This window comes from Melampsora larici-populina, assembly GCF_000204055.1.
Source record: "Melampsora larici-populina 98AG31 unplaced genomic scaffold MELLAscaffold_28, whole genome shotgun sequence".
NCBI classification, from domain to species: Eukaryota; Fungi; Basidiomycota; class Pucciniomycetes; order Pucciniales; family Melampsoraceae; genus Melampsora; species Melampsora laricis-populina.
Genome location: NW_006768792.1, coordinates 58599 through 202713, shown reverse-complemented (window position 1 = coordinate 202713; position 144115 = coordinate 58599). Strand labels below are relative to the sequence as shown.

The 144115-nt window shown below is 41.6% G+C and overlaps 21 protein-coding genes across 21 annotated transcripts; 9 read left to right on the top strand and 12 right to left on the bottom strand.

Annotated features, from left to right (window-relative positions):
- Positions 1-841: 841 nt before the first annotated feature.
- MELLADRAFT_108216 (uncharacterized protein) lies at positions 842-3095 on the bottom strand (the record flags this gene model as incomplete). The annotated part of the gene is made up of 5 exons (XM_007411952.1): positions 842-1285; positions 1860-1957; positions 2034-2076; positions 2693-2813; positions 2965-3095. The coding sequence occupies 5 exons, from the start codon at positions 3093-3095 to the stop codon at positions 842-844; spliced, it is 837 nt and encodes a 278-aa protein (XP_007412014.1).
- A 432-nt stretch (positions 3096-3527) lies between these two features.
- MELLADRAFT_108215 (uncharacterized protein) lies at positions 3528-4883 on the bottom strand (the record flags this gene model as incomplete). The annotated part of the gene is made up of 2 exons (XM_007411951.1): positions 3528-3590; positions 3654-4883. 2 exons carry the CDS (start codon positions 4881-4883, stop codon positions 3528-3530), a joined length of 1293 nt encoding a protein of 430 aa, XP_007412013.1.
- Positions 4884-27880: 22997 nt separating this feature from the next.
- On the bottom strand, positions 27881-28377 carry MELLADRAFT_37328 (uncharacterized protein; the record flags this gene model as incomplete). Its single annotated transcript, XM_007411950.1, has 2 exons — positions 27881-28023; positions 28089-28377. The coding sequence occupies 2 exons, from the start codon at positions 28375-28377 to the stop codon at positions 27881-27883; spliced, it is 432 nt and encodes a 143-aa protein (XP_007412012.1).
- Positions 28378-31403: 3026 nt separating this feature from the next.
- MELLADRAFT_64674 (uncharacterized protein) lies at positions 31404-32935 on the top strand (the record flags this gene model as incomplete). Its single annotated transcript, XM_007412092.1, has 7 exons — positions 31404-31431; positions 31954-32040; positions 32146-32337; positions 32401-32490; positions 32568-32586; positions 32672-32774; positions 32849-32935. The coding sequence occupies 7 exons, from the start codon at positions 31404-31406 to the stop codon at positions 32933-32935; spliced, it is 606 nt and encodes a 201-aa protein (XP_007412154.1).
- Positions 32936-33516: 581 nt separating this feature from the next.
- On the bottom strand, positions 33517-36399 carry MELLADRAFT_88608 (uncharacterized protein; the record flags this gene model as incomplete). Its single annotated transcript, XM_007411949.1, has 10 exons — positions 33517-33546; positions 33644-33712; positions 33808-34403; positions 34469-34643; positions 34703-34966; positions 35058-35131; positions 35212-35363; positions 35479-36028; positions 36100-36286; positions 36358-36399. 10 exons carry the CDS (start codon positions 36397-36399, stop codon positions 33517-33519), a joined length of 2139 nt encoding a protein of 712 aa, XP_007412011.1.
- A 6007-nt stretch (positions 36400-42406) lies between these two features.
- On the bottom strand, positions 42407-46131 carry MELLADRAFT_88606 (uncharacterized protein; the record flags this gene model as incomplete). Its single annotated transcript, XM_007411948.1, has 11 exons — positions 42407-42542; positions 42632-42867; positions 42975-43399; positions 43466-43478; positions 43528-43676; positions 43799-43805; positions 44016-44342; positions 44422-45033; positions 45097-45480; positions 45550-45861; positions 45955-46131. 11 exons carry the CDS (start codon positions 46129-46131, stop codon positions 42407-42409), a joined length of 2778 nt encoding a protein of 925 aa, XP_007412010.1.
- Positions 46132-50327: 4196 nt separating this feature from the next.
- Positions 50328-52783, top strand: MELLADRAFT_108209 (uncharacterized protein; the record flags this gene model as incomplete). The annotated part of the gene is made up of 5 exons (XM_007412093.1): positions 50328-50382; positions 50813-50843; positions 51188-52227; positions 52465-52661; positions 52754-52783. 5 exons carry the CDS (start codon positions 50328-50330, stop codon positions 52781-52783), a joined length of 1353 nt encoding a protein of 450 aa, XP_007412155.1.
- Positions 52784-55463: 2680 nt separating this feature from the next.
- MELLADRAFT_56599 (uncharacterized protein) lies at positions 55464-56302 on the top strand (the record flags this gene model as incomplete). Its single annotated transcript, XM_007412094.1, has 3 exons — positions 55464-55672; positions 55810-55909; positions 56037-56302. Coding segments are annotated over 3 exons (499 nt in total), but the record flags the coding sequence as incomplete, so codon positions are not given.
- Positions 56303-57663: 1361 nt separating this feature from the next.
- On the bottom strand, positions 57664-58354 carry MELLADRAFT_72310 (uncharacterized protein; the record flags this gene model as incomplete). The annotated part of the gene is made up of 1 exon (XM_007411947.1): positions 57664-58354. One exon carries the CDS (start codon positions 58344-58346, stop codon positions 57921-57923), a length of 426 nt encoding a protein of 141 aa, XP_007412009.1.
- A 13-nt stretch (positions 58355-58367) lies between these two features.
- Positions 58368-59346, bottom strand: MELLADRAFT_72309 (uncharacterized protein; the record flags this gene model as incomplete). The annotated part of the gene is made up of 3 exons (XM_007411946.1): positions 58368-58791; positions 58870-58978; positions 59067-59346. Coding segments are annotated over 3 exons (618 nt in total), but the record flags the coding sequence as incomplete, so codon positions are not given.
- A 308-nt stretch (positions 59347-59654) lies between these two features.
- Positions 59655-60266, top strand: MELLADRAFT_37278 (uncharacterized protein; the record flags this gene model as incomplete). The annotated part of the gene is made up of 4 exons (XM_007412095.1): positions 59655-59783; positions 59875-59962; positions 60061-60148; positions 60227-60266. The coding sequence occupies 4 exons, from the start codon at positions 59655-59657 to the stop codon at positions 60264-60266; spliced, it is 345 nt and encodes a 114-aa protein (XP_007412157.1).
- An 8376-nt stretch (positions 60267-68642) lies between these two features.
- Positions 68643-70970, bottom strand: MELLADRAFT_56596 (uncharacterized protein; the record flags this gene model as incomplete). Its single annotated transcript, XM_007411945.1, has 4 exons — positions 68643-68911; positions 68983-69820; positions 69889-70630; positions 70724-70970. The coding sequence occupies 2 exons, from the start codon at positions 70598-70600 to the stop codon at positions 69009-69011; spliced, it is 1524 nt and encodes a 507-aa protein (XP_007412007.1).
- A 7946-nt stretch (positions 70971-78916) lies between these two features.
- MELLADRAFT_56595 (uncharacterized protein) lies at positions 78917-79791 on the bottom strand (the record flags this gene model as incomplete). The annotated part of the gene is made up of 3 exons (XM_007411944.1): positions 78917-79469; positions 79536-79674; positions 79757-79791. 2 exons carry the CDS (start codon positions 79607-79609, stop codon positions 79283-79285), a joined length of 261 nt encoding a protein of 86 aa, XP_007412006.1.
- A 6467-nt stretch (positions 79792-86258) lies between these two features.
- Positions 86259-86897, top strand: MELLADRAFT_72308 (uncharacterized protein; the record flags this gene model as incomplete). Its single annotated transcript, XM_007412096.1, has 1 exon — positions 86259-86897. One exon carries the CDS (start codon positions 86374-86376, stop codon positions 86611-86613), a length of 240 nt encoding a protein of 79 aa, XP_007412158.1.
- Positions 86898-109747: 22850 nt separating this feature from the next.
- Positions 109748-113759, top strand: MELLADRAFT_78268 (uncharacterized protein; the record flags this gene model as incomplete). Its single annotated transcript, XM_007412097.1, has 5 exons — positions 109748-110026; positions 110270-110365; positions 110440-111987; positions 112064-112246; positions 112305-113759. 5 exons carry the CDS (start codon positions 109748-109750, stop codon positions 113328-113330), a joined length of 3132 nt encoding a protein of 1043 aa, XP_007412159.1.
- A 960-nt stretch (positions 113760-114719) lies between these two features.
- MELLADRAFT_108203 (uncharacterized protein) lies at positions 114720-115254 on the top strand (the record flags this gene model as incomplete). Its single annotated transcript, XM_007412098.1, has 2 exons — positions 114720-114843; positions 114962-115254. The coding sequence occupies 2 exons, from the start codon at positions 114720-114722 to the stop codon at positions 115252-115254; spliced, it is 417 nt and encodes a 138-aa protein (XP_007412160.1).
- Positions 115255-115353: 99 nt separating this feature from the next.
- MELLADRAFT_108202 (uncharacterized protein) lies at positions 115354-116294 on the top strand (the record flags this gene model as incomplete). The annotated part of the gene is made up of 3 exons (XM_007412099.1): positions 115354-115742; positions 115816-115925; positions 115990-116294. The coding sequence occupies 3 exons, from the start codon at positions 115354-115356 to the stop codon at positions 116292-116294; spliced, it is 804 nt and encodes a 267-aa protein (XP_007412161.1).
- Positions 116295-117016: 722 nt separating this feature from the next.
- Positions 117017-119067, bottom strand: MELLADRAFT_88598 (uncharacterized protein; the record flags this gene model as incomplete). The annotated part of the gene is made up of 10 exons (XM_007411943.1): positions 117017-117283; positions 117412-117512; positions 117620-117685; positions 117818-118065; positions 118162-118305; positions 118397-118523; positions 118616-118703; positions 118765-118801; positions 118881-118932; positions 119022-119067. The coding sequence occupies 10 exons, from the start codon at positions 119065-119067 to the stop codon at positions 117017-117019; spliced, it is 1176 nt and encodes a 391-aa protein (XP_007412005.1).
- A 14331-nt stretch (positions 119068-133398) lies between these two features.
- Positions 133399-136403, bottom strand: MELLADRAFT_49049 (uncharacterized protein; the record flags this gene model as incomplete). The annotated part of the gene is made up of 6 exons (XM_007411942.1): positions 133399-133669; positions 133889-134284; positions 134364-134780; positions 134852-134989; positions 135065-136270; positions 136347-136403. 6 exons carry the CDS (start codon positions 136395-136397, stop codon positions 133565-133567), a joined length of 2313 nt encoding a protein of 770 aa, XP_007412004.1.
- Positions 136404-138632: 2229 nt separating this feature from the next.
- Positions 138633-140199, bottom strand: MELLADRAFT_37249 (uncharacterized protein; the record flags this gene model as incomplete). Its single annotated transcript, XM_007411941.1, has 9 exons — positions 138633-138773; positions 138856-138951; positions 139031-139122; positions 139194-139289; positions 139381-139455; positions 139536-139556; positions 139684-139879; positions 139965-140026; positions 140124-140199. The coding sequence occupies 9 exons, from the start codon at positions 140197-140199 to the stop codon at positions 138633-138635; spliced, it is 855 nt and encodes a 284-aa protein (XP_007412003.1).
- A 1876-nt stretch (positions 140200-142075) lies between these two features.
- MELLADRAFT_72305 (uncharacterized protein) lies at positions 142076-142805 on the top strand (the record flags this gene model as incomplete). The annotated part of the gene is made up of 1 exon (XM_007412100.1): positions 142076-142805. The coding sequence occupies one exon, from the start codon at positions 142089-142091 to the stop codon at positions 142386-142388; it is 300 nt and encodes a 99-aa protein (XP_007412162.1).
- Positions 142806-144115: the final 1310 nt, after the last annotated feature.

The following is a 144115-nucleotide window of genomic DNA, read 5'->3' as shown; positions in this document are numbered from 1 at the left end:
TCGTAGCTCAGCCTCGTGTATCTTGCCGTTATGGGAGGTGCGCATTCTACCGATCGTTATGACCCCATCGAGCGCAAAGCTTTCCGCTCCACATCCTAACTCTGCACATGTGCAGATATGAGGTGGCATGGCGATGAAGAATGGGTGCGTTGAAGATATGACGGTGGAATTTCTCCTAGCCAAAAACGGGATATTTGAGTCTTTTGGTATCACTTCTTGTGATGGGTTTTGATGTAAACACTTTGTATTCTGATCTTTTGATCTCGTCTCGGGTCTCATGCAAATCACCACTTCCCCACAAAAGACTTCACCCGTATGTGATATGGCCCCGGATCGAGTAATCATCATGTTGCGGGTCTCACATGGAATTAATGTGGATCACCAGTTTCACTTCTAGGTGGAAAGTTCAATAGACATGTTTAGCAAATTCGAACTGGAATGACTCATTTGAAATGTGTAGTTTTTAGCAGAACGCGAAGCCTGGTAGTTTTGGACTCACATTTGTATGTGTTCCTAGATGTCATAGTCTTACAAACATGTGATATAGCGGATTGAATAACAGTCATACTCACAATAAACATATGATGATTATATACAACAAAAACACGACAGAGAGAAATGATTTATTTACAAGAAAACATACCAGATTTGAAGAAAACATGAATCCATCGTGTACTTTTGATTAGAAATGAGATTCTCAGTAACCGTTCAGGAATGGATGGAGACAGATGTTTGATTTACTAGAAACAAAACTTGAGAGTGAATAAAAATAATCCAAAAAGATACATTCACAAGAGAAAGGTTAAGAGAAGAGTGAAGAGGGTGAGCGAAAAAAGTATTCTCAAATATAAGCTCGTTTCTTGAGCAAATTCTGCAATTCCAAGAGATAATGATCAAGGAGATGAGTAGGAATTCGGTTGGTTTTGTCCCAGAGATACTTTCCTGTCATACTCAGTTGAGATAGATGCCTTTCACTATAGCAAGATTCTGGTAATCCATCACAAGCCCGAGCTTTTCTATTAATTCTTCCAGAAAATGTCCTCTTAGAATCCAACCGACGTGCAACCATTCTACCCGACCCTCTATTTCTTCCATGCTGGCGAGACACTTCATCAATCATGTGTAAGAATTCTTTGTACTTCGAACTACGCCAGCCTAAATCGATTGAAACATAGCCACCGTTCCCATCATCTTCGGTGTCTGAGCAACAAGTAGCCTTTGGAAGTAGGGCCAAGGCCGGTATGCCCAGAGCGGCTTCAATTGTATTTTTGCGATACCTGAACAGCTGTGAATGGGAAGAGAGCACATAGTCAGACCATTGAGTTTTGTACACAACTAGTATGGTTTCAACTAACTCTACCGCGCTGTTCAGCTTTCCTTCGGATCGAGACCAGACGAGGGTTCTTCGAATGCTTCTTTATTTCTTCTGTCTGCCCCCGAAGCCATCTTTCCAACGTACCCAAGCACATAGGATCTCCATTATGCCCGGGGTTAATTGGGTACAAGGAGAACACGCCTTGGCTGAGTCCCCATCCGTAGTGTTTTGCTATACAAGCTAACATGATGGAGTTCCAAGGGGAATCTGGCGATCGCATCCAGTCAAGTGTTGCACGTGGAATTCCAAGGTTTGTCAGTTCGTGTAGGAACAGCTGCCTATGTCGTGACCACGAGGCCTTTTGTCGGCGAGGATGTTTGAGGTCGGTATTAACCGTAGATTCAGCCTCTAGATGTAATTGAAATATGCGGGTATCATTGATAATTTCAGATGGTGTAAGCTGAGGAAGTTTTGAGATCTCATTGAGAGTCGGACTAGAGGGATCGGGGGTCTTTGAATTAGTTCGTCCGAGAAGATATCTCACAAAATCCGACACAGATTCGCAGTACGGGGTGTTGTGGTCAGGGAGCCAGTCTGAAACCTGCTTGTTTTGTTTCTTGACGGATCCTTCAGTTTGATTGTCTGCCAAAGGGTTACAAGAGTTTAAGGTATCAGCAAGTGATAGTCACAACCATTGTGTTAGACACCTGATCATTACCTGGGTGATCCATTTTAGCGCTGACTTCGAGTGATGCTTGAGGCTTTGAATCGCACAATCAAGACTAGTCTATGTCCAAGCGGGAGCTAGTTCTTGGAATGGGAGTAGGGAGTTGGGCCGATAAAGGCTCTGTCTGTATGTATGTACTACTCGCTATATTATAATGCATAGAGCACTTAAAGCACTTAAAAACAGTGCATAGCCCTCTTTAGGAATTGAGATTTCGCATATGTAACACTAATCCCTGCTACCAAAGCCTGTGTCAATGGCGCGTCCATCGCATCACAATCACGTAACATGGAAATATTCAGAGATAGAAAACGGCTGGCTGTGTCCAGGTATCTAAGTATGTGTTGATGCGGATGAACTTCAGGCGTCTCTGAATGTTGACACTGAGCTTGTGTTCAAGACGGCATGCTCATTAAGTTTGCTGTGCATTCCAAAGCTGCGCACCACGCAGCGCCTGTCAACAAACAGGCGACAATCATAACACAATCTTGGAAAACGCTTCAGTAACGCGTCGGGAGTGTGAATTTCGGACCCTGTGGTATTGTGTAGGCGGCGTCCCTCTAAAGGTAAAAAATTGACTATTGGATTATTCCCAGGTAATTGGTTAGTAATTACCATAGTGAAATACAGAGTGAATGAATATCACAAACTTTTTCAAGAGCTGTCGGATTATCATGTTGCCTCACAGGCATTTGAAAGAGTCTTGATGCTCGGTTGGATACCGCGCGAGGTCTCCCTTTTTCACGATATTTCATTGTTCCGCAATGTCGTCTGAAATTCGAGTGATATGATCGGCAAGCGAATGAGTATTTGATTTGAAGTTTGAAGTTGGCTTGAAATGTAAACGGTGTAATATACGCGATGGCCACCAGTATTGCGTTGAGAGTCGTGATTTCATAGTAGTGTCGGAAAATTTGCGGACTGGACCTCAAACTCCGACGGTATACATTTGGTCATTTCAAATGCGGATACCTGCGCGCATGGTAACCACGGTACATATGGGACCCGATTTCTCGAATCCCATCCACCTTGATTTGTAAAGAGCGGGGCCATTTGGGCCTCATGGGTTGGTAGATGGCAGTTCTTCTTCAATGGGTAAGCTTATATTTTTATTTCCAAGTAAGACTCCAATGACTGTATTTCCACCACCTGTTTACCTTCACAATTAGGTAAGAACATCAATCAAGTTTAACATCGATATGGTTAGATATCACACAGCTAGAAAAACCAAAGAGTGGAAACGTGAATCAGTCTAGAGTAGGTGAAATTTGATATTAATTTACAGATTTGTAATGGTACCGCTCGCCACATGAAATCCGATGGTGAAGCGGTAGAATATGTAACAATTGCGATTACAACGTGTGACTTTATAGCGCAAGAAATGCCATTTCAACAGAGACAGAATTGGGAGCGGAAAGAAATATGTGAAGACATTTCGTTGACACAAGAAATAGGTCTCGTAAGCAATCTCCAAACGCAACATTATCAGTTTGGGTCAACCACATCATTGGAGCGGAGTTCTTCAGTGTTCAATAAGTTTGCCAGACCCTATAAGAAATATAGGTGTCAGATCAGAACGCAAGGTGTCAGTGAAATTGAGGTGTTGCTTACCATGAGATCTGCGCAAGCTGGCTGGAACATGAAATGGCATTTAACTCCTATTGATTGGAATACTTCCACCAGCTCCTGATCACGAAGTCCAGATCCTTCGGGCGTTGTGAAGACTATGTGTTTTAGTTTTGGAGGAACCGTGATTGAAGCGCGGTCAGTCTGAGCTAAGATGCTTCGCCAATATACGTTCCCGTGCCAATAACTCGTAACCAACACTTCAATTGATTGTAGTAACGGCCATTTTAACCACTGAAGATCAATTTCCAATGGATTCGAGTGGCAGTATTCACTTCGGAGAACCCGGAGTTTAGGAAAGCAAGTGTCGCGGCTGTCGCGTGGGATACGGTCCGGAATAGAAATTATGAACAGAACTTGGAGTATGTCTTGTAATCCTAAGGCTATCGGGGCTATTGGGTCCGGATTAGCCTGTGGGAGTAATTCTAGGCAACTGATTTTTCTTGCAGAAGACTGACATATGTCCTTTGCAGCTTGTAGGTTGTCGAGATCACACGCAAACCAAAAGTGCTCCAAGTCGGGAAGAGAATTGCGCGCCAATTCCATCGCGGATAGGAATGAGAAGTTGAGGGATAAAGACTTTAGTTGCGGAATCCTTTCGAGTAGGAACTTAATTGACTTTGAATCGTGTGGGACCCCTGAGGAGCGGGAACCTGAAATATTGAGAGTATGTAAACCTGTAGCAAGCTGAATGGTGTTTGATAACTCAGGAGTGAATCCAACGCAGTCGATAAACCTAAGTTTTAGTTGGGTTAAGGTGTACCTGCATAAGCTAATAATTGATGCCGCGTTTTGGGGTCGGATAGAAAATGGGTACACTGGTGTTGGAGACGGCAATGGTTGTCCATGTCGGGAAAGAGGCATTGGATGTTGGACTCCATCCAGGCAGAGTCGTTGTAATTTTGGAAAGCCAGGAGTCAGGTATGATGTTTTCCAAATGCCTGCAAGACTGCTGGCCATGTTATCGCGAGGTAGGCGCAAATTTTTGAAAACAGAGTCGAGAATGACAATGTCCCAGGCTTTGCTTAATAAACGCAACTGAAGCAGACGGGTAACTTGCGTATGATGTAGGAATGAAGTGTCGGTACAGTTTGTGGGGTCAGCAGATATAATGGGGCTTTGATTAATTATGTTTTCAACGATTAATCGGACGCCTTCAACTGGTAATTGTTCGGTTTCAAAGGGATGGGGGAATGTCAATGAGGTCATGCACATTTTGGAAGTAAATGGCATGGTATGAAGTACCAGAAGTCGGTTTAGGGACGTCACTTTATAATGAAATGAAGGGGTGGTCATTCGTCGTACCTAGCTGTCTGACCCCAATGCCTATGCCTTCAATGACAGAAATCGCCGCCAATGTGAATGGATAGTTTGTGTCAATCGATCCGGTGGAAATCAACTTGGTAATTGTCAATTTTTGGGCTTTCAGGAGCAAGCAAGCATGCTCGTGAAAGATCTCTGCCCAAATGAGCAACATGGTGACATGTGTAACGGTTAGTCGTGTCGTAATATAAGTTTTTCAGGCCTTGCGATCGTTGATGTGGTCAAATGTTTTCGGTCTCGTAATCTTTGATGTGGTGTTTTCTTGGTCTCGACGCCCGGGAGACAGTGCAGAAAGTAAATACCAAACTTTAGAGGATGGGACCGGTTGTAATTGGAGTGTAGTGGGGGCCAAAAGTTGCAAGACCGGAGTGGAGGGGTATACATCAGCTTGCTTGACGGTGATTGAAAGATGGAGAGGAAACTTGGTGGGTGATTGGTGAGGGGGGTTGTAGGTACTTAGGGTGTTAGGCCTTATGGTTTAATCCGGTTTTGCCTTTAGAGTTATGATATAGAAACCTAATTACAGATACATACCCTCTATAAACGGTATGTAACATGTAAGAAAGTATATAAAAATACTTATTACATATACATGTACACTTAAAATACCATGTAATATGTAACAACACATCAAGTACACCTCATGACTCAGTGTCAAGAGTTAGTGGTTTGGAGACAAGAGTATATCAATGCCTCCTCTCTCAGCCTTGAGAGAGTTCCCCCCAAGCTTTTATTACACAGTACTTTTAAAGAACCACTTTAAAGTAATATTCAAGTACATTATCAAGAGTCTTATAACTATAAGACTAGTGATTTACTTCATTACTTGAAGAAGTTTCCTGACTAAAAGTAAGTAATACATTCTTCATTCCATCTCTGGATCCTCTACTTCCCCTAAGTAGAAACAAATAGGTTGGTGACCATAGAACAACCCAAGGTTGGTGACCATAAGAACAACCCAGGGTTAGTGACCATAGAACAACTAGTCTAGTGAACTTCAAACCACTCTTTGATCTGTCGCTTGAAGATTAAAGGAAGGACTAGGATCCAACCTTCACCAATTATAATCTTATATCATTATAATCCAAACCTCCTTTTAAGGAGTCACCTAACTGTAGTCTGTCAGGATTTATCCTTTCAGACCAGTATCTTCCCTTCCTCATTCCCTTTCTTTGTTTATAATTCCTTGTAAGTACATTATACTTGAAATATAATTATAATTACTTGAATTATAAGACCTACCTTGCCCAATTAGTGAGCCTTGAGTACTCACAAGAGTAACCAACCCTCACACTATAAGTGTTAAGAGCTAATCAAAATGGGGCTAGTGTTGTGATACTGTGATACTGAACCTACCACGGTGTCCGCTTTGACATCTCTAATTACACTCGTCAAGGACTTCCGGCATTTATTACACATTATGTACGACTGTTACAAATCAAGAGGAAATGAAGGAGAGTTGAGTTATGAAATGATCTGTTACGGAAGTGTATGTTTGTTTTGGGAATAAGTCGTGTGACTTGAGCTGTGTGTTTTTCTTTCTCTTTTAATATGTTACGTATTGACGATTGTGTGTGATGCTTGTATAACTAGCTACTGTTGTTCAACACCCAGATTCTTTTCCCTCATCAAAAAGAATCTGTGAGTGATTTTCCTTACACCTATCCTTCCTAACATCATCAGCCTGACCATTAGCTCTTATATATGTTTCTTCAGTATTTTAGTGTTTACTCATCTTTTCATTTGATCACTTTACTTGACCTTGTTGCATTCGCACAGGTTTGTGTCATTTCACTATATCTTTCTCTTTCTTTCATTTTTACTAATTGTTGTTGCGCTAGGTTTGTCTCGTTCTTATTAGCATCTTTTAGCTGAGTGAGGCCTGTTGCCAAAACTCACATCAGACCTGATTTCCCCAGGTATGATTAGTTTACAAATCATCGAAAAGAATCTTATTTTAGTGTTTACTCATCTTTTCATTTGATCACTTTACTTGACCTTGTTGCATTCGCACAGGTTTGTCTTGTTCTTATTAGCATCTTTTAGCTGAGTGAGGCCTGTTGCCGAAACTCACATCAGACCTGATTTCCCCAGGTTTGTCTCATTCTTATTAGCATCTTTTAGCTGAGTGAGGCCTGTTGCCCAAACTCACATCAGACCTGATTTCCCCAGATCTGCTATATTTCGGCATAGCCACGATACTCAGCTCATCTCGAGCCTGCACCTCTCATCTTTACATGGTAGCGAGAGTCTTTGACACTGTTCAAAACTCTAACTTTTTCCGACAACTTAACTGAATGCAATCACCTGACAAAGACGATTCCACCAATCCAACTGACACCGAATCAAATTCTGACTCTGACACATCGAGTTCCGTTAAATCTTCTGACACAGTCAAACGTACCTCCACTGGACTAAAATCTCTTGTTTTAACTTTGAAATTGCCCTCATCTCCAATTTTGACCGACAAGGCTTCATCACTTGAAAACTTAACGCCGTTACAATCTTTCATACATTGCACGACTTCATCCCTCAGTAAATTCAACATCAAAAATGATCTTACAGATGAGAATTTTAACTACTGGAACTTATTGATTCACGAATCCATAGAATCTTTAGGCTATGAGTCTTACTTAGATGTGTGTGATTATGTTGATCCGACTCTTACTGAGGAGAAACATAAGAAAATCAAATTTCTATTGACTACATGGATACTGAACAAGTGTGATGGAGTAAATGGTGAACGTGCTAGAGATGCTTTAACTGTTTGAGACCCTGAAACGAAAACCATGACTATTCACTACGACCCTTATGTTTTATGGAAACATCTCAATGATTATCATTTGACGATTTCTGAAGCCAAGCTCAAGCATATTGAGACTGCCTTACTTTCAATGACTCAACTACAATCAGACTCATTGAAAGTTCACATATACAAGTTCTCCTCTTTGTTACGTGAATATCATAAATATAAAGGAGATATGCAAGATGGTCAGGTTGCTCAAACTTTGATTAAGAGCTTGAAGCCTGGTTATGAAGTAACTATTGCCATCATCTATCGAGTCATTCAACCTCTCACTTTTGAAAAAGTCAAGCGAGAACTCTTATTATATGAAGACGAACAACAATATGCTGGAACTTTGTTACATCAAGTGTCTCATCAAGTTTCTCACTATTCAGCTCAACCGAGTCAAATGATCAAGTGTACTGTTGATAGATGTGTTGGTGATACTTTTCAAAATCCGCACAAACCCGATCAATGCTTTAAAAGACCTGAAAATTTTAGTAAGCGTGATGAGTGGATGGCAAAGCAAGATGAAAACAAGAAAAGATTCAAACGTCGAAACAATCAACATCAAAGCAATTCCAACGCTAGTGCTAGTGCCATTAGAGGAGTTAGAATTGTGAGACCTCCTGCAACTTCCGCCAATCATGCAATGACTTTTCTTATCGATCTTCAACCTGTCAAGCAGCAAATTCCAACAACTGTATCCACCAAGATTCACGAGGTAATTCAAGTACTAGACGTATCCTCTGCATTTATTCAAGCTCCTATTCATCATGACATCGAGTCCATTAGTGTGGGTGAGGGTCTTAAGCTTGCCTAGTGCTGTGTTAGCATTGTCTTTTCCCAAGCCCTTGTAGTTACAAGGGCTAGAGTCCCTTAGGCCTACACTCCATCCTACCTCTGAGAGCTCTCGAGGTTGTGTTGTACAGCCTCTAGAACTCTCAGCGTGGTTTGGGGGGGGCCTCTAGGGGGGTGGTAAGGTGTAAGGTACCTAGGTACCTTATTTTACCACCCCCTGTGAGGCGAGAACGGTGTGTGAGCTTTGGGGTTTCTCGACCCGGGACGGCGGGTGGGTGTTTCAAAACTTAGAGCAGTTGTAGAAAGACAGAGGGGAGAGAAATGTCGCAAGCTTTCTGGGAGATATGTGCGTAGAGGGAGGGCTGACTGGGAGAGAACGGGTTGGTGGGAGAGCAGAGGAGAAAAACTTGTTCTCTCACCCCGGGTCTCTCTAGAGCCATAGGATGTGAAACCGTATTTGTTTCACATCTCTGTTCTATGGGGGCGCTCCCTATGGACCTATCTCCTGACCGTAACCCTCTAATGGACTGCAGAGATACCTCCGCGGGCTCTGGGTACTCTATGAATCCATTAGTGTGGGTGAGGGTCTTAAGCTTGCCTAGTGCTGTGTTAGCATTGTCTTTTCCCGAGCCCTTGTAGTTACAAGGGCTAGAGTCCCTTAGGCCTACACTCCATCCTACCTCTGAGAGCTCTCGAGGTTGTGTTGTACAGCCTCTAGAACTCTCAGCGTGGTTTGGGGGGGGCCTCTAGGGGGGTGGTAAGGTGTAAGGTACCTAGGTACCTTATTTTACCACCCCCTGTGAGGCGAGAACGGTGTGTGATCTTCGGGGTTTCTCGACCCCATCTACTCGCGGGTAGTAGAGCCGTGAGCCCTGAGAAACCTCCCGTTCACTCGACACCCGTGAGTTTGAGATCTGCCGCTCCTGCCCAAACCTTGTTTACAGGGTCCGTGGCGTTACAAGCCATACCTGTAGTGATCGGCAAACTTTAAATTTGTATTGCCTGCAGATAGCTTCACCCTCATCAAACTTCCTTCTGTGCCCCCCTTTCCGTCTCCCACTCTAATTTCATTTCCTTCAGGAGCTTTACGGTCTTCCTTGTTTCTTTCTGGTCGAATTTCCGTAGGTAAATCAGGTAGGCTTCTGACTTCCATCTTCCTGCGTTCATGATCTCCTCCCGCGACTCTCCTAGGTTCCATCGCAGGGAAGCTCCCCCTATACGGAAAGAGTGTCCATAAAGGATCTGCTTATGCTTTGGTCTATGGCAGTTCCAGATCTTCCTCATCTTTTGGATCACCTCTGACTTGCCCAATCTATGTTTTCCCTTGCCTCTTAGGACTTCGAAGATGTCATCTGAGTCCTTTCTGGGCCTGAACCGGTATAAGTTTTCCAGCGCTTTCAGTGGGTCTAGTCGTGACTTTTGCCTTTCGAGGTGTAGGTATTGTAGTTCTCCTGGGCTTGCCGTCTTTGCCTCGTGTAAGGCCATCCTCGCGAATTTCCCGTTCTTGGACCAGGTTATGTCCCTCCACTTCGGCATTCTCCTCTTGGCGTCGTCGGTCACGAGTTCACCTAGCCGGGCTGTTCCCCAGAACGCTGTTAGAGCTATCGCTAGGATCGCCAGGTCTTCTTCTTTCTCAGTCGACATTTCGTTGTGTAGGTTCACGAGGTCTGAGACTAGGACTGGGGGCCTTTGTACGTTTTGTTCGTAGAGGGTGGCCTCTGTCTTTGCTGCGGATTTCAGCAGTGTGTTCACTGTCCTGTCTGCCTGGCTGGGGTACATCTCGCCGTGGAACATATGCCAGGCTTTCAGTCCTGCGACGTATGCCTTCATAGTCGATGATTTTACTGATTCATCCCTTTCTGCTTTCTCCTCAATCTTCTTTGAACCCCAGGCCACGAACTTCGCTACCAGTTTGGGCGAGATTGGTAGAAGATCTTTGTGTTCTATTCCTTTCAGTTTTGCGAAGCGGAATAGCTTGACGACCGCTGAGTTGTAATGCTTCAGGGTGCCATCCGCCCATGCCCCGCTAAGGAACTGGGTTTGTACTTCGTTGGAGTCCGATATGTCGATGCCTTGTGCGTTCTTCTTGAACCTCCCATATGGTTTTGTTTGCCTCGCTAACTGGGATGTATTCATTTTTGGGCCTGGTGGTAATCCAGGCTGTCAAGTCTTTGTCTGAAGGTGAAGGATTTAGACCAGCAAGCGGTTCCGTGTGAGTTCGGAAAGGAACCCCGCTTGGGTTTCATCGCTGCTCTAGTGTCTCTCACTCGTCTCAGGCTCACAGGGATGGCTCGCTCATCTCACCAGTCTTTCTGGCTGCTAGTGGCTCATTCGGACTCGACTCATTTCATGCATTGCTGCTACATTGCAATCCCTCTGCTAGAACATGGATTTCTGGCCTGGTGGCGCGTCTATGCAGCTCACTTGTGAAAGTAAAGGCTTAAGGTCTTCCGGCACTTCTATCTTGACCTCTCTGTACCAATCCAGCTTCGTGGGTACAATGCCCCTGGACAATTCATCCGCGTCGTTCTCTTTTGACGTGACCCTCACTTCCCGTAAGTTACAGTTCAGTCTTGTTAGGAGGCGTTGGATCATTTTCCATTCATGATTGACCCATTTGTCTTTAGACTTTTGGTTTTTGATGCACATCTCGGTCGTCGTATTATTGGTATATACTTTGAAGGTCCTACCTCCTACGACGTTTATCCTGTCGAGCAAGATCAACCCCAGTCGTATGGCTACGGTTTCCGCCCAAGCGATCGATCGCTTTCCCGACTCCAGCCCCGCTTCCTGCCAATCCTCGTTCAGCTTGAACATGGCCCAGAATGTGCCTATCAAGACTCCGATCCCTGCCGTGGATGCTGCGTCTCCGACCCAGCCTACCTCTTCTGGCTCTCGGTCTTGGATGATAGGGCACACATTGAACTCTTGTAAGCATACTTGCCACTCTGTGAGATCCTCTATGACGTCCTCCGGCGCCTTACGTCTTGCTTTTTCATTCATCCATGAGTGTAGCCACCTGTATATTGAATTCAGGTAAGGAGCCATGTGAGGCACGATGTTTACTGTGTGGACTAATCTGCCCACAAAGCTATTGATTTGGTCGTAGGTCCATTTGGATCCCGGGACAAGTATCGCGTCAATCTGTCCCCGTCTTTGCTCCAGCTTCTCTTCAGGCAAACGGACCGTGTGGTTTTCTCCGTTCCATATGAACCCCAGGAATTTTTGTTCCAAGTCGAATTCGCGGTTCTTCTTCGGGCTTGTCTTTACACCCAGTGAGTCGCTCAAGTCCATGATGTCTTTGAGAGATATGCTTTGCCACTTCCGTTTGAAGACTAAATTGTCGTCAACCCACCTACAGATTTTCGGTAGGCCTAGGACTTTTTCTACGATGGTTTTCCACACGTCTGCCGGTGCTCCGAAAACGCCGCAGCTGGCGACGCCCCCAAATCCTACCGCCAGGTCTACCCATAGCCTCCCCTGGAAATCACGGATGATTAAGAACCTCCTCTGGCATGGGTGTACCGACAGTTGTCGGTACGCTTTCACCCAGTCTACTAGTGCGAGGTCCCATTCTCCAGGGTTTCGTCTGAAGAAGTCAGCCACCACTCTGAAATCGTCCCATTGTGTCGTATAGTTGTTTTTGTCGACGAAATGGTTTACTGAGGGGGTTTCAGGTTCATTGACTGGGTATGACAAGTCCGAGATCATCCGAATTGAGCCGTCGCCGTTCTCTGAGCTGCCTAAAGGGTTCGATCTGAAGAAACCCAGTTTCTCGCGGATTTCCTCGTGAGTGTATGGACCTGCTACCCTTCCAGCCGCCACCTCTTTCGCCAGTGAGTTTTCTATTTGCTCCTTAGCTGCTAGGGCTGACCCGTGGTTTTCTGGCATGTACCAGAGTCGTCCAGGAAGTTCGTGCTGGGGTATGCCCAAGCAGAAGCCGTGCTTGAATCCGTCCACTATGTACGGGATGTCATCTGCCAGGCCTACTTCCTTCATCAGAGCGACCCACTTGTCTATTTTCATGTCTGTTTTGACCGGGACTGGCCAGGGATTATCGACGTGGACGGTATACGTTTTCCGGTCTTTTAATGGGAGTGGGTCCCTCCTTTTGCCTTTGGGTATTTGTCTCTCTACTTCTTTCTCATCCCTCGGGTCTTGGTCCGAGTCCGGCTCATGTCTTAGTTCGATCGTCACAAGCAGGGGCTTCTTTCCTCTGGGAGGCTCACTGGTTTTTGTCTCACGGAGGAAAATTATCTTGTTTTGGGGAGTGTGTCTGTTGGATGGCACTGTTTGGTACAGGTCCGTTTGTACGAGAGACAGAAAATGTTTATCAAATTTCATGTGAGTTACTCCACTCCTCTCCTTGTCACGAATAAGTCATTGTCTGAAAACAGCCACCGTACCCGCGATAGAGGTTATTTAGACAACCCAGGAACCAATCAACATTTCAATTACGGTAGGCCGGCAAGTATGACCGGTTCCATGATCAGTTGTGGTGTTTGATCGGGGGGGAGTTGTTTGGTTGCGACGGCATTGGTTTTGTGCAAGTGGGAGAGTTTGAGGAAACAGTCAGAGGTATGTACTTCTCTTTCACTCGGGTGGTCTTCGTGCTCACCTCTGGTTCTGGTTCTTGGTGGCGTTCACAGGCGCTTTGGGGTTCCCTTTCGGAGCTTGGCTCACGAGTTGGTTGGCATGCTGCTGGCCTTGGGCAATCCAGTCCTGGTTTCCCTGGGATGTGCTCGCGTGGTTTCCACTTCCTTGGGCGTACGACCTTCCATAACCTCCTCTCGAGCCGTTTCCTTTGGCGTACACGGTGGTCGTCGTGTTGTTTCCGAATGAGGCCGGTGGGTTTCTACCTTTATTCCTCTGACGGCGAGATCTCCACTGATTCTCTTCTGTCGGGTAGGTTGACTCAGCTGGTTCACCTGTCAAGAAATCAAACCCGTGTTTCGGTCCTCCAGGAGCGTATGGGTTGCCCGCGAAGCGCATGTCGCCTGCCAGTTGAGCTTCCCACCTGGCCTCCTCCTCTACGTCCGCTTGGATCCCCCTTGGTAAGACAACTCTCTCCTCCTTCTTCCTTTTCTTCTTGCTTTTCTTCGACGATGATCGGTCTCGAAAAATGACTGCTCTGATTGCTAAGTGGTATCTCAGAGCCACCATCCACGAGTTGTGTTTGGTCATGAGCTTACTAATCACGTCCTTGTGGTCTTCGACGAATCTAACGTAGTCTTTCATTCTGTAGATTTCCGAGGCATATCTGGCCTCAAGGTCGCAGGCCTGGATGAATTCTCCGTAGGTCATCTGTCGTTCTAGTTCGTTCTCCGAGACTCCTGGGATTGATAGTTGTTTTACTCCCGGTTTCAGCTCTCGGTTCAGTGAGTGGAAGCGGTTGATGTAGGCTTTGTTGAAGACCGACAAGGGTACGTAGTATTTCAGTCTCTTGAAGCCTTTGGCCCACACCCGTGGTAAGTCTCTCAGAGTGAAAGTTGAGAAGGACTTTTTCTTTCCTTTCCTCTTTTTGTCTCTATCGTCGTCGCTAGTGTCGCTAGGAGATGATGAGGATGATGACGATGAAGAGGATGAGCTTGAAGAAGATTTCTTCTTAGCAGACGAAGACGAATCCGAGTCGGTGTCTGAGGAGCTTGATGAATCACTGGAGTCATTGTCCGAATCATCCGAGTCTGAGCTGGAGGACGAGGTAGAACTCTTTCTCCTTTGTCTCTTCTTCTTCGACTTCCCCTTTCCTTTCTTGTTCTTCCTACCTTCTTTCCTCCTTTCCTTCCTTTCTTCTTCTCTTTCTTTTTTCCTTCCTTCTTTCCTGTTTCCTTGCTGATCTGTTCCACCGTTCCTCCGTATTTCCGTTCGAATTGGTTTCGCAGGGCTACCGCGACGTCAAACTTCTCTTTGTCTATTGCTGCAACCATCATCAGGACCAGCTCTTCTCTCTCTGCCGATTTCAGTTTCTTCTCGGCTCGGGCTCCTGTGTGGGCTATTCCGGCTGGAGGGTGGATGGGATTCGACGGGGTCCCCGTTAGGTCAGCTCCTGTCATTCGTGCTGGTTTAGAGGATTTCCTTCTGATCACGTTTTTCTCAACAGGGCTTAAAATATGCCTGGAGATATCTATCCCTCGGTGGTTTGGATTGGGTTGATGAGAAGGGTCTGAGCCTTCAGCCTTATACTCTACGGATGGTTGGTCCGGAGTGGTTGCTTCTAGGCTTAAATCATCATGAGGTTTTCCCCTTTAGGGATTACAGTACCACCACCGTTTGTGAGGAGAAGTCGTTTTATTTCTGCACTCACAGCTGTTCTTTTCTATGAGGTCCCCTAACCTATCTTCCCCTTCTCCCTCCTTGTCCAGGTATTCCAGGGTGGACTCTGAATCTGATCGTTTCAGCTGTCTCTCCTTTCCTCTTGTATCTTCCACCTCTTCCCTGCTTCCGAATGTCACCTGTTGGTGTCCTCCGAAGTGAGCTGCTGTGCTCTCCATCTCGTTTCCTTCCTCCTCCACCAATCCATTTATCACTTTCCCATCAATGCCGTCTCCGTCACCTCCGTTTTCCATCGTTGGGTGCTTTGAAGACATTTGGTGATCTTGGGGTGCGGAGTCTTCTTGGTGAATCCGTTCAGCTGGTACCCTTGATGTCGCCCTTCTTGCTCTCTCTTCCTTTCTTCCTCTTCTTCTTTCTTTTGTTGCTCTTTCTTCTCTTTTTCAAGTTTCTTTCCTACGTTTTTCTGGTGTTTCTTGTAATTCTCCAGAAATTTTCCGCTATCTTGTTCTTCCAGATGCATTCACGTGTAGAATAATGTTTCAAAACTTAGAGCAGTTGTAGAAAGACAGAGGGGAGAGAAATGTCGCAAGCTTTCTGGGAGATATGTGCGTAGAGGGAGGGCTGACTGGGAGAGAACGGGTTGGTGGGAGAGCAGAGGAGAAAAACTTGTTCTCTCACCCCGGGTCTCTCTAGAGCCATAGGATGTGAAACCGTGTTTGTTTCACATCTCTGTTCTATGGGGGCGCTCCCTATGGACCTATCTCCTGACCGTAACCCTCTAATGGACTGCAGAGATACCTCCGCGGGCTCTGGGTACTCTATGAATATCAACAACCTGAATTTCGCCAAGTCACTGATCTATCGGCTCAGGGTTCAGAACTTATTGATTTCGCTACTGCTTCCTCAGTAACCCCATCTAAGGGTATATGGGCGTTAAACGATACGGGGGCGTCCCACCACATGTTCAATGACATCTCTTTGTTCGACGCTTCTACCGTCAAGCCTCTTGAAGACACCAATAAACGTTTACGCCTAGCAGGAGGAGATGCATCGTTAGCGGTACATTCTACAGGTTCCGTTAAACTACGGGCTGGCGATGGCACAATTTTCACGTTGGCCGATTGTCTATATGTTCCTGAGCTTACACCGTGTAAATATCCGTGTAGCACGTCGACGCGCACACACGAAAGACTTTCCGTGGACCCTGTAACGACCCATCAAAGAGGTTCCACGACAAGTACATCTTCCCCTTATCACCTGGGAGGTTGAAAGTCAGTTGGCCCCCACTGACAACAAAGGATTCTGCAAATCCTTTAAACAAATCACAAAGCACAAAGGGTGCTCAGCAAAAATCTCAGTCTCAATCCGACCAAAAGACTTTGAGATTTATTTCAAAACTCTCCGTGTGTGCACGTCGACGTGCTACACGGATATTTACATGGTGTTAGCAGAAATTTAATCGCTGGAGGAGCTTTATTAAAGAAAGGTGTTGTTACACTTATTAACTCAACAGACCCAGATTGTTTTAGTTTGGTCATGGGACAATGCGCTCTATTTAACGGGGCTTTTTCCGGAAACCTTATGCTTATCTCTCTTGAACCTGTGAGTTCTGCCGTCTTCACTCAAAGTTCACAAATCAACACTCACTCTTGCAATCTACAACATCAACGTCTAGGCCATGTAAGCAACAAATATCTGGATAGGATGAATAAGCATGGATCTGTGGATGGGTTATGTGATCAAACTGCTCCTGCCAATCATTGTCCTATATGTATTCAATCTAAATCCAAGAAGCTTCCTTTTTCCTCCACTCGACCTCGTGCTATCAATTTCCTTCAGAATGTTCATGTGGATCTTAGTGGTATCAATCGTGTCTCTGGACTACATCAAGAGCACCACTTTATCATGTTCACGGACAATTTTTCCTCTTTTCGCCATATCTTTCCACTATGCAATAAAACCAAAGAAACCGTTTTTAACATTTTTCTCAAGTACATAGCTTTGGCTGAACGTCAAACTGGCAGGAAAATTGTTCAGTTCACAATGGACCAAGGGAGCGAATTTGTGAACTCCATTATGGATGGATTTTGTGAAGAAACCGGTATTGTACTACATTTTACCGCAAGCTACACCCCTGAGCAAAATGGCGTATCTGAGAGAGGGAATCAGACCATCAATACTCGAGCTCGCTCTATGATGGTACAGTCAGGAGTGCCTCCGAACTTTTGGTATGAAGCTTGTGCTACTGCAGTGTTCATCACAAATCGCCTCACTACCTCAGCCATTCCTGATGGAAGAACGCCGTTTGAACTATGGAATTTTCGAAAACCTAATATCAGTCATTTACGTGTTTTTGGATGTCAGGCCAACCATCTCATTCGAAAGGAGATTCGACCAGGTAAATACTCACTGGTCACCTCGGAGGGAGTTCTCCTCGGGTTTCAAGATGACAACTTCAACTACAGAATCTTTGATCTGGAAACTAGGAAAGTTATTTTAACCCACAATGTCAGCTTCTGCAAATCGGTTTTTCCTCTAAAAACAGGGAACACACCGTTGTTACCATCACATTCAAAAAATGAAGTACCTCTTGCTATCAAAACACCAAATCGTTTTTACCAATTGCCCATAGAAGATGACAATAGTGAACCAGAAGATCTAGTACCCGAAGTTCCCAAAGCTACACCTCAAGAGCAAAGAGAAGCTGTGCCTTCACCTGCAGATGTCATTTCACCTGCGTTAGAGACTCCATCTATCGAAGTTCGTCGATCAAGTCGGGTGAAAGATGCTCCTAATTATAAAGGAATGGGCGGACACACAATGTTTGACGATTACACATATGTTTCAGCTTTTAGTATTCTCTCAGAAGATTTTGTCTCTTCTACTGTGGATGTACCTATCCCCAAGTCCATGAAGACTGCTCTTAGGGGACCTGAGAAGGACTGTTGGCAGCAAGCATGTATTAAATAATACGAATCTCTACTCAAAAAGAATGTTTGGACATTGGTTTATCCACCAGTTGGGGTAAACATCTTGAGGGGTTTCTGGTTATTTCGTAAGAAGTTTCATCTCGATGGTACGGTCTCAAAGTATAAGGCCCGGTTTGTTGTCATGGGAAATATGCAACAACAGGGTGTTGACTTTCACAAGACTTTCTCCCCGACCGGTAAACCATCATCTCTTCGACTGCTCATTGCCATTGCCGCCACTCAGGGTTGGGAGATCCATCAAATGGATGCGGTTACTGCCTTCTTAAATGGAAATTTGGAAGAAGATGTTTACATGTACCAACCCGAAGGTTATGTGGTAAAGGGGATGGAAGGTAAAGTCTGTTACCTGAACAAGTCACTGTATGGACTGCGTCAATCTCCTAAGATCTGGTACGACGACGTGGTTGCCTTTCTCCTCAGTATTAACTTTACCCAATGTGTGGATGATCCTTGCATTTACACTCGAAATCAATCCAACACTTTCACAGCTGTTTACGTGCATGTTGACGACCTAGCTATCACTGGCAATGACATCGCCACCTTCAAGGTAGAAATCACCAAGAGATGGGAGATGGAATATCTGGGTGTAGCCACCACAGTTGTAGGCATTCAAATCAGTCGGCCCTCTCCTTTATGTTACACAATAACACAATCAGCTTTGACCCGAGCCGTGTTGGAGCGTTTTGGTTTGACTAACTTGAAAAGTGCTTCTACTCCGTTTCCGGCTGGGCTTAAACTCTACCGGTCAAGTGAAAAAGAAGCTGTGCTTTTCTGCTCGAAGGCCTTAATTATCGAAGTGCAGTGGGGTCCCTTATGTACCTCACACAATGCACAAGACCAGATCTGTCGTATGCGGTTGGGGTATTATCTCAACACTTGGACTCTCCAGCTCGTAAACACTGGGATGCTGCACTACACGTGTTTCAATATCTTAGTGGCACTATCAACCTCGGCATTACGTACGACGGATCACACTCGGAAGCTACCATAGTCAACGGTCTCAAAAGCTTTAGCTTACCAAATTCTCACTGCGATGCCGATTGGGCAGGAGACAAGGAGACTCGTAGATTTACTACCGGCTACATTTTTCAGCTGGCTGGCGGACCCATATCCTGGAAGTCTCGTTTGCAACCCACAGTAGCTCTTTTGTCTACCGAGGCCAAATATCGTGCTATAACCGAGGCAGGGCAGGAGCTGATTTGGCTACGGAATATGCTGCGAGTTTTTGGTTTCGAAGATCCTAATCCGACGGTTCTTCGAAGTGATAATATGGGAGCCATCCACCTAACCACCAAGTCTATTTTTCACGCTCAAACAAAACACATCGAAATTCAGTATCACTGGATTCGAGAAGTCGTAAAACAAGGAGCACTGATTGTTAAACACATTCCAACTAGTGAAATGATGGCTGATCTTCTTACCAAGCCTCTTGGCAGACAACAATTCTACCGACTGCAACAACTTCTAGGCTTGAGGCATGTTGGTGAGACCTGAAGTCCTTGAGGGGGCGTGTTGTGATACTGTGATACTGAACCTACCACGGTGTCCGCTTTGACATCTCTAATTACACTCGTCAAGGACTTCCGGCATTTATTACACATTATGTACGACTGTTACAAATCAAGAGGAAATGAAGGAGAGTTGAGTTATGAAATGATCTGTTACGGAAGTGTATGTTTGTTTTGGGAATAAGTCGTGTGACTTGAGCTGTGTGTTTTTCTTTCTCTTTTAATATGTTACGTATTGACGATTGTGTGTGATGCTTGTATAACTAGCTACTGTTGTTCAACACCCAGATTCTTTTCCCTCATCAAAAAGAATCTGTGAGTGATTTTCCTTACACCTATCCTTCCTAACATCATCAGCCTGACCATTAGCTCTTATATATGTTTCTTCAGTATTTTAGTGTTTACTCATCTTTTCATTTGATCACTTTACTTGACCTTGTTGCATTCGCACAGGTTTGTGTCATTTCACTATATCTTTCTCTTTCTTTCATTTTTACTAATTGTTGTTGCGCTAGGTTTGTCTTGTTTTTATTAGCATCTTTTAGCTGAGTGAGGCCTGTTGCCAAAACTCACATCAGACCTGATTTCCCCAGGTATGATTAGTTTACAAATCATCGAAAAGAATCTTATTTTAGTGTTTACTCATCTTTTCATTTGATCACTTTACTTGACCTTGTTGCATTCGCACAGGTTTGTCTCGTTCTTATTAGCATCTTTTAGCTGAGTGAGGCCTGTTGCCGAAACTCACATCAGACCTGATTTCCCCAGGTTTGTCTCATTCTTATTAGCATCTTTTAGCTGAGTGAGGCCTGTTGCCCAAACTCACATCAGACCTGATTTCCCCAGATCTGCTATATTTCGGCATAGCCACGATACTCAGCTCATCTCGAGCCTGCACCTCTCATCTTTACAGCTAGTTGATCTAAAAACCGCGCCTTTAGTCCTTTAAGTGTTAAAGCAAGTTACTTTTCTCTTTTGATACTTATCAGTACTCAATTCAACAGAGTTCCCCTTTCTGATTTTCTTGTTATAGGAGATCAGTCTTTATGGGTTATAAGTTCTACAATGGGCCCTAGGATTTTCTTTCCAATAGAGGATATTCACTCCACACTTGATGGTTGGCGTTTTCAATGAACCTAAGACCATTCTGATCAAGGATGAAGGCCATTATACAAAGCTTGGTGTATGTGCAAGCATATGGTTTTCAAGTGCATATATTGAAGCATTAGGTACAAAGCCATTTGACAAGCATATCACTGCCAGCATTAAATAGGTTTCCAGGTGGGAAAGTGGCCTAGGCTGGGAACATCATTTAAATATGTGGAAATATGTGGCAATGTCTTTTCCAATCCTCCCCAACAGGATATCCTGCATAAGATACTGGAAATACTCTGGGGCCCCAGAGGGGCCAAAGGGCATTTTCAGAGGGTCAAATTTTCCTTGAACCCATATGAACACTAGTTCATCTTTGTTGCCTTCAGCAACGCAAAAATTACTATAAGCATTACAGAGGTCCAACTTAGTGAACTTTCCAATGTCTAAAAGACTATCAACCTATTCCATTGTCAATGGAAGTGGATATTATTTTTGATAGTCAAAGAATTTAGCTTTATATAATCAAAGCAAGGCCTGAGGCTACCATCTTTCTTACTGGTAAAGAGAGCGGGGGCAACCCAAGGTGAAGTTGCTCAATGTATGGTACCATGTGCAAGACTCTCATTGATCATTTTTGGAAGGACATTGTTTTCAGCAGGATAAATTGGGATGGGGCTGTGATCCTGGTACTAGATCCTCTCTAAAATCATACTTTTGCCTTGGAGGTAGCCATTGGGAGTTGGATTTTCTAAACATATGTAATTGTCAATGGTAATAAGCCAGAACCAATTCCTCAATTGAATTAACCGGTTCTTTCAGTTTCAAATCCGCTGCTAATGGTGCAGAAGTGGACCAAAATGTTTTTGCTGGGTCAATGTAGGCCTGTTTGGTACTCAGAGTCGATGTACACTGGCCAGCTGCTTCAATTGAAGGATGGAAAATGAAATTCTTGAACTCACATTGTGGGGCTTAGTTGCATCACAGGGATTACAGGATCCCTTGTCACAGTTCCTAATATGCCCCTTAGGCTTCTCCTTGAGATCCATTTGGGGACAGTGGCGGATTGGACAAAGCTTGCCTTACAGCTGCAATGTTGTTCAATGGTGTCCTGATTTTGTCCATGGGCGAATCCTTTTCCTGATCACTTGAATTCAAAGGAAACAAGGGCTCAATAGCTGTTTCTAGAGTTGGAAAGGAATGACCAGGTTGAACTCACATTGCACGGGCATATTTGTTTCATGAATGTAACAAGCCCACTTGTCACATTTCCTAGACTGCCCCTTTAGCTTCTTGTCAAGATCCTTGAGGGAATTTGGTGGATTGGACAAAGCTGATGGTGCAGCTGCAATATTATCTGAGGTGTGTGATCCATGAGTAAAAGTTATGTCAATGATGGAGATGTTGGTATTCTGTGATTTAAGATGTAACATGTGCTTGCCAGCAGCTTCAACAAATTGAGACAAATAATCTAGAGCACACTCACAACGTGTGGATGCTGATGTAACATTCCTGGTACACATCTCCTTGTCAAATAACCTAGTGTCACTTACGGGGTCCATTCCAAGGTCCTGTAAGGGTGTTTTTGGGCAAGACAAAACCACAAATATGGTTGCAATGCAATGATCAAAGTTTTGTATGCTGCCAGACTTCCAGTTGAGTAGGTGAGAGTGTTCTTTAATCCAGGGGATTCCTAGAATACTGCTGTAAGAATCTCTGAGCTTAGCAATGATAAATCTGGTAGGTGATATCTTGTTCTTGATGTGAAGGTCCGTTTCATAAGATGCATGGCTTCCAGAGCCATTGAATCCGGTGACCAACCTTGTAGTGCGTTCAGAAAATGGTAGAAGTCCTGATGCACATACTAACAACTCACTCAACACATTGTGTGTAGCACAAGAATCAACTAGGAGAAGGGTGGGATTTGGAGGAGTGTTTGGTGTGGTGCAGGAACATTGGGACATGGAAAGTGTAGTATGCAAAAACAGACAAGGTTCTTCTGCATTGCAAGGCATCATACTACTAGCACCTAATTGAATGTCCACCAAATCCCTCTGTTGGCTCAGGATAGGCACAACCATCAGTCCTGAGCTATGCCATTCTTTGACAAATCAGACTTACTACCACTCTCTTGTTGATTGAATTGAGATGACTCCTTTACACCCATAGCCACTCATTTTGCTTCAAACTCAGCAAAAAAAAATTTGTAATTGATGAAACCTGTAGCTTGGCTCTTCCCATTACCATCTTTTGTCTTATTGGGACAGTCTCTAGAAAGATGGCCTTGAACATGGCAAATAAAACAAGATCCTGTACACAACCTCTTGGCTCTTTTGTTTTCAGAGAGTCAGACAAAACTGGTAGAAATGTCCATCAAATTTGCGATAGTGGGGATGTGAAAAGTAGTAGCCATGTTGGATGTTCCATGTGACTTGCTATTGATCTTAATGGCCAAATTAGTGATTTTTCCTAAGCTAATGAATTCATATTGAGCCATAACCATAGCAACTCTGATTTATTTCTTTAGGCCTTGTTTGTAGTGACTGGTCAACGTTGGAACCTTCCATCCAGTGGATGTGGTGTGCATGTTGAATTCATGAGTATATGCCGCTACCCAAGTCTTCTACAATAATGATGTCCTCCATATTCAATAGTGTTTCAGTAGGTGTAGTTGGTTCCAGATCAGTGATTGAGTGACTTGCACGGACAAATGGGGTGGTTGGTTCTGAATCTGAATCAGCCTCTTCAACATCCGGGGCACTGTACGTAGGTCATGTGGTGGTGGTTTGGTGTAAAACAGAAGGTTCAAAGTGTATCAATTTGATCAATTCAAAAAAGGAAGGTTGGTTTGAATTTCAGATTGTGGTTCAATACATTGGTACAGTTTCAGTTCTGTTCAAATGCAAACTCTGATTCAAACTCTTAATCTAATTCAATTCTAATTCAAAGTTGTAAATTTAATCTTCTTCTCCTTTTTGATTTGAGGTTGGTGTAGTTATGTTTCCTTGATTCCCAGTTTCTAAAGATCTGACAATATGTTAAGATCAGGTTCATGAGGGGAGCTCTTAGTTGAAGTGAACAAAGGCTAATATCAGGCAGTCTTTTTTGTCAACAAGATTTTTGGATGAGAGATCAATCTATAAGTGATGTAATACAAGTTATAACTACACCACGGGGCTGATGGCACGTGACACTCACGTGAGATTTGACTCTGCCATTGAAATACGTGCTGTCTACATTGTCATACCCGACATGAGTTACATGTGCCAGCCAGTCTGGCCTTCACCCAATCTGATCACCTTGCTACAACATGATAACTCACCTGATGAGCGGGTGAGTCGTGTCATATTGTGAGTCATCTCACATCATAACAAGGTGAGGTGGCTCACTCAATGAACAGCGTGGAAATCAAAACCTCTCAACAACTCTCTTTTTATACTCGAGATCTCTCCTTTACACTTATGCTGGGTTCAGGCTGTTCTAGACAAATGAGGGGCAGCGTGTCAAGGATAACTTAGTTAGCGCGTCTTCTGGGTTCTCATCAAGTTAATTCAATTTCTTTATGAAGGATTTCTTAGTTATATTACATAAATTTTAAATTTGACAATCGGATCAATTACAAAACAAAGAGAAGAAAAAAATCAAAAAAGAAAAAGAAAAACAGGATATACTAACACCCAAGCTAGAATCAGCAGCTAAGAGAATCAACTAAAATGAATGAATGAGTCAAAGAAATCCAAAAAATAACAACAGAGAATTAGGACGACTTACTAGTTGATGTCAGTTGGTGTATTAAACAGCGGATAATTAGGTCAATTTAAAACAACTTAGAAGTGAAAAGGTATCAAAGAAGGGGAGAAATAAAAGGTGGTGAACGCTTGTTAGACTGAAAGAAGGGAAGATTGATAAGAGAGAGAGAAGAACCTTACTTGGAGTGAGAAGGAAAGGGATCGATTTGGGTGGGAAGAAGGCTAAGAAACCTAGTGATACTACATAGGAAAAAAATATGGGAAGTTGTTTGGTGGATGAGAAAAATTAGAAGAAGAAAAAAGAAAGAAAAATACCTGCAACTAGAAAAATCGAATTTAAGAATTACATCAACATTTGGTTGAGAGGAGTCTAGAGTAAAGAAGCTAAGAGGTAGATGAGTCAACAAGAATAGAAGATTAGTTAGTATGTGAAACCCATTAGGAAGGAGAAGACAGATGAAAGAAGGAAACAGAAATGACTTACACATTGGGAATCGAGATCGAATTGAACTGTGACTTTGAGAACAACCCAAAAGAGGGAGAAGAATGAAATCAATCAGTAGAAGCTATCAGGATGAACGGGAAAGAAACAAGAAGATACTTCAAAATACTTTCTAAAAAACCAAATAATGAAAACTAGAAGACAAACCAGGCTCACAGGAAAAGGGATTGATTCAAGCTGATAGCACGAGTATCCTAGTTAGAATAAGAGCAAAAGAAGATTTCTTTTAGTGGGTGAGTTATTAGTTACAAGGAAAAGAAGCAAAAGATAAGAGAAAAAAAGGACTTACTTTGTTAAAGAGTCGAGTGTAGTGGTGTTGAAGTTATTTAATTTTAGTTGAAGTCGGGTGAAAAGGGTTGATGTCTCAATTTTTGATTTTTTTAAAGTCATCTATACATATAAGGCCAGTACCCGAGTGTGGGGGGCTCAGGGCCGGGCTGAGTACGGTTCCTGGGTTCAAACCCGGTTAAGTTCGTACCTTTTGTATTGTTTCAAAAAGATTGAGTGTGTGCTGATGGATGGGAGGTTGTGCTGAACATCCCAGCTCACATGCTGAGCACCTGGCTGATAGGCCAAGCTCACATGCATCAGCTCACCCGCTGATAGGCTGGTGCATCACATTGGCATAATGTGAGCTTGCTGCTCACAGCAAGCTCATGTGTAGAATGGGTGAGAAGCTTGGGTGAGGGCCACGTAGCCGCACTCACGCTGCTTTCACCTGCTCTACACAACCACTCGGCGTGATCATACCCAACTTACATTTCACGTGGTCCCAGTTCAAAGTTGCCCCGTGGTGTACATCTCTTTAGTGAAATCTAACTCCTGTAACAAGCTGTCCAACAGTAGCAGAAGGGGAAGCTGGCCCCTAGGACCCACCTTCCCATCTGGGAACCTCTTTAACGCTGGCAGTGTATATCATGCTTTTTGCCTTTTGATAAGCAGAAGCTAATCAAATGTATATAGGAGACTCAATTGGGGCAGGAGGACGTAAAAATGGTCAAATGAGAATATGCAAAAGTGCCATGCAGAATGACTAAGATGTTTTTTGACATGATGACTAAATCTCATAGCAAGGAAGAGTTACACCGCCTTCAGCAATTGGTGCATTTGAAGAGCCAAATGCTTTTTGCCTCATTTGCCAATGCTTTCATTGAGATTTTGCTTGAAAAAGGGACTTCATGAATAGGTGTCATAGGGGAAATGGCATGTATCATAACCCAAAAATCTATCCACTGGTGGTGATTGATGCTTTCAAAATGTCTCATTGGGTGTGGGCTTATGGGTTGATCAGTAAAAGAAAATCCCACACAATTGGGCAGCAAGGAAGAAATAGTGGGAAGGAAAAGCTATGAATAGTGGGCTCAATAGAAAGGTTCAAGCCCCATTGTTCAACACTAATACTATTCATGGCTGCACTTGGGTGAGTTGTAAGTGGGAAGCAGAGAGCTCTTAATATGCACTTACCCATAATCCTGAAGCCCTGCTGTCATGACAGGGTACAGTGATTCTGGAGGGGTGAATCCCGATTTAAGAATATTAATGTTTCAAAAAATCATTGAGGCATACCTTGAATTGCATCTGACAGGATTAGGTCAAGACTTATGGTGATGGATTTAATCTGGCATGTTACAACCATTGGATATTTTCATAAGTTACTAAAGAATGGCGGAAGTTGGTCTTGAGTGTACAGCTGATCAAATTAATTCAAGTGCCCAATTTCAATTGATCACAGTGGTATTTATAATGATGTATCAGCATATATCTTCTGTTGCTCCCCAATGACTGGCGAGAGTTGAGGAATCAATCTGTCACATAAACCCCATAGAACGAAAACATCAACTGCATAAGCATCCTGGTTTAGGGGTTCATGAGAAATCTCGGAGACCACAAACATGTATAGCAATACGGGAACTTCGAGGTATCCATAACGTCTCTGACAGTTGGATTCGAGCCATCGAGACCAAGGAATTCCATCTCGTCGTCCAGGGTAGCGTCGTTGTTGGTCTCCCCTTGTATCCTCTGATTCAATCAAAAATCAAAGGTGTCAACATCCTATGCGATCCGGGTAGAACCATACGGAAAAAGGACACAGCGAGGAGAGACTCTGTATTACATTTCCGCCATACGCCAGCAATTGTTTCTGACGAGACTTTTGCCAAGTCGACCAGATCCAGTCAATATTGGCGTGATGCAAAAAGAAGATCCTGTCAGATTTATCGTAAGTTGGTATTGTGAGTCGATTTTCGTCTGTGCCACCAAAGAATCAAGGAAACGCTCACGGCTGTGAATGCAAGATGATGGAGATACGGTTTCGGAAAATTCAGCGATGGTGACCCCGAATGATTGGAAATGAATTCAAAGAAAGTATTCCTGACGTCATTTGCTGAATATGCTGGGGAGGAAAATTCCTATGTTTCGGACGTTTGTGATTTAGTCCCAGAATCAGAAAAAAGAAATAACATTTCGGCAGGCTGAAGAAACGAACTCCGCCGACTAGTGCGTGAACCATAGCATGAGGTCCAGGGCTTGCGTTTTCTATGACATTGGGATTTTCGCCCTACAAATGTTTGTATCACAATGAGTTCCATTTGGTTTTTCAAACCTTGGTGGTTTGAGTAGAATCTCCTAGAGTGACTCACTTCGATTGAAACCCAAAAGGAGCTAAAATTTCTAAATCGCAAAATAGTTTGGATAGCAGTCTCGTCGCTTTGAGGAAAATCAGAGGTGAGTAGGCCGGGTTATAATATATCTATTGACGATGTGGTGGTGGACAAGGATGATGTGCACTAACAAGTATTGGCTTCCAAAGATAGAACCACTGTAATGCAGGCGCGTCAGCTAGTCAATTCGGAGCGATCGGTGTATGTACGAGTTGGTTTCAATCGGACCCACTTGACAGATGAATCCAAGTAAATTGTCCATAGTCTTTCGAGGAAATGCTTGACGGGGTGCCGAAGTTCAAAATTCTTGAAGGCGCCATCCATGACCCTTCCCCCAGCTAAGGTCCAGACACATGAGTTAGGAAGCTAGATACTTTAAGATCGAGTCTCTGGACAAAGATACTGACGTGTGCCTAGTTGGGTGTTATGATCACCTGTCCCATCGCCTCCAAACCCCGCCTGAATGTGACAAAGACATGTGCGTCTGATTGGTAGGATGCTTCGTATCATCAAGGAAAGCTAGGAAATTTCATCGCACCTTTGAGTCAGATGACCACACTGGCGCAGTGGTGACATTTTTTGCGTCCAAAACCCAGTTCCAATGTGGCAAAGCACCAGAGTAACCACAAGAATTCAACTCCTTTTCGTAAATATATATGAACTGTCGGTGCCCTACGAAGAAGCAAATTCTTGATCAATCCCTTATCATTGATTACTAGGTGTATTCAGTCACTAACACGGCAGAAATTGGGCCACAAAGTGTATTTGACCCTGCGAGTTCGAGTGCACATATTGGAAATCATCGTATCGACGAAGATTAAAGTTTTTACCAAGACGCGAAGGCTTGGTCGCCAAACACTTCACGGCTTTGATGTAAGATATCCGGGCCTCTTGAGACAAGCTTCTCCATTCCAATCTTTTCCGGATAGAGCTGCAAGATTGCCGTCCCGGACTGGCTTGATATGTCGGATATACAATTGCAAGAAGATTTATCAGGGCGAAAGATAGGTCACATCGAAGTCTCATGTCTTCCTAAATTCGAGACTGATAAAGCAGATGTGGTCCTCGAGAATGTTAAGTAGAAAACCCTTTGTGCCGCCGATGTGAACCTGGCCGGAGGGATTGAAAACCTTCTGAGTTGAGCTCACCTTCCTAAGCGCCTGGGTAGCCACTCTCCTAGACTTCGCTAGAGTTCAATTCTGACTTCTCGCCCTCACAGCCTCAAAATACGATTCACGCGTAATCGGACAGCTAATTCCGCAAAACACACAAATTAACAAGATGTGGGTCAGACGAGTCAACAACAAGGTTAGATTGTCATCACATATGAGATTTTCGTGAGATGGCATCGTCATTCACGCCCGATCGTTACTGAAGGGCATTACCTGGATGATTGGTTTTGAAGAGATAGCAGAAATCATGAGTACTACATGTCTACATTTGATTATCTCTGGGCCCGGGGAGGGGAACGACTTATATACCCAACAACAAGGCATGGAAAAGGGAAAGTTCCTTCCGTGATGTTTTCGCTTCTTGCGGTGAATGACATGACAGTTTATTCACCCCAGCAAGCCCCAGCAGCTCCAGCTTCTCTCCCACGATAATTCAAGTCAACTGTCAGAGATAGTCGGAGAGAGTCAGAGTCGTTTGTATGTTATATGGCCCTTTTGCATGGTTTACATATCAGACGATGCTTAGCTTGAACAAGATAAAAAAACATGAACGTCATCGCACGATCTCACAAAACATCTCCATAAGAAAGTACGGACGTGCCCTAACTTAACTAAGTCCCTCTCGGACGAGCGAGTAGTCGAGAGAGGGACTTAGACCTTATACCACCTCTTTGGCGTTAAGTTAGGGACGTGCCGCTCTTCCTTCAAGTCATTCAACGGGTTTATCTCGTGATTTGCTGCGTATTCATTGCGAGATGAATATCACCGGATATTAAATGTGTACAAAATATATAAGATGTGTGGGCGAGCAATGTTTGATCTTGTTTGATAGGATACGCTGAATCCAGAATTCCAACTCCAGCGAATTTCTTACTTACATACTTACTGGTCAACTGGTCAGAGCGAGAGGACTGAAAGAATCAAGGCTTCAGCTTTGAGAGATGATTGAATGGAAGTTGCACACGATCTGGAAGTAAAAAATGATGATAGAGATGTCCTTTACAAAGCAGAAGAAAAGAGAAGCCATTCCTGTTGTATACGAACTCGCACATCATTTGCATATGTGACAAAAAATACAAGCAAGTTAGCAACAAAGCCAAGTGAACCATATAGTTGATTATCTTATTGATATATGCTGAGAATCATCAGACTCTGGAAATCCTTACAAATCTTTCCTGGAGTCGTAGGATTTTTGCATCTGGCAGTTCACTCAACTCCTGGCAAATGACAATTGGCCACTAGGAGCGGGCTTTTAGGAACGAGAATAGGACAAGGAGCCATCGTGACGTCGCCATGACGATTCGATGTGTAAGCTTTTCTCCTCTGATCATTACAGTCATCTGAGCTGTTTACCTTTTGCGAGATCCTTCTCTTTACTACTTTTTCGAGGACGCATATTTCCCTCAATTGATCATCTAACCAACTGTGGATGCTTTCTGAACTATTCAAGACTTGAAGCGCATACCTGTCTGATATATAGAGTACAGAAGATCGAAGGCTTAGCCTTAGGCTTGGTGGTATGATCAGAATTGTGCTAGTAGTAGTATCTAAATCTACCTGACCCATGTCCTTCTAATCCTGAAGATATAACCAAATAAGCACGGGTTTCAATGGCCCCTCGTGGACGTTTACGCAGTGATTCCGATGCGGTTTTGTGATTCAAGGCTAGAGAGAGTTAAAAGTTTTGCTTCTGAAGAACGATCAATCTCAATTTGACATCATGACAAGCTCCGTTTCTTCGCTTGTATGTAGGATGAAAGGCGAGGTTCTCGATGACATAGAGCGTGACTAGGTGTAAATCATACGATGCACCCCACAATCTCAATGAGGATGTGGCCTTGATGCGGAGGTGGGGTGACTAATTCGACTTAACCAGGATTGCTCAATGGCATGTTTGGATTACTGCAGTACATAGCTTAGAGTATGTCATGATATATAAGAAGAACCGGAGTGGGATTTGCTCGAAGTCAATAACTGTGGATTCTTCGAAGATCAGTTTCTAGCTGAGCCCAAAGCAATCATTGCACGAGGTTGTGTGCGCATCCCAAGCTGAGTCGCCTTTTCCTCCTGTATCGTTCAGTTGGCTACAGCATCCTTATCCTACAAACAGGCAATATTTCACTCAGTCTGAACCACTCAAGAACGCTCAAAAAAGTAGGAAGATTTTTTCCAAGATGCTCCTTAAGTAAAGGAAGAGCTTAGGCAACTATGAGTGATGGAACATCGGCCAGGGGAAGATCTTCCGTTTTCGTGCGTCATCCCTCATCTTGACTTTCGGAAGAGTTTATTTTAGGCGTGTTATTTCTTCGTTGATCTTATAGGAGATAAACCAAGTGTTCAACAACTGATTCAAGCTTAACAGTCAATACAACACTAACCCCTCCTGTGTATCAACACAAGTGCTTTATGGTAAAGCGCTACAGAAATGAGGCCAGTTACTGCCATTCTTTGCAGGAATTACTGCAAAGAAAGGTATGTCTGTTGGAGGTCTGAAGCGCATAATGGACGCTTGGTATCTTCTCAGCTGCCTATAGCAAAGCTCGATGTTGGACTAAGCACTATATCATGAGGTCACACCCTCGACCACTGAAGATTACTCTGCTCGTCCTAAGGCGATCTTTAACATTGCGCGGCTGAAGTGATACCTGCTTATTCTCAGTTGCTATTACATGAGAAGAAGATTCACCAGCGGCTGAATTCCTCAAATTCACCAGAGCTACATCTCCGAAAGTTATAAAGAGAGCCTTCAAACCTGGTCTTACTCGCTCAACTCCACTCACTCTGATTCTGTCACTTTTTCATTCAATCTCCTTGTCCGTCTCAACTCACTCATACGCCACTTCCAATATAAATACGGTTCAACAATTTGCACTATTCACCATGTCTTCATGTCCTGGAAACATCTCGTGTATGTTAAAAGAGCTGAAGCCATCTGAACGTCACTTTTCGCTTTTTCTTGTGTCTGGCCCTACCCACATGATAACCTTCGCCAAAAACTGGTGCCCTTAATTTACCTCGACTAAGTGATGGGATTCAGTTTTCACCCCAGACCCCTCCGGTGGATGTGATTCTCGATGACTTTTCGCGAATGCAAATGTCAGATTCTTAAGCCGCTTGAGCTCTATAAGCTGGCTCATCTGTCGAAGCGGCTTATGAACACAGATGACACACTGTTTCTGGGATTGAAAGACCGAATAAAGACGTTCTAGAAATGAAAAACCTAAGAAACTTTCGAACATGTGACAAAACATACGTCTTCTATCAACTCATGAACCTCACCAAAAAATCTTTGATTGCTTGTTCATCTTTTTCTTTTGTTTAATATAATTTTCCTATCATACAATGGAATAGTCTTAAATTCTTTGTTTTCTTGTTTCCCAATGAGACATAATCCTAACTGAATCCTTCCTGTGTAAACTTTATTCGTCAGACTGTCTAGGTGCTCATTGCGCTTGCCAAAGTCTCGAAGGGCAAAAAGAATATCACGGTACTTTAGAAGCGTATGATAGACACCAAGGTAAGGTAGTACGATCATATGATCAAGTTTTTCTCGTATGACCAATCTTTTCTCGTAGAAGGTATTTCTGTGAAGGATGCTAAATGGTTCTCTATTTCCCAGTAGAGCTATGCAAAGGCTCTGTTGCGACTGTCTTTTATCACCCAGAATACGCCACGGTGTTAGGAGCTATTCAACCTCCGATCTTGACATTTGAACCTTACCCTTATCAAGCGATCAAGGACCTGAATATAATCTTACCCAGTCAATGTGACAATTTTTTTTCTGACGAGAAATTTCACCAAAGTGAATCGAGTGGTAAGTAAAGACTTATCCTTTGGGTTTTGAGGTATCAAGTTTTTTGCTATGTCTTGAAGTCAGCTTCTGAGGAATTTCTCACCTTCTCATCAGAATCAGATCACAGTTCATCTGGTACCGTAGTACCTGTTAAGGAGGAAGGGACTTCAAATGGTAAGACCCTTTGAATCGCAACGATTGTAGGTAAATTTTAGAATGTTAATGCTTTGATACAATTGACATACATACAGGTATGCTTACTTCTAGAAGGTAAAGATCTCTAATCTGTATATCTTGGTTAGAAATCTGACGAGACAGTTTGATTATTTGTCTTGGTGATTTTCTTTGATCTTAGTGGTAAGTGTGGTCAACCAAAGTACCCAATCGACGAATTCCCACTTGGAAGAGGTACACCTCCACAAGGTACAATAGTTTATCCTCCATTGGTCAAAGTCAAGGTACTTAATGGTATAATTGTTCCAAGCATGTCATGAAGACTTTCAAGTTAATCTGTCGCTTGTCATACATTTAGGGTCCTTTACTTGATTACCATGGCGTTCAAATGTTTTTTGAAAAGTCAGGAGGAGCAGGATCAATCCCAAGTTTAAACAAGAGATAATTCTCCTTCCGAAACTTCGAAAATTGTATTACTTTAAACTATATCTGTGTATGATTAGATTCATGTTATTTCGTATCTTACTACCCAATGGAAAGCGATTAAACACACCTTTGCTTTAGTCTTGTAATATTTGTTTTCCTTGGTGATCAACAATGGAAACAGTGATATTGTGTAACTTTTGGGATATGGTTTTCGTTATTTCACTTTGTCAGGATAACCAGCGTGTAAGATTAATCAGGCTCTTTACAACTCAATGAGGGACAAATGACTCTCTGCAAATACAAAACGTCCTCTCAGTGTATATCTGTGTCAACCCCAGTTGAGAACTTTTTGACCATCATCGACGACGCAGGAACAAAAAAAAAGAAATGCAATTATATTCCAGTAAACTGATAGAAAAAAATAGCATCTACCAATGGTTTTGCAGCCTCTTCTTGATTTCACGTTTAAACTGAAGCGATTGTCAAGGAGCCGCATTCCGAGCCAAGAAAATGATATGCAAATCACCCTACTTGACTATTGTAAGGTAGAAATATTGGAGCTGATAATGTCGAGCAATTCAAGAATGCAGAGCAGGAACCTTATCCCTGATCCAGCTGGGCTTGATATAACTACAAGTACGAGCAAAAGTCGCGGAGGTATGAACCTAGCAAACAAAACCAGGTCAAGACCGAGGTTGAATGGTAGGAAAGTCATTTGGGAACTTACAAGTTCATGGTAAATGAAAGCTTCTACTGCTTTACCGTGAAGACTAGAAGAAGGGTGAATCTTGATTTTCTGAGTCATCAAAAAGAAAATCAAGATACATGAACACAGGCAAGTTAGACTTCGAGCTGTATTGAAACCTGCTTTCAATGGCATTCTTCACGTACGATCTTGGTTACGGGGTTTAGGTAAGTCCGGTCTTGCTGTCTGACGGCGATGTTAGTAGATAAGCCTGTGAGCAGACTAGTCAAGAGCGGTTCAGAGTTCCCTTCTCCGTTATTTGATCGATTGTAATCACTAGTAGATTTTGACCAATCTAAGTCGGCGCGTTTACACCGTTCTCTAAGTTGCTGACGAGATTTGAGAACATTAGTCATGGATTTATAATTGATGTGATGAGTTCGACACCATGCTTTGATCTCGCCGCGATTTTGTTCAGTACCACTATCACTCAATAAGCTCTCAAAACTGCGAAGTATATTTAACAGAAAAATATGATCGCCATCGCGATGCAAAAATCTTCTGCGGACTTCTTGCGCCTGCTCACGTGTTGCCGAAGTGTTGATTAATAAGGTATCATGATGTTCAAGTAACGCTAGGAGATCTATCATATCTTGTGCGCATTCATTTTCGAATGAAGCCAGCAAGCACCTAGCCTGAGGGGGATCTAAAGGAAGTTTCGCCATTTGACGTCCCAGAGCCGATAGTTTTCCTGTGGAATTGACAGCACCCAGAAAGACTAGATGTAGGAGAGCAAACTTCACTTGATTGAATGATGGAAGGCATTAGCACATACCGCCGATGAAGAGGTAGAAAAGCCGAGCTCACGATCACCGGTGTCTGGCGGATCCATGAAATCAAATTTGAATACGTCTGACACCCCGCTTGCTAGGAGATGCAAGACAGCAAAGGATAAGCTACACCGTTTGATTTCTGGCTCAGTGATTTTCGCAAACGTTTCAAATTGCTCCTCCGGATACAAACGCCAACATTTTCCAGGCGACTGATGAACTTAAAAAGATCAATGTACGGCAGCCTCTCAGGTATTTGGTAAAGACTCACCTCTCGTCCTGCACGTCCACTCCTCTGATCAGCCGAAGATTGACTGATGGGTTCTGCTCGTAATTCTTCCACGCCAGCAAGGCTGTGATGTCGTTTGATTTTTGCAATTCCGGCGTCAATGACGTAGGAGACCCCAGGAATGGTGATTGAAGTCTCAGCAACGTTTGTGGCTAGGATAAATTTACGTGTATGAGGTGGGGTTTTGACAAAAACTTGCTGTTGCTGTGCGGTTGGTAGTTTGGCATAAAGTGGGCATATCATTATCTGCCATGGTCAGGACATCGATGGGACATCAAATTCAGAAAACATCAGTTTCGATATCAGATCGATAATATATGACAGATCATCAAATCACCTGTGTCATCGAAGGCAAAAGGTCCTTCGCATAAAGCATCAGCTGGGATTGCATACTCTCGATATCTTCCTGACCTGTGGTTGAGATGGACAGGCAAATCATTTGTTGAATTAGTTGAATTATGCGAGCAAAGATGCGATACAAAGCAGCTCACCTGCAAGGAAGACAAGGACGTCTCCCGGTGGCTGATTTTTGTGTATCTGTAGCGAAGTTTTCACGGCAGCTTCGATATAATCAGTTTGTGGCTCTTTGCTAAAGTAAATCGTTACTGGATGTTGTCGGCCCTGGATGTATATGACTTTTGCGCTGAAAAAACAAACACTCCATAACTTCAGTGGAATGAATTTCTGACCTGTAGACAAATGCCGTGATGCAGCATCTAAAAGAAATTGCACGCAACTTGTCGAAGAACTCGGCAAACCGCTGGGCGTCCAATGTAGCACTCATGACGATGATCTTCAATGGGCGTGCAGGGCAGCCTGCTCCGGCACCATTGCCTTTGGTGGGAAAATTCAACTTCCTTTCAGCCATTTCCTTACGCGTGCTTTGTATACTCTTCATAAACCCCATAAGCATATCAGTCCTTAGCGAGCGTTCATGAACTTCATCCAGGATAACGACATCGTATGTAGACAAAAGTTCATCAGATAATAATTCTTGCAATAGTGTACCATCTGTGACGTATTTTAAAGCTGTCGCTGAGTTACTGCAATCGTCGAACCTCACAGTGTATCCCACTTGACTTCCTAATTCACATCCCATCTCTTCTGAAACTCTGGTAGCCAGCGAAATAGCAGCAACCCTTCTAGGCTGTGTCACGACAACTCTGATCTTCCGTTTCATGTTCGTGAGTTCGCGATATCCGTGTCCTAGGATATATTGTGGGATCTGAGTCGTCTTCCCGCATCCTGTTTCACCCAGGACTACAATTGTATCGTTCTCGTGAATCTCTTTGAGGATGGCTTCCTTACCTATGAACAGAACGATTTGTCAGATGGTCATCTTCGGTAAATGATAAAATCCCCAAATAAAGCTATTTCACCTGCGTAAACTGGCAATGCTTGCTGTACCAATGCCAATGCGTCGGCTTTTGCTTGTCTGATTTGCTTGTTAGAATCATTCTTCAAATGTCGAGGTTTCTTTTTTCGAGGACCAGTTGAATTGTTTAGACTATCTGAATCATCGTCTGAATTTGAACCACTAAACCGAATCACTTTAGGTGGCTTGGTCTGAAATATTTTCCTTTAATCAGTGATTTGTATGTAATAATCTTCAAAGGTATTAAAATCTTGAAGCTTACCTGGGAAGTCGCCATTTGAAGTTCAGGTACTCGCAAACCCATGTATCGGTTTCTTGGAGATTTCAAGTGATGGTAAACTAAAACTTATCTGGTCGTTGATTAATCGTCGTTGAAGAAAAGGGGTACATTGGACTTTCGTACTTTGGCTGATAATTCTCAGAACTGACCTGATAAAATTCATTACAAGCATCATACAGCCTGGGCACTATGCTTGTATGCACAAATCTACATTACCACAAGTCCAACATCAACCTTTACATGTCATTCACTGCGGACAACGTGACCGGGGGCCCTCCCACTTCCATGGGTTATTACAACCCCCTCAGACCTGTGATTCTCTGAGGTACCGTGTGGCTAAGCCTGCCCTCCCACCCACCTCGTACCACCTCAACATATCACCGATCGACCAACTCCACAAGCAAGACACGATCCATCTCAGCACACCCTTTCTTCCGTCATATCTAGTGTTGAAGTGTTTATTTCAACAGCCAACATGCTCGTCACCGAGTTTGCTACTCGACTCACAGAACATCACCCTCGACTAGCGACTCGCCTGACCATCACTGCCCTCGCGAAATTCGTCAATCTTGCTAGCGAGGTGTATAACCGCGCTGACGAAGCACTGAGCTTTACATCTAGTGACACCAGACTGCTTCCCTTCCTGAGGCTCGCCTTAAAACTGACGATCGAAGAATGCGACTACAACTCATTATGGACGTTATTGTTTCCTTCGATTCCATTTGCTCACATAAATCCCGCCAACCTGATACGCCTGCATGGTCTCGATGAGGACCTTAAAAAAAACAAAGTCCACGAGGTTTACCTCACCCCGCCCACCCATACCTGCTTAGTCTGTGATCAACCTTCCGGACGACAACTCCGACAACGGCCTCGAATCGACGGTTACATGTATGACATAGATGGTATCCACTCTGCCGAGTTCCACACCTGGGCCTGTTTAGGTATGTTTGATTGCACGCTTTGACTCATGGGAATCTAATATCACACATTCTCCAGCAACTGACCGATTGCACTTGAATTTGATGTTCCAGATTGTGGCACTTACTACCGGCCATCCTATTACAGCAACAAAACAACCAAGCTGAGAGTTTACTACACAAAAACTCAGGGCGCCCATCCGCATCAATTTCAAGTTCACTGCCACTTCGCAATGACTCATCGGCTTGTGATGTCCTTTCGCCAATCCCAGATGTTAGCACAGTGAGTCCTACATGTTTATCGCATACATTTTTAAAGATTGTAGCTGAATCCATCTCATATTCCTTCCTAAGCATATCTAACTTCAATCTTGTCAATTTGTTCAACCTCACCCATTTCAAGCACCAGACCGTGCCAACACACTCAGGCGATCAATCTATCCCGAAAATATCGCAAGAGGTCGCTCGCGATGGTGTCGACATTTTCAGCTTACTACGACGCTCCGAGGCACGTGGATCTGTACTTTACGTAAGCGCCGACGGAAAGGATGCCGACCGGTTATTACCTGCGATGGTTCGAGAACTCTACCACATCGCCAATCATGGATCATCACACCGAGACCATTTCTGCTCACTGTGTGTCTGCACTGCCCCAATTCAACTTGGAGGAAAAGAAGCAGTCAAAAGTCAGTGTCTCCCCATGATTGACTTCGTGCTTCGTAATTTTAATGAACTTTTGACTGATTTACCTCAGTTATCCAAGCGGTTGTCACGGATGGACTTACAATAGGTCACTGGCGCTGCACTGCGTCATCAGTGCAGCTTCAGGTCCTCGCTCATCGCGCTGGGGCGCCTCCTCCAAATGGCCCGTGTCTCAACACCTTACCCAAAGTCACCTCGAGATTCTGCACCGAGCATGAGATAGCTTTGAAGGGTTGGTGTGTGGCCCAACCATGTACTGACCTTGCAGAACCTAATTCAGAAACGTGTCAAAACAAAAATCACAAAATTGCTTGGACTGAATTTAAAGCTTTAAAGAACAAAAAATTTTCACTTAAGTCGATGCTCAACCGCCCTGGGTCCAACCTACCATCTGATCCGTCTGTACACCTTCATCCCGACACTGCCGAGCTGGTCGATTTGGAAAGCCTCCACCAAGCCGACAAGGCTGACCGCCAACACGAGTCCGCCCGTGATGGTGGCGAAGCTGCACCCAAAGGAAGCCCAGTCTTGAGCCGCTCCCGCACCCACAATGATCAACTCATTGTAGGTACGTGCGGAATCATATTGTCTAGGCGAACTTTCTACAATGCAGAAGCACCCAGTGCTCTGAGAGTTAGTTGTTTTTTTGTTCTTCTGTACCGTTTGAAACTCTTCCATCCACTGATATATTTATTTTTCCCTTGAAGGACTACCTTGTCGAAGCTTTCCCTGAAGGCCTGCCAGAGGTGATCTTTTACGACAACGCCTGCAACCTTTTACGAGTGATCCATAACGGGGACAAGGACCCCGCCCCTTTTGAACACACTGTAATCCCGGTGGACCCTTTCCATCATCGCTCTCATAAAGAGAGCGATACATTCTGTCAAATGTATACTGACCCAAAAAAATTTCCAGAGCTGCAAGAGAATGGCTCTTGGATCTTTAATGCATCCACTGGGGAGTTGAGTAATATATGGTATGGTGGCTTTGCATCTATGTGTCGAAACATGCAAGCCACTCGGTATGAGTTTTTTTTGGAGGAGATGGTGGAATTTCGCAACTTGTGGCTGAGTGATGCATTGGCTGCCCGGCCAACCTTGCAGTATATAGGTATACAAAAATTGTAATAGGAAGGTGCGCCTTGATTTTTTTATTCTGAAACCGCCACCGCACTGAATAAACCTCTTTCACATTTTATATAGTGATCCAAGCCTGTGCGATAAAGCTTGGATGGTCGCTTCCACTGATTCTTTTGTCCTCCATCAGGTTGTGTTTTTTGTAATCCAATGGCTATTCCTCTGGGACTTGGCATTTGGGGATAAAAACGAAACGTGTTCATTTATATAATGCAAAACAATTGAAGTGCTCAAAACCTATTCAATTTTGAGCACACCTTAATGCGAATCCAGGTTTGTTTGTGGCGTCATCTCCGAGGCCAGAACAGAGCTTCCATCTGTATATTGTGGTTGCCTTGGAACGTCGCGCCCACCGGTCCAGTGTATTATCACACAGTGTATGCTTGCCTCACTTGTTTCACATGAGTTTGGTAAATAATTAATGTGATATATAGTTGAGGTGGTTTTGACATGGATTAACTTAGAGAGAACATTCTGGTTGGGGTTTGCACTGACTATGCTGAATCACATGGTACCAGATGTCTAGGTTTGGTGTGGCGAAATCAAATGGAACCATGGCTTAACTAAAAGGTATGCCTCGCTTTCTTTTCTATTGGATGGATCATGAATCATAATTCCAAATGATCCATATCACCTGGTTCTGGGTTTAGACTATTCCACTTGGCATATTCACATTTGATTGACAGCGATCGGGACAGTAGCACACATATCAGGTAAGATAATGCTTTATAAGGTTAATCAAGTGTATTTGATGGTGGATCAAAGAAAGTCAACGTGTTAGGCACCTTCAAAACCAAAACGATCCATACAATCACAATCAGACAGTACAAGCGACATGGACAGGTCCCGCCCCCGCGACCTGCGTCCACCAAGCACACCGATCAATAGCGGCAAACACGCACATGGTGGAACTTTCCACATTAGAGCATCGTGACCCAAACTACTGTCAAAATAAAAGGTTCGTGATCTTTTGTTGGTTTCATGATGCTCCGGCTTGCTTCAGGAAGAACAGCCCTTAGCCGGATCTCTGGGCGTTCTCCGCATGCATTCAAGGCACCCGGATGTGCTTCTGAATGCATGAAGCAGGCAGGAAATCGAGGAGATTATGGCATCCAGCTGACCCAAGTCTTGATATGTTGTTTGATCGTTTTCGCATACGGTGGTCGATCGATCCACCCTCCAACTAAAGCTTTCTCAATCACTCATGCGCACCAACCCGCACCAAATTCCAGTGGCGGATCGTTTAATTGCGAACTTGGTATTGCATCACCCGGTTGGCGCCCATCCTTGCGTTGGGAAACATCAGAATACCGAAATAAAAGGGCAACCTCAGATTGCGATTAATCTCCTCCTTGATTAATCTTACGGTTAAGCCTGTGGAAGAACTTCCAAGGAAGATATGAATGGAATGGTTAGCTCAATTTCATCATCATTCTCGACGATGTATCGGCCGTTTTTGCAGGGTGAGTGCATACAATACGATACGATTGTATGCGATAGGATACGATTGTATCGTATTGGATGCTTGAATCTAATGACTGCAAGGTTTTGCTTTAGGAGCACGGTCTGTTAAAGTCTCGGAAACCAAAACAGATAATATTGTTTTTTCAATATTATTAACTGAAATAGAGACCTTTTGTGTGAAGAGTAGATCCGTTCAAACGATGAAGCTGATTTGAATTGGCATTGTGGGTCTCTTCGAAGTCAATCGAAGAGTCTTGTTTTGTTATAGATCCTTCGGAAGCATAACAAAACATGCCCACATCTTCATCAAATCATTCAAGACTACGTTAAGCGACCATCTGAAAATGGAATATCTCAATGCCAACGGGAAACAAGGACGGGGCATACTGAATTACTGAATCGGTTGCACACAAGAGGGGATTCAATTTAATCAAGAAAGTGAAGCCAAGAGAGCAAGACAGCGTAATGCTCTCTTTCGTTTTGGAACTTTGAAAAGGAGTTTTGTTTATTCAGATGTAGTTTGACTTGATAGTCATACTGCATCTGAAGACCACTACATGCTTACAACGCTTGCTGAATCGGAGTACTTAGTGAGCCTTCATGCTGACCCAGATCCGTTTGATTATGATTTTCATACATCGGCTTTTCTGATGTTTGCTATGAAAAACCCCCTTGGGGTTTTAATCCAGGATACCTCATACCCAAACGTCTAAGATGTTGATGATAGGATTGTCTCCTTGATACAGTGAAGCGCAACGAACACGAATACTGGTGTTCAATAAGTTAGAGGATTGCCGCCATCCTGAAATAGTTACTGTTGATCAAAGGTGGATAAGCCAAAGCAAACCATGTGTGCTATTCAATCATCAGTCTGAAAGCATCTGATCCACGTAGCACCTGGGGGCTCTGGCTTTAAACAAGAGGCGTGTGCGGTTGGGTAGGTAGGTACATGGGTATATGGCAACGGTGGTGTGACCTATTTGGTATTACACATCCCACGACCTGGGTGATGGGGTCAGTAGGGTGTTGGAGGGAAATTTTGTTAAATGAACACTTATTGATAAATGCAAAGTACAACTTTTTTTTGTCTCGATTTAAAATGCAGTAAATTTTGCATTCAGGAACATACAAATGTTATTCAAGTGTTCCAATTCTGTGTGATGGTATTTGTTTCCATGTAAGAGTAAAAGTAAAATCATATGATGTTTTGGTGAAGCCAAAACATTCTTCTGGTTCTACCAACATGGGATCAGGAGTGAGTGCCAAGATGTGATATTATAATCACCTACAACCAAAGAAAAGAATCTAACAAAATTCACACAACACATTTTTTCTAGAGAGGACCTGGAAATCATTTCAAACAAACACACCAAGGGCCAGTACACGAACAACTAAATGAACACTTAACAAGTAATGGTAAAGATCAAAGTATTTGTATTTTGATACCATTGAGATGCAGTAACAGTAAATTTTTCATTCAGGAACAAACAAATGTTATTCAAGTGTTCCTGAAAGGTGGTGATGGTATTTCATCATCATGTAATAGTAAAATCATATAATGTTTTGGTGCAGCCAAAAAGTCTTCTGATTCTATACCAACATGGGATCAGGAATTCCAAGATGTGATATTATCGTGACCTACAACCAAAAACTTGAAAACTCTTTCAAGTGTCCTGAAAAACAAAGACAAGAAACCACTTTCTATTTCTACAGTGGGTCGAAGTCATTTCAAACAAACACACAGAGGGCCAGTTTTGCAACAAACGTCCAAAACAAACATAAACATGCAAGAACTTTCAACATTCAATCTTATGCTGATCCTTCGGCCGAGTAGAAAGGTGGCGGTGCAATCAAACCAACCTCCTTACATAGGCTTTCACACATGTGGTTAGACGCAAATAGCTGCAATGCAGCGGTACCCGGGTTGTCGAGAAACCAACCGCGTCTATGCAATATTGAAGAGATACCAAATCATGACGAGTTAGGGAGTGGGGTGGTTTGTACAGACACTTGTATGAAATAGGTGGAACTTACGCGGTGTCCATAATGCTCAGCTCCGAAATGATTCCATTGGAACCACGGAAACCACATATCAGACCTAATCGACCATGATATTCGTACGTCCAGTGAGTGAAACAGTGGAGGAGGCTGCCTAAGAACCCTGGGGCACGATGTTGAGGGCCGAACTGACAATCGGAAGTGATGTACTCCGGAGACTCTACTGGTTCGCGCAGATTGAACCAGGAGTGGTTGCGACTGGCAGCGTGCGCCTTACGCAAAACAACATTTTGAACAACCTGAATGGAGCAAGTGAGGAGACAAAAAGGGTCAGTGTATGTAGTGTCCCGTGTTTGCACATGATGTAGAAAGGACCTACCCGCAAACTATTCAAGATGGTTCGTTGGGAAACCGTTAACATTCCACGCTGTTGAACAATGGTCTTGAATTTTTGCAGTAAACAGTCTGCGTGGGTAAGACATTGAGCAAACTGCAGATGATCCCCAATATTGTTTTTCGATTGCTCTAAAGCCATAGCCTCAAGAATGATCCGTGAAAAACCTTGACGCCAAACAGCAGGGTGTGTGTTGCGACCATCATAACAGGTCCAGATATGATCGTTGACCGAGACTTTCACGTGGTAGAATCCCCATTTGTAGCTATCCACATCGGTCCAAGTGACTCCTTTACCCATGCGTCGTTCATAGCCAAAAACCAGGTCCCGAGAATCATCTTTGGGTTCGTCAAACGGTAACGCCTGCCAACCTAGTTCTTCGGAGTCGGTCAGATATAAAGCAGGGGACGCTGGGGAGTGATGGGGATGTCAAGTCAGCACCAATACGGCCAAAGCATAGCTAGAGAGAAACTGACCAAACCCTAAAGACTGCGCGAGATGTAACATTGTGGATGAGATGTAATGGAAGCAACTTCACAAAGTTGTACTGACTCGAAGAAAAAGGGAAGAAGAATTTGAGATGAGAGATCGTCTCAAATGCAAAGACAGATGAGAGGCCAGAGGGATAGATGGAGGAAGATATTGGAGTTCCACCAAAACCTCGAATATTTATGGGCTCCAGCGCACCTCATGCCACAGTAAGCAAACCAGACATGAGGTCAGGGTCAAGGGGGGGTCCGCAACATTTGCAGCAACATAATATGTATTGCATAGGCAGGCTTGTGGGGAAAAGCCAAAGTAAATCGAACCTGTACCCTATGTAATGACAAACACAAATGGCAAGAAAGACTGAGTAAGAAAAGGAAAAAGCAACTGTTGTGAGCAGCTGAGGTCTGTTTTGATGAATAACGCCCTGAGGGTAGGTGTGGTGTATTGGTCGAATGTTTTGCTTCACTTGCCACGACAAGGGCCATCGATGCCACGTTTGGGGGCCACAGCGACGACGGGTCCTTTCAGGCGACTGACTGCGTTGAACTCCTCCTGAAAATGACGCCGCGCTCGACTGACCGTGACATTCTGTGGGTTGATTTCACCTCCGTCTGGCCAACCCTTAAGCCAATTCATCATTCGCACATAGCCGGTGTGTTTGACCCAGGCAAAATAGCGGTAAGCTGTGGGCTCGTGCAACTCGTGCATACTTCCAAAAGTCACCTTCCACTGGGGGATGCGAATGCCACGCTGGGATGCGGACTGGTACCATTCAAGGACCGATGAAAACAATACATCGTCGCCTGGCCACTCTCGTAATGACGTTGTTACCTGCGGTTGATGTATGTCGTTATTCAAGGGTGGCTTGACATCAATCTGCGCAAAAAAAGGTGTTATCGTTCGCTCATGTGTGAAAGCTGAGGTTGTGAAGGTGGCTACATACCTCTTCTTTGTTGCTAGGCAAAGCTAATAGGCTTTCAGGGGTGGAAGGGCGTGTGGCGGTTGGACTGGATGATGACAAGTTCCGTGGAGTTTCTGATTCCGTGTCCAAGTCATCAAGAAAACATATGGGGTCCAAAGAAGACCCATATGTTTTCTGCGATGTTGTTGGTTTGGCCGAGGCTTGAATCACAGGTGATTTGTTGACTATGGTGGCAGTGGTTTCGGTTGATTCCGTTGGGACTTTAGGTATGCTTGGTTTGCCCATACCAAGCCCTTCTAAGGCATCTTGAAGCTCATGAGCTAACGCTAATCGTTGGCTGGGAACACAGATAATAAGGTTTTGCAAAGTGTCGATGTATCTGTGTGGCAGTGTCACAGGAACCTCGCGCTTCAAGAAGATTGGGATGAACAGCAGCTGGTCAGCCCGTGCTCTCATACATCTGTTACATAATCTGCGTACCCAATTTTTTATATCTTTGTCCCATATGAGCAGGCTGCCATCCCACTGCGCACCGGCTGCCTCTTTCGCCTGGCGTACAAGCGAGGAGCAATGATCGAGAGTGGCCACTGGCCAAGTGGGAAATATGTGCGAGATCACTGGAGTGCGAGGTTCCTGAAAAGATCGTACACGTCAGTCCATCAGTAAAATGTATAAGTCGATGTGAAAGTGACTTACGTTGGTAACCAGGTGAAGGCTGATCACCTTACCTTTCACCGCTGAAGGTGCTGAAGCTTGGGAGGCCCGCTTGTGGGCTTCCGCTTGGGCCTGTCGAGCTCTTTCGAGCACCAAGGCACTGTCATCGTCAAGGAGGCGTCCTACTCGGTGAATGCTTTGGGAGCACTGAGGGATGACCCGGGGCCTCTTTGCTTTAGGTAAATCGGCAGGAGGTGACGGATGATGGTGACCCGGTGGAGTCGCAAGTAAGTTGGCAGGAGGAGCCATATTATCGCCACTGGGTGGAGACGTAGCTTGGGCAGCTTGTCGAGTGGTGGTGGTAGACGTAGCAGATTTGGTTCGATGGACATAGCAGGCCCCCGGTGGTCCGTAGGCATTGCAGCACTGGGAGCAGAGTGAAGATGGAGTCAGATTGGATATGTATACCATGACGAAAAGGACTATCATACTGACCGATTTGCAATATCGTAATGTACATCCAACGTGTCCCCATTTTTTATGTTTACCAGAAGTCGGGCCTTGGCCTGAGCGAGCACACTCAATCGATGGAGGTCCGCGTTTCGGCTGAGTTGATGTGGAGCTTGTGGCGTGATGAGCCCTGTTGCTGGTTCTCGCCGGTACCACAGCTCCCTGGAGGTTCACGGGAGGGCCATGTGCAGAACGGTCGAAGGCGATAGGATATTTCTGACCAGCGTTGATCAAGGCGATCTCGTGATTCAGCTGGTTCAGTTTGAAGGTGCGGTAGTAATGCTTGACCGTTTCACACTTGCCCAGTAATAATTTAAACGTCAGGCTCACGCTTTGCCTTGTGGGTGAAATGATAGAGACGAGAAAAAGGGAAAACGCAAAAGGACTCACCCTCACTTTGATGGAATCCTCCCCACCCGGGAAATGCACAAGTGATCTGTTATTCGAAGGTGGACAGTTTGGACACGACAGACCAACCTGCCCTCCAAGCGCTGGGTTGGGTAGAGGTAGATGGTTGTGCGGCGGCACTCGTCGATAGTTTCTACCAATGTAAGGGCTGTCCGGCATGTTGTAGTGATGGGAGGCCTGGGAGGAATAGACCCCTTCGTGATGGGGGGGACATTTTAAAAGCGATGTAATGATGTGTGATTGTGAAAAAAAAATTTGTGTTTCATCTACAAAAAAGGTTGAGGTGACGAAGTTGGCGAAGAAGTGAAAAAAGGACCTCCTTTCCTGTCACAGGTATGGTTTGGGAGAGGTACAATGGTCGGCCAGATGGCACGTAGGGCCCTGTGCGCAGCACGGACCGGGTCCTGGTACCAGGTACAGAGCTATGCCTATACCAGGCAATGTCTATACGGAGGGCTGTATTATCACATGATAATTATCAGAAGGAATCCGAAAGTCCGATGCTCCCAAGAAAAGATTGGCTCAAACTTTCGGCTCAAACTTCAGACACAGATTGTGAAAATTTGGTGTATGTAATTGTAGGATATGTAAAAGGTCATATGCAAACTTAGATGAGCTGTAACAAAAGCATGACCGGACATACCTTGATTCTCCCATACCAAATCCCATAAATGACATCTGGTCAACAAAACTTGGATCCTCCTTCAATGATATCTTTATAGTACAAGATATTCTCTAAAATCTTTGGCAAATTGTTCTTCCAAATTTTCAAATTGAGGATTTCTTGTCATCAAAGGAGTTGTGAACTTCACACAGAAAATTACATGTCCAGATTTGATGAGATTACTAGTAAGTGAAGCTTGGACACAAGGCTATCAGAGGCTTTTGCTCTGCATTTTGGAACTCAATAGTGAGCCAGATATATTACACTATTCTGACAGAAACTTGGTGGTTAGCCTAGCTCTGGGCTCCTGTAATTAATATCCTTGTGATGGCTATCAAGTCAAGAATGGGGTCTGAGATGCTTGAGAGCATAGACTACATAGATAGCCTGTTATACAGGGATCACAATCAATTTATGTTTTTGAAGGATAACTGCCTGAATCCTGGTATGGAAATCACTGATCATATGCAACACCATCAACATATCATTCATTTATGTTTTCCATTGCTTACATCCCCCATGCATTCATACCACACCAGAGTACGGTGGGGTTTGGGGTCAAAAACAACACCACATATGTTTTTTATTATATTAGCTCATTTCAACCTCTCAAACTACATTCTATACTAGATGAGCTGATTGCATTTGGTGGTGTGGTCCAATGATGATCGAACACATAGTCATTTGTGGTGATTGGTCACATATTTGTTTGTGGGAATGAGGCCAGTAAGTTGATTTTAGTCATATGCAGACTTTTCAGGGACAGTGTGAACCACAAAGTTGACCAATCAAAAGCTCCTTTCAGAAGTGATGAGGCAATGCTGCCACAAACCATTGACTGTGTGCGCTTGGAGAAAAATATGTACCAGCTTTCTCAGAGAATTCAAGGGGGGATACAGCATGCAAGTGTTTGCAAAACAAGCACATGTGACTTGAGTTACCCAATGCAGCCCAACACAGCAGTTGCTACTTGCTCATCTGTATAGGACATGAGAACATTCAGTATATGGTGTCAGAGCATCAGCACTGGGACCTTGTAAAATGGCAAATACATGCCATTTTACAAACCTGTGAGATTAAACATGAGGCACCGGACCTCACCGGACCTTATAAATGACCTGTATGATTTACGCGTTGTGTAAAATCCTGTAAAATCATCCCTCTGCTGTCCATTAATGGACTGCAGCATATATTCCAAAAATCAACCAAACAGGACCAAACATCAAACTTTACACCAATCTTCTCTATCCAACACCCTACTGTTGTAGTCAGTTCTCACGCCTACATGGCACGACCGCTGTAGAACTTAAAGCTCAACAAGAGCTTTACAGAGCTTAAAGAGGGATAATCTACTAATATAACTAACTAGTAGAAGTTGTCTAAGACTGCCTCTTTGAAAGAATCAACACGGGGTTTTGCTGAATTCTTTGGGATAAGGCACCAGAGAAATTTGTCTCAATACTTAATTCAAGTATTATTCCCGTGATTTTTAGAAATAAAGAAATCTCAACACTATTGTAGTGTTATTCCAATCTGAGCACAACAAAAACACAACTTTAATTACTAGCAAAAGCAACAATCAGTTTGATTGTTATTCCAATGAAGACTTGTAGTCTTATCACACGTAAAGAAATCTCTCCTTTGATGTAAAGGGGCAATTTAGTGAACTTAGTACTGCTAAAGTAATTTAATAATGATTAAAAACACTCTAACAAAAGTATAAGATGAGTAAAAAGGGGAACAAAGGCCCGTAAAATCCTTAACAATAGTATATAACCTTCCAACACCCTTCAACAATGATCAACAACCTCCAAAAAACCTCAAAAACCGTCAAAATCAACAGAATTTCCTCCAATGTAATCATATGATGTCATTATTATTATTGTTTGTAATGATTTAAGGCGTGAATTTGATCAATTGATGTGAATAAATGATGAACAGATCTTCTTATGATGAATACAGGTGACTTTTTCCTAATATTCATAGCTGAAATCCATTTTTGGAATTACGAATTTTTTGTAAAGTTGTTCAATTTTGGATTACTATAGCTCATTTGATAGCCCTCGTGATTTTGATCATTTATCACCCCCATATCACCTATTTCTGATGTGTGATGAATAAGTTATTGAGTTGTAAAGATTGCAAAAATAAAGTTTTGTCATGTAAATGTCACATGTAACCTCCAAATTTGAAATTCACTCCAGTTTCTTTGTTACCTTATAACTTTTTCACTGTTCCTCCGCTACTAATGATTTACAGGTTGTACATTATGAAACCAATGATTCTGCGTCGAATGAACCATCACACACCTAATTCTGACAAGTTTTACCATATGTAATTAACTGAAAACCTCCAATTTTGATGAATTTTGACTATTTTCACGTCTAATGATGATTTTCCTTCTATCAAAAGATCATTCCACAGCACTCCAATCAATCACACAGCATTAAAATCATTCTGAAAAACTCTTGGCGCAATCAATCCATCAATGACATCACTACACAGGAATCAATACCATAGTACCCTTCTTCGAAATTTCCCTTTTCTTGAATAACTTCACACCTCCCTTATCAATCCTCATGATTAAAGTTGTTGCTGACTAATGTTATCCTTCTCTTTCCCAATAAGACCTTCCTGAACCAATATCTCTTCTAATAATAAGCTAAAAACCACTTTCCAAGCTTTCATACCCATATTTTCAAATTTTTCTCCAACTTTCTTAATATTCTTCTTCTTCTTTCATTCTTTTCATAACAGTTTCCATTCCTAAAGATCCAAACTAAATGTTCTTCTTCCTCAAATCTCCTCTTACTAATTCTCTTAATTTGATTTTCACTCTTATACTATTTTTATTGATCTTTTCAAATTCTTCTTTACTCTTAAATGTTCTTATCAATTGCTTATGTAAATATATGATTTGAAAGATAATGAAATGAAGATAATGAATCAACTTTGATAACCTTGATGACTAATAACTTCAATAATAATATTGCCTTTGACCAAAAACTCGAATTTTCACATAATTTTTAATTTTTTTGCTTAAGTAGAGATCTTGCTCACCACACCGCGGCGCAGTCCCGTTTGGTCTCCTATAAGAGCCAACAGCTCAGCATCAGCTCCGGTTCCACATCTTTCTCTTGTGGAACTCGGAGCTCTAGTAGCTGAGCCTGTCTCTCATAGGTACACAATGCATCATATCTTTCTCTTGTGGAACTCGGAGCTCTAGTAGCTGAGCCTGTCTCTTATAGGTTATGATCCCTTGCTCCCGTGCATCTCGCTGAGCATTGTAACCGTCGATTATTTCGACTCTGTCTGTTGATTTTTCAACTCTGTTACCGTCAAGTTTTTGACTCTGTCAATCTGTTCTCGTCGATTTTTCGACTCTGTCATCCATATCCCGTCTGTTACCGTTGACAATTTGTGTCAACCTAAGAGGTATAACGAACATACCCCATAGGATAACAAAACACATCAGCTAAAAAAAACATATACATGTAAATACCCTTATATTTATTCGAAGGAATCATACGAAACTTGCCCCTTTGAACATAACCCACACCTCCAACTCAAGTATCAAGAGTTAATCGCACCCTGACTACGCGTTTCAAGACAAGCCATTACAAATACTAAATGAAGGCTGTTTCAAATGCTCAGCCAGGGCTGGACCACTCAAACACCGAATAACCTAAGAATGACGAACGGACTAAGTGGTAATCAGGATTTAAATCACTACAACGACCAAACCAGTCAGGATCAGGACCCTTAATCAAAAACCGCATTCTGATCAAGGCAACAAAAGCTAGTCGACTAACGAACTCGCACTATCAGACCTATATAAACTCTGATCTAGAGCTGAAAGAGAAGGAGGATCATCTTATCTTTACACCAAACCATTATAACCACATTTAGAACTCAGAAAGCTTTTTATCTTTTTACTGAATCACCAGCTGCTCACTTTAGAACTAGAAATTATCCGTTACTTATCAGATAAAACTTCTTATTCTACTGCTCATCGTTGATTCATATAAATATGATCATCTTCTTTCCTATATCTAAACCCAGAGTGTTATTAGTGCTTCGCTAGACTAAGATCAAACTCCTCACTTCTAAAACCCCTCGTCCAATATATTTCCTAGACTCGTCACTTACATAAAGAGTTGAACTCTTGAACCAAAGTCACGACAGAGATTAGACCACCCTGGAATAAGTACGTTCGTGTACTTATTTGTAGAAGACCCTGATATATAGTACCAACTAAATCAGTGAGTACATTACTACTTTAGTCTTTTTAAAGAGTATTATTATTACCATCAGCTATAAGTAATTCATTTATAATAGACTAACGATCAATCTAGGCTCGAATTTACCTCAAAACTAAATAATACTTTAGTTTGAAACAAAGCCTCTACTTACTTTTTTCAGAACGTAAGTTCTTTTAATTCAGATTTGACTTGTAATCCAGCAAATTACAGACTCGAACTGACAATTTGACTCTGTTATCGTCAATCATATTTGACTCTGTTTTTATCTCATCTAAATAATTATCGGAAGAACTTCTCCAAGTACGCGACATACTCCACCCGTCACACGCAATCGAGGAAGCCAACAAGGCTCACCTTCTCAACGAGGATCACCGTCCATTCGTGGGTCATCATCTCGTGGATCTCGTGGCCGAGGCAACACTCGAGCTGGTGCGAAATCAGCACCACCAGGAATACCAACTAGTCAGCAAGGTGAACGTTCACCTACACTCTCGGTTGTTAATCAAAACAATCCAGTCGGCAATCTACACGATCAAAGCCCACCTTTTGCCGACAATGATCAGACCATGAGACGAGACCCAGAGAATCTGTTCTCCTCAACACCTGTTGATCATAGACAACCTCCTCCTCATCCTCACTTGACTCGGACTCTTCACCCGCAGCCAGTGAGACCCCACCCTTTATCGTTTGATAACTCTATTGGCAAATCTGCCGATCAAGTTGTACATACCAGATCCGACATCCAGCTCCGATTACAACGTCTCAACAAACTCGCTCCCACTGTTGAGAACTTTACCAAGACGATGGCAAAATTGGATAGTGATGCAACCAATTTCCATACTTGGTTAGAGGAAGCAAATGCCAATATTTATTTTTTGATTGGCAAGGCAGACTACCTTAACACTCCTTCAAACCCTTCAAATCAACTTCATCCTGACATTGATCACGCTGAAAACACCATAGTGTATCGTGTAGTTTATTACTCCGTAACGACAGATCTACGAACGGTAATACGCCGTGAACAGCAATCGTTCCTTGCTCACGACGCATATCTCACTTTGTCCAATCAATTTAACAAGGCAGGACGGTTGTCTCAACTAGCTACCTGGCAATCCATGATGAGTTCCCAAATGGACATATTCAAGACTTCACTCTCTGAACATCTTGAATCTTTGGATCGCTTGGTTGACACCCTAGATCAAGACGGTTTTGTTTGGACAAGAGACTCAGTTATGAGCTTGATTTATCAAGCCTCAATGCCTGACAAGCCAGAATTGAACTTTGACACCACTAACACAACTCTTGACTTGCGCTGGTCCTACGACAAACGTCCGTACACCAGTGCAGAGATCCAAGCCGCTTTACATACTACTCTGCTCAATCTTAAAAGACATCACACAGTGGACAATATTACGGGTTCAATCTTGTCTTTCAGTATTTCAAAAGAAGATTCGTATTGTCATTACTGTAGTAGAAAAGGTCATTGGAAAAACGAATGTCCCCGGAAGAAAGTTAATTTTACTCCGTCAAAAATTGAACAAAATAAAGATCCCTCCAATTCATCAGGCCCTTCAAGAGATGCTCATAAATCAAAAATATCCGCCACTCGAGTTCATTTTAATGAAGACACCGACGAATTCCCAATTGATCAACTCAAGAACTCAAATGTATATCTTTCCGCTGAAGGTGGCATTCAAACTATGTCACTCAGCATCGATCCAGCATCATTACCAGATGCTGATCAAGAAAGAACGATGATTGGCGTGCTGAGCAACAACGACAACTCGATGAATACAACTTTGATTTCCAAGCAGCTGCACAAGTTGACCAACAAGCTTACGACTCGTACATCGAGCAACTTCGACATGAAGAAGGCTCCGGTTGATTCCTTTCTTTCATGCATCGCTTCTATACAAACTTGTTTTTTTTTTCATCCTCTTTTGCTCGTTCTTGAGCTTGTTATTGTCCTGATCTTGTTATTTTTTTCTTTATTTCTATGATCTCAAAGCAAAAGCTCATCAATGTGATCAATTCACTAAAATCGGCTTATCATTTTAGACCGTTGTTTTTGAAGACTTGTTTTCTAACTCGTTTTTTTTTCTGGATCATTTTTTATCATGTTGATTCCTTCAAAACTTCCTTCCTACGTTGTTTAAAAAGGGGGAGCTGTTTTTTTTCTTGTTTTTTTTTCTTGTTTCTTTACACGGTTGTACGCGCCTTGTCGTGGGGGGGGGTGTTGTAGTCAGTTCTCACGCCTACGTGGCACAACCGCGGCACAGTCCCGTTCGGCCTCCTATAAGAGCCGACAGCTCAGCATCAGCTCCGGTTCCACATCTTTCTCTTGTGGAACTCGGAGCTCTAGTAGCTGAGCCTGTCTCTTATAGGTACGCAATGCATCATATCTTTCTCTTGTGGAACTCAGAGCTCTAGTAGCTGAGCCTGTCTCTTATACCTACAACCTCGCACGAGTCTTCTCGATTAGACCCAAAGCCGCAACCCGGTCATCAATATGATCTGTACATTTGTACATTTACACAGCATCGATTTCTTCAAATTTTTACAATCTTCCAGGAAAGTTGCAATACACCTGCTCTCCTGTCGCATATGTCAGATACGGGGACCTCTTTTACAAGGTCCCGGTGCTGATGCTCTCAGGACTATGTTGCCCAATGCATAATGTCAGACCAATGTTTGTCTGTATTTGTATGACCTTATTGTTGAAGTAATATTGAGCTTATTGTTGAAGTAATATTGAGTCACAAGTATTGTCTTTCAAAACCAACCTAACCACAAATGTATCAGATCATTGATTCTCCTATATACCTGTTGTACTGTCAAAATCCTGTCCTTCATCATTGAAGCTTTTGTTCACCAAACACCAGACCTCATCTAACATGTGTCCCTAGTGCTTGTTCACAATCTAAGACTGAGTTATTCTGTTTTGTTTTGTTTGCTCCTGATCAGGACTCTGAGAGTATTTTGATTATTGTATCAACCAATGCTTCTACGGCTCCTTTATTTCCCCACTGAATCATTCATGGGATGCTGGTATGACATAGTTCTTATAGTACCTACCAAATTTGTTCTACATTACCCCATTATAGCTGATTGATACTTTGTTTTCCTCAGCAACATGAGCCTCTGAGTCTTGATGGGAGGTTATATCTAGTTCTCCAATAACCCTGATGGGAGGAGATATATAAGCATTCACAAATGATTTAGAAATCAGCTTGATAGAAATAGCTCACTTTGATATGCAATCAACCCAACCCAATTGCCAAAAGTGCAAAAACCTCCCCACATTCGAAGCCTTCACTTGTGGGAATGAAAAATCCGCATCCAGGATATAATTTGGCTTGTGTTTCATTGAATTCTCATCCCTTCCCTGACCAATTTGAAGCCCATTTGATAACATTTGAAGCAAATCAGACAATGTACCACATCCTCTTTAATCTTTATCATTACTTCCAGCATGCTGCTCCGCGGTTTGGTTGACCAGTTATCTACATCAGACCGCCAAACATATGATACTCTGACATTGAGCCAACTTATTGCATTCTCAACCCTTTCAGCAGAGTTCTCAAAAAGGACTGCAGGCGTATATTTCATCACAGGATGTTCTTCAGTGATGCAATACCTGATGTATCCCTTCAACCAGATACGGTGACACGGTTGGATGTTGTGTGACAGTATATATGGGGTTGATTCCAGAAGGGGGATTATGTGTTTCCATGTCCCAAAGTGAACATATGAAATAGCTGCGTTGTAGCGGTGGGATCCACTCTGATCCACACGCATCCACTTGGACCCGCACGCACTTGCATGCTGAGTCATGACTCATGGAGCACTCTCAGCTTTGTTGCCAACAAACGTCATGTTGCATGTGCAGCATCACAGCGCGCAGCAAATCACCCATATTTGAACGTCATGTAAAGTTTCACTGTAAAGTTTCACTGTCAGCCTATTGATCAGGAAATGAGATGTTGACAGCTGAAGGTCAGAACTAAAGAAAGCCTTTCACCGTGAGAATTTCTCCAAGACTCGATCGCTTGGTACTTCTGCTTATGTACTGATCTATAGCTCGAACTTCTCAACAGACATACCTTGAAGAATTCGATCTTGTCGAACATTTTGGCTCACCCAGTTTTCACCTGAATCCGAAATTATGGCCAAAGAGATCGCAGACGAGATCGATTACGAAGGACTCAACAATGCAGGATTAGGGATCAATATGATTGCTGGAGGTTTAGCAGGAATTTCAGAACATGTGGTGATGTACCCAGTAGATAGTATCAAGGTGAGTAAACCCCATACACCCCTGCTGTGCATGGTTTTTCCTCCTTCAAGTCTCTTATGCATAGCAATCGATTTGGAAGAAAGGAGGTCTCTTTTAGAAGGGCTCCTTGATTTTGGGAACGTAAAGATGTCAATAAATTACCCTGCACACCTCTTCTTGGGCGCTCACAGACCCGAATGCAAATCATTAGCTCTACTACAAACGCTAATCCTGGTACATCAGCCACAAATGAAGCTTACAAGACGATGCGAGCCACTTTTAGGCAAATTACGACCAACGAAGGGACTCGGAGACTTTGGAAAGGTGTGGGATCTGTGGTCATGGGTGCCGGTCCGGCCCACGCTGTTTATTTTGGAACATATGAAATCATCAAGGAATCGCTCGGTGGCAATCAGCAGGGTCAGCAAATCTTGGCGACAGGTGTTGCGGGCTCAATGGCTACTATTGCAAGTGACGCATTAATGAACCCATTTGACGGTAAGCGTATATTCCTGACATTTGGTCTATCAAGACGCACACTAAAGATGTTGCTTCACTACGATTTGCTGGGAAACATCGATTCCGTATGTCACTGGCGTCTCGCGCTCTACCTCATGATACACTTCGTACATTAGTTATCAAGCAGCGCATGCAAGTACGCGGATCTCAATTCAAGACGGTCCTAGAAACTGCCCGCGCTGTTCATCAGAAGGAAGGACTGCGCGCATTCTACATGTAAGCCAACGCCAATCCAGACTAGTCACGTTTCAGGGGCTTTGAAATCCTGTTGTCACCATGACCCAACTAAATGACACGATAAGGGATTTTATGCTTATTTTGACTGCGTTTCTGTTTTGTATAGATCATATCCAACCACATTGACTATGACTGTTCCTTTCACCGCGGTCCAATTTTCAACATATGAAGAACTCAAACGACTCGCCAACCCTACAAATTCATATTCCCCTTTAACACATGTAGTCTGTGGTGGTATATCTGGTGCAGTCGGCGCTGCAATCACCACTCCATTAGATGTTTGCAAAACATTGTTACAAACAAAGGGTACCTCAACAGATCCGGCAATACGAAATTGCAAAGGTATGATCGAAGCCTTTAAACTTATCTATCGAACAACTGGTCTTGTTGGATTCAGTCGGGGTATCGTACCAAGAGTTTTGACTTTCATGCCAAGTAACGCATTATGTTGGCTATCATAGTGAGTTTTCTCAGTCACGCTCCTTGATCGACTTCTTTTATGACGACTTGCTGATGGGTTATCTTATTGTTTGTTGAACTTTCACAGCGAATTCTTCAAGGTTTTCTTTCTTGGCGAGCAGAAGGCTTGATCTGTTGTAAACCATACCCTCAGTGCTCGTTACCTCATCAAGGACACGGCTAATTTTAAAATTTCATGCAATCAGGCTTAACATGACATGCCCTCACTGATATCCAGTACACTGTGTATCTCGTACCAAACCCGGTCAATGCAACTGGCTCGAGTGAGGCGACTTCATTTATCCCTGCGTGATTGTGCCTCTTGTCAAGACAACTCAACTACATAGCCATATAACCGATGTTCATTTTATCCCTCAAGGAAGCTAATTCTGTCCTATAAAATGATGTCTTTGAAATTGATTTAGCTTGATATATAGAAAACCCTTCGTCTTTTTTTAAAACTTTCTTTTCTGTTAGAATGCAATGATCTGTTTGGCTAATATGATTCTTTTAAGGCTCCAGGGGATACCACTCATATATCATTAATGAGGAGTCCTCAACAGAATTCGAATCATCTGTAGATGTTGTAGCAACTATGGCATATGGTTATACCAGCTACACAGGTTCAGCGTTTGAAATAAGATGGCTAACAAAAAACCACCTTCTAACTTGACTAAGGGTGCATTCACTTAGGGGGTGTTCACTTAAGAAATTTCTGACCAGAAATCACATTTGGTAAATTTTTTATTGCAAAAATAAAACATGCACCACCAAATAATCACTTTAAATTTTGCAGAATGTGATTTCTCACCAGAAATTGCTTAAGTGAATGCGCCCTTAAGGAATTTCTGACCAGAAATCACATTCTGTAATTTTTTCATGCAAAAATGAAACATGCACCACCAGATAGACACCTTCAATTTTGCAGAATGTGATTTCTCACCCAAAATTGCTGAAGTAAACACACCTGTTCCTTGCAAGCACAGATATAGGGCACCAAGCTTGCAAGGGTTGAAAGAGCCCTGCACAAATCTGGGACTTGTGTTAAGTTAGACTCCACTATTGTTCTGTAAGTCAGTGTCAGCAGCAACATTAAGAGAATGGCAGGCAAAATTGGACTTATTATAAGCTCTGTAGGCTCAGCACAATATATAATCAGGTATAGTGAGTCAGGGTCACAAACACTTTGGTTTGATAAACTAACCAATGATATGACTTGTTACTTCCAATTATTCTGGTACAGTCATTTATCACCCTGAAGATCCTTGATATTTACCCCAAGAATGAAAGGAAATTCTAAAGCCTCTGATATGTTGAACACTATTTTACCAAGTCCGACAACATCAATCCAAAGAGAAGGGATAAATAAACTAGTACAAAAAAAACGCTTGCAGAACACACATGATGAAAATTTTACAAGGAATGAAAACAGATTGAATATAAAACAATCTACTATACTGTTTTCTTTTCCGTCTAAGGTTCACATAAGAAAGAGAGAAAGTCAAAACCAAATGATGTGTAAGTAATCCGTTTAAGTTTCTTTTGTTTTCTTTCTATTACTACTTGTTTGAGCTGTTGGACCTTTTCTTTTTTTGAATGCAAGACCCATACTTTTACGAATCTCATCCATATCTGCATCTGCATCATCAGCCTTAGCCGAAGAGATACCAAGTTGACTTTTATGAAAATTATTCCAAACCCCAGGAGTGATGGCTGTATGAGCGATAGGACCAGGTAGACCGGTCGGTGCACGACGACCTCCACCTCGTTTAGGTTGATGATGTCCTAGATGTAGAAGTTGTTGGAAAATTGGTGATTGACGAAGATGTGGATTCACATTGAGAGCTGCCATTGATAGTGGGTCGTCAGCTGTAAGAAAGTGACTAGCGATTGCAGAAGCTGCGGTAGAGGAAATCCGATCGGCATCAATTGGACTAGGCGCATGATTGATGATCATCGACAAGGCAGGTGCCTCGTTGGAGCCATTCGCATTAGATGGTACAGGAGAAGCCCGAGAGAAAACCGAACGATTTGAAGCTCGGTTTCGTAGTCCACGAGTAGCATGAGCTCGATGGGTATGACCAACAGCCTCTTCATTAAAATCGACGAGCTCTTTTTCTTCCTTCAACTTCTTTCTACGTTCCTCGAGACTTTCTAATAATTTATCTTTTGCTTGTGCCTTTGCGTTTGCAAACTCTTCTTCAATAGATTTCACCTCTGACTCAAACGAAGCACGAGCTGAACTGATTAGATGGTCATGATACACTCTCACTGCCAACAATTCGTTTTCTCTTTTCAATGACTCCCGATGAAGCTGTAGTAGATAGTTGATTTCGGTAGGTGGATTAGACATGAGTGCAAATTGAGTTTCATTCAACTCCTTCCATGCGTTGGTATAGATTCTAACAAGTCCGATCAGAACGAGATAAGCAACTTGGCAAGATGCATAAGACATGATGTAGAAAGCGAGAAAGACTGACTCTTCACGCCTCCGTAGGTTATCGTCTCGTATACGCTCGATACGTGCAACCTGATCCCGTCTTCGCTTGTCCTTCTTACTTTCAAACGGAGCGGCATGATAGGCATGTGCTACGGATGATCAAAGAAGAAAATCAAAAACGTCAGAAAGGAGGTATCTTGGCCAGTAAGAAAGGGTAAGAAAACAAACAAAGCTCACAAGATGTGTCCTTCAAACCATCGCCATCCCAGGTCTTGGCGTTATGGATGGCAGACTTTGAAGTAGATTTGAGTGGAGTAGTCATGGTATAGGATCAATGAGATGATGTTAAGGTTGATTTTGAGATTGAGATTGAGAAAGTGAAGTATGATGATGATGATGATAATGAGAGTCAGGTGAAGTTGATGATAAGTTGATTTGATGATGATATGATGATGAAGGTGAATAGTGAGAATGAGAATGTTTCATTGAGTTAGTGATGATATCAATCATGGTCATCAAGTGTAAACAATTCAATACTCAAATCGAAAAATCACTTTCACAAGAGCACTCATACTTTACACTTACACTTACATTACACACCCGCTGGCGGCTGAACTGAGCTATCTGTAACTTTAGACCTAACCTAATCCTTATATCGGGGTCAGTGGAACTCACACAGCTCGCGTTCATGCAACATCTCTTGCCAGACGGTCACTATCAAGCGCATTTATCCATCAAACAACAGAGATGATTTTGTAAGTTTGATTTTTTTCGATTCACTATGAACAATTTCCTATTCAACCTAGATTACACAAACTGACCCACATGTTGAGGTCTCTTTTTTCCTTTTCCAGCTGTCCGACTTGTGGAAATATGCTGGTGGTCAGTCGAGCAACGGGTGAAAATAAATTTGAATGCCAGAGTTGCCCTTATGAATATCCAGTCTATCGAAACGTGAGTCATACGATTTTTTTTTCGTTTTCCTCAAAATCACTTGGGAAATTAATCATTCATCGGAGGGCACTGCGTTGGTCTTCATCAGTAGTACACCGATCGAACTGTATTATCAAGAAAAGAAGTCGATGATGTTTTAGGAGGCGAAGAAGCATGGAAGAATGTAGATCAGACTGAAGGTAAATCAGCTTTCCATCGTTTTATTGGTGATTCGGTTGGTAATCGTAGATATTTATACAATTGACATTATTCGGATTTGCTTTTTGGTTTTCTCTAGCTCCATGCCCCAAGTGTGAAAATAATCGGGCATTTTATATGCAGCTTCAGATTAGGAGTGCAGATGAACCTATGACCACTTTTTATAGGTTAGAAACATTCATTGTACCCTTTGTAGCTTTCATCGTAGTTTCCGTAGCTTCACTGACATGTCATGTTGATTGTAGGTGTACCGTTTCACAATGTTCGACTCAATGGCGAGATTGAAAATACTCCCACAATTTTGTCAAATCAAGGAAAGTGAATACTCAGAGGTGACATCAATCGAATCGGGCTCTGGGGAACCTACTGGTGCAAAATGTATGATTAAGACGACTTGAAGCGCGTAGACCAAGGCGTAGACTGTACCTAGAGACTCGCTTTTGCTCCGGAAGACTGGCAAATTAGCATTGTGTAGAGGATGTACGACAGTTTCCAGAGCGTCCTTCAAGTATCTTTGTGAGGATTATGAAGAAGTAATAGTTACCTCCGAGAGGCCTCATTCTATGGCAGGTCTAGCTTATATTGTACTTGAATATTTACTACGTGAAGAGACTCGGGAGTTGCTACTATCAGCGATGCTTCCGCAAGGGAAAGATATCTGAAAATCTTGTGTATGTTGGATCTTGACTAATAGTAAGACACCGTGAAAATCAACAAATTGGTAGCCAGCTTATCTGACACATTTCTTCAGATTTATGTGTAGAGAAGATGTCTTAGAAGAGTTCCCTCAATACCTTTGGCATATTGGATTAACTTAACCAAGTGCCTCTAGTCAGACACTTTTTCCCGGCAAGCGTGGGTGTCTGAAGAGCAGCGAGCTTGCAAAGGTCAAAAGAGCCCTGCAAGAAGTAGTTGATGCATGCACAAAGCCATGGATCCGCTTGTCAAGATCATGGCAAGGCTTGACGTACCAGCCATGCAAACATACCCTGTTTGAAAGTGAGGTTTTCAAATTCTGATCCCTTGGTTTTGGTGACAAAAGACTCAAGAGGTTCAGTTTTCTCTTTGTCTCTGGCCTCTCCTTGTGCATACTGTTTGGCAACCAAAGGAGGAATATTGTGTCCTTTAGAATTAGCTGTGAGTTGTCCTGGACAGCCAATTGTTGAATGACTGTCCTGAGTTGATCGGATGAATTGCTGTGACTGAAACAAACAGGGTTGCTCTTGTCTCAGCTGCACCATAAGTAAGGATATCCAAAGCTAATCTGGATTTAGGACAAATCCAAGAAAATGGAATTTGCCAGTGTGGTACATGATGTTGAGAAAGTGAAGGTAATCAATGCATACATCATTTGACTTGTTGTGGAAGGGAGTTCCAAAGTAGGCTAGTAGGAAGTCCATCTTCACACTCTCCTTGACATTGGTGGGTTTTCTTTCACAAACTCGAGTGTTTTCTTCATCTGAATCTGCTTGGAGAACCTCTTTTGTGACCTGGAAGAAGGCTTTGAAAGATACAATTGAATAAGCCTCAAAATCTCTCTTAGGTTTCATAAGCCTATACCAACAAGGTTTCATCACACACAATGTCCATCCCCCATGAGCACATCAACATGCTCACACAAAGAACATCTTGCGGAGGGTTGATTGACCCTTTCACTGTGAACATCATTCAACTTCCCCAAGTTGGAAGAGGAAAATGATCAATAGTACAGTTTGTCATACAGTAGATTTCAAAAGTCTTGAAATCCACTCGTTTTCAAAATTGAGAGATGGTCCGTGCGCCCGGCAGTATAGTTGAGATTAATTGTGACATCTGTCAAACTTACACGCCACATCCAACAATATGCAGATGCTTAGCTTCAAAAAATCAATGATTGATTCTATGATTCCTTCTTCTCCATCAACTATTGGTGTCCAAGTGGTAATGAGCTGCGGTAAAGCCTTGCCACACTGGATTCAGCGGAGTCAGTGTTCGACTCGCTCTTCTCTTTTGTCACCCGTGATTTTTTTCATCAAGTCATTAATGACCAATAGCACCCAACCATGGACAAAACAATCAACACCTCCGTCTCTACCTCAACAAGCAAAAAGGGACTTGTAAAAAAATTCAATTAATAGTTAGAGACAAAAGCAGACTCAAACTTGGGTAGTTGGCCTGGTGGCAAGCTTTATTGTAATGAGAACATACCCTCATGCCGCTGCGTCACAGCGCTTTTGAATTGTCTCGTATTCTTTGCTATCAGTACGACCACACCTTGGAATATATATGTATAAATATCAGATCTGGCATGTAAGTTTGACAGATGTCACAATTAATCTCAACTATACTACCGGGCGCACGGACCATCTCTCAATTTTGAAAACAAGAGGATTTCAAGACTTTTGAAATCTACTGTACAAGGATCCAATACTGCACTCCTGAGCCATACAATTCACACTACATATGTGCAGCAAGCTAAGTTAATAGTTTTCTATCATGTACATACAGGTCTGCTCAGGTTTTTGCCCATCAGAATAAATAAATCACATGTTATACCACATGTAACTTTTGTGACTTTGAAAAAAATGTTCCAAAATTTCACTACATATGATTCTGTAGCTGCTCAGGCAATATTGTTGAAGCTATTTCTTAGTAACAGAAAGGGTGTTACATGCAGTTGAGTTGATGAGATTACACCAAAATGTTGAGTCAGTGTATGTAGTCAATATTTTGAATGCTTGTGTCAATCTGAAAAAAGTTACAGCATGTATTACATATGAATAACTTATCCTGATGAGCAGATAGCTGAGCAGAACAGTATGTACATGATAACAACCTATTCACTGAGCCTGCTACACATATGTAGTGAGGGTGTTATGGCTCAGGTATGGAGTGATAGATCATTTTATGACAAATCATACCCCCAATCATTTTTTCCTGCCCACTTGGGGAAGTTGAATAATGTTTGCAGTGTTTAAAGATTCCTTTGGAAAGATGTACTGGCCGTCCTTTGTCTAAGTGGGACATCTTTCAGACATAGGCAGTATGATTGAGTCAGTTCAACCCTTTATCCAATCCAACAAGACCCACTTGATTTGGTTGTCTTGTCATTAAATTTCTATGTGTTACAAACAGTCCTGTCAGATCATGCTCTCCCAAGCTTTAAAATATATCAAGTAGGGAACTGCACTTACACAATTCTAACAAATTCAAGTAGAAAGCATATTTGATTAGGATTGATGAGGTACCTAGGGATACAACTTTGGTTTACCAATATTGCTTTCTCTATATAAACAATATATGAAAGTGAGTTATGATGGTTTATAGCTTTGTGCCATGATCTCTTGCTACACCGAGACACTATTCCAGTTTCAAAGGGCAGGTCAAGATGACTTGCCACTGAAAAAGAAAGGTACTACAAATCCTTTCTTTCAACATTTCACAAACAATCAAGAAACAGTAGGTTCTACCTCTTTGTCTACCAAGGATTCTTGTATTCTAAAGATAGAAATGAATGAAAAAAGGTTTGAATTTATGTTACACAACTCTCTGTGTGGACAGTTTCAATGTGCTCATGAGGGACGGGGTGAAAGTCTTGTTCAGGGTTTATTTCCATGAGATACATTTTCCATTTCATTTTTAGATCCATCAAGGCCATCACACAAACAGCTTCAAAATTAATTGTGGTGATCTTATCCCCATACCTGGGACAATCCATATCAATATACAAGATCAACTTCACAATGACCTTTACCTGTAAATATCAAATCACATCATTTTAATCCATTTTATCAACAATCAAGACTGCCATACCAAATCTAAACTCACTCATCATTATTTTACTGCAGAAGTATCCTCCAATCTCATGATGTTCAATCTAAAAGTCAAATTCACAGCACTTCACTAAAGTTCAAATGATCCACGAGTTAATCCTTATGATATTTTATCCTGTGTGTTTCCTATCTGAAGTGCTGAAGTAATCAAGATCAATAAAGATTTTGACAATCTGGCACATCATCACAAAATCCTTGACCTCAAATTCAAATTCAAATTCAACATGAAGCTTATTAATCTTTGTTAATTGTCAACTTTCATATTGGCTGTTTCATTACAATCAAGAACTACTCCATGTGTAGCTTGATGTACATCTTTTTGGCCATTGGATATGAGAACACAGATTTGATCAAGAAAGAGTCATCTGACCAAGAGGATAGAATCATATGATTGTAATGATCTGAATTTGAATGATACAATTTTGGCATTCATGAGAAACCAAATCCAACAGACTTATCAAAAACAGCACAGCTACATGCATTGTCCTGTGTATGTTTTATCAGTTGTGGCTAGGATTTTTGATCAAACTTTGAGAGTGGCACATCCATATTTCTACTCAAAATATGCATGCAGGCTTATGAAACTGTGAAAATTAAACTATGGTGGATATTTGGCCTGGACATATGTGAATGTTGGCAGCTCATATACATGGGTGTGCCTTACCTTCAATTATCTTAAGCTGAGTAATTCAGATAGCTTTCCCTGCAAGTATGGCACTGCAGCACCTGCTGCCAATTTCCTAGTATGTTTGTAAAACACATGAACATAATTGTGATGAAGCTCCAACATCTAGGAACAAGACAAATATTTTTTGGATGATCAATGATGTTGTGGCTTGTCAGATTTTTGTTTTAATTTTGCTTCAAAAATGTGTGAATATTTCAACATATCTTTGTTAGCAGGAGGAGGTACAAAGGTTAACTGATTTGAACGATAATTTTGATGTGATTTATTTGGATCTTTTCATTGAAGTGAAGTTCTTCTGGAATATGACATGATTGTTTTAGCACATTGTCTCTTTTTTTAGATTTTCAATGGAGTCCTTCTGTTTGGTGGTTTGTTTGTTCTGCTTGATTTAATAAGTTAATTTGATGGTTGATTTTGGATGAAGTAAATTGATTAATTTTGAAAAATTTGATGATAAGGATTTACAGTAATTGAATTGAATTTTGTAACTTTGAACATGGCTATTATTATTAATCAAGAAGTGATAATTAATCAAATTGATTGGAAAGAAGCTTTTGTGAATCAGAAAATGGCCTGTGATTTGTCAAGTTTTGATTTTACTTTCTCAAATGGGCTCAGTCAGATCTGAGTATGTAACCAAACAATTCATAAAGTTGATTTGTTTTGATTCTGACAAACATGATTCCAAGCAACATTTCTTGCTGCTGGCCAACACAAGGCATGAGTAAATCACAAAGATGCCCATAGCACGCCATGACAGGCTTCAAAGCTATGTACTCCTGGACATAAATATAGCTTTTTTTCCCTGCCACACAACCCCAAAAAAGTATATTAGAAAAGTATATACATGTACATATCAAATTTTTAGTACCATAGCTATATATTATTGGTTGGGAAATAAAGGAGCAGGTTTGTATATATGTATGATGTCAGATGACATAATCTCAATTTTGATGGTATCACATATCTTGTCAGTAACCAACGCACAACATCTTCATAGCAGACACATATCATTTTGAAAGCATATTGAAATCATCTTGAAAACATTTTGAAGTCATGGGGTGCCCCAAACTCAACTAAGTCCCTTGCCAAAGGCCCAAGGCTTGAGCAAGGGACTTACCGCTAAAAACAGATTCTTATGCCTGAAAATCATACTGTATTGGCTCAAAAACTGTTACATGGGTTTATTTTTTGGGGGATTGAATAAACTCAACTTCACAGCCAGCAAATCTACCTTGGATGCAAAAATCCAAGGAGACCTTGGATTTTGACCCCGAGGGAAGCTTTATCCAAGGATCCAATCCAAGGCAACAGCAACGGCCAAATTTTCCCTCGGATGCATTCCTCGGGTGCCCTTTTCCTTTGGGGGGGCATCCGAGGAATCCTTGGATGTTTGTTTCCAAGACAACTATGCAGGCAGTGCTTGATTGAAAACACAAGGGGAATGAGGCACACCCATTACACATACTCAAGCTGCAAGCTCCTTCATATTCCTCTGGGAATTTCTCTTGTAAGGCAATTGAAGATTGAAATTTTCACCTGTTTCTGAAAAATACAGGCTCCAAGCGGGCTAACTGCTCAGAAAATATTGAGATAGATCATAGATTCGTAGTTTATCACCTAATGTCAAAAGTTCAACATCCAGACAAGATCCAGAGGAACTTGAAATTGTACAATATGTAATGGACCATTTCTATCCTCATTTTATTTTGCATCAAGCACAGTTTATTTGGAATCAAAACAGAGAATTCATTGTAGTGGTTTTTGAGCCAAATAGAGAACATGTGGTGTAGAACTTATAACCCAACAAGGGTTATACAGAGCTGGAAGAGGATAATCTACTAATAAAATGACTAGTAGAAGTTGTCTGAGACTGCTCTTCTAAAACAACACAATCAGGAAAAGACTCTGTTGTATTGAGTACAGATAAGGCACCAGAGAAATATATCTTCACACGTGTTTTAACTTCAAAAAAAAACACAATTTTTATTACTATCAACACTGCTATAGTAGGGCGGTTCAAGATGCGTTTTGCGAATGGCCTGACGTACAGCCCCGATCTTGTATTTTAAGGGTGCGAGATCATTAAAAACTCCGTTCGCGGTCGCGTGAACGGTCTCCAAAGTGTCGGTTTATGGCCTTTTAAAAGAAGGTACAACACCTTGTCTCCTCTTTTTTTTTGCTCCAACCTTTGTTCAACGGTTCTTTTTTCTTTTGAATTTTTTTTCGTTGTACTGGAACGATGAGAAACATGGGGCATCAGCTCCCCATCTCTCACTACACTTTCAAGCTGTTACCCACGATCATCATCCCCAAACAATCACCCTCTTTCATTATTTGTTCTTTTGAGTCCTTTTTCCAAAGAATGCCTCGCATATCCGACAGAGTTTCTGCCCTATGTGGCCTCACCGATATCTATCTTTTCGCCCACACGACCTCAGAGATACGCATCCCTGGAACATCTCCTGATCCCGAAAACCCTACAGAAGGCGAAATTCTCTTCCGTGGCGATCCAGAGTTGTCCAGCTTGTACGACGAGCTTTTTGACGCAGAACAGCAGTGGGGTGACCTGCTCAGGCAGGTCACCTCGAGACGTTACCTTAACGAGCAATTACGGACTCCTCTACCTACGGCCTTTGACCTTCGAGACATGCTGCGAAGCCGCAGCACCGACTTCCGGCAGGCTATGCGAACAACACCGGAAGGGTTTCAAGCTTTACTAAACATGATTCGCTCTCATTCCATCTTCGTCTCCACTGGCAACAATCCACAGCCGCCAGTTGAGAAACAACTTGCGATCACGCTGGAGCGTCTTGGCAGCAACGGGAACGGGGCCTCTGTTGGAAGATTTGCACGCAATTATAAAGTTGGCAGGGGATCTGTAATCAATTGTACCAGACGGGTTATTACGGCTATCTTGGATGTTGGAGCTCATTATCTGTCGTGGCCAAATGCAAACCGACGCAAAGCAATCTCAAAGGTGCTTGAACGAGATGGATTTCCGGGGTGCGTGGGCTTCGTCGACGGCACAACTATCCCGCTGTTCCAGCGACCTGGTCGCGATGGAGAGGTCTTTTTCGACCGCAAGCATTGATATTTGCTCAACGTGCAGATTGTTTGTTATTGCGACAGAAGAATCACCTATGCTTATGCTGGGTGGCCGGGTTCGTGCTGTGATAGCACCGTGTATTCAAAAACTGAAATCGCGATTCAGCCGGAAAAGTATTTTGATAAAGGTAGGCCCTTTCAAATTACCGGTTTACTTGTGATATTGAAATCTGATGTTATTGCTTTTGTTTGTAGATGAATACATTGTAGCAGATTCAGCATACATCCCTTCAGAAACTGTGGTCCCCTCTTACAAAGGTCAAGCCGCCGATTTCGAAAGAAACAAAGATTTTAATTGGTGCATAGCGAAAGCTCGAGTGCGAAACAAGCATTGCATTGGGATACTCAAATCAAGATGGGCATCACTTCAGGGGTTACGATTATCTTTGAATAGTCGCAGTGATATGTATCACATTCTAAGATGGATCCGCTGCTGCCTCATCTTACATAATATGCTTGCAGACTTAGGCAATGCGTGGAATGATGATGACTACGATAGGCTTTTGAGGGAGCCCGGGGACGCGGGAATTCATCGACGCGGAGGGGCAGTGCAGGACTTGGATGTCATTGAAAGGGGCAGGGCGAAAAGAGAACATGTTTGAGACCACACGGTTGCCTATAACTGGCAGAGCGGCGGCCTCCCAATTGTATCCTAGCGGCTATCCCAGTGTTCTGTTTCTTTTCTTTACAAATGATATGTATACTTTAGTGTTTCCTTTTGACATCTTGAGATTTAGTGGTCCTTTAATCTTGTTGTTTGTACCTTGTGTTCTAACAACTTGTGTTCGTTACTAGTGTTTTGTTTTTGGTATATGTTATTGTGCAATTCAATCTATTCAGTCCCGCACGAGTTCAACATCATCGAGTTGGTGCAAGGACCTTTTTGTTTGTTTGTTTGAGTTTGTTTGTTGGATTTTAATAGATTCAAATTTTGAATGAGATCATCTCAAAGTCAATTTCTGAATAAGTTCAGAAATCGAATGAAGAAAAAAAAATCTATCGAAGTCATGATCTGATTACTTCAAGAATAATTCGCTCAACGGCACAGGCATCATGAAGGATTAATTTCAATGTCATTGCTTAAATTGACATTGAAATACATGTTTAAATAGCTGCACGTTGGACTAGCTGCGTACAAAGAGGACTGATTACAGATAAGACGACTGGTAGACGACTGGCACAATCACAAAAAGACGACTGGTACAATCAAAGGAAGTATGTAGCTGTGTACATATAATTCACTGATAACAAATGACAGACGACTGAACGCAAAAACACAGGCGAGGCATGGAGGTCAAACGCTGGTGTATTAGATGGTATTCCTAGAACAGAAGATTATAAACATGGCATTCAGTGTGAGTTACGGGATGAAGAGAGAAAAGTGCATACTAACCCATTTTCTTCGGCCGGGTAAATAAGTCAAAGGTAAGCTTCAAGTTCTTGCGGAGTTTTACCTTCCAAAACCAATCGCTCACAGAAAGCCTTCCTTTCCTTTCGGGTCTCTTGGGCCAATCGCTTGGAGTCCATTTCGCGTTGCTCTTCACGGTCAAGGAAATAGCGTTCTTTGGTCCAGCTGAGAGTCGATTTCCGATCTTCTAAATCAGCTTGGATGTGAGCTTTGTCTACCTTGATTCGGGCTTGGTCTATTTGCTCGCGCGATTGTTGAGCCTTTGCAAAAACCTCCATCTTTGCATCGTTGGCCTGTTGAATCGCTGAAGCCAGGGCATTCTTGTGATCCTTCACATGCACATTTGATGGGTCGATGGAGGGTAGTGGGTCCAGACCACGTCGAGATAGAGGCGCGCGGACGGTTCGGTTAGCACTTCTGGCCGTTGCTTGAGTCTTGGTCACGGGTAAGGCATCGGGTTCATCTTCTGAACTGGAGTCCAATGCTCGTTCCTCCGCAGTGAGATCATATTTCCCAGCTCTCTTGGCTCGCTTTCCGGAGGGCTTTGCGTGAGATGTGGACGTAACTACATGACCGATGTCAGCACTTGAATGGATGGGCTGAAGGACAGGGCTGGGTATGTTGTCCTTGGGATCGTTTTGGCCTTTCGGAGTAGGCGGAAGCGAATTGATATCATTCTCAAGGTCAAGAAAACTGCGATAATGATTGTTGAGTGCTTCAGGAGTTCCTAGCGTTCTTTCCAAAGAAGGAGCCTCCGGGGTCGGAGATAATGGCACATATTTCTTACGATCAGCACGGTCCAATGCACTCTGGACATCAGGGCCTTTGAGGGCAAGAAATTCAGTTGTCAGTATAACATTCATCTTGTGTTAAAGATGAAAATAAGCTTACCAGGGTCAAGCCCATCGGTGAGATCTCCATCGCTATCCATTGCGGAGTCATCGCCATCCTGAGAGCCGAGTCCAGAATCAAGAATTCCAAAGGGATTTACGTTGCCTTTATCACGAAACAGCGCATCCATTTCAGGATAGCAGGGGCACATTGACTCCAAAAGTGCCTCCATGCTATGAATGCCACGAGCGTGGTGCTTGGGCTCCAGTCCAGCGCCAGTCTTCAAACTCAGGGATTTCGCGGATTGATACTTGCCTTTGTATCTTCGAAGGCGAAGAAGCAGAGTCCTGCCAGTCAAGTGCATGTCGGTGGAGTTGTAACGTTCATTGTAGTTATTGTTGAGTTTGATTGCCAGGGTGTTCAACAAGGTCTTTGGGCTCATTGGCAAACCAGTGACCTTGGTTTGGCTGCCACCACCGAACAGAGAATTGAGGACATTCGGTTTGGCGAGATAAGCAAGGATGGTCTTGTAGTCGACTAAGTCAAAAGGTGGGCTGTCGCTCGTAGAACGTTTGATGCTAGTTACCGAGGCTTCTTTTTCCGCGCGTTTCTTCGCTGCAAGTCGGGATCTTTTCACAGCAGCCGGAGTAGGTCTCGAGCCAACCACATGTCCAGATAGGGCTAAATCAGCAGCGATTTGCGCTTTGGTTTGGCGGGGGCGACGGTTTCCGTTTTGAGAAGGTTTTGGTGAGCTCTTTGGTGAGTTACGCATTCCAGATGATTGATATTGAGCAGGAAACAACTAAAGTATCAAATATAAAGTAACACCGCCGGAAATCAGGTGAACAGTTGATGTGTACAGGCCAAAGAATCAGATGAGAAGAAAAAGACCTACATGCAAGACAGTGACTAAGTGGCCAACGCGAGCAAGGGATCAATCGATTCAAGGGCGAGTGGAGCAAGCAACAAGGATAAGCGAGAATGGGAATTATAATGCCAAAATTACTGTTGGGATGTGCGATTTAAGAGAGCTGTGAGATTCAAGAGAGCTGTGATGAGATTCAAGAGAGCAATTCAAATGTTCTACTTGACCAGTGAACAAGCTTATATAAGAAATGAATCTGATGAGGAGTCTGAAAGCTTTGGCCGTTCGGTTAAGACGACAAACAAGCAGTCGACCGATCGGAAATCCACCTTTGCGCGTTACTTGACCTGTTTTTGAGAGGTCCAAACTGAGGCCGAGATCATACGATTTCAAGTCCCAATATTAATCCAAAGAAGCGTGATGAATGGCCTGATGAGTCAGCACTGAGAGACCTGAAGAGATGACCGAAGCGTTGATAACCGTGCCGTGTAGAACCCGCAAAGAAATGTGATATTGATGATAAGAAACCTTGTGGAGATACCGCCAAATCGATGATAAGAAAGCTTGTTGAGATACCGCAACTTGAGATAACCATGTACCCGTGCCCTTCTGTTCCGAATCAAATCGGCAAAGCAAGCCAAATGGATGATACAAACCCTGCAGCAATGATGTTGACAAACCGGACGAGCAACCAGACCATCCAAACCTGGTATCTTGAGGACCCCGACGGTCCACGATCCGAGGTAATAGCCCTCGTTTGCAGCCAGTAAACCAGGTTCAGAAGGAAAAAAATCAATAATTAAATAATCTGCTCCAAAAAAACAAGTTCAAACAAGGGACAAACGCAGCAAAAAAAAAAGGTACAACTTTTTTTACTATTGTTTTTCTGGAAGCAGGCAAATGCTGTTAAATTTATAAGGCCAAAGGTCACATCGTAAAACCGCGAGCCAGCTCTAGAGCTGGCTTGCGGCCTTAAAATTTTACATAAAATTTTGAGGAACCGTACAAAAGTTGAAGTTCTAAATTTGGTTGTAAAATGGCTACTTGAACTGCCCTAGTGTTATTCCCAAATGATAACTGAAGAAATAAGCAATATCTTTATTGATATTATTCCCAATGAGTCTTTTTGACTATAAAACTAAAGTAAATTTGTCTTTATAGCTATAATAAAGGGCGTATTTAAGTGACCAGGTACTATTAAAATAAGTTTATAATGATAAACAAAATAATAACTGCGTAGATGATAAAGAAAAAAAAGGGGAACAACAGTCCCAGGATCCTCTCAAAGTATATATAACAATGTACTCCAACTTTTACAAGGGTCAACAGCCTCAAAACCAATCAAATCCGCCCAGAAATCCCTAAAAACCCTATGATGACGCAATGTAATGATTTTGTTACTGATAAATGATGTAATTTTCATAGCCAAAAGTGATCAATGACGCAATAATATGATGTATAGCACTTCTTATGATGAATACAGGTGATTTTTTTCCTTGTAAACTAGCTGAAAACCAAATTTTGAGATTACAAATTTTTTCAGATGAGGTCCAATTTTTGATTACTAAAGTGCATCTTGTAGCACTCGTGTTAATAATCATTTATCACCCTCATATGACCTATTTCTGATGAGTGATGAGTAAGATATTGAGCTGTGAAGTTAAGGTTTTGAGCATTACATGTTGACTTGTGACTGTAAATTCGAGATTCACACCAATTCTTTATTTGCCTTATAACTTTTTTCATACACCTCTGCTACTATTAATTTAAAGCTTGTAAATTATGTAATCCACTCTTCTGCGTTGAATGAGCCATCTACCAACCTAATCTGACGTCATTTGACATATGTAATAAGCTGAAAACCTTCATTTTTGACAAAATTTGCCCATTTTCTCCACTTTTCACAGCTGCTACTCTCTTTTTCTTGCTCATGTAATATGACATCATCTTCTATAACCTTAAAAATCCCGGAAAATCCTCTTGGAAACCTTAAATTCCATTACTACCACTATTACATAACCAAACTACATGTGTACCCCTTGTTTACCAACTTTGAAAAAGTGCCTTTTCTCTAATAACTTCTGTTTCTTCTTATCAACCTTCAAGATTAAAATTGTCATAGTATAATAGAATGTTGTTCTTTCATATTCTAACCTCATAATACCCATAACCTTATTTTTACTACCCTAAAAACCGTTTCCCAACCTATGTACCTATATTTTCAAATTTTTCTTATGTTTTTCTTTCTTTCTTTTTGTAATAAGTTTGTGAATAAACTATAATGATCTTAATAATTAATGTGAAATATAATGATGTAATGTTATCCTGATGACCAATACATAAGCCTACAAGAGCTTCAATTGATCAAAAAACCTCCATTTCAAATTTTCTGTCCTGCTAAATCCTTCTAATAAACTGGTAAACTGCTAATTGTGAATTTTTTAATTGATCCCATAAATTGATCACCACAGCGGGTATTCCCACCACAGCTCAATTGTGAAACATACAAGTTCCCAACTCTCATTGTTACAACAATTTAGGATTCACTGCTTGCCATAGTTGCTCATTTCTCAGAATTCAAAAAATGGGCACTTTGTGATCTCCTCAGCTCAGAATCATGGTAGCATTATGCGGGATTCAAGTATTAATAAAATTGTAGGAGAAAGGAAGATCATTTATAGGATTTGTTGATCAAAATCAACCTAGGCTGAAAATCAATGACAATGATGAAACACCAAAAGAAACGAAGACGGGAGTCAGATGTGGTTCAAACAAAGCATTGGTGGTAGATGAAAATTTTCACTGGAAAAGCAAAATAGGTAGCATTTATTTGATGTCCGTCATCAAAGCAAGCCAATCATATAAATGGAGGAAGGATGAAAAACAATCAGAGTATGTGAAAAGTGATTCAGCATTAAAATCAAAAAAGAAGTCATACCTGAGGACAAAAAATTGGTCTGGTTAAAAAGCAAGTCAGTACAATTGCAAATGGCAAATACAGGACTTGACATAAAGAAGACAAAAATGGAAAAGAGGACAAAAAGCATCACCAAGTAATTTCCAGGTGGTAATAAATCCCAGAAGGCCAAGATAATCCAAGACAAAGGAAAATGATCAAAGTGTGTGAAAAGCCAATAAGCATCAAAAGCAAAAAGAAGTCATACCCAAAATCATAAGAGGGCAAACAGCCAAAGCAGAGGATTTAAGGGGTAACAATGGAGAACCAAAAAAGAAAGAAGGGAACCATGAAATGCAAAAGTTACAAAAGCAGGTGAAAAAAGGAGTTTCAACTTGCCAAGTGGAGCATTTCACCAATGGACCAAACCCATGTGAGTGGCTTTTACTTTTTCATATTGTAAATACAGCTCACTTCTCAGGCAAGAATTCTGCTTTTAGCAGTAAATATCTACCTCATGCCTTGGGTGTTTTGCCAGGGACTTGGTTAAGTTTTGGGGTGCCCTGGCCTGCCAGTGACTATTAGTTGGGGGCTGTGTTAATGTTGAAATCAAGAAAATTGCAACCAGATCAAATGGAGAAATTGAATCTTGTCAATTCCCCAGGTGATCATAGAGGGTGAGTTTGCTTGAATCTTGTCAAGGCTCAGCCCTTCTGCCTTTGTTTGAATTATTCTGATGATTGAGCAAGCTTGTGATTGAGTGAGATTGATTTGATAGAGCTGATGATCGAGTGAGATCAATTTGATAGAGCTGATGATCAAGTGAGTTGGAAAAAATGAAAAAAGGAAAAACAATATCTGGAACGGAACACCAGATATCCAGTTATCCACTGGATCAGATGTTGGACATGTGGATTCTTGAAAAAAATCTGATTGGGTATTCATTCATACATAGAGTGGTGTCAAGTAAGGTGACTCTCAGAGTCTCAATTACATATGATTTCTTTTATGTAACCCTAGATGGAATCCCTCTGTAAGTTCATCACATCTGTCAATGCTCATCAGGCCCATTCTACCACAGTAAAACATAGCCTCTTACAAGGTTAACATCTTACTATGTGTGGTGTGAGGGGCAAAGGTAATAAATCTAGAGGGAATGTGTATTCTTGCTGTAATTGATAACCTCAGGCTCTGGGGACAAGAGTAGGCCTGAGGAGGACTGACTCCTCAGGCCTGAGGAGGACTGACTCCTCAACCCTGGGACGGTGGGTGGGACTTTTAAAACTAAATATGAGAGCAAAGAGAATCAGAGAGAGGAAAAGACTTGACAAATCCTTGATTGTAACTGCAAGTTCAGAAGGGTGCATAGAAGGAGAAGTGAAAATTCTTTATGCTTTCTTCTGAGGTGTCCTCTACCTTGCTACCACACTTCACCTGTCAGAGCTGTGAAACTTCAGTCTGCACCTGTGAATTCTACCACTCTACTGAATGGAATACCCTGTACCCCTACAGGCTCTGGAAACATGACCAATTTCCCTAAGGGATGGATAGCCATATCAGTTAGCTTGGGGTTTGGGCAAGCCAGGATTCACCGGATTGTCACTGGATCACAGCTCGAGTGAGGATGACTTGCAGTCATCTGTGCAATGACCTTGGTATGGAATACATATGGACTCATACCAACATACACTGCAAAGATAATGTATTTCTCCAAGGCAAAAAATGATTACATTTAATGTACAAAATGATTAAAAGTGCATTAAGTCTGCATTAAGTCTGCATTTTTCTGCATTAATTCTGCATTGTTAATCATTTTGTTCATTAAATGTAATCATTTTTCACCTCGGAGAAATGCATTATCTTCGCAGTGATACACTGCAAATATGATGTGTTTTCAAAGGCACAAAATGATTAAAAATGCATCAAGGGCATGTTCACTTGAGCCAATTCTGGTCAGAAATTGTATTCTGCAAATTTAAAGTACTGGTTTGGTGGAGTGTGTTTCATTTTTGCATTAAAGAATTCACAGAATGTGATTTCTGGTGAGATAAGGCCACGTTCACCTAAGCACTTTTTTGTGAAAATTGACATTCTTGAATGTTGAGAAATCACAGAATGCTTATAAAAAGCAATTTATTGGGACATTTTAAGAATTCACTATTAGCACATTCTTGTCTACAAAAATCACGTTTCTTCTTCTCTTGACCTGTGCCAGTTGACTGCTTTGTAAACTTTTTCTGATCAGATTGTACAAGGTACCTTCTACTGTACGGAACCCCTCAAATCTGTCACAAGTCCCCAGTCATTGCACAAGTGGTCTCAAAACCAATCATCCACCACTATTCTCAAAATCAATCGTCCATCACCATCCTTGATCAATGTCATTCTCAACTCAACTTATGTTGATCATTCCCATTCTCATTCTCAACTTAACCTGGTGTTTATACAACATGCCTGCGTTCTGGACCTAGATTGGATATATTTGGAGATGGTAATTAATTGATGATTTGTTCTACATCATGTGGATTAGATGTTACAAGAAATGCAATATAATTCTTGTACTTGAGATGGTGATCTGATCAAATGAAAAAAACTCAAATGCAATCATTCTTGATGAATCAATAATGGATTTGGAAATCCATCTTCTAATCTTGATTCTTTGCAAAGTCAGTTAAAATGAAGAGTTGATTTGTCACATTGGTTGTAAGTTTTTGTGATTGTGTTGGGTTAGGTAACCGTAAAGGGATCAATCATTTTGGTTTTGGTGATGATGTAGGAGATGATGTTCCATGGAGGTGGAATAGGGTGGAATCTCAAACTCATAACACTTTCACTTTGAGAATGAAAAGTGATCAGTGCATCCAAATCAAACGACTCAAGACCGCTTCTTTCACAATTTCCCACAAAATTTCAAATTTCATGTTTTTAAAAAAACACACTTTTCTACATGTAGAAAAGTGCTTGCTCATAAGAGCACCCACTATCATGAGGGTGATCTATTGTAGATTTTGCATTCCCGAGCGCGAAATTTGATCATGCGTGTTTTACCAAAGTTGGTAACCGCACGAAATCCACTATTGGATGATTTACCGTCTGCTTTACCTGGTTCCTACGATAAATCAGGGTTTAAGCTTTCGTAGATTTGAACAAGCGCAATGCAAAATTTTATGCAGTCGTAGGGACCGCCAATGTAAAACAGGCCCATAGTGGACCTGTGTGTAACTTAGCGGTAAAGCTACAATAAATCACCTCGTTACCGCAACCATAGTGGGTGCTCTAATGTGATTTCTCAAACTCCACACTAAGCAAACACGCCACTAAGTGAACATGCCCTAAGTAAACATGCCCTAAGTATACATCAATTCTGCATTTTCCTGCATTAATTCTGAACTATTCATCATTTTGTGCATGGGGTTCAATCATTTTTCACCCTGCAGAGTGACATCATCTTTGCAGTGATATAAACAGCACATCTGTTACACATGTCATGTGTAATTTCAATCAGGTTGGATTCCAATTTTTTCATTGAAATTGTTCACTGCTCAGTTGACTCGAGCTTGGTTTACTGTCCCAAGTCAACAAGCTCTTGGGCTGCAAGTTGTGCTCTTCCTCAACTTTCTATGACACAGATTCACGGAGATAAAATATAGTGATTATCCCTGAAAACAAGGAAATCAAATCAGATCTCCAAAGCCTATCTCCTCTGCCTAAACTCACCTTTTTTGAATTCCAAAACTGGTTTTGGAATTGTGAGATTGAGGACTCTGTGTCCATAGCTTTTTGGAATGTTCCATAGTTTGCTTTTCAACTCACAATCTTTGGAGCACAATCCTGTTTGACATTTCCTTATTTTCAACAATAAGCACTATACAATTACCAAAGAAGATCAATTCTTCAGAAAAAAAAATCATTATTTTTCTTCAAAAAGATATGCAGGGATTGCTCTCAATGAGAGCAGATCCCAACCTTGGAAATATCTTGAAAAACTTGATGGCTTGGTATGGTTTTATTGTTTTTAAAAGAAAACAACAAAAAAGATATGCATGGAGTCCTCTTGGTGAGAGCATTCCAGAACTTCAATTGGCTAGTGATTACAACAACTTTTGTGGTCTAGTGATCATTTTGGGCCTTGGTTTGAAATTGACAACAATTTGCCTACTATAGGCCTTGCATTGTTTTTTATGAAAATATCACTCTATTTTGGAAAGTGAAGGGCTCACAGCATGAAGAATATGGGCTGTGCGGTGGGAAGGTGTCCACGTAAGGAGCCCCTGAGGTCCGACTCACCAAAATATTTGCTGGGTGCGCTCGAGTCAGTCGAGTACCTCGGGTAATGCCCCAAAACAGGCGGGCGTTGAGTTTTTGCCGATTCAAAAAAAATATGACAAAGCTTCCGGAAGGAAGCTACCCAACCCAAAGCATGGCGCTATCTAAGACCCAATAAAAGAAGGCATAGAAACAGTGGAACATCATTAATGTTAAAGGAGAACGATGGATTCCGACAAAATCGACAAATGCGAACAAAATAAACAAATTCTCCTTGTTTCAGCTGGGGAAACTGGAGTTTTGACCAGCCAAAGTTTCGGCTTTGGGAGAGTTACTTTCAATCGCCTTATGATTCTCTGCCAGTTGGCACTAAACAAAATTTGATACCCAAGATGACACTACTCACCTTCTTGGCCAACCTGTGATTTTCTCAAAGTTAGCTCCATGGACATGAGCAGCCCTCATACGTCAGTATATTCAATTGGCTTCAAAACTTACAGGTTCATTTGATAATCGTAATTCTTGAATAGGGATTTGTTGACTTTGTATACCTTCACCGAAATTGATCGATCGAGAATAGGTTGATTGAATTCAGCTTACTTACTGCACATTATCAATCATCAATCTAAGCCCTAAACATCTCAATTGTGTAACTATCAGATGCATCAAACCGAATTGTTTCAACTTATTAAACTCAACTATGTATCTACCATTCATTAAACAAGAAAACCTTGGATCTGAACAAATCAACAATTTCCTCCAATTTGTTAGTCTTCAATTACTCATTTTCACTTTGACATCATTCACATTCAAATCGGATTGAATCTCTTTATTTGGATGTCAAAGCAAAAGTTATTAAATCAGCTAATGGGAATAGTCATTTAGAAACAACTGATTGTGAAAACTTGTGCAGTGTAAGTCCTTTTCAATTCATCTATCAACTAATCCTTGACTAATCTAGATTGGATTTGTGATCTCATTTATGTTCCTAAACCTTGATCAACTGCCAACTCATGATCATCAAACCTCAGAATTCATTTCAAATTCACTCCATTCTCACTCTCAACTTCATTCACTTCATCCAACTCTACATCAAAATCCGATCTATCTCATTCAATTCATCAATCACCTTTGCCTAGCCTACTACTCGATTCAACTGGATTCTACGATTTACATAAGTATCACTGTCTTGCAACCTCATTCACCTCTTGCCATCACTCACGCAATCTTAGCAGCTAGCATTGCATTAGGATCAGCAAGTGAATCAACCTGAAATTCAGTTACCAGAATCTCAGCTGCAATGTCATCCAATCATCATTCAAGTTAAACAAGAACAATAGAATCATTGAATTGACAAATTGAGAAATTCAATCAGCTGAATAACTGTGAGTTTTGGGCTGCCAAAGTTTTGACCTTTCAACAATGATTTACTCGACATTACAACAATCCAGCAGCTTCCATAATATGTCGGCATATTCTGGAACAGCTACACACAGCTTACCCTTATTCATTTTAGGGACCATCTGTTTCCGGCTTGCCTGGCCAACAATACATGCAATACCACGCATCACATGGATAATACCAACCAATATTGATTTTAAATAATTCATTTCTGTGTGTACATTTCTTCTACTCATTGGGGTACATGTCCAAAACTAATCGATTTTGATACTTTTGAAGTTTAAATCAACAGACCAGTCTTGAGATTTTGATAGTTGGACCTTCACAGCTGACGTTTTAGGCTGCCCATTCATACTTTTTATCAATGTAGTATTTCTCAATCCTTCTCTGATCCATCCGGATGGTAACTTCTCTTTTGGTAAGTCTTTGTGTTTGGTTCATCATTTCATGTTTAAGTATCTCCTTTCAAGTCCGAGTTCATCTGACCTTGATTCTTATAGAACCAAAGTTTTACAGTTGATTCAATGTTAACTTACCAAGTTGAAACTCGATCAAACATATCATTCAACTCATCTTTCTTACAATCAAGCTTCTTGAAAGGGACTTTTGAGTCTTTACTCTTGATGATGGTAAGATGATCAACTTTGCAATTGAAGATATTCAATAATCTTCATCCAAATAGATTCATTCAAAGTCAATTGAAACAATCCGATCAAACCTTATTTCATCGTTATCAATCTAATCATCATCAGAATCAATATAATCAGACAAGGAAAGACTTGAAATTGATCGATAGTCAATTAAATCAAAGTATCAAACACCATGAATTGATTTCAAATGAATCAGAATCAGAATCAAATCATAAATCAATTTACCTTATTCACCAAAACACGGAATCGATTCATTCAAAAAACTATTCTACCTCACAAACCAATCCAAGTTTTGTATAAACTCTAGCGTAATTAATCATTATCAAAGTCAAGATCATCAATCTTGATAGTATTAACAACTATGTCAAGTTATTCAGTTTATCTAAACCCTAAAACATATCTATCAAACCAATCAAATCAAATGATAATCTTACTATCAACTGTTTCTTTTTCCTTGAACTTCAAGTACTTCAAGATTTTCTGATACCTGTCTTTCCTACTTTGTGATTGTGACCATAGTTGGTATTTGGGATGTGGTAAATTGGAATCACTTGAAAATTTAAAAGCTTTCTTTTAATTTGAATCTTGTTAAATCGAGACCAAGGAAAGTACTTTTTCTTTCAAAATCATCCAAATTATTGTTGATCATGTCACGAAGTTTCTTTTTGGGTTCTCTTCACACAGTTTGGGCAATTCTAGATCACAAGGATTAAGTTGCCAACTGAAAAGATTGCAACCCAACAAGTTCGCAAGTTAGTCCAGCTGGCTCTTCATTATTGAAAACTCTTTGCTCTTTGTTGTATTTTTCTGTTTTGAGTATTGAAGAATTTCATGCAAATGAAAACATCATCATTCATCAATCAATTGGTCCGAAAACTTGATTGTCTTTGAAACAAGGCTCCAAAATTGAAATTGAAACCAAAAAACATGTAGTAGGTCATCTTGCAGTGATTTGAGGTGAGGTATGAAGAACCTGAGGATAGATTAGGTGACCTGTTGCATTCCTTCAGTGTTAAACACAAATTCTACTGTTTTTGGAGATTTAATCAATCATCTATGATCCAAGTTACTTCTGGGTCTGGATTAAATAAGTCAACTTGAAAGAGGCTGATCAGAGCCAGACAAAACTATTGTTTCAACCTCATTCACCAATTATCTACTCATCCATATCTATAATTGAATTTTATTCATTCTCAATACAGGTGTGCAAGGATGGAATTTGGAGAGTTTTCAGAAGACAAATTTGGATTCCATGATACAGTCAGTATGCTTCAGCTTCCGTAAGCTTCTTGGGAGAAATATTTTTCAGTATTTCAATTGACAATATCATTCCACTGGAATGTATTTTTCATTTAGGTATGGAATATGATGCTACAGTTGTTCCAAACAGTATGTAATCCATTTTGCAATCATTGATGAGCATGATTGGAAAGTTGATGCTGCAACATATCCAAAATTGATAAAATTTTCTTATCATGTCAAAAATGCAACACTCCCACATCTTATCAGAATCCCCAATGTATGTGAAGTGATTCAATATTTTGTTTGGAGGTTTTAGATACCTGATCTTGATCTGTCAGATCATGCATTTATATACTTGACTGAGCCTCACATATCAATCTGCCCTGGGGATGGTACGCCTCATGGAGGTGCCCACTACTGATAGCCTTTCAGGCAAAAAATCCAGTCAATGATTTGAGTCAACAAAAAATCTGACAATGAAGACACCAGTCAATAATTTATTACAGATTAACTCAAATAGGAGTTCTGATTGCATGAAACCTATAGTTGACTATTTACTTCCCAGGCCCAAATGTGACTTACTCATTTGAATCATGTATTGTTTAAGCATCCTGCAGACATCAGCCACTTTGTATATTAAAAGTGTTGATGGTTACCACCAGCTTTATTATTCTGATTTACTGGCAGAAGACTCCACTGTATTTATCTGCATGGCCTAAGCAAACACTATATTTTATCTGTAAGCCTTGCTGATGTTGTGTTATCATAGACAATTATTTCTGTATGTGAATTAATTCACAACTACTCCTGTAATGATACAAGAAATAAAACACATTATGTATGCATACCTATTCCTACCAAGCAACCAAATTGTGTGATTGATAAAGTATCCAAAAGCCAAGACAAAATGATAATTAAAGTGATTTGATTTGGAAATCATTAGGAGGTTAGGGCTTGGGGCTTAGGGCTTAGGGCTTAGGCTTAGGGTGTTAGGCTTAGGGCAAGGATATCATCATCCCACTCCAAGGGCATGCACCATTAGCTCTGTTCAAGATCACCATGATTCCCCCAATCCTTGTTCTTACCACAATTAGAACCTGTAAATGACATGCCCTTCATACCCTGCTCCACTCCTCCCTTTCCTGTTGCTACCTGTCAGCATCTAACAGGCCCAATATATCATCCCTTCCCATATCAAACCATGTACAACATCAACAGTACAAATTTTCTTTTTGATATCCAATGATGTCAATTGGAAGTCTTCAAGAACCTCATGCTTTATATCACAAGTTTCACAAGTAGCAGTAAATACGGGTGTACTGTATTTGAAGCAATTTTTGGTCCTGCTCTGGGCAATCCAAAGAATCTCAAATGTTTGTTTTTGAAGCTGAGCAAAGCCAAATTATTCAGAATCTTAGTGGAGTGATTCAAGGATTCTGGCAACAAGTCTCACCTCAGACCTGAATTGAACCACACCAACATGTGGTTAAGTTTGGTGATTTTCTATCTGATCTGCATAATGGTGAGTTACAAGTAGTCACCACACTCCATGCTTACAGGATTCTTCTGTAGAACTCCACCACAGCCTAAGTGAACAGAAGCTGGAGTATATTATTCAGCTCCTGTGACCTCCACCTCAGTAACAGATGCAGAATGATCACAATGGCTACTCAGTTTGGAGCAATGATATACTTAGGCTGGCATTGCATTCCTTGTGATTTTTGAATGGACATTAATTAAGCTATGAAATACTTTCACTGCATTGTAATGCAACCAATTTCACATAAAGATGCTTTCCCCTTTAGTGCTATTTGAGCCAGCATAGCCTCCAGAATTCTACATGAATTGACCTAAGAGAATCCCTTGTTGCAACGGCGGCGCCCGCCGCCCAACTTGGCTAGTTTTCTTTTTATTTGCCAAACGCACGAACGTCACCGAAATACACTCGAACACGAACTCAATGGCCTCAAGCTCAACAAACAAGTTCTTGCTAACATCAGCGCCTTTAAGCACCTTGCCGCCTTTTGCAACTCCACATGGAGGTTCGCGAATCGCTGGACATGGGCTAAGGCCTCAAATGAACCCCACCCTCTGAATAGACCCCAACCCCTGGAATGCCTCTAATTCCCTCTCCGCTACCTCACCGCCCTACTATCCACAATTATCATATAACACTTGTACCCTAGATGAAACAGCCAACAGCTACCTTTCCCCTGACACAGCCAGAGGGGTTTTACCGGTGCTGGACATAAACATAGTGTTTGATAGCCTAGCGGCTCAAAAAGCACTTTAAGCAATGCAAAAAAAAAAAAAAAAAGGTAATGGATGAATGAAGTGCAATGCGGGCGCCTTTGTTTATCATCACCACCAGCGATCTGCCACCAGCAATCCTGACACTCATGGTGACTGCATCGATACCTGCAACTTTCCTGACCTTGATTTCCGAACACCGCCCGTATTTTCATAAGGTAAGGTAAATCCATTTCAGGGAAAGGCTTCTTCATACACAAAGGCGGGTGTTCGTTTCCAGAAAGACTAAACGCACCATTTCATTGACACAGAGTCAAAAGGCGGAGATCGGTGAGCTCGGAGCTCACGCGAGTTGCAGAATAACCTCTGACTCGAACGATGAGCTCCTGAAGACTTCTGCGAAGTTTCCCTCCGCCATCATGTGCTAAGACGAGCAGACAGCTCGCCAACTATTCTCGTGGCGGCTGTGTTGAGGAATCACAAGAAAATTGAATTCAGAATTGGATGGCAAATCAATCGCCATCGATGCCAGGTGCAATCAAACCACTTAGCCTGAGGTGTCTCAAACTAGTTTCCGGGACAATTGAAGCGATGAAGATGCCACGCAGACTGATACTGATACACAGTGATACGCAAGGACATGAACCCTCATGGACCATCAACACACGTTTCCCGACGATTTGGTTGAATTCTGCGGCCAAAATCGGGTTTGGTTTATAAGATGGTCTGAATGTCAAGGTAGCACAGTAGATTACGATACGTGGAGCTCGCTCAGTATCCCTGTTCTCTCGTCTTGTCTATGAGTTGACTTGTATCTTCGAAATAAGTTGTCATTCACTAGGGTCTATTTCGAAATCCTTGCTAACATGCATCGATCAGTCATGTTTCAGGCCAGTGACCGTTCCAGCCAAGTTCACACCCCGACTCAGACAGTGTCAGCTCTCCTCATGAGTTCAAATTCATGATTGTCGCCAGTCCGCTAAGACTGCGAATCAGGTCATTCCATCCTTGAATTGCTTTTGCCAGGTCGACCTCCCAGGCACCAAAGTCCAACATTCGTAACAGATCTAATCATATAGCAAAAGTTTCACTTCCGCCATCTCCTCTCGCTGCTCTGCTTCGCTCTAATCAGTGCGCTTTGTCATTTCTACTTTTGTTTTCGTCTACATTTTCAGCCTTCAGGCCTTACATTCTTCCGCTTAATTGGGTACCTTCTTAAATTGTCATCAGACCTTGATGCCCTATTTATCTTGACCGCTGTCGCATTTTTGTTCTATTCACAATCTATTCGCCATTTCGATTCCGACTGTTGCTTGACGCGCCCCTTATCTTTACAATCCTTCATTTTCAAGGCTTGAGCTTTTTAACGTCTGTTATTCAGTCATAATAACAATTCTCATTAGCTGGTTGTTCTACGAATTCTTGAAATATCAACACTATCATTCGCTAGCCATTTCATCAATCTTTGGAGTTTTCTTGTGCCTTTCTGCTGTTGCAACTGCTATAAAGAGAGAGTGTATCTTCCCATCTCTTGCTTTTCCTCATCGCTTTCATTCAATTTCCAAGTCTTTCGACCAACAAATCCATCTCTTCCCTGGCTCAAAGCAGACCCCAACTAAAAACCTTCGTAAGTCCCAGCACGTCTCTTTGACCATGAACTCCATGAGAAATTCACCTCACATCGCTTGCACCTCATTCTTCACAGCCACTTAGAATTCATTCTACATACTAACCGGCAGATTCGCCATGTCTCTACTTCCCTTTCAACTTGTTCTTTCGTGAGTCTCTCTCGGCCGTTGCGTTTCCTATTCCATCACGCAACTTCTGACTGTTTTAGTACCGTTTCCCACCTTCCTCGTCACTATGATAACGAGATTGCAGTATCAATGCCCGGCACTACCGGACTTTCAACGTTCGAAACAAGACAAGTTTCACGGTATACCATCTCAAGGAATCCCTGGGACAAGATTTCGAAGTACCGACTCTGGACATTCATTTCACACGTTAGTGTAGCCAATATACATGCCTATATACGCCCCTCGTCATATTCACTGATGTGCTTTCATCTTTCATGTCAGTTGTCTCGGGCCTTTTTGTGCGCGACCACCACTGCCTATATAACTACCGGGCCAGTGATGGAAACCATGCTTCGCTCGACGTAGACTTACGCGAGTCATGCTCGGCCTCGGAACTAGTAGGCAGAGTCATCAGCTTCCAGTTCCGTGACAACCCACATCCAACGGATCTTGAGGGAGTATCAGAGGACGGCATACAAAAAGTTGATCTCAGTTGCCGCAGACGCCGCACGGAGTCTTCTACCCCTCCAACGTCTCCAACGATCGCGGAATCATCGAGACAAACTCTGCGTCTAACCCGAGAACCGACGATCTCTTTGGACGGAAGAGATGAGGATCCTTTCCTTATCTCATCTCAGTCTTATCTCGAGGATGAAAACGAGGATGAGAACCACGAGTCAGACTCTACGAGTGATATAGATGATGATCTGTACAGTGATGATGGGGCAATGCCGGACGATGAATCAGTTCAGCGTAGGGCCTGGCCCACTGACACTTCTCAATTGACGTACGACCACTTGCTAGCTTTGGTACGTAGCACAATACCATCCTTCTGCCACATAAAGGAACGGTTTGTTTGACGAGGTCTCACATTGTCTACTGCAGGCGTCGGTAACATGGCTCCACCATCCAAAGCGAGAGATGTCTTTGCGCCATTCGCTCTTGAAGGTTGATTTCCAGCGCAAGCTGCTCCAGGAAATCAATCAAATTCAGATGGGCGAAACGGTAGAGCCGACAATCAACAATGACGAAGTAGTCACGGATTCGGCACAGCTTACCGACTCTCGGCCAAGCCCAACAGTGGTTGATCTACCACCTGCGCTCCCTTCGGAGACTGCGTGTCTTGACGCTGAAGGACCCATACCAAAACCACGCACAAGCACGAAAGCCCTCGATACAATGGCTGTGTCCAAGGATCTACCAGTGAGAGTCGTAGAACACCATATCACATCTACGACTACTGAAGACATCGAGGATACCGAAGACACCCCCAAACGCCGGTCAAGTTCCACCTCACTTCGACTCCAAGGCCTCATCTCGGCAATTCAACGTACCCGCGCGTTGGTAAACTCTGAGCGGAGACAGAACGCGGTGGTCGTCCTCCAAAATGACCCCGAGAACACGGCTCTCCATCTGTGAGGAGACCTTGAGATGTTTCAACCGGGCATGTATCTCTCTTTTATACCATCAATCTTTCTCTCAATACGCATTCAGTGAAACAATCTTGTATAGCTATCAGCATTTTCATCTTTTCATTTAAAGGAAGAATCTCTTTTGTATAATTTTTCAATAACAGAATTATGTAATTGTTGTAGTCTGTATTCATCTACTCTATATGTAACTTCATGCTGCTCTTGTTGATCATCCTCATCCAATTTTTTTCACTTTTGAATGAAAAGACTCAGCTTGGTGTACCAATTCTCAAAAGCTGAAACCCGTTCTTGCCTTCTATAACCACACAGAATTAAAGATATTGAGATGAGGTTTTTACACAAATTCACAATACAAGACTAGCATACAAAATATGACCTATTAGTATTTCTACATTATGTCAGAATAAGTGGCAGTCATACAATGTAAGTTCTGTGTAGTGTCAAACACCACCTTGGTTTGAGCTGACACAGAAAATTTAATTGGTCAATTTTGGTTGTTGCAATGCCAATGACTTCTGCAAGAATCACTGGAACATATTGAAGACAATGAGTTTTGATACTGCCAGAGCATCATGATCTTGTTGGCAATGTGGTTTAACTGCATTTGATAATGTGTCATCCTTTTTAAAAAAATCACATACAGCTCAAGTTACAAAGCAGGCATATCTCCGCAGTCTCCTGCTATATTCCATACAAGACTAACTGGAAATTGACTACATAAAATCAAAAAAGATTCATTGACATCATCCACTTTATGCAATACTCATCATTTTCTTTTCTTGAGAAAATACAAGAAGTATTCACAATAAACCCCCAATTTCACCAAGTTCATCTCTGCTTATGGGTGCAACTTTTACCTCAGATTGTTAGAGCTTGTGCCCTCAAGAAGAGCTGCAATTGGTTAAGTCGAGATAAACCCATGTTTACATCCAATGAAGCAATATGAAAGAAAAGCAGCCATTTTGTCTCTATCGTTTCTTGAAGATACAGTTGAACAGATGCATGAATTTGGTGGGTAATCTCTGCTTACCCTTCCATTTGACATTTTGATCCACAGTACACATGAAACTGTGAGATAAATTGTTGGCTACAAAATACAATCAGATTATATGAATGAGATATGGTCCTACACTGTGTCATAGTCATAGATGAGATGTATCTGACCAAAGTTTTACTGCAGCTGATGGTGAACTGACAGTGGCCATATAACCTTTCCTTGCAATCTACCTTCTCCAAAGTCAAATTCCACCCACTTTGAAGGTTTTGAAATTATGATGGAATGAGTACAGTCAAACCTGCACAATTGCATACTTGCACAATACCCATGTTAATGCATACAACCCTAATCTTCATACCTTTAAGCAAGAGCAGTGAGTATGAGTATACCCAACACATACTCAATTAGCACAGGTTTTGGCCCTGTGGTGAGTATATGTACTCCCAATATGGACTGTATGAGTTGAAGTCCACATCAGAGAACTTGCTTGCAAGTGTAACATGAATACATGGTACAAGTGTGCCCACTCTCCACACTGAATACTCACTATATCTGTTTTAGCACACACCTTTTTTGGATGAGTATATACCCAGCCTAATAAAAATCCAGCAGATTCAGGATATCATCAAATCATACAGCTCATGATACCACCACCAAAAGGATTCATTATCAATCAAGTCTGTCCAGCCCTCCCAATTCAGCTTCCAGAATCAAATCAAATCCACATGCCCAATCCATCTATCCATTTGGTCTTTGTACAGCCCAGGCTTGTGGCTTTGGAATTCTTTATTTGATCTTTCTGTTTCCATTGATTCATGGCTCAAGAATCCTCAGGTGGGCATCTGGAGTAGATACTACTGGCATTGGCCTGGGTTAACTTCAATAATTGTGAGTTCAGAGATCTCATATGGACATTTGAAATCAGGTGAGGATCTTTTCTATATCTTTCTTGACCTCTGCTATTTTTCTCCCCCTCCCCAAGTCTATTCCTGGTTCTGACTTTCATCCTTCTGAATGAATTAATGAGTTCTTTCATTTTCAATATCAAGGTCTGCCCAATGTTTTTGTCACATCATGCCTTGATTTCCACTGAAAGTCTTCCAACACCTATGCATGGTGGATTACACCTTCTGCTTTTAATCATGTACCTTATTGGCTTGAGCACCCTTGACTTCCTGTGTAGTTTTGACTCCTTATATTGCTTCTTGATCATCCTATGTACAGCTTGCCAGTGGCTCTGGGTTCTCCACCCCAATTCCAGCCAAAGCAACTCCATCATTTGGACCCATGACTTAGGTGGTAAATGACACTCACAAGGGAAATGGTGAAGGAACCACCTTGAGATCTAATAGATACCAATTGGATATCTACCTGTATTTTGATGTGATTTGGTCTTATTTCTATCTTCATCATTTTTGCTCTTCCTTGCTTAAAATACTTAATTTCTCACACAATCATGTGGTCAATAGGAGCCACTGCCACTGCCTGATGTAAGCAAAGGCAACATTTAATGTTACCCCTGCCTCCACTGCCCATAATTTCATAGGTTTAAGCTTTGGGAAGGGGAGTGGTCTGGTTGCTTGGTGGTTCCAAAAGTTTGCTGTGATGTGTCAGGGCGGCAACTATTTCAGGAGTCAGGTGGCCTAGTCATCACTTGATTCTTAGCCCTGACAAAGCATCCCGCTGATATGGGATCTCAGCTATTGTGTCTTATCCTATAATAAGGGATATGATCATGTTGAATGTGGATAATCCATAAGCTTGACAATGTGTTGAAGAAACAAGACTCTGAGGCCTACTGTAAGTTAACAGATGTAAGATGGTCAGTCTTTAGGCCAGGATTTAAATCTCTGAGATGTGAAATCTAGAGTAGCCTGTGTCCAAATACTGACAGGGATCTTGCCAATGCGGAGTTGTAAGAACTGTGTAATGACAAAAGATGTCTATGTATCTTCTAGTTACATAGAAAGATTTTTGATTTGAATCTGCAAATTTTATAATCAAAGCAATTAGCTGGAAAGTAGATAGATACAATGGAGCCAATAAAGGTACTGGGAATAGAAAAGTACAGATTATAGTTCAAGAGATTAGTAAGGACGGGTTGGTGACTCTTGACTTCAAGGAAAAATAGGTGAAGTGTAACTGAGGTTGATTTACTAATTTAGCTGGACTTTGGGATAGATGAGGATCTTAAATAATTGGTTAAAGTGAAAATGGGCTTGTTCTCCATATCTTGGAGAGACTCTCCTCTATTTATATGCATCTGGCTCCAACTCATTGCACTCACCAGAGATAATTTTTCTCAAAGTGTTCTTCTTCATACATATTCAGTGAGGTGTCTTCAGAACTGAGCTACACTACATGTGATCAGTTCATTTCAAGGCTTGTTTCAATAGTCTTTTGGATGACTATTGAAGATTACAGTTAAACTAGAGCTTAGGCGGGCTCGCCCGCCTCTAACCCTGATGAACAAAGCCTTGAAACTTATGCCATAAATGTACTGGAGTACAGCAAGAAAAAAGTGATGAAACGTGATCCTTTAGGAATTCCTGTGCAATTTGATTGATTTGAATCATATCTCCATCAAATCAAGAATAAATAACTATTTTTGAAACATACAATTCCAAGAAGCAGAGCACCAAAAAACATATCAAATAAAAAAAATATTTCAAAAATAAAAAAGCAAATAATACCCAGTGTTTCCTTACAACAAGCAAAGGAGACTAAAAACAAGTCAAATAAAAAACTATTTCAAAAATAAAAAATCCATTTTTCAAGTCCAAAAAAGCAGATAATACCCAGTGTTTCTTTACAATAAACAAAGGAAACTAACTTTCAGAATGTGAAAAGAAAAGTGTAAAATAGATTCATGAAAACAGATTATAAAAAAGAGGAACTGGATTCTGACATATATGTAAATATACATATATCAGAGAGTAAGAACAGATGAAGGTCAAAAGAAAGAAGGAGGTTAAATCATATTATTGTATCTCAAAATTGGTTTCTCGGACCTTAATTCCTATGATCATACACTGCATCCACCAGAGAGGCTCTTGACGTGGAGAACGTCACCCACTACAAAGGGCCCCCTTTGTAGTACATTCCGCTCTCAAAATCGAGAACATATCTGGCGGGCGCAGTGATAAGTAGCAGATCTAGATGAGCTGATCCAAAATCAAATTTACCTAGTCATTAGCTAAGACTGTTTGAATCGTGGTAATGTGTTATTAAAGGACCCTGTAGTGAAGTACTTCAAGTCCCATAACAAATGTACAAATAATGAAAGATAAACCAATAGTAATACAAAAACCAATACATTTTTCACAAATGTCAATCACAAATAAATACAACCACCAAAGTCATAGCTAATAATTTCTGTAAAAGGTAGAAAAATTAAAGATGTAACCTGATCTCTTCCTCTGATGCAATCCTTCTAAGATGTGAGATGATGATCTGAATGCTTTAAACAAATTGAGATGATAAATAGATTTGCCAAGCCTTACATTTTTTGAGAATGTGGATTGAAACAAATCATTAGAGATTTACACATACTGGATGATTGGGGATTGAAAGAATAGGCATAAATATGATGGTTGTATGAGACCAAGTATAATAAGTGGTAGCTTACAGGTGGTATCAGCTTGTTGGTATTGTTTTTCTCCAATATATTCTTTGAGTTTCTCAACCTCTTGACGAGCAGCAGCAAATTTTCTTTGGATATTGGATGCGCAATGTGCTGTATTGATTGAGTTGATGACTGGTATTCAATGTTTGAAACAGGAGATAGAAAGCATGAACGGATGATCAGCGTGAGGTAACAATGAAGAAAGATGAAAATGATAAGTGAATTGGTGATGATGACAAAAGAATTGGACTGACCTTGAAGAAGGTCAGCTTTGGTTTCCATTTGATAGATAGTATGTGTTTGGAGATTTGGTTGACAAGCTGAAGATAGGATTGATGAGATGAAGATGGGATAGATGGGATTGAGAGACATAGATTTCATTAGTGACTGCAAGGTTGTAATGCTATAGATTGATGATATACATAAGTGAACGTACTAAGATCTGAGTTCTACAGTTTCGATAGTTTCATGTCCAGTCGGTTATTCCACTTGATTGGAAGAAATTGTTTGTTATCATAATTCAGAAAAAGGGTTTATTCATGTGATGAATTAGATTTCTTTTATTGACCAATCCAGCCGGATATGCAGCAAAGTGATTTGAGAATAAAGTGAATAAGGCAAGAGACAAACTTGCCAAATAAAGACACTGTACCATTCTTCGATTTTGGTCGATTTCACATATTGGATTTGATAACTTGAAGGCAATCAAAAAATTCAAAAAGCTTGGTTAGTCGAGTTTTGATATTGACCTTTTAAGATTTTGGAGCGAAATTGAATCTACTCATTATTTGAGACAAGGTTGATATGGTTCTATTGATAAACAAGCATAATCGGATGTTGATGGGTTTTTGTTACATGGTTTTAACTTGATTTTTTGTTGACGTGCTTGCGGTAACTATAGATCGGTGTTATACGAAGTGAACATACTAAGAAGGCCAAGTTATGGCGCAGATGACTACTTGACAAATTAGGACATAATAAGATAGACATTTGCGTAAGTTCAATTCTGTTCGATTATGTATGTTGACTGGGCACACGATTTACAATTGGCAAGTTGAAAGGTTGTGTGATTGGGAGAGAGGACTGACCCTAAGCAATAGAAGGAAGATATCTAATATACCATTGTTAATCATATATGGCAGTAGTAAATGAGCTATAAGCGGTACTGCTTGATTAAAAAGAATTCTTGTCAGTTATAGTGGAGGCGAGGCAAAGCTCATGGATATAACAGAATAAGGAAAATGTTAAAAACAAATTTGAATGGAGAAGTCTATGCATATAGTGACACATAGCCAGAACACTTACAATTATAGTATTAGGAATGGGATGATGTAATGTCTATGTGAAACGAAGAGCGGAAATGGTGAATGAAGGACTCCGAGATAGGAAGTAGTGAATGTAACAGCCTTCTTTGAGATTCAGAAGTGTGACAAATTAGGCAAGACGCTGGTTAAAAAATAGCCAAATGCGAAGCAAAAGGGTAGTACGTCAAAGGATGTAAACAGAATGGCAGAAGGATTAGAATATCAAAGGAGGACGTTGGAGCTGAAGGATGATTATTCCTCACGCCCCTCAACAGCCAACCAGGAAGTCGTTTTTATGACCATCGGTGGCTGAAACAGGAGGGGTGTCAGAGTGGATGTGGATTGGAGGGCTCCAGCTTTCAAGCGGAAGCTCAGCACTTATGTGTGTAGCCCTAAGGGGAGGCATAAGTGCTGAGGTTTTGCTTGAGGGGGGGCTTTACTAATTTACATTTATTTAATAATTGTTCTCTATCTAGATTATCATCAGATAAGCTAATTGCGGTCGGTTTTTGACGGTTATTTAGGGCAAATGTTGCGGAAATAGGGCAATATTGCACATTTTCCGCAATATTTGCCCGACCGCTCCGCAACAGCAAGTTAGAAAAAAAACACCCCATTGCGGAGGGGTTGTGTAGCGTAATAATTTGCCGACTGCGCAACGCAATAGAAATAGGTTGAAATCCATTGCGTTGCGTAGCGCTTGCGGTGTTGCTTGAACAGGAGATCCTCCTGTTGGTGTATGTCTGTTGCTACCAAACTATTTTGACAGAGTAATGGCACTGTGTCATTCAAGGACAATGGTTTGTGTATTTATATGCTTTGAACATGGTGTTGAGCAAGCTGTTTGCCAGGAGCATCTTCCAGTGGTTAGCTTTTGTGAGAAGCATTTGAGATTCAAGTAAACCCTGCCATTCTGTGTGGAATTTCCATGCTTCAGGGAGGTTTGATTGGAGCATCCAGCATTTTGCCTGATTTTGGTTCTTGACAATTAGATCAAGTGTCTCCTTGACCCACCAGTTTTTGTACTTTTGTAAGTTGGGTTATACTATTTTCCCTCGGTTTTGAGCTGATTCTAGTATGATTTTTGACATGTTGATTGCTGCTGAGTCAATGGATGTTGTCAAGTACTCTGGTGCAAGGAGGTGTAATTTTGCCTGGAGTGTGTTCTTTTGGAGGGCAGAATCAATGTCCGTAATGAGTGTCTGTAGTAGGAAGAAAGGACATGTTTAGGTAAGTAGCTGAAACAAAGTGATCTGAGGCCACACTGTCATTCACTACTTTGCAGCTCAGTATTTTTTCAGTAAGGTTCCAGCTTTCCCAGAACAAGTCTATTGTGGTTGGAGATGTTCCTGGTGAAAACTGTGTTAGTGCCCCTTTCAGGATATCAGTTTAAAACCTTTATTGCTGAACAAGGACAGTAATTTCTTTGCTAGCATGTCAGTCCAATACCAGCTTGGGGGGATCCACATGGGCTGGGGTTGCTGTAATGATGCATACATCATTACAACATAATAAATACATATACTTAACACACACTTAGACCTAAGCTGTTTTTCCTACTTCTCCCAGAATGATTGCACGCAATCCTGGCTCCTTAGGGAATCGAGCTGATCTCGTATTTCACATCTTCGGAGCTAGGTGAGCTTTAGATTATTATATACTCTTTCTATTTTTCTTATTTCTCTTTTATCAATCTTGTACATTTCATATTCCTTAGGGAATCGAGCTGATCTTGTATTTCACATCTTCGGAGCTAGATAAATAAAAGATATCACTTTGGTTCTAGAATCCCGAAGTCCACTACGTGGCCCCTTGATCCTCCTTTCCCTCCGCGATAGACTATCGCAAAGATCACTTCGAGTGAGGACATCTGTCCTTTACACTTTTTTTTTCTCAAACCAAGATCGCGATCGAAATATTTATCCCGTACACTTCAGAAGAACCTAGTTCTTAATCCTGCAGAAGAACACAGTTCTTACAACGACCCCCGGATTTTCAACCTTTTTTCCCCACATACTTCACTGAACTTCGTTTATCCTACCTTACTGTATCACATCCTTGCATGACACCCCCACCTTCGACACGTAGCGCTCCTACTGATCTCACGACCCGGGTAGACGACCCGGAGAGTATTATACGAAACGCGCCCACCCAATTTCAACAGAGATCCATTGAAGACCCCACACGTTACTCGTCGGGACAAATCTTGTTCGCAAGTGCCCCTCCTAGACCACTACCGGCGACTGAGAGACCTTACTTACCTCTTAAGGAACCAACCGAGCTGCCTGTAACTTTCCCCGTCACACCGCTACCTGCACGTTGTCGGATCTCGCGACTACGGCAGGAAGAAGACCGACTCCAAGAAGACCTTAACGTTCGATCTACCCAACCGATGCACTCGTCACCTCTTCAGAGAGCCGAAACCATGACGGAGGGCGAGGGTTCTCAAACGGCGCCATCCACCGACGACCTCATCCGTGCTATGCTAGCAATCCAAACCGCGGGATTACAAGCAGCAAACGAAGCTGCCGAACGCAGCGCTCAACTTGAACGTGAGCGCATCTCAGCGGCACGGGAGGCCGACAAGCGCATCGCCGGCCTGGAGGAGAGACTTCTGAATCTTCAACTAAACGCCGCGAGTCAACCACCGACGACTCAGTCTAGAGAGTCTGGAGAACGGGGTATTGACCTTTCAAAGTTCAAATCATCCGACGGGCCCCAATTCAAAGGCCCGTATTGAGACACCGAAGCGTTTTTGAAATGGTTTACGTCGTTGAAGATTTTTTTTCTGGTGAAGAAGGTAGAGAGGGATGAAGATCGCATCATCCTTACGGGCTCGTATCTACTTGAGACCAACTTACAGGCGTTTTGGGCCCACAATGTCGATAACTTCAAGACGTTGTCCTGGGACAAGTTCAAAGAGAAACTATTCCGAACTGCGCTGCCATCTGATTGGAATGACAAGCTCCGCGAGAAGATTCTCACTTTACGAATGTCTTCGAGTGAAGAGTTCAAATTTTACTGTGCTCGAGCACGATCGGTCCAATCCCTTATGAACCATGACCGAGTCAAAATCAACGACTTCACTCTTGCCACTCACATCGTGCTGGGTGCGTTACCTGAATTGAAGTCCTCCCTGCGATTGGACGGACCACTGGTAAAGGAAGGCTTCGACTTCATTAAGTTCAAAGAACGCTGTGACTTACTGTACGAAGACCTTGTTGTAAAGAAGATCTTATCCCGTCGGCTCCCCACTTCGACACCTGCCTCTCGATCATTCCAGAATCACGGCTCGTCCATCAGAACACCTTTCAATGCCTCGACCTCTTCATCGTCAAACAAGACCGAGGATGAACGTAAACAGAAATTTTATTGGAAAATCAACTCTTATCTGGATTCAATGGGCTTATGCCACTTCTGCAAAAAACAATGCGGGAGTGAGTATAAACAATGCCCTGGCATCTTTTCGAAAGAAAAAGTCACATTCCCTCCTGGCTATACCCCACCTCCCAAACCGGCCAACTACACCCCTCCCCGAGCGCGTCTGGCTGCATCAGCAGGCCGTCCTACACAACCCCCCGCTGGTCGACCAGCCAGAACAAATGTCGCGGCGGCGACCTTTCCTGAGTACGACGCCACAACTATTGCTGCTTACGAAGAGATTGAACGGGAGTTACAAGAGATTGCGGAGACCGGCGAGGACGTAGTCGAAACTGGTGAGGGAGGGTACGTGGATCAACCCGTGTCACTACCAACGGTCATACTTCAACTGACCTATAACGGAAAACCAATTTGTGCTCTCGCCAATGCAGGATCTGAGACTAATTTGATCTCTGAGAAGATGGTTGACGCCCTTGGCCTTCGCCGACGAAGACTGGTCAAGCCAACAGTCGTTGGTTTAGCGCTCGAACCAGGCGGACAACCACCTCTACTCACCGAATTCACGACCCTGGACCTGAATCATCAGTCGACAGGCCTTCAATTTGACAGGACTTATGCTAAGATTGGGAGGCTAGGCGATTCTTATGACATGATATTGGGTTCTCCGTTTCTTTCTTGTAATCAACTGTCTGTCTCCTGTGCAAAGAAAAGTGTGGTTAGCGAGATTTCAGGTGTTTCAATGAAGGATTTTAGATATGAGGAGAAATTAAAACAAGATTTTGAGGCTGCTGCAGCAGAAGAGAGACGTGAGACCGATAACTGGAGAGAGTGGGAGACGCAACTTGTGGTCAAGAATGAGCCAGCACAGGCTAGGTCTTCCACACCTTGGAGCATGCTCGAAGACTCTTTGCTTGTAATGTATCAAGATATATTCCCGGTGGACATTCCAGCCTTGTCGGATGACGCTGAAGCTAATGGAGAGTTTACAGATGGCACATTCCCAGAGAAGATGCAGCACGAATTGTCGAAAATCAGACACAAAATAGTATTGACTGATCCAAACGCCGTGATAAATGAACGTCAATACCCGTACCCAGCAAAACACATGAGTGCCTGGCGTAAGTTAGTGGATCAACATGTTGAGGCAGGCCGTATCAGGAAATCCTCGAGCCAATACGCGTCACCTAGCCTCATCATCCCAAAGAAGGACCCTTCGGAACTTCCAAGGTGGGTATGTGATTACCGCACCTTGAACAGTGTGACCGTCAGGGACCGTTCACCTCTTCCTAATGTGGACGAGTTGGTCAGACTGGTAGCTACTGGAAAGGTTTTCTATATTTTAGATCAAACAAATGCTTTTTTCCAAACAAGAATGCGTGAAGCTGACATCCCACTCACAGCTGTGAAGACGCCATGGGGCCTCTACGAGTGGTGCGTGATGCCAATGGGGCTAACAAATGCGCCTGCGACTCACCAGTCCCGCCTTGAGGAGGCTCTGGGGGAATTGATCAACACGGTTTGTGTAGTGTACCTAGACGACATTGTGGTATTTTCATCATCCATTGAAGAACACGAGCGACACGTCAAGTTGGTCCTTGATCGCCTACGAGCAGCAAACTTGTACTGCAGCAGCAAGAAAACGAAACTTTTCAGGAAAGAGATAAAGTTTGTTGGTCACGTGATTTCAGGGGAAGGCATCAAACCGGATGAAGAGAAGGTGGAGAAGATACATAATTGGGTTTCACCTAGGTCATCAAAAGGCGTGAAGAAGTTCCTGGGAACGGTACAGTGGATGAAGAAGTTTGTCTCTGGTTTAGAGAGATACGTGGGGAAGCTAACACCTTTGACAAGCAGCAAGTTAGATCCGAAAAAATTCAAGTGGGGCGACGCTGAAGAGGCGGCTTTCCAAAACATCAAACGTATAATGACGACGCTTCCCTGTTTGAAAAACGTCGACTTCGACTCTACCGACCCACTCTGGCTATTCACCGATGCTAGTGGTTTAGGCCTAGGCGCGGCGTTGTTCCAAGGGAAGGAATGGAAGGACTCTAGCCCAATTGCATACGAATCAAGACAGATGTCGCCTGCTGAGCGTAATTACCCGGTGCACGAACAGGAACTACTAGCCGTGGTACACGCTCTTCAAAAGTGGCGAATGCTTCTGCTTGGTATGAAAGTCAACGTGATGAGTGACCACCACTCACTTACCTATTTAATGAAACAACGTTCTCTGAGCAAGCGACAGGCTAGGTGGATCGAACAACTGGCGGATTTTGACCTAAACTTCCAGTACATCAAGGGGGAAGATAACACGGTAGCAGACACATTATCCAGGAAGGACATCGATGACCTACAAACTGGTGTTGACACGGTAGCGGCGCTGGCTTTGTCTCAGACGTCACTGTCCAATGATTTTCGACAATCAATCTTGGAAGGATACATGACCGACAAGTTTTGTGACGCCGTCATCGACGGCATGCCTCTACGTGATGACTGCTACATCGACGACAGCCTTATTTTCATTGAGGGACGCCTCCTCATCCCCGGCGGCAACGAGTTACGAACCAAGCTTATCGATGAGGCTCATAGGAGGGTAGGACACCTTGGAGTTCTGAAAACGGTCGCAGTACTACGAACGGACTTCTTCTGGCCGAGAATGAGTAAGGATGTTGAACGAAGACTCAAGTCTTGCGAGACCTGTCAGAAGACCAAAGCTCGTACCACTCTACCGAATGGTTGTATGAGAACGCCCGAGGTTCCGATAACGCCTTTAGCTGACCTGGCCATCGACTTTGTCGGGCCATTACCGAAAATCAACACGTACAATATGATTCTCACCTGCACCTGCCGATTATCAGGGTTCACGAGATTGATCCCGACGAATCAGACGGACACTGCCGAAAAGACGGCGACCAGGTTCTTTTCTTCTTGGGCTGGTACTTTCGGCTCACCATCGACGATTATCAGTGATCGTGACAAGGCCTGGTCCTCTAAGTTCTGGAAATCCCTGATGGACCGACTCAATATCTCCTTTCACCGCTCCTCAGCCTTTCACCCTCAAGCGGATGGAAGGAGTGAGAGGACTAACAAAACGGTAGGCCAAGTCCTCCGCACGTTCACCGCCAAATGCCAGACCAGATGGCTCGAGTCGCTTCCGGCAGTCGAGTTCGCGATCAACAGCGCGATTAATGTCGCTACTGGACTGTCACCTTTTGAAACGGTCTTCGGACGACGCCCTAGCTTGTTCCCCTCGAAGGATTCCCCTGATGACTCTCCACCATCTCTCGAGGTGTGGCTGCGTCAGCGCGAAGGGACTTGGGCTCAGGTTCGAGACAACCTTTGGACCAGCAGGGTACTACAAGTGCTTCATCACAACAAACGGCATTCGGACATAACTTTCAAGGCCGACGACTGGGTTCTTCTCGACTCTGGAGACTGGCGAGGCAGACACACAGGAGGCGCAGACAAACTGAAAGAGCAATACGAGGGCCCCTACCGAGTATTAGACACGTTCAACAATGGTCAAAGTGTTCGGTTAGACTTGCCTGAGGGCGACAAACGACACAATGTCATCAACGTCTCCAAGCTGAAGCTATTTGTGGAACCGGAGGACTTGACGCGTGGGTCAATTGACCAAAAGTAAGTTCTCACCTTTGTATGCACCGCCAGGCCTTCTAGCCCGTCGTCGTTGTAAAAAAGCATTACCTTGGCCACACTGTGAGCATCGAATTGGGCCTCTGCGCTACGCTTCTTTCACCTTATAGATCCTGCGACACGACAACATCGACACGGAGGACGACTTATCTCGGCCTACCCCTCCTTCCTCCTTCGCGCTTTTGCTTTCTGTTACTCTATTTTTTTTTCTTTTCTCTTCTCTGTTCTCTTTTTTTTTCTCTGTTCTCTGTTTTCTGTTTTTCATTCATCCAATTAGCTCAAATCAACAATTACACTTAGACAAACTTATTTAGCCTTCTGGATTTTCTTTTCTCCTTCTACTCAAGTCTCATTATAGGGGGGGAGACTGTAATGATGCATACATCATTACAACATAATAAATACATATACTTAACACACACTTAGACCTAAGCTGTTTTTCCTACTTCTCCCAGAATGATTGCACGCAATCCTGGCTCCTTAGGGAATCGAGATGATCTCGTATTTCACATCTTCGGAGCTAGGTGAGCTTTAGATTATTATATACTCTTTCTATTTTTCTTATTTCTCTTTTATCAATCTTGTACATTTCATATTCCTTAGGGAATCGAGCTGATCTTGTATTTCACATCTTCGGAGCTAGATAAATAAAAGATATCACTTTGGTTCTAGAATCCCGAAGTCCACTACGTGGCCCCTTGATCCTCCTTTCCCTCCGCGATAGACTATCGCAAAGATCACTTCGAGTGAGGACATCTGTCCTTTACAGTTGCGTAGGTGGTGATGAGTGTTGCAATGTGGTGGCTGTGAAGTATAGGCAACCAACTCTCTAGAGTTTCTGAACCCCTCAAAGAGTTGGGTGGGTTGTATGGGTCCTTAATGTCTATGCTCAGAGTGATGTCTGTGAGGCTGGAGAGTCTGGTTATTTAGGACATCTTGATGAGTTTGGAATCATAACACTACTAGCCAAAAGTATTTCCCAAGGAAATAATTATCACATTTGATGCATTGGATAATTGAAAATGCAGATCCAATGCAGATTTAATGCAGATTTAATGCTGACAAATGCATTATGAATCATTTCTTGCTATAAATGTAATCAATTCCTGTGTGAATGGTAGTGTGAAGTACCACCCTGGGTACTTCCCCCCATGATTTGGGGGGTAGTTGTAGGCTGAGATCTGATGCCACACTTTGTGAGATGGAAAGGAGAGATTCAATGTGTTGACCCATGGTTCCTGCAGAGCCAGGATCATGTATTGTGTTTTAGTTAGTGCTAGTGATATTTTTGGCAGTTAAAGTGAAAAATTAAAAAGTTGTTAAAGGACATAGGTAGGTTGGATGAATTATCATTGCCTTGTAGAGGTGAGTCTTCTCTAGCTTCTATTTGTGGTGGGAAGTGGAATGTTGGAAGCTGATAATATATTGGTTTGTTTTAATTCATCTTTGTCTTGGTTTTGGTGTGTTACCTGGAATTTTGTTTAATACCTATGTATATTTTTGTGTGTCTTCTAACTGTCAAGATCCACACACCTTGCACAGATTTGGGCTGTGTCATTTTCAGTACCTACTTTAGTGTTGTGTGGAAAAATTAGTGCATTGAGCAATATTATTGCAAGGATTGTGAGTGTGGTACAGGTCTAGTAAATTGAAACACTTTGTAGGACCTTGTACATATTGCTTGCTTTTAATTCTGATACAATTGGCGTACAGACCACCTTTCTCTATCTTGTGGGCTAGGTTTCTATCAAGTATGTTAACAATTATGGTACCATTTTTTTCTCCATGTCTTGTGGGTCTCCGAGTCATATGACTGAATGAAGAGCTTCTCAGGGGTTTTTTTCCCTTCAACTGAGTTTATTGAAAAATTCTGCATTCTCTACTTTGATCTTGGCTTGGATGAAGTCAAATAAGATGGGGTACCTGGTTTGGCTTGTTTCAAAGTATTTGTGGGGCAGCTTAGTCCCTTTGTGTTTCTTTTCAAATAGCCACTTTTTGATAAGTCAATTATCCATGTTCATAAGGATATCTCCGGATTTGAGGATGGATGTGCTTTTGATTCTGACCAGGTTTCCTTCAACTTTTGCAGTCAATGAGACCAGTGCCTTATTGATGGGGTATACAATTTCAATTGTGAACATGTCTTTGGAGGGTTTTTTCTTGGGAATCTTGTGAATAATCAGAGTTTCTGCTTAAAATTGATTGATTTCTGCATTCTTAGGCGGTGGGTTTGGTATTGTTTTGGTGCTAGCTTTCCAAACTGATTTTGGTTAATGGTTGAACCAGGCGTAAGATTTGGCCAAAAGTGGGTGATTAGACATAGGTGGGGGGTCCAGGTCAATTCTTTGGGGTGTTCTGCCTTCAGTTTTTGAATTTCTTCTTGAAACATTTTGATGTTTTTGATGAAAATCAACATCATCTTGATAAATTTCTGGAGTAGTGTGTTGTTGTTGTTGTTGTTGTTGTTGGTAAAATTGGCAGATCACAACATGAGTATGTCTTCCATGGCTCCTTTGTGGTTTAGGCCTTGGTTTGAATTTGGATTTTTGGGGGGTTGGGTTGCCTTTGTCACTGTTGGCTATGCATTTAGACCACATGGGGTTGTGATAAGGGGTTCTGATGATAAGACGGGACAATTTGATTGCTATGATGAGATGATTCTTGGGACTACTATATATTGGGCCAACATCCCTTTTTTTCATTTCAGATTGCTTGTGATTCCACATGCTACACTATCTAGCTGTGTATGTAAATGTAACTAATGCACAAGTATAGTGCTGACCCACAAAAACAAGGAAATCAAATTGGACGAGTATTGTAAGTTGTTGAGGATGCTCTAGGGTAGAGAATTGAACACAATAGATGGATAGTGATTATGTAATATTGAAAAGTGGAGTTGAGATGATTCATAGGCAAAAAGAGTAGATATAACTGAGAAAGATTGATACAGAGCCCAAAGAATAGCATGAGATGGGAAGTCAGAAGTCAGAACTATTGAAAGCATAATGTACAGGTCTCAAAAAGATAGGAAAAGGCATCTGCCGTGCAGTTTAAGTAGAGGTTATATGCCTAAAGGAAATAATGCTGCAGGAAGAAGTGAAGGATTTTTATGAATACAAATGTGAGGCAACAATCAAAATCACAGTCAAGTTTACAGATTAAGATAATGAGAGAGCTGAACAAAAAATAATAGCAGCAGCCAAGTCCCTCAGTAAAATATTGACGTGGAAAAAGCTGTGCCAAATTTAGGAAGATGGCCCTGTCAAATCAAACAATAAGCTGAGTTAAAGTCCACAATTGGCGAGATGGATGAATATGTTTCAGGAGAGTGTGTACAAACCAAGGTTGAGATTTTAGAATATAAATAGAGACTGTGCTGAGAATAATTATGAGCTCCACAACGCGTAGATCACAAGCAAGTCATGATTTTGAAAGATCTCTGGTGGCTGAAACTGAGGTGTGTCATATATAAGTGTAAACTTATGAATCTCTGCCTTCAGGCAAAATCTCAGCTTATGTTCCTTAAATAGGGCATAAGTGCTGAAATTTTGTTTGCAGGGGGGGATTTATGAATTTACATTTATTTAATCTCCAGAAAATATCCCCTCTGCCAAAACTCACCTTTTTTGCATTCCAAAAGTGGTTTTGAAATTGTGAGATTGAGGACTCTACGTCTATATCTTTTTTGAATGATTGATAGTTTTTTCTTGCTTTTCAAAGTCCAATCTTTGGGGCACAACCTTGTTGAAGTTCAACATTTACTTATTTTAAGGGATAAGCACTATGCTGATATGTTTTCTGTCATGATACAGACTGCCAAGCCGTCACAATTAGGGGATACAAAGTTGAAATCCGGCCAAAAATCTGGCTGCGTGGCCAGATTTACAGATTCCATTTTTCGCGGTAATTCGGAATCTGGACATGAGTCCGGATTCTCTCAACTTTGAATCCCCCGACTTCAAGTTCCATGCCAACTTTCCACTACACCACCAGTCCCACATCCAATATCGACAACTTGCCCCCACTTCACATAGCAACAACTTGATACCATTGCAAAATAGCCCTCAAGAGGTCCATTCAAACAGCACGACATTCAAGAAAGGTGTATGTTCAGAACAACCTAGACTCACTTGCAATGTTTCAAGTCAATCTCGCCGGGATAGATTTTTCTTACGAATGATTCAAGCCTTACGAATCCATCAAATTTCTGTAACTGACAAGAATTGAAAGAAGGCAGCTTTCTCGGTCAACCAAACTTACAATTTAATCAATCACAACATGAACTTTATGATAGATCAATCTCAAATCCTTCGATTGATGAAAAAGACCAACTCTTGACTTCAATTCTCACAAAGATTCCATCTGGTCTGACTATTCTTAAACTTATCTGTATTCTTGTTTGATTTGATTCGTGTGTGAAAAGATTCTATGAGGGATCTAATACAAAATTCAGAGTTCCAAAAAGTGACTCTTTAACAAAAATTCTAGATCAAGGATGTCTTTGGACTAAGATCAACTGCTACTGTCTGCCAGTTTCATTCATCCACAGGTTTGAAAGAGTCTTTGTTCTGAAGCTTGAGTTAAAACATCTAAAATTGCAGTTTCAAGTGTTTTTAATTGATATGGAGCAGCTAAAGAGAAAACAAAACCAAAACCAAAAGAGTAGATTAGATTTAAATCAGATCGAATATGACTTTTAAAGTATTAATCAAGAGAAGAAAAATGATCTGTTACCGATCTGTTGTACCATTGAAGTTAATTGTCCTTTATTCAAAAAATCCGTAATCTTCACTCGATCTCAATGATTAGTTGAATTCCATAAAGGAGGATAAGGTTGATTTGAATGAGAATGAGAATGTAATGAAGATCGATTTGACTCAGAGTGTAAGGAAGGATTTGTAGGGTGCCTGGTGTTGGATGAGAACAAAAATCTTGAGATTGAGGTGTTGAGTCGGATATGGAATTGAGGTGAGTCAAACTGGCCTGAGAACTGGCCAGTGATCTGTTGATTTCTCTTTTTGCCAAATTTCAAGTCGTGGCCAGAAAAAAATGGAATCTGGAAATCTGGCCACGCGGCCGGATTTTTGGCTGGATTTCAACTTTGTATCCCCTAAATGAACTCTTGTTTTCAACATACAGCCATTCCGATATTGCTTGTCGCTCCGTTTTGAAAAAGAAAAAGTGAAACCTAAGTTTTTACTCTTCAAAACTTCAAACTTGGCTGTAATTCAAGGCGATACAGCCAAATTTCAGGTTTTAACCAGTTAAAACTTAGGTTTCAAGCTCACAAACTTTTTCTTTTCAAAAAAGGCGCGACAAGCAATATCGGAATGGCTGTAGCTCCCAAATAGAAACAAAAAAATGAAGAAAAAAAGAAAGCAGAAAGAATATGATAAGAGCATAACAAAAACAGACCTGGCATGAGGTTTGTTCAACTTCAACTATCTATAGGTCCTGAAATGAGTGAATCTATTTGTATCTTCAATATAGTGTGCCAGGTATGGGAACACCACTGGTTTATCTAATAGCTTGATGACCAAGTTTATATCATGAAACTTAACTCTGGACTCCAAAGGGACACATTGCTTTTAGATCCAAGCACAATGCTTTTAGTCATCCACACACTGCTATCTTCCTTTTGTCTTAAATGTTTTCATTGAAACAGCTCCCCTTTTTAATATCTCTTTGGCCTGTTGTAGTATAACTCCTAGGCACATTGACAATGAGACTATCTGGGTGTGATTTCAGCTGCCTCCTTTGCCACTTAGTCTGCTTTTTTGTTAAACTCAATATTCTTGTGTACCAGTGTACAATATAGTGAGATTTATGGGATACAAAGTTGAATCCGGGAACGGACCCGGATTTTTTGCCAAATTTCCAGATACCGTTTTTAGCGGTAGTTTGGATATTGGGAAAAAATCCGGATTTTTGTATCTTTGAATCCCCGGTTGCTCCATCGGCCATTACACCTCTTTTTTCCCAAATGTCAACTCCATTTGGAAATTTGGAAATTTGGGACAAAATCCGGGTCCGTTCCCGGATTCAACTTTGTATCCCATAATTGTACTGTTTGTTATTGTGGTTTGGTGGTATTGGTGTAACAGCTTTGCTAGGTATTGTAAATTTTGGGTTGGATGGGTTGGCTAGTAGCTCCAAGGCTGCCTGGCTGTCACTGAGTATTACTAACAATGAGTGTTTCCTTGGCTTTCTCTTGAAATTGTACCTTATTTCAACAATCCAAGAATTAGTGCCATCATGTCCATCTCATAGTTAGAAATACCATTCAGTGGTCCATAAGCTTGAATGAGGATGTCCTCCTCCATAGCCGCCGCTAAGCCTCCTCCAGTATCTGGTATGTAAGATTGGTGAGCAAGGTGCATTACCTGTCACCTGTGCCCTTTTCTGACCAAATATGGCTCTGTGTTGTTGTGCCCACAAAAATGCCCTCTTGCCTTCTTCCACCAGGTCCATTATGGGGTGGTTGATGTCTCTGTTGGTGATCAGGTGAGTTATATTGTCAATGAAACCTTGAGATATATTGCCCAGTTTGAGGTCCACGTATAAATTGATGATAAGTGTCGAGTTGTACCATGACATGGGTTTTTGTGGAAGTCAATTTGAGACCAGTGGTTGAGCTGGATTGATCAATTCCCCTTTGCTTGAGGCCTGCAGCTGTTGTTCTATGGTTGCTTGTGTCAAGACAGTGGTAACTCCAAATCAGTAGCTCCACACCTTTGACCCCTTGAGTCTGTAAAAGCCAGGAAAAAATCTAAATTTCTATCGTGAGAACATACAAAAATTGTCTTTGATTGAGCTGAGAAATCATTTCCAGAATGAGAGTGTAAAGAAGTCTGTTGCAATGGTATTCAGTTTCTCACAAAATCTAGATTTGTGGCCAGCCGTAGATTCAGGCCAAAGATTACAATTACCACAGTCTTGCCACACCACAGTCTTGACACAAACCACTATAGTTGCTCTAATTGTTGCATCAAATCACTAGACGTCCTGAGCTGGGCCTCCATCACATTTAGCTTAAGTTTTGCTTCTTCCATTACTAAGCTAAACAATATCACAGTTCCCACTGTTTGCACTGGTTCAACAACATCACTGTTTTTGGCAGATTCAACAATTCTTTCCACATATGGCAAAAGGATTGGGTCTCTAGCTGTTGCATTGTAGGAGGTTTTGAATTGATAGTCCATTGTGTCTTCACACGTGTTTGGCATGTTCAAACACATTGCTACCAGGTCTTATTGTTTGCTGGGAGAAATGGAGGTGGATTGGGTGGCATAGGAGAGCTCTGAGCAAACTTAACTAAGTCCCTTGCCAACGGCCCAAGGCTCAAGCAAGGAACTTACCACTATTTTGTTATATGTTGGACATTGAGAAGACATAACAAAGGTTTTTACTACCTTGAAGCAGATTAAACTTCAAGATTCACCACTGAAAACCAGACAATACAGTGGTTGCTGGGTTTGAATCCAGTTAAAAAAATTTGAAGGCTTTCATTTTTTATCAATGTACAACATATAACAAAATAGCTGTACCTCAAAAACAAGAAATTTGGCCTGAGAAGTGAGCTGTATTGAGCGCAAAACCACTACATTGTGTTTTTGGCTTTGTGGCTATATAAACAACACTCCATGTAAAAGGAAAAGTTGTTAGGAAGAGTCTATTACATGTGCTACAGTTGTTATCACCAAAGCCCTCTGACTGGCTCCCTGCAAGAACAATTGGGGCAGTTGACCCAGTACTTTGGTATTTTTTATGCCATGATATTTCTTGAAAAGCCCATTTTTGGACTGTTCAGGTGTAGAGGAACCAAGAAATGGTACTCATGAACCTGTACAGACACTTTTGCAAAAATAAATTGAGCTAAGACCCCAACCAGTCGGAACGCAGGCTGATTTGAGCCTGATGCAAGCCTAATACAGGCATATTTCATGGCTTTACATAACTAGCTATGTACTTAACATCATAGTTGAGTCAGATTTATAGCATAAAAACCCACAAAAAAATACCAAAGTTTGGTCAAAATTGGTGAAAACCCCCAAATTTTTGATTGTTTTGGTGAAAGTAGGTGTTATTGGAACCCCCTGACCAGTTGGACCGGGGCCAGCCCCGGCCAAACCAGTCAGAGAGCTTTGGTGATAACAACTGTAGTGCTTCAAGCTCTCCAATATGTCTCTGGGAACTTGCACTTTTGGTTGGTCCAAGGTTGGAGTTTTTTGCCGCTTTCAAATACAGGCTTCAAACCCGCTCACTGCGCAGGAAGCGGTGAAAAAGTCCAATCACAAATCACTGAGCAGCAGAGCTTCCAGTCCACAAATGGAACTTCTGGAAGCTGTAGCTTATGTAACAGCTTGTGGCCATTATCCTATTTCTTTGCATGAAAGGGACTTGAATAAGCCAAAAAAATATTAAGATGTAGAGATTTTTTGCTGAATACAGCCTACTTCTCACGCAAGGATTTGGGTTTTTGAGGAAAATCCCTTGCTCAAGCCTTGGGCCGTTGGCAAGGGACTTAGTTAAGTTTGAGCTCTGAGAGCAATAAAGGGGATTATTGAGGTATTGATGTGGTGATTGTGGTGGTCAAGGTAACACTGCGGGAATTAATTAGTTCGAACCCCGATTGAACCAAATTTCGGTGTCCGGGTTTGAAATTTCCTCAAATTGTGAATTTTGTTCACAACTTGTTTGCAATACGTTTGCCAAATTCCCTCAAGCGGTACTCTCCTTGCCCCTTGTATGTACAGCTACATCATACAACAACAACGCCTTTCAACAACAGTCACCACAGATTCACCAATGTGCAGAGCATCAAGACTGAGGATGCATGACAAAGGAAAGATGGCTCAATGGTCGGAAATGGGGTGGTTGGTGTATGTTGTAGCTGTACATACATCCGCGGGGCCAACAGAGTACCGCTCAAGGGCAATTGGCCAACCTATTGCAAACGAATTGTGAACAAAATTTGCAATTCAAGGAAATTTCAAACCCGGACACTGAAATTCGGTTCAATCGGGGTTCAAACTGATTAATTCCCGTGGTGTAAGACAACAGAGATTCAAACACGATTACTATGGTGGCTCTAAAGCGCCACTTGAGTCACTCTGTCAAAATTGACAAAAACAACAAAAATGACCCAAAACAAGCCCCGGCGAACAGGTGCCGACCCTGGCCGACCCTGCTCGGCCAAATCATCAGATTCTTCTTTGCCTTCTCATCACCGAATGTTCATCATCGACTTCAGCGGAGTACTTGAGGAAAACAATAGTTAAAGTTGTTGAAGCATGATGAACTGCAAGATCAAGACAATAATGCTATAGGATTAATGAAAACTAACCTTGTAGGAATACCGCATATATAGTTAATTGAATCGATCGATTTTCTTTGACGAGTTTATTGTAGGGATCCTCCTATTTCCCTTCTATTTCTCTTGAAAACAGCTGGTCTTCCTAGAAATTGAGGGTGCTTTATCTCTTTCAGCTCATATACATAGCATACCTTACTTGGAATCACGGATTGAGACACATTTTGCTGGATGTCCGCCGATAAATTGAACATTCACTGCATTTTTGACAATGTCCGACTTATTTAAACAAGATTGTCAGATCCTTGAAAAATTATCCTCTTCTTTTCATCTCTCAATCCTTACAAAAGTGATGAATATCAACAAAATAACGTGCTGATAAGATGGACTGAGACCTCGATGAATTGAGGATTGCCACGGGTCTGGACATTGTCCAGGGTCGGCACCTGTTCACCGGGGCTTGTTTTAGGTCATTTTTGTTGTTTTTGTCAATTTTGACAAAGTGACTCAAGTGGCGCTTTAGAGCCACCGTACGATTACGCAGTCACCGCGAAAAAGTCGACTGTAGTGATTCGAGTTCAAAATTCTGGGCCGACGTCCTATGTATAATGTCCGCCTGATTTTCCGAAGAGGCTCAAAAGTCGGGTCCAGTCTGGCCCTGAATGTTGTGTTATCACTTCCCAAATCGGATACATGGACTGGGTCACAATTTCAGGACCCGCGACGCGCCGGTAACCAAAAGTACAAGTTGCTCCCAATCATCTGATCATCTCTTTACCTCGACTTTCATCATCATCATCATCTGAATTCACGTACAACAGTGCCTATAGATATCCACCTCGAACGATGGGCTTCGGGAGTAAACGAGGCGGCACCAAAGTACCTAATGCTAAACTCAAGCCTGTCCCCATCCCATCGGCTCCGCGCTCTGACCTCAATTCAGTAGCCCATCGCTCTACTAAACCAAGCAAAGGAAAAGGCAAAGAAACATGCAATACACCCCTAGCTATTGAAGGGGACGACGATGAAGAGGATCAAAGTGAATTTCGGGAATCACTATGTCGGGAAAAATCTTTGCTCGCCGGCTGCATTGTCTGTTTCAGCGGTATTCTCGATCCGGTCAAGGTAAATTTGACTCATCATGATCAAAAATTCGTGTATTGACTCATCTTCCTATGGAATTCCCACATATCTCAGTCGCAAGCAAAAGACTATGCAGAGAAACTTGGGGCAACTGTGACGAAAGCCTTGACTCTGGATGTTACCCATTTGATTTGCGATAGACCGGGAAGTGCTAAATACCATGTATGATTTCTCTCTAGTTCGATTCTAGTATCCGCTCTGATCAACTCAAGTTGTCTGCGTCAGGCCGCCATAGACAACAACATCAAGATCATGCTGCCAATGTGGCTTGAAGCTCTTTATTCTTCTTTCACCGAGGGTGACAACGTCGATTTCAAGAATGTAGGTCAAATAAGTTTCACATCTTGACGGTTGCACGCAAATTGTCTCATCTTGAAAACATTTTCTCGAACCAGATCACCCAACGCTACGCCATGAAACCATTCCAGAGTCTCAAGTTCTCGATCACTGGTAGCACTTCCACACCTCGTACCCACTTTATTCAACTGGCAGAAGACAACGGCGCGTCAGTATCGTTGAATCTTGACATCGACTGCACCCACCTCATCGTCTTGGCGTCATCAGAAGCTTCGGCCGATGTTGATTCCACGCTTTTCAACTTGGACAAGGTTCAAGCCGCTCGTAAGACCGACGCTTCCATCAAAATTGTTTGGCAAGAATGGCTCGAAGATAGTGCGGCACGTGGTGGATGTCTTTCGGAAACGCTCTACTTGATGAAAGAAGGTTTACCCCGTCCATCTCGCTTGCATCTCAATCATGGCACAAATTTAGCCTCTAAAGGCGACTCAGAGAAGCCTGCTCTCACGCGCGAGTTTTGTTCGGAGGAACCGGCTGTTGCCATCAAAAGGGCCGCGACAAGACCTGGAAGTCAAACTGCGATACTGGCTTCTATCATATCGGAACAAGATCTCCCTGCCACAAGAGCCTTCAACCGCGTCAAATCTAGACCATCTCGAGCTGCCAGTCCTGATGTCGGCCCGGACCCACCTGAGTTCGACTTTGGAGATCTGCATCGGAAGGAAGATGCGACGTCCAATTCCCAGGTGGTGAATGCCGCTTCACGTCTCACCGACCTGCTAGATCAACCCAAAAGTATTGACCGACAGTCCTTGGTCAAGAAACTCAGTTCCGTTCGGTCATCTAAATTCGAATCAACTTCTCATACTTCGTCTCAGCGCGTCGAAGATGCCCGCGGCCAGACCGCTTGGGCACACCCGACCTTGTTTCGCAACTGTACTATCTCAATAGCAGGATGCACTCCATCGCATCATCGCCAGGTCACCGAAGCAGTCACTGACTGTGGAGCTATAGTCACCAGTGATCATGCCCAGGCTGATTATACCATTGTCCCTCATATTAAGTCAGCACCTCTCAATCAACCATTCTGTTTGTGTCACACAGCTAAATGCCCTTTGATCTTCGTTCTGTCCAGTCCGCCATGGATTCCCCCAGGATGCAACCCTGTTGCACATAGCTGGGTAGAACAGTCATTATTCGAAGGCCAGCTTGTAGATCCAGATAACAACTGGGCGGCTAGACCCATCCGTTTAAATCCCATTCCGTCCCCGGAGCAACATGTCTTTTCAGCATGCGGCTACAATCCTCCCGAATTACAAATTCTCAAACGAGCTGTGAATTCCTTGAAACTGAAATTCATAGATTATCCGCACCGTCACGACGTCACTCACATATTTGTTGGCCCGGACAAAAATAGTGCGCGCTTGCAAAAAGTAAAATCGTGGAGTGAGAAAGAGTTTGTCGATCTTGATTGGCTGCTTACCCTAGCGCGCGGTGAACGAATAACTTCAGCTAGTTCAATCGTTATACCCGCCATGTCGGCAGTTTTACCTTCAGCTCTGGAACGTCAATCCCAAGTACCTTTACCTTTGCAACTCCCGCAACCTCTGATCGATTGTGTCATATATGTGACCAGAAAGGCATCCGTATGTGTTGCATCCTGTCCGCATATATCATGGTTTGGCTGGCCTATGGCTGACTTAATTTTGCTTTGTTCCCCAGGTTGATCGACATTCTAAATCAGTTGGAGCTTGTCGCAAACTTGGCGCGCGCGTTGTGGAGAGATTCGACGAAACTGTAACTCATCTGATTCACATTGGTGAGCGAAGCAATGAGGCATCTAAGGAATTCAAGGTTGCAAAAGCCAAAGGCATGTTCATAGTACATCCTTGCTGGTTAACCGAGGTGAGCGTTGCCTTTCATTTCTGTGTTAGTCAACCTCTGAAGTATTGGGATTGTTCAGTGCAAGAACAAAACAATCCGAGCCGAAGAAATCGCATTTCCACACACGTACAAGGCCGGCCTGGCATTAGACTATGCAACTTCACCCGTGCCGGAGCGGTCGACAAGGTATCCGTTATCTTCTCAGAAGTGCGCTGATAATTTGCCGAGTTCCTCCACTGGACATGATCTTGAGTCAGACTTGCAGGAAGACGAAGACTTTTTCCAACTAAATGATGATCTTAGACTTAGATCACCCGTACTCGATCCATCTCGAACAATCAATGGGCTTTCTTCAGAGAGTGAACACCTTGCTGAACATCAATCTGTGAACAATGACTACGTTTTAAAGAGTGGAGTTGAAGCAGAAAGTGAAGATTTTGAAAACCAACTGGACCCAGACAAGTTTTTTCACGGGATCAACGTCACAGCGACATCGCATCTATGTGAATTGCCTCCCAGCTCTTCGCCATTACAACCTGCAGAACCAGGCTTCAACACCCAAATCGGCGGGTTTCTTGAACTTCTTCAAAAGCGAAATGCTACGCCAGACGCCATGAAAAACGAGAAGGAGAATAGACGCACTCGAAAAAGAGGCCTAGTTGATCACTCGCGATCCAACAGTACTGGTCCATCTGCAAATGTCTCACTAAGTGGCCGACTACAAAAGAGTCAAGTGGGCAGCGACACAGGCCTTCATCGTACCCTTTCCGACTTGGCTCTCGCTAACCGGGCCCTGAGTAAAGCGCAACCCGAATTTGAAGAGTACGATGAAAGTATGAAGGTTACATGGGATGATCCAATCAGCAAACGAAATATCATCACAGCTCGTGTCAACAAAAAGACCACTGACCGACGTATCGAACAACGACCAGAGGCTACTAACACTGGTCGTGGTAGTGGAATCAGCGACGTGCAGGAACAAGAAAACTCTCTTCATGGTCAACGAGCAGTGATCATTGACTTGGCAACTGATACGGATCAATCGCAAAACCAAGCAGTCCCACTTCCTCCGCTCAAGAGACGCCGGGCCAGGTTAATATCTTAAGTGGGAATCGTTCAACTACCACACAGTCTTTTTACAACCTTTGCATATACTATAGTTTCTGATCAGTTTCATACTTGACACCATTTTGATTAAGCATCTTTTCATCAGCCTTCTTAAGCCACCATCCTTGTACCCTCTTGATCGAGTACTTTATGTGAGGGTGTGGAAGTAAAAGAAACTGTATTTCATCATCTTGTCTCCGTGGTTTCGTACTTGCATAAATATTTACTATTTTATTGGAAAAGTTATCTATAGCTTTTCGTCTAATGATGTCATGTTATGTTGTATTTGCGCGTAATTATTATAATTAAACCGGCCAATTTTTCGTCAAATGTAGGTATGTAACATGGGTCTGGTGTTTAGGTGCTTGATGGATCTTTAGATATGACGCTGTATAATATGCAACTTGTGTGTTCACAATCTCCAAGGAAACTGATACAGGGCCAAGCGAAACTCGCGATGCATCGGATTCGAGGTCAGTCAGTCTGGTGGATGAGTTTGTTTGTTGACACATAGACGTGATTGTCCCTATTCAAATCTCTGCAAAAGCAAAAATGCCAATTGAAATTGTATGTACCACATCATTGCCACATGACTTTACTAGTCGAGAAAAATAGGTTTCAACAAGCTCCTTAGCATCTTCGCCACAAACGCTTGCACGAGTCCGGATGTGGCACCGGCGCACCTCGGAGTCGAGATCTTCCTGCATGAGGATTCCCTCGTACATGTATTGAGACCTGAAGTCTCTCCCTGATGCGTCCGGAGGTATCACAATGTGCTGCTGTTTGATTTGATCTTTAGGGTATGTAATGAACTCCAGTCAATTTTGGAGTTCATCAGTTTTCATGGTAGGTTTTTAGTATTACATACCACACAGTTAATATTTTGATTATCTTTCTTCTTCTCAACACTATAGTAACTACTTTTTGACATATAGTTTTCATAGATTATTGTCTCCAAGACATACACCATCCAGTATCATCAATTGGACAAGAACTATATAAAATGAGAAAAAGAGCCCTTCCAAGTTATTGTCTTCATCTCACATTTGCATTCATGACTGGTGTGGTCCTTGCTGAAATTGAAACATGTGAGACCGTGTTTTGAAACTCATTGCTGAGAACTTAGAAGTGACATCGTGCCATCATTATGACCTCTGCTGTAGATATGATACATAGATGTAGTTACATATTCTAGGATGGAACCCTAACTTAACTAAGTCCATCGGCTCTATTGCGGCGCGAGATGGAACCCTTGTCTCACTGCTGACCCATATATGTATGAATAGTGGTTGTGTCGATCCATGTTCACACTTCAAGCTCCCAGAGCTAAAACAACCAATCTCATTTTAAACTAATCTTTATAACTCAAGTCTAGAAGACCTCAAAGATGACATATCCTTGGTGGAATATTTCAATTTGGTGCATCTTCATCCTGTGTCTCAAGCTGCACAACTCAGTTTGCAATCAATCATTTACATTTGATAACATGGATATGGAGATCGCTTTTCAAGGTATTTCAATAGCTCTATTATTGAAAACAGACAGCTCAAAGATGTCACGATGATTTCATCTCTACAGAGATCTAGAACAATTTTGTTCATTTTCATCATTGTTTTCCTATAATCACAGACCTGTTCAATCTACCATTGCTGGAAACACAAATGGGAGCTATGGAGCCAACAACAAAGAGTTCAAATATTTTGACAAATGTACCTTCTACCCGTGCAAAAACAAAGTTAAAAGCTAAAGCTACAACACAAAAGGCAAATCATAAAAGTAGGGCACTTCTGCTAGAATTTGTCATGTCTATTAAATTTGATCATTTTAGTTGGCTTAATATTTATTTTACGGATTCAAACTCTAGTAATCAAACAACCATCACAGATATCAAAGAAAGCATTGAAAGAGGCCTTCAAAAATGAAAATTCAGTACACAAAAAGAAAAAGAGTATGAAAAGATGACTGTACTATCTTACGTTGATTGATCAGTCACTGACCAAGCATCACTCCCATCTTCTTTGATGCTTGATTATCTTGCAGACACATATGAAGACAAAGCAAAAGATTTTCTAGTCAAACTCAAGAGTAAATTTAACCCAGATATCGTTCTTGAAAGGGTAACATGCCTAACTGGATATCTGAATGAGTTTATGTTGCCTAAATCAGGTATTAACACTCTGGAAAAAACTGCAAGTTACAAAATATGCTTTTACATTCTCTTAACCTTTCTAAAAGAGACTCAACAGTTAAAATCTTTAGAACACATCAAAGCTTCACTATCCAAATTTTGCAAAACTTCCATACCTAATCACATCAAGGATTTAGGTGAGAAATGGAGTGTGGACAACCTCTTGAAACTGTACACCTATAAAATCATTGAATTGCGCACTGGAAATGTGGATTTTGATGTGTCAGTCTCTCATTCCCTATTTTCTAAATTTGAGCATGCTAAGTTTATGATTTGCCCTTGTTATGCACCTTAGAGACCAAGATGAGAGCACAAGAGTTATCATACAGTTCCAAGACTATATGAACAAGAGGGAAACTTGGTCTCTTGATTTGCAGACAAAACTACTGCAGTTCTGGACACCTAGTAAGTCATCTGTAGGCCTTTCTTTCTACATATTTGTTGATGAAAATTACTCTAAAATCCACAGGAATGAATCTGTTTGGAATAATGCAGAAAGAGATCAATTGGTGGCCAGAAATTGATAAGATATTAGTTTCAGAAGGAGATTCAGTGATACACTTGCTTGATTGCTTAGAGGCCAGGGTCAAATCTTTAAATCAAACAAATCCCAACCTTGAGGCCATATTGGAATCATATTTGAAATTTCTTCATGAATTCTGTAATTATACTTCAATTGAAGATCATGCACTTCATGCATTCTTTACTCAAGTGGACCATCCAAGATTAGGATCAATATCCTGTGGAGTGATCAAATCTGGAAAGATGCCCTGACCTTGCTGATCTCTTGTACCATCCATTCATGGTGATTGACTATCCTAAAGTGTTTCTATAGGCCCTGGTCACCTAATTTCATCTTGTTTTCTTCATCTCACCACAATTTCATCAACTTCTACTTGTGTTTCCCTTGTAAACCATCATCCATCACAATGCTTAATCCCTTCTCTGTGGGCTACTTTCAAAATGCCTTTACAGTCAGAATCATTATTGTTGAAAGACTTGCAATGAAAGTACATAGACACATACATTGTGCCTTTCATATACCAGATCGTCACATACTGCCAGTGCCATTATCTACCAGGGAATTGGCAAACTTAACTAAGTCCCATCGTGCCGGGGTTTATACGTAGCAAGCGATGGCCGAGAATTGGTAGATTTATTTCAAAAAAAAGAACATACCGGAACTAGTGGAGAAGGATAATGGAAGCTTATGACACTCAATAGTATGTACAAACATACATATTGGTGAATCACACAATTGGATTTCACTAGGTTTTCTGATTTGATCAAAAGATCAGTCACTTCACAACATTTTCAAGCTCGGAATAATCTGTGTCCATATATCAGAAACTAAGCTGCTCTGGTGAACATTAGAATTATCCATTTGGTAGTTCATAGCAGAAATTTCATTTCCCATCACTTTCATAAGTTCTTTAAAACAAATTTGGCAAAGGGAAAGATTCACATCTACATACAAAGTTGTAACTGATGGTTCATCAAGCTCTACAAACCAGTTGAGCAACTGATCTAAGTGATGTCTCAGACTGGCCAACTTGATTATGACCCCCGCGTTCAGCTTCTAGGTAAAGGATACGAGGTCTAGGGCTAACCGAAGAAACATGTAAGGAATGAAGAGTACCGTAATTACTCAAACGATTCATCTTGATGTTTGTCTTGATTGATTGGTCATTCGATTCATCACTTTGTTCTTGAAGAGTTGTGAAAAGTGCGTGAGAATGAGAGTTTGGAATGTCTAAGTCGTCCTGTTTACATGAGAAAGTCGTATCAGTATATCCGAAGGATTGTAATCAATTTGATTCTTCACTTCAATCTGGCTCTTGAATTAAGTGTGTTGGGTGAAAGTGAGAGATTTAAATGAGACTTGACTTACTTTAGCGTGTATGAGTAGTATGGTGGTGTTTTCTGATTTGAGCTCAGAAAGACGGGCTTTGGTATCGAAATGCGTTTTGAGAGTGGTACGTATCACTTGATCTAACATTTCGGGAAGATGATCATCAGTTCTTGTGAAACCTACAAGTCTGAGGCTATTGACTATGTTACAACAGCCATAAAATACCGAGAAGGACTTCCAAACTCACCTTGAAGTTGAGGGAAGTAAGAGAAAGGTTGTAGGATTGGAAACACCTTGAAAAGTACGTAAGTTTCTATCATTCAAGTTGTTATCAAGTCATGTTAGATTTGGGGCAAAGAATTAAATGAACCAGCCACATGGATCTTGTCGGTATCAAATACATGTATAGATTGTTTGGCAGGATATTAGCAATAGTCAAACTCACTAAGTAATTCAGGCAGGCTAGTGAATGGAGCAATAAGACTGATGGCCCGAGGTCCCGGCAACTGATTTGCGTCTAAACGATGAGCCAGTCCCATAGTAACAGCTGTACCAAGACTATGTCCTACTACACCAATCTGATCGGGTTTACCACCTTGTTTGATTAACCAGTTCCAAACCGTTTGCGCATCTGTGATCAAACCTGATTCACTGGGTGGGAATTGTTTGGCAGAGGAAGAATCTGCAAAACCACTGATTGAAAAGATTTGATCAGTAGCTGTACTGATTCGAATACGAGGGCTAATCAAGATATCAAGGACGGTGATACATAATGTCAGACGAACTAACCGGTAGTCATAGGACACAAAGTTCATTCCCTCTTCACATCCTTCAAGACCTCTTGGACGCGTGAAGCCTCTGACCATAGCAGCACGAAATCCCTTTGCACGTGAAGCTGCGTTACCGTGGGAGTAAAGTACGGTCTTATGTGTCCTATTGTTTTTCAAGTCGTCCAGAGTACTTCATGTCAGCCCATGTGACAACTTGATGATGAGTACGGAGTAGGAGCTGGGTTGATGCTCACCTTAATGCCTGCTTAAAGGTTTCTTCCGTGATTTCACTCGCGTGTAAACTTAGTGGCTGCTCTGATCCTGGTGTACCGCTTCGCAGATGGCGTTCATAAACAAAATCTGGCAGGGCGTGCCAGACCCCTAGATATAGTAGCAGACAAGGCTGTGTTTAAGTAATCTGTGCAACGCATGCCCTCGCAAAAGGGCTTTAGATATGGCATGAAAATGCTCACCTATGGTAGCACCATCTGGCGTGGTGAGGTATAAGTTCCTTACTTGTCCCGGTGCGAGCCCGTATCGTTCAGGTTGACTAAAGTCGGCCTTGACAAAGGAAATCGTATGGTAAGAATGTGAGAAATATGATCAGAGTGTATGCAATCACCTGTACGGGAAGTCGAACCCAGTGTAGGAAAATCAAACTGCAAGGAGATGATGTTAAAGATCAAATTCGGTTTATTCAAAGCACATGAAGTCCAAGTGAATGTACCACTAGCTGACCCTCTTTGAACGTAAGGGATCGTCAACAATGCTAAAAAGCCTAAGTAGAAGACTGAGAGGTACGCAATACACACGCTATGAGTTTCTCTACAACTCTCACTTGCTTAAAGATGATATTTAGTACTCGAATCAGACACTCACCAATCGATGCAACAAGCCATAAATGAGCCTTGGCTAAAATTCCCATCTCAACCCGTTCAAGTCTTGCAGCTTTCCTATCGTTTTCCTAAATTTGTCCAACCTATTGTATCACTCTACCAAAAGCTCTGTTCAACCCTTTTAAAGCCTAGAAAGGTTGTATCGCAATTGAACGTGTTAAACCAACTTCGTCGGTAAAAGTACTTGCACTTGATATGGTTTTGCTAGGAGCAACCTTCACGTTTAGCATTTCCTTCAAATCGGGAGATCGAGTAATTGGTTCAAGATCTGGCCACGAAACAGCAGGGGTAAAACATTGGAGTTCAGCTCAGCACGACCTGTGGTGTCCGACTCGACTTGGAACCGGGTACGCCCGATCCGAGCTGATTCCTTCCAAGTGGAAATCTCACACAAAATCCAAGAGGATCATGCATGATGAATTTCTCTTACCCCAAGCTGCATCTCCAAATCAAAAGACTAGGAGTTGGTAACTTGTTACAGTAGACTCTGAGAAAAGCGATATGTGTCAAAAGCGATACAGTCAAACCTGTGCAAATGCATACCTGCGCAGATGCATAACCTGTGACAATGCATAGAAAAATTCCTAGATCTTGATACTTTTTACCGCCAAACTAGACAATGGAATTGCATAACCCGTGAAAATGCATAGGAAAAGTCTTCCACCCAAATTATGCAATTGCACAGGTTTGACTGTACTCTCAAAAACCTGATACTTTTTGGGTCAAATATTTTTTATTTGCAGTAAATTTGATTGCAAAACCGATAAACTTGTCAAACCCGATAAGTGATACTTTTTTTTTGGTATCCCAGGTTTGAAACCGATAATTTCAGGGGGTTGTACGACTTGTGGTTTTAGTTTTCTTGTATGTTTTTTAGTCCAAACTTTGAACTACATACACATAACCTTCTTCATCGCAGAATCTCCACCTCTCATTCATAATCACAAGTTGATACATACATATCATGCTTTCCAAGGACCTTTCTAAATACAGTATCTCTCACATTGAGAAGGGATTCGAAACCTTGAAATCCGAGAATGACACTCGCTTAAAACCTTTGAAAGAGTTGATGAGCTCAGGAAAGAAACTTACCGAAGCTGAAGAACGGTTCATGGATCAATTGGCCAACCTTGTTGATGAATGGAAGTTGGTAGAGCGCATCAGAGAAGTTGGGGATGTTGCTCGTGCTGCCATTGACCTCAACAAGGAGGAGAAGGCTGCATTAGAGGTGCTAATTCTAAAGGCTGATCAGACACGTCCAATGATGTCAAAAGCACTGAACAGTGAGTCTATAAAATTTTCATCGTTACCAATTGAAGCTGGCTTTCTCAAATGAACAATGCCTTTGGACTTGGTTTTCAGACAAGCGTAAACATACGGAGACTTCACAGCCAAACTCATCAACCAAAAAAAAGGTTGAAAAGAAAAAGGCCAAAGTCGTGAAGAAGGTCAACCCGACGCTCTCTCAGCGAATCGAGATTCTAAATTGGCATCATGCTAATGGGGGCAAGCAAATTAAGACTGCTCGAAGATTTCAAGAATTGTATCCTGAGCTGCAATTTGGACAGCCTCGACTTTTGGAATGGTTGAAAGAAGAGAATGAGAACAAGTTTCGAAGCGATTACAATTCTGGGATTGGTCTTCACTCGAAGAGAATAACTAGCACTGAGCATCCTCAAGTGACCCAAGCACTTGAGACTTGGGTGACACAGGCTGAACACCTAGGTCTTATCTTGACTGGCTCAGTGATGCGTGCGATGTGGAATTGCTTTGCGGACCTCTTCAAGGTACCAGACGAAGACCGACTTCGTCTCTCTGAGGGTTGGTTGACAAGTTTCAAAAGTCGAACGGGTCTACGTTCCGTTAAACGTCATGGCGAAGCTGGTTCAGCTTCACCTGATACTGTGGCTGCAGAAAGGTCCCGTGTGCGTGCTATAACGGATCTCTATGATCTCACCGATATCTATAACATGGACGAGACTGGCCTGTTCTATGGGTACGTCTGTGTTACAATAATTTGAATATTTTTCAATCTGTTTATGTGGTTTACCCTTCTGTAGAATGCCACCGGATAAGGGCTTAGCTTTTAATGCAAGGTCTGGGATCAAGTCAGACAAGCGTCGTCTGACATATGCTTTTGCAATCAATGCCGATGGATCCGATAAGCGCCGTCCTTTAATCATAGGAAAAGCTCATAGGCCTGTATGCTTTAATGGGAAGACAGGCGAGCAACTCGGCTTTTACTATCGGAACAACACGAAAGCTTGGATGCAGACCGAAATCTTTTGCGAGTGGATTGAATCCTGGGATCAAGAGCTTCGGTTGAAGGGTCGCAATGTCTTACTTCTTGTTGACAACTTTTCCGGTCACTCTGTCAACCCAGACAGACCTTTAACAAACATCCGCCTCGAATTCTTCGCCCCAAACCTTACCTCTCACGTTCAACCACTTGATGCGGGCATCATTGCCAATTTCAAGTGTTATTATCGATCCGAATTTATCAACTATGCAATTGATCGTTATGAGCTCCAAATCCCAATTGGTGAGATTTACAAGATTCATCAGCTGGATGCTATGAAACTCGCTTCTGAGGCCTGGTTTAGGGTCTCCAACACCACAATTTCAAACTGCTGGAGAAAGTCTGGCATTCTTTCTGCTCGAAATCCAGACGGATCGGTCAAGATTGAGGACAATCATACCCATCTCCAAGATCTCGAATTGGATCCGATAATCGATGATGAAGCCAGAGACACTTTAAGATCTGACTTGGACAGTCTTGAAAGTTTAAATCTTGTCCATAAACTACATCGAATGTCACTATCCGAGCTCATGAATCCAATTGGCGAGCATTCAAGTGGGTTAGAAGAATGGACACCCGAAGAAATTTTTGAAAGTGTTCAAGAAGATATGCAAGAGAAGGCTGCAGTTGAAGAAACACCACCACCACCTCGACCAACTCATCACAAGTTCATCAAAGCCTCGGAGATTATGTTGGGATATATGGCCTATGAAGGAAATGATGAAGTGAAAGGGTTTGAACGCGCCATCAGGGCCTCAGTAAGACATTACCGCCTAGTTCATGTCAAAGCTGCCAAGCAGCAAACCCTCACAAATTTCTTTTCTAAAAATTCTTAAGAACTGTGTATAATACAATACAATTCACATATTTCTCTGTCATAACCAATATTTTTGCTGCAATTTGATTCATATTGGTTTTCTCAGAGAATTGAAAAAACCAATACTCTTTCAAAACCAATAGATTTAGTCCAAATTTTTCCGTTATCGGTTTTCTCAGAGTCTACTGTATTAACCGATTGGAATGGGGATTAAATTTGGTCTTGTACATGTATAAAAATACTGACGGGTCGGATATTGCTTATCTATCCCATCCACAGCTATGATGTCATTCTAGCTGTTTACCACTTCACCGAATTCAATCCTTTCAATCGGTTTTTCTTCATCATCAAGAATCAACTCACATTAGTTCGTTGATATTTTGCAAACAAATCTTCTATAGTATAAAACTTTTTAGTAAAGTATTCTCAAAAGCTCTCTATAATCCTCATGAGCGATGTTTCTGGCGACTTTGAAACGGCTAGACTGGCCGCCGAGAAGTTGGAACTTCTCAAAACCAAATATGAATCGGCAGAGGGTTCCAACCAAAAATCCATGCAATGGGTTCGATCTAAATATGCAGAGATTGTCCCTTTTGCTGCCAAGAACTGGTATAAACCTTGGTCAAAATTTGCTACCGACCTTATCGAGTTGGACAGAGCTAAAAACCGTCCGATATTCAAAAACAACAGCCCTGTTCCTTCCGTACCTATATCATCAGAGGATGTTCCAGTCTACGTATTTGATCTCAGCAACAATCCGGTTCTTCCCGATGTCGTGCCTGAAAGTCAACATTCAAAGTCAAAAACCCCCCCTTTTAAATCTAACGCAGTTCACATCCTCACTCAGAAAGAAATTAATAACGCCCAGAGAGCTAGACATATGCTCGATGAGGAGAATGGTGTCCGTCAGAATTGTTCGAGATCAGTCTCCCCCTTTGTTTCCAGACAACGCGTCAAAGATAAAGGACACAAGAGCGACCATGATGATGATGATGAAGACGACGAGTCCGATGCCAAGAAAAAGAAAATGGAGAAAACTTGGGAATGGATTGAACGTGTGGACGAAGGTCCTTCGTCTTTGGAGAACTGTTCTGAAAGTGCTATTGCATTATCTAAAGCAGTCAGAGGTTACGCCCCCAATCTCTCTAAAGCGGTGGAAGGTTTTAATGATAGGGTTAAACCTCCCAACTTTCCTTCTAACTTGTCTAAGGAACTGCTTCAAGGAAAATATATTGACCTCCGTAGGATTAAAGGTGAATTTATGGCGGAGAAGAAAGGTATGGCGGTCAACCTTATGGTCACGGGGAAGGATAAAGATATCAAAATTCAAAACAAGAAAATCGCTAGCAAGCTCGACGATATCCAGGATTGGTTCTACTATTTTGACATCCTGGAACAAGCTTATCACGAAGCTTTTCCGCTCAGTTTCAAGTATTTTGCTCAATACTCAAAATGGATTAAAGAAGAGTTTATGTCTAACGGTGTTAAGGCTGATTGGACATGTGTTGCTAGTTTCGACGCGGCTCTCAGAGGCCAATTTGCTATCCGTCGCGACATATCTTTTGCTGATTGGAATCACCAGAGCTTGGCAACAATCAGAACTCATCATATGCAAAAAGCTTTCGAAGAAAAACCACTGGTGGCTTCTTCGAGCGGCAAACAAAATTTCCAATCTTTTCGTCCACATCAAAACCAACAACAACAACATCAGCCTTATCAATTTAGGCCGAAAACTGAAGATTCTCCGCTACAATATAAATCGACTTATAAACATAAAGGTATTTACCCAGTGGCAGATGGAGATAACTTGCCGGATAAGGAAAGGTTTTGTTTTGCACACAACCTTGGGCATTGCAGGTTGGGGAAAGATTGTCCTTGCATGCACCGTTGTGTTGGTTTGGATTTTTTCTCTTTTTTCCTTTGATAAATTTCCTCTTACTTCAAGTCTCCTACTGGGATTGAAAAACTGACATCTTAGCGCTTCTTTAGAACGTTAAAGGATGCGCGAAAGACCACAAGGGATGCGATCACGTCTGAAGAGACGGATCTTCAAGAACCTTGTGATCAAAATGTTTCCGTGGGGTTGGTATATTTGGAAGTTCTCTCGAGTTAACCATGTTGTCTCAATACTGACATCTGAGTTGGCGACAGTCCCTTATCGGAAACTAATTTGGAAACAGATGTGAACGATCAGAAATTCCTTCGCGGCTATGTATGGGACGGCGTAAACTCTCTTGGGTCATCTCCAGCTATTGAATCCAGCCTTTATGCATGGCCCTTTCCCGACGCTCCACCTCTCTCTGACAACCCTTGCGCAGATTTCGCATTGAGACAATATCCTCACCTTTTTAAAGTCAAAACTCCGATAAATATCGACAAATTCGAAACTCTTCTGGTCAATCATCCGAATCGTCCTTTTGTGAAATCAGTCATCAAAGGTCTAAAAGAAGGTTTTTGGCCATGCTCATCCCTTCCGAATGATTCCATCGTAGACGGACCAAATCACAAATCTTGCAAAGATAATCAAGAATTATTAGAAGCTCAGTGTCAAGAAGAAGTTGATAAAGGTCGCTACTCGGAAGAATTCACTACTCTATTGCCCGGTATGAAGGTCATCCCCCTTCTAATGGTAACAAAGAAAGATTCTCAAAAGATGAGAGTCTGTTCAAACATGAGTGCTGGCAATCCTTCTCCTAATTCTCTAATCAAAAAATGCGACATTCCGATTGCTTATGATTCTCTCAAGACTTTCATCCCCTTTTTAATTGAAATGAAAGAAGAATTCGGCGAAGTAGATTTGTATAAATCAGACGTGGAGAACACCTTTAGGATGATTCCGCTCCATTTACAATATCAAATTCGTCAAATCATCAAAATTAGGGGTGATAGGAAAGGAGTGGACCATGATCTAACCTTTGGTTCTTCTGCTTCTCCCCATATCTTCTGCGGTGTTTTTTCTTTAGTTCTATGGTTTGCAGAGTTCGAGTTCGGAATAAAGTACATGAACAACATGATGGACGATGTTTGGTCAGTCTGTTCTAAAAAACACTCGGTTGAATTTAAAGGTCATTGCATTCCTTTACCTCAAGCAAAGTTGTTAAACCTTTGGGACATACTTGGGATTCCTTGGGTTTGGAAGAAGCAAATCAATGGTCCGGTAATCGAAATCATCGGTCACATTGTTGACTCCGAGAGAATGCTAATGTATTTACATCCGGATAAGAAGAAACATTTAATTGAAACTCTTCAAAACTTCGTATCTAAGCCAGGCCACTCACTCAACGACTGGCAAAGGGTTTTAGGTCATGCTTTGTGGGCATGTACTTCAATGCCATGGGGAAGGTTTGCACTCCAAAGTTTATATGAAAAGTCCGGCAAGAAGAAACATCGCTATCTTCAAATCCATCTTAACAAAGAAAATCAGAACAATTTGCGATGGCTGATCCAATTCTTCAAGGATAGTGAGGGTGTCCAAATGTTGAACACCTTACGTTGGGCCCTTCCGGAAGCAGATGCGATTTTCTTCACCGACGCCTGCATGACGGGCATCGGTGTCTGGGAGCCAAGTTCACGTAATGGGAAGTATTTCATCCTGCCGCCCCCACCTCGAGATATCTTTTGGGCCGAGTTACTGGGTGTTGTATTGGCAATAACAACCGGTATCGCCAACGGAGCAAAGAAGATCTTCATTCATTGTGACAACAGGAACATGGTCAATCTTTTTAGGACTCATGCACCGAACAGGATTGTTTGTCCTTTATTCCGTTTCTGTGTTCATCAATTAGTTTTGTCTAAGGTCGACGTTAAAGTCAGACATGTCTCAGCAGAAGACAACTCAGAGGCTGATAACTTATCTCGCATAAAATCTGTTCTAACGGTTAAGGACCACAATATTCTTTGTCATGCCATTAATGCAGATTCAATTGCCTATTTAAACATCAACCCGTCTCTCTCATCCGGCGGGAAAGAAGTCAATTTAGATTCTTTCGAACTATCGGACAACACCACCGTTGCTGCGCCCGAGAAAGCGGCAGCGGGGCGGTAGCGGGGCGGACGCTCCGCCCGAGCTATGGGGTTTGGCACATAGTGATTTTTATCCATAACTATAGCTATGGCTATATCCTAGAAAATTTAGCGAAATTTTCTGGCGCCCTGTACAGCGGTATTCCGCTGTGCTAAACAACTTCACAGCGGCACCGAGCGAGCAAAGTCTTCTAGCGCCATAGCGCCCATAGTGCGACGAGCGACACCATGGGGTACGGGCTTTGTCATACCCCAACCCTTCCCCCAACCCTTGTACTCAGCTTCTATCCCCCATCCCAGCATTCAAATAACCTTCGATCCAGTTCCACTAACCCTCAGTCTCTCTCACCTCATCACTCTCCTACCATTTCCCCTCGATCTGATTCCACTAACCCTCAGTCTCATCACTTCCCTACCATTTCCCCTTGATCCGGTTCCACTAACCCTCAGTCCTATCTCTCTTGCACCATTTCATCTCGCAAGCCATACACTAACCCTTGTCTTATCTCTCTCCCACCATTTGATCTCGCCAGCCATCAACCTCACCATCACAATCACGTTTCTATGTTTCCATCCTACCAACAGTACTAATTGATTCCTGCACTAGTTCAGCATATTCTCGCCTAACAACCCAAAGATCAAATTTGAAGCTTATGTGTCTCATCTAATCGATTCCAAAAACCGCGAGGTCAGAATAGAAGGATGCTCTTGTTTTGTGGGCGTTCAGAGCCCTTCGATTTGTCTATAAAAGGGCTCCATGAATGTATCAGTAAGCACCCATCTGCCTCATAGATATCACAGTCTGCACGTCTTTATTTGAATTCGTAACCGTTGTTGACTTTCACTATCCTCTGTTGATCCCATATCTTTACCAATAGATCCTTTTCTTCGCGTAACTTTCTGCCATTTCAACATGACTTCTTCTACTGCCAATACCAGGAGCTATACCCAGTCTACTCTTCAGCTTGAACCTGCGAATGCTCTTGTTCCTCCTTCCAACACTTCTTGATCCCTCCGAGTTTGTAGCCCAGTACGGCCTCGACCTGGCTATGTTATCCAGTCCCCAGATTCACGTCAAGCCCTTCAATTACCAACCGAAGAATCTGAAGGTTTTGTAACTGACGATGGTGCATCTGAAGCCTCCAAGAGTCCTACTGGTGTCATTTCACCAACTTCCAGTCGAGTCTCACATTTGACAAAGAACTCAAAGAAGAAATGCATTAAACCGATCAAAGTCAACATTGGCAAGGGAAAGAGAAAGGGATCCGCCTCTTGTAACGTTTCAAACTTGTCATCATCCCGACCAGCACCGGTCAAGAAACCAAAAAATACAGTCATTGAGGTAAGTTCAAGCGTTTGGTCACATCTCTATCTCAATTTCATTTGCAATGGCTGATCAGCTCTACCTTTTCAGGACTACAATGTGCCTGTTGGTCTAGATGTGAATCAAGATTCAGATGTTGAAGTCGTCGAGACTCCTGGAGTCCGTCGGGCTCGGCTTGGACGGGTATCAAAACTGTTGGAGTTTTATGAAGACCCTATTCATGTGAAAGGGGAGGTACGTCAGATCTTTTTCTTTGTGTTTTCTTTGTTTTCCTTGTTGCTGACAATCTGCATTACTTAGTCTGGTCCCAATCCTCGTAGGTACAAGTGCCGCTACTGCCTGGCTTTCTTTGTTCGTGGCAAGCGATCATATTATAACCTATACTCGCATCGAGATGGTGCCATGGATCGACCAGCTTGCCCCAAGTGCCACCTTGCCATCAAAGACGGTCACGAATTGCCCAGAAGTTATCAACAACAGCAAGATGATATGGTTCGAGTATCTTCCACCAACCCCAAAGCGACCCTCGATTCCTTTCTTTCTCAATCAACTTTCAGTGTTGATCTCCTCAACACTGTGTTAGTGGTATGGATCTTAAGACACGCACTTCCTTTCTCTTGATTCCACGATCCCCCCCTCAGAGCTGCCTTTAAGCTATCCAATCGAGGTGCCTTACGAGGTACGACTTGGGCTGCAGAGAAAGCCAAGGCTATATATCAAGACCTCTCTCAAACGGTTATCAGCAAGCTTCAAGTAAGTCCTTTTGTTCATAATGATTTCATGTTTGAACTGTACACTGATCGATTGTCCTTCTATTTGATAGTCTAATAGGGGCAAGTTTTTCCTGATCTACAATGTGTGGACCACTAAGGGCCGTCGTAAAGCCTTTATAGGTGTTTCTGCTACTTATATCGACAACACCTGGAAGTTCCAGACCCTTCATCTTACTCTTAAGTTAGTCACCTGGCACCACGCTGGCTGACTCCTTGCACAACCAGTCGGACGCTTCTTGATCACACATGGTTTGCATAAAAAGATAAGTCGTTTTCCCTAACTAATTTCTGCTCTTCCTCATCTCACTTCCCTCTTCCTTCATGTTTGAATCAGCTAACCTTTGTATTCGCTCTATCACATGTTAGCTCAGACGACGGATTTGGCTAGCTCAAATGCCACCATGGCCAACGAGTTGTCAAGCATGTTCCTGGAAGCTGAACAGTCGGTCGAGTGGGATGCGTATGCTAATCAAATCAAGTGTTACACCCACAAGGTCGGCCTGGTAGTCAAGGCTGGACTCAAGTCTTTGGGTCTGCGCGCTGGTCACGTCAAGCCTACGACCTCTCCTGGAATTACCTTACCAACGCCAACCATGACTTTGAACGAAGGCAATGAAGATCTCCACTTTGATTCATCTGAAGATGAGCAGCAAGATGATCCTGATCACGATCAAGAGCCGATTGATGATAACTTGTCAGATTCGGATTCTGATGATGTTGAAGCTGACTCAGTTTGTGAAGTAGCTCGGGCTGTTTGTAAAGTCAGTATCTCACATTCACAACTCCTACCTCTCTTTCAATGGCTAATCAAATGTTAAAACCTATAGGCAAAGAAGTTTAATGGCCTGTGTACCAGGAGTTCAGCAAGACGTCAAGAGTTTATAGCAAAGGCTAAGCAAATGGATTACCGAGGTCGCTCACCTATATCTGGGTGGGGAGTGCGATGGAATATTGACGCTGACTACCTCCAAAGGTTGAGTGATGCGCGTGATGTGAGTACATATCTTTCAACTTTTTCTTCTCATTCTCTCAATCCTCATTGGCTCATGTCTCCTCCTCTTATATTATCTTGATCCATAGGTCGTCGATGCTATTTTACTAAGTGACCAAAAAACTCGGTATTACCAAGGTTTGCAGATCAGTGCTGACGAATGGGACTTGATCAAGAACCTGGTAAAAATACTTCAGGTTGGTATCTTTGTGAACTTTTGATATCTTTGAAATTCTCACTGACACCATCTCTACAGGTCTTTTTGTATGCTACTAAACGCATGGAAGGCAACTTGGCCACCAGTTGCATTTTGCTCACCGAATACTCACGGGTAGTTTTGGAACTTGATCACCTTGTTAATGCCTGCGAAGACTTAGATGTGAAGGCTATGCTGGAGTTGATGCGCAACAAAATGGAAGGTTATCAATCTGAAGCAGTTGATGTGATGCAATCGTGATATCTACAATTCTCAATCCTTGCTTCCGGATTCGCTTTTTTGACCTGAATTACCCTGAAGAGGCTGTTTGAGCCAAAAACATATTTTGACAAACCTTTGAAAAAGCTCTTGAAGATTGGCCTGAAGACCCCATCTCTACTTCCGATGAAGTGACCCAATCTCCTTCCATTTCCACCTCACCCACTCCAAACTGTACTCAATTCGACGTTCTTACAACTCAAGTCACGGCTCAGTCACCTGCCGATAAACGCCAGGAAGAGCATGCTGACTATATCGAGGGGGCTCATCTTATGCTTGCCGGTCAGTCGGAGTTATATTGGTGGAATGTATGTTCATCTTTCCTCGCTCAATCTCTTATATATAATTTTACTGATTTGTTTTATTACTGCATATAGGAGCACGAGAAAGATTTCCCCGTCCTTGCATCTCTTGCTCGAGATTATCTCGGATTATCCGGTACCTCCTGTCCTTGTGAGAGGACCTTCTCGTTGGCTGCTGATATTGCAGTCCCTGGACGGGCTTCTCTAACAGCAAAGGCTATTTCGAGGCTTGTAGGTGTACGCGAATGGTTGAAGTCCAAAATCTCTCTATCCGGTATTTTTGCTGAAGCCGCGGCTTATCTTCAAGCTTATGAGTCTTCTAGCACCAAGGCTAGAAAGTGATTGTGCGCGTCCTTCTACAACTGCAATAAATCAAAATCGTGTGATTGCTTAGGTTTTTAAAATAAAGTAAACTTTTTCCTTTTAACATTTCTCTTCTTGATAAATTTGTGTGCACGGTCTCTTAGTTCAAAAAAAATCCAAAAATATGTTTTCCTCACTTTTGCTTCAAAAAAATTGTGTGCGGTCTCTTGGTTCACAACTAAATAAAACCCTGAAAAAATCTTTTTTTACTTTGTTTTTTCTTTACAAATCCCCACTCCACAAGCCTATACATGCCTATTATAAAACATGTGTAATCAAATCGCTTCAAAGCTCAATTTCACTACCTGATCACGCTTTTAAGCGCTTCCTCCCGTGAAAAAAGACCATAGCGGTGCGGAGCGGTTTTCTAACGCGCTCCGCTTAGAAAACTCGTAGCGCCTCAATTACATAGCGAAGCGTTTAGTGTTTTTCTCATAGCGCCATTTCACTACGCTCGTGGAAATAGGGATTATAGCGTAGCGACGGTGGTGTTGTATTGGAAGAAGACCCAGACTTCGTCGCCAATTTGTCTTCATCATGGGTAAATCCAAAAGTGTGGTTAAACCCAAACCAAGAAAGCCTTTCCCAAACATTAGTGTAGAAGAGTTACAACATATGTCAATAGAAGATTGTCGTAACTCTGTCCAAGATTCTTCTCTGTCGAAGTACAAGTCCGGTTTTAAATGCTTCGCTAAATTTTGTATTCATTTCAAAAAAGACCTTAACCCAAACAAAAATAACTTATGTGAATTTATGACTTGTCTCAGTCGCATGATTTCTCCTCGATCAGTTCGCGCATATTTAACCGGTATCAAACATATTTTCAATCACGACTTTCCTTCGATCACTTGTCAGACCGACCATCCAGACGTCAAGAAAACGATGAAACACTGCTTGGCTAATTACTCAAAGCCAGTAGTTAGAAAAAATCCCCTTACGCTGGTTCAATTGGTTTCGGTCGTATCTAAGTCCTCTCATTCTTATGACGATAAACTATTTTTAGCAATGCTGAGCGTGGGTCTTGGAGGTCTTCACCGTTTGGGAGAAATGACGGTCCCTGATTCAGCAAAACTTCTCAACGCAAGGAAAATTATTTTACGCTCTTCTTTTCGATTCTCAGCTTGCAAGAAATTCATGCAGTATCACCTTCCGTATTCGAAAGGCAATAGAAATTTTTTAGGTGCTCCGGTGGTCGTTCAAGAGTTTTATAATTCCCCCACCTGTCCTGTTTGCTTGATGAAATCTTACCTCCGTCAACGCGACTCCAACTTCATATCTTCACATGAACTTTTCTTAACTTCATCAGGCACTCCTCCAACTCGTTCCTGGTTTCTTTCTTGATTCCATCTCCATTTCGACAAAACTTTTTCAGGTCATTCTTTAAGGTTGGGAGGTGCGACAGCCATGGCTCAAGCTGTCTCGAACATGGAAGCGATCAAGAGCGCAGGTAGCTGGTCGTCTGACGCGTTTTTAATTTACATTCGCGGTCACGTTGCCTTACGATTACCGGAAAATCAGAACCATGTAATCGGGCACGTGGCTCACATTGGGTCTAGAGTCTCGTTTTGATAGTGAGTCTTTGGTTTGTGTTTATTTGTGTCATAAGCTTTTATGCTTTGTCACTTTGGTCAATGGCTTTTAGCCTTTTCTGGTGCTGGTCAATGGTTTTTGTTATTAAAAACCTTTTTGCTTGTGTCAAGGGCTCGTTGCCTGCGTTGGTTAATGGCTTTTTAGCCTACGAATGTGTTTGGACTGGGTTTGTTGTGTTCATATGACTGACGAATGTTTTATTTCCGGTGCTATTCTTTTTTCCCTCTCCTTCTTCACCACTCTGATTTACGGCTTATAGGCGGGTTGGAGAGGGTGTTATATTTTTTATTACAAGCAATTTATTACCCTAGGCATATCGCCCAGGGTTTTGTCCAAACACTGTTCTATTGATTTTTTAGTATGTTTTCATACTAAGTTTCGTGAGTGAAGGATCCACATTTCTAGGAGTTGGTAACTTGTTATTAACCGATTGGAATGGGGATTAAATTCGGTCATGTACCTGTATAAAAATACTGACGGGTCGGATATTGCTTATCTATCCCATCCACAGCTATGATGTCATTCTAGCTGTTTACCACTTCACCGAATTCAATCCTTTCAATCGGTTTTTCTTCATCATCAAGAATCAACTCACATTAGTTTGTTGATATTTCGCAACCCACCCACCCTGTTGTCCCTGTGATAATTTAGGTTTCTTTTTTGTTATTGTGGTATGTTTAGTTATTAATTATTTTTATTTATATTTTTATGTTTTGTTTTGTTCGTTGTTGTGGTCCAAGAGCGTTTTTTATTGGTATTTAAAAAAAAAAGAAGAAGAAGAAAGTTTATTATGTTCTATTTCCTTCAGCAGCTTTTTATTTGGGCAAGATTTTTTGTGGTCTGAGTTTTATTATGTTTTTTATTTTTTTATTATTATTTCTGTTCTTTTGGTAGCGTTAAAATTGTTAGTGCTGTCGCGTCTTTCACTAATTGTTGTCGTGTTTCATATTTTCTACATTTCTTATGTCCGCTAGCCACCCCAGGGTGTTATATTTTTTATTACAAGCAATTTATTACCCTAGGCATATTGCCCAGGGTTTCGTCCAAACACTGTTCTATTGATTTTTTAGTATGTTTTCATACTAAGTTTCGTGAGTGAAGGATCCACATTTCAATGAAATCCTTGGCCTTGACTAGATGGCTGCAGTCCCGAGGTATACTAGTCTCCTCTAATTTAACGTGTTTAGGAAGTGTTTTCACGCAATACAGCCAATATGCATCTCAAGATTCCTCAAGCTGAAGGTATCTAAATCCCCTTTGCATGATTTCACAGATATTTGATCTATCTGATATATGATCAAGATCAATGGCACATACAACATCTATCAAATAAAATAATATCTCTTGGGTATGTATATAAAGTTTTATTTAAAAAGTACTCATACCCAGGGTCACATAGAAATGATAAATGGAAAATTTCATCTGCATTTCCCAATTTTCAAATAAACCCCCACATTTACCCTCAACCCTTCTTATAAACCCCAACTCAAAAAAAAAGAAAACACAAACAATATTGTAATACTGAAGTAATAGATATTATATATATTTGTTTTCTTTTTTCTTCATTCATCATAACCTTAATGGTTTTAACCAAACATCAGCTCTTTCAAATCCATCAGCTAAATTATTATTTACAACTTTTTCTTCTTTTAATGTTCTAACTACTTTCATCACCTATTTATTTTTCGGTAGACCAAAAAAGGATATGTAAAAAAGATAACACCCAAAATGAGTCATTCCAAGAAGAAAGATTGTATATGAAGACATTTATGAATATATGAGATGATCATAACATTGATCCATCAAAAAGAGAAAAAAACATTCATCAGTCTTTTTGCTTCTAAACCCTCCAACATGTTTCTAAAAAAAACACAAATCAATTAAATCACTTACAGCATCCCAAAACCTAAACCCTCTATTCAATTCAGCTCTCACATCTCTAACCATAGGAAACCCATCCTGAGCTCCTACCAAAATATCTTCCTTTAATTCTTTCACCATTTCCTCTTTCTTATCTATCTCAGTTTCAGCTTCAATTTCACTTTGACTACAAACCATTGCATCTGCATAACCTTTAAATAAGATTCCCATCCCTGTATTGGCTTCATTTTGAAATGGTAATGATAAACTAACTTCCATTCCATCTTCACGTGATCTTCTGGTATCATTTCTTAATACTAATGATAAGACTATAGATTCGATTAATAATCTTAATGATTTAGTTAATGATCTTGTGAATGAGTTGAAGGTTAATAAATCTCGTGAAAGTGGTCCTTGCCATGACATTGGCTGATTCAAAAAACCGTGACCAAAAACAACAAAGTCAATATCAAGAAACACGGAGATGATAGAGGTAAGAAAAGCGTACCTTGAAAGAAAGTGGTACGATAGATAAAACTCTCATCACCAATAACATATTCCGTTTATCATCTTCACTACCCAAATGAGCCGTACCAGTCCAAGTACGACCACCAAACCAATTCGAATGTAGACAGCCCATCTTTAACATTTCAATCACTAACAAAAGTGGTTCTTGCAGTTTATCATTCACTTTAGATTCCTTTAATCCTAAAAATAAAGCTTTTCCTTGAATTGTATGTTGATGATTCGAATGTAGATATCCTCTTAATTCTAAAAACCTCCAAATCGTATTAGCCACTACTTCATCTTTCTTTTCTAATGGTTTATGATTTGTTTGTGAAGTGGATCTTGGTGTACGAGTTCTTCCTGCTAAATGTGATTGTGAGGTTGCTCCTAAACAGAGTGAGATATCAATTGTAGATGACTGACTCACAAAGTCATCAAAATTGTCAGTAAGACCTTTCAGATCCCAAATTAGGAGATTAAAAAACTTACGTTTTGTCGTTTTAATTCTTCTTCTACTACACCAGCAGGTACATTCCAATTCGAGATTTTCTCAATCAAATTCACAGTAGTTTGAGAAGCATGAGGAATGGTATAATTATTATGTGGATCGAAATAATAAATCGCACTCTGTGAATCAAATCTTGTCAGTAAGAATGACTTGAAAATCAAGAATAAACAAATGGTGATAACATTAAAACTCACAATCGGTTTCTTTTGCCAAAATTGATGTAAAGGTGAAATGATTAAAGATAATGCAACACATCTAGGACTGGTAGGATTTTCGGTTAAAGATTCTCTAACAAAACTCCAATAATCATCAGTTTCACCACCACAGAGTGGAGGTTGTTCAACCCAAAGTCCAGTAGCCAATACGTTCAATAAAGTCGGACTGATCATTGCTCTACATAATTGAAAATAAATTTCATCGGGAAATTTATATGAAAACACATCATGTAAATCAGTGGGTATATCATGAATTCCAATCGGACTTGAAGATGTAGGTGAAGCTATAGGTAACGGCATCACTTTTCCTTCTTCTGCCATAGTGACCAATGAGAATTTAATCATACATTTAGATCTACAGAATTGATCTAAATAACCTGTTTTAGCTACCATCGGATGATCAGCATAAGCCATAACAGTAGATAAACCAGTTTGATATCTTCTAATTAAATCGACTGCATGTTTAAAAGTATGTTCATGTCTTTCAACAAAAGGAGGAAAACTAGGTGAAAGTTCAAACCCCGATAAGATACCTAAATCTGTAAATTGTTCAGGTGTAAGACCAGTATCAATTAAAATTTCTTTCTTTGATGCGAATTTGATTAAACCTCTTTCAAAATTGATGGAAAGTATTACTTTATCTACTCCATCAAATAAGAAAAGTTCATTGGAACCGTAAATTGAATGAATATAATGTTTCTTAGGATGTCTTTCTAAATAAACTAATTGTGACCAAGATAGATAAGGTGCTACCAAATATTCAACTTGACGTGTTCTAAATAATCTATGAATTTGATTGAAAATGTCTTTGGGTTCTACACTTGATGATTGATCAAATAAGTTTTTAGCACCCTCTAGATCACCTGAAACATATTTTTCCCAACCTTTATCTCTTGTTCTAAGTTTTAACATTGGGTTTTCTAAAAGATCAGTTGAATTTGGAAATAAAAAGAAGGGTCGATCTCTTCTAGTTGGAGGTAAACCTTGAAAAACAAAAACTGGTTTGATTCGATGTTGTTCTAATAAACGTAATTCTCTTTCCATATGTTGATACGTATTGAGAGGTGCACCACCTGTGACTGAAACAAATGGTTCTTTATAATTTGGATGAGATAATAAAGTTTTGAACCATTGTTGAGCATCTATTCCGATTCGAGTATCTTTGAGAGAGGTCAAAGGTGCTTCCTATGAAATGAAATTGAATGAGTTAGATTTGAGATTTAGTGATCGAGTGATCGAGTGATGATGATGATCGACTGACATGAATCAAACCCCTCTCTTGAAGATAAGTATCCAAATGTCGAATGGGCATGATCGAATAAAGGTGAAATGGTCCTGAAATGAAATTGATAAGGCAATGAGTTGATTTGTTTAGATAGTTATGATGGTAAATTGAGAACTTACTATGTATTGTAGTTTGATGTTGTTTTGATCAGTTTACGATGTGGGAATGATGATGATAGTCTTTGAAGTGTTATAAGTTGAGAATGTGATGGTGATGGTAATGGTAATGGGTGATGGTAATGGTAATAGTAATGGTAATGGGTGATGAGTGATTGATGACTTGAAAATGGTAATCAGGTTGCTCATTGGTCAACAGACTCGAGTAATCAAGTCGATGATGCTTGATGCTTTAAATTTTAATGTGTTTATCAAACAACAGTTCTGCTTAACCACTCAACTCTCAAGAACCTCATTTCAAGCTTCAAGAGAAACCGACCAATCATTCAGAATTCATTCTCTCTTCAACCATCATCGACATAGTGACCAACTCTTATCAATCCTTTCATTCATTCTCATCAACCACTTTCATTTATGTCAAAAGATTCGGTAACAATGTGAAAATCAAAAAGACTTTTATTCAAACTATCTTATCGATGATTCCAAAGTGACTCAAATTTCCATTGATTCAGAACAATCAGCAAAACTTTTAGGATCCCACTATTTCGAGCCCCCTTAGGAGAACCCCGGCGCCCCTCGGGTTTTGACTATTACCCGCGTGGGCCGACAAAACTTGAAGGTTAGCAGCCAGATTTTCGCATAGTCGGACCTTTAGGGCTGCTTGCGAGGGCGCATTCACACCACTCTCCCCCGTATGACTTGTTCTGCGCCCTTGGGAGCCCTTGGGTCGTCAAATAGAGCAACAAAGAATCCAGTCACATCCAATCTCCAGCTATCATTGAGCACCATCGTCCATCAATTCATCAATTCTCTCGATCAAGTCTATCCATCATCAATTCAATCCAATCTTTGAATCTTCATCATCACAACAAAAAACCACATTATGTGGACCTAGCATCAATCAATCCATTTCATCTATCTTATCTCAACATCCATCTTCAACCGATACATCATCATATTATCTTAATAATAGTGGAACAGATTCAAAAATTTAAGAGCAACTTGATGTGAATAGAAGAACAGGTCGTCATGAAACTTTAGCTATTCGCATTGGAGTGATAGACACCCGAACCAGCCCTACGACTACACGGACATCAAGTAAAGTTGATATACGATTTCAGCAGCCTCTCATGTAGATGTAGCCACTTTCCCGGTGACTTATTAACTTATGGTATGCAGTATGATGATCCTCATAAAACAAACCTCTGGTATGACCTTCTTGTGTTATATCGGTCTGGTTTTAACCACAGCGCTTGGCTCGTTGCTTATGCTTGGTTGTGGATTATCAACCTACGCCCACAAATGGGTTTGTTTTTTAGGGACTTTGTTGAATTTACTGCTTGGTACAAGTATTTGGTTTTGCTTTCAATTCATTTGATTTTGGATATCACAAACCATTGTAGTTATTGGTATTTCTAACCTTCTACCTCAACTGTGATGTTTTATCTTGAATATGTTTACCTGTTCTTTGAATGAAACCAATATCGACTTGGCTGAACCTCAATGAGCTGTAGCGGACGTTCGGTTGACTTATAAAATAAGGCGAAATAAACTTAAAGTCGCGCCCCTCAAAGGAGCCCCTTTCTTTCGAAAAGGGGCTACAAATCTCTTGAAGCCCCCCGGGTAAACCCGAGGGGGGCGCCGGATATCGGATAGGGGGCTAGAAATAGTGGGATCCAACTTTTAAAGAGAAACTACCAGAGTAAGTTTTTGAACGTGATAAGTCAATTCAAATTCAAATTGAATGAGCTTGAATGAGAAAGAGAAAGCAGTTGAAATTGAAACTTGAAACATACATATGATGTTCTCAACACAAACTCTTGCACAGTCAGTCCAATGATAGTTTCTCAAATGGACTTAATCACGTCAATCTGAACCTAATCATACTACTGATCATACATATTTAAGCTACAATTCACATCTAAAGACTAATACCCATTCTATCAATCATGCATACTTATCTTACATCGTCTAATCCATTTCTTCAACCACTTCACTCAATATTTGTTTGATCAAAGTATGAGCAAAACAAAGACCCAAGTTTAATCTGATATCTTTGATTATGTTAGGTTACCTCTGGTATCAAACTTCATAACTTCGTATAGCCAGCTCCTGCTGCTAATGACCCTCCATCGGTGAGGATATACTAAGAAAAATCAAACCCATATAATGATCGACGATCAATTTTGAGCTCAAACAATGAAATGGATACGTTCAAATTACTGACGTTTGCAGAAATATGTGCTCCAGCACGGCTAGTCAAAAATAAAAATATACCCGCCATATCCTATATGACATGAGAGTCAACTTGATCAGCGATGAATAAGATACGACACCAAAGGTTGTCTAAAGAAAAGTTGAAAACATACCTCTGGTGTACCATACCTTCCCATTGGATGTGACTGTGCTAAAGCATCACCAGCAACTTTCATTCCATAAGCTGTCATCCTTGATGGATAAACTCCCTAAATTTTAAACCCAGAATAATCATCAATTTAACAATAGACTTTGACATGAGGAATGTGAATCATTTGTCTGACGTACTGGACAAATTGCGTTGACGGTAATGAATTTAGGACCAAGAGTGACGGCCAAATTGTTAGATAAAGAGATTGCAGCCGCTTTGCTAGCATTGTCTATAGATTAAGAGTTCAAAGAGAACTAAGAGTGAGTCAACAGTGAACTTTAAGTTTTCAAACTCACTTACATGACCATAAACCATGGCCTTGAGCTCCTAAACCAGTTGATTCCGCGATACTTGCTACACCAGCTACTGATGAGATGATGATCACACGTCCCGGATCTGAAAAGATTCTCCACAGGAAGTGATCAGAATGGACCAATATATGAGTATCAATTCGATTCGAGACATCGATTTCAACGACGAATCTTACCAATGTTGGTTGCGTCCTTTGCCAGAAGTGAAGTAAGTTCTGATGTCATGTAAAAGATCGATTTCACGTTCATGCCTAGAAATTTGGAAAGCTCATCAGTTTCGATCAGGATTCTTGCTTCTGCTGAATCCAGTTGAGGGGACGAAAGGCTCAACCTAGAACACGATCCCATCCCTCTAGAAAATTAGAAGACCATCGTGATTCAAACAAAAGCCATTCGAAAATCAGTCAAGTCAATTGTAATACATTTCAAGGAAATATGAAACCGTTCAAAAATACTGGCCAAAGTGGGATTCAACTTACCTTTTTCTGGAACATCATCATAAGGTGCACCCCAACTCACACCCGAATTGTTCACCAAAACATGAATCTTATTAACTTTTTCTTTTATTTTATCACATAAAGCTACACAACCTGCTTTTGTAGATACATCCCCTACTACATATTCTGCTTTACCAGTTTTTAATGAATTTAATTCATCACAAACTTTTGATAATGCCTACGATCGATTCCAATAAGAGATGATGGGTTCAGTCAGATGTTTTGATCATCCATACCACTGAGTGAGATTAAGATTGACTAACTTTCTCCTTACGTGAAGCGATGATCACATGTCCACCATTTTGAACCCAAGCATGTGCCATCACTGTTGGATACGTTGCAAAATTTAGAGTTCATAATCAATTTGTATATTTACTTGATTTGCTAAAGGATATGATGATTGAACCTGACATTGACTCAACTTTCTCCTAAACCAGATCCACCACCAGTGATCACTGCCGTACGACCTTTAACATCGAAAAGAGTATTAATCTTCATTGACATCTTTTGGTAAAGGTTTCTTGATTCTTTCGTGGAATGAAACGAAGGTTTTGATGAGATCTAAAGACTAAGATGGTTTAACAATTGCCAGACGCTAAACGGTGTTCAATGACGTATGTGATGTATGCATGCGGTTTGAGCAAATCGGTACGTCTTGGAAGTACCGAGTGTGGATTTGACAGTATCCGGTACCGGTGATGAGTGTGTTCGATTGATGAGTTTGGTTGATCACTCTTGAGTCAGCTTGAGTCTGAGTCAGCTTATTCAAATTTCAAATCAAATACACTTTTTCAAGATTTTCAACTTTAAATCTTAAAAACCACTTCATCGCATTCACTACATTTGGAATCGAATCGACTGACTACCATCGAACAAATCAGAATCACCAAATCAATCATATCTGTCAATCAACCTATCTCTCGAACCATGCCGCGTTCGGTTTCGAACAGTTCACGTGATATCGACTCATTACCTTATCATGCTTTACAAGCAGAAGCAGCCGTAAGATTGATTTCTTGGTGGAGATTATGATCCATAGTACAAGAGATATCTGACTGACTTGTTTTTCTCAAATCGACTTCAAATACATCATCAACCCCAAAGAAATATTCGATTCGTCGAAATTTAGGTTCAGCTAAATTGAAAATTGCCATCAAAAGAGTACAAGAAACAGGTGGAGATACAAAAGATTTACCAAGAGAATGGTTAACTGCAAATGCGACTGAATCGATTGAAGTTCCAACTGGAACTGGAATTATACCTACTACTTTAGAATCACGTCATCATACTAGAAAAATCATTTCAAAACCTAAGCCATCAATTAATTCACAAAAACAAGAAAAAGTTAGTCGATTACCTATTTCAAGAGTTCCATCAAGAGCGATTAAAAGGGTCACCTCATCAGATTCAGATGTGATTCGAAAAAGTGGAACTCAAGTTAGGACCGCAACAAATAGTGAAGAATCTGCTAAAACGGAGACCTCTAGCGCCCTACCATCAAATGATCAGTCAGGTACGCTTGTAGGAATACTTGAACAAATCCTTATGCTTTATGAAATGTAAACTGACGCGTCAATCTCATGTTTTTATGACCAACAGCTAGTGTTGGTCCTTCAGTCAAACAAAACGAAGACCTTACCCCAACGATCTCATCACAGGAAGTCTCATCACAAGAAGTTTCATCACAGGAAATGATCAAGCCAACTCAGCCCACATCCGTATCAGAATTACAAAAAGCTATATGCCAAAAAGCTTTAGAGATGGGAATCAAGGATGGAGCCCCTCCAGAGACAGTCCAATGCTTGATGGATATCATCTCAGAAGTTCTTCTCGGTCTTCTCTCCGGAACTGCTCTAGAGGTCGCTGTGAAAAACGCATTGAAGCTCAATTCTAGGTCTTTGTCGGGTTCAGAACTCAATTCACCTCGGAGTAACTCAAATGGATCCATTAATCCTACACCTACAACATCCGATGGTCAGAATGTTGAACATGAGTCACAGGGGGAATCCATTCAACATGCTGGCGATCTAGCTCTTAGTTGTCCCGCATCATGTAATGAAAGCGATAAAAACCCATCGAATATCTCACCGAAAGATCAAACAAATTCACAACCTGATCAGATATCAATTGACAGAAAATCACCAAGTTCTCTTCGACGAAAGATCCGAGAAGTGGATAATGTAGAAACTCCACCGATGAAGAAGAACAAAACTTGTGTTGATGAAATTAGTTCGATCATAAAACCAACAGATAAAGTCAATTCAACAGAAATTCAACAAGCAATTGAAACTATAGACAAAGTTGAAGATCCGTCTGCAATTCATACAATCTTATCACCAATCAAAGAAGATCCACAATCAATAGAAAATTCACCAAGACGAACGTTTATGAATCGATCTACTGCTACATCAAACGCTTTAACAAATGAAAACATCTTACCTTCAACCAATTCAAAAGTCTCTATTAATATCTTTCCAACTACTCATACACGTTTTTTACATAAACAAGTTAAAGCTTCAAGTGGAATTGCTAGTCCATTAAGTAAACCGACGCTTTATGGTACTGAACATATGTATGGACATTCTACGGCACCGTTTGGTGAATTGTATGATAATACAGATATGAGCTTTTTATATGAATTAACTAGACCTGCTCCGGGTGTTGATAGTGGATCTAGTAAAAATTAATGATATCATAAATTATCATCAAATAGCTTGGTTTAATTACTTCTCAAATTAGGTTGGATTACTTTTGTGGGAGAAACTTTTATTTTCTATAAAATCATTTTGTGGTCTTGATGTGTTTTGTTTTTATTTGGAAATGTTTTGGTTTTGGTTTTTGGTTTTTTGGTTTTCGTTAAATTTTTGGTTTGAAAGGATAATCTCGTTTTTGTTTTGTCTTTGAAGAATGTGATATGATTCATTTTATACAAGATTTAATTTCTATCTCATCATTTTTAAATTCTGTAAAACTCGTTTTTTCTTTGATGGTGTGTTGTCTGTTAATAATGTGTATCAAATATATATGTTGAAGTCTTTGATTTTTTTATAGCTAAACATGCGTGGATCTTTTTATAGCAAACAAAAAAGCTGATTGATTTGTGCAAGAATCTGTCTGGTGTATTGCGTGAATAAAAACTCAAGCTAGAAATCTGTAATTCATCTTGATGATCTGAATTGTTGGTGACTATCTCGCTGCATGATCGACACCCAAGTATGTGTAAGCTCATCTTAAGGTCTGTGATCTTTCCCCCGGACTTGGAAATCAATAGACTTGCTTGGAGCAACTGGATGTTCATCTATTAGCAAAGCGGACAATGATTCTCCAGCATGTAGTGAGTCTTTGAGGGGTATCTTGATTGAAATTATTGGACTGATGGATACTTTATCATCATTAAATCAAGGAATTACTATTTCAGATAAGAAGGATCACAAGTTGAAAACAACAACATATATCACAGTGAATGAAATTGGAATTCTAGAAGGCAGAGATGCGCAAATCGGAGAAGTATATTGAAAACGTTTCTTTTCTCTGATTATTTATAATAAGCTGTAGTAAACAAAGCTAATGAATGATATGTTTGTTATTCGCTTGTTGGATTCAGTCTATAGAGAGATATTCTTCATTCAACCTACTCATGAGCCCTGGCTGGAATGATGCATACTGCCTATTTTCACATATGAATGTATTCAACGGGTGTAATCACCAGAAGCTCGTCTACAAATTCTCATGATACTATCTTGAAAACCTGTCTCCGATTGCACCGCCGTCGATAAGGCTCGTTGATGAGCAGATGCTGCTGCAAGTCAACTTTGTGGTTGTAAGGTTCTCTATAAGAGGGACCTTCACTAGACTCGCTGGACTCTCACGGTGGATTCTAACCACTGAAAACTAATCTAGAACTCTTGTGTGCATTACAAGTTTGCTAGCTAGCTCCAGTCGGGGTTCGTCAAGAGAAGAAACAACAATCAGAACCATATATAAAGTGAAATATAATAGAGTGATAATAACTCTTACCTAGCTCCAGTCGGGGTTCGTGAAGAGAAGAGAACCCAACGTGGAGCCAGGGTTAGTTGAGAGTAACCAAATCCAGTCCTGTCTAAAGCCATAGTATGTATATCCTTACAGTGGTGGTCAAGCTGGAAGGTTTGAACGAATTGACTCTGTTGTGCCGTTGTGGTGGTCATGAATTGATGATAATGTCGAGAAATTCGATTTCGAATCCAAGTTTCCATATATACTCTGCGAGCAGCAAATGAGCTGATGCGACGCCCCATGACCAGTACGTACAATTTGACCTCAGCTAAGCAGAGTCAAAAATATATGGGCTTCACTATTTATGAAACGGGCCCTTCTTCCAAACCCTCGATTAGTTGATCAACTTTTGTCTCGGAGTACAAAATCAGTAACGTCG